The sequence below is a fragment of the Podarcis melisellensis genome (genome assembly GCF_964234715.1).
Source record: "Podarcis melisellensis genome assembly, chromosome: 17".
Taxonomy (NCBI): Eukaryota; Metazoa; Chordata; class Lepidosauria; order Squamata; family Lacertidae; genus Podarcis; species Podarcis melisellensis.
The window spans coordinates 5,666,579-5,792,005 of record NC_138534.1 but is presented as its reverse complement, the minus strand read 5'-3'; the positions used below and the strand labels follow the sequence as shown (position 1 = coordinate 5,792,005).

Genomic DNA, 125,427 nt, shown 5'->3' with positions numbered 1-125,427 from the left:
TCAAAAGGCCCCTTGAGTAGGTTAAGGGTAAAGGGACCCCTGACAGTTAAGTCCAGTCACGGACGACTCTGGGGTTGCGGCGCTCATCTCGCTTTACTAGCCGAGGGAGCCAGCGTTTGTCCACAGACAGTTTTTCTGGGTCATGTGGCCAGCATAACTAAGCTGCTTCTGGCGAAACCAGACCAGCGCACAGAAACGCTGTTTACCTTCCCGCTGGAGCGGTACCTATTTATCTACAGTGGTACCTGGGGTTACATACGCTTCAGGTTACAGACTCCGCTAACCCAGAAATAGTACCTCGGGTTAAGAACTTTGCTTCAGGATGAGAACAGAAATCGTGCTCCAGCGGCACGGCGGCAGCGGGAAGCCCCATTACCTAAAGTGGTGCTTTAGGTTAAGAACAGTTTCAGGTTAGGAACAGACCTCTGGAACAAATTCTTAACCTGAATTTGTACCACTGTACTTGCACTTTGACGGGCTTTTGAACTGCTAGGTTGGCAGGAGCAGGGACCAAGCAATGGAAGCTCACCCCGTCGCGGGGATTCGAACCACCGACCTTCTGATCGGCAAGTCCTAGGCTCTGTGGTTTAACCCACAGCGCCACCCGTTACAGGGCACCAAATCTTAAACATGGATTCCTTTGCTTCATCTTTATATTATCATCTCACAAAAGCCCTAGTACTATTTGGCAGGTTCCGTTCTACAACTTACAGCTGTTTAAGTGGTGTAGTTAATTACCACTGATGTAATCCCTGCTATTGCAGCAAAGGTTTGTGAGTTTGATACCTGTACCTGCAAAAGGAATGGGTGTTCAAAATTAAGAAGAGGCAGAAGCAGACGGTAGTCACCCTTGGAATAATCCTGCAGCTCAGAACATAACTGCAGTTGGAAGAAAAAGCTAAATATTGATGCACCCTAGAAGTTATTCCATGAGCAAAAAAGATGAGGCAAAGAGCCACAGTGACAGAATTGATTCTACTTTTTCGGATCACTAGGGTAGGTGTGGTTGAAGCTCCCCATGTTTTTTGGTTTTCAAAACTCCATACAAGTACAAAATACCACAGCATTGAGCCTGAGCCTTTTAAGTGGGGGGAGCAAATCAAAAATGCAGTCTGAAGTGGGGTGAAGCCTGGTCTACCACCTCAGCGTTCTGCTGCATCTGTGGAGGCAGACCCACAAAGCAGTATAGGGCAGCCAGTGGTCGAAAGGGTTCTCTTGTGCTTTACCTATTTCGGACTATTTGGGGCTATAGGCAGAGCACAGGAGCTGCAGGCTGAAAAAGGCCTAACTCCACTTGCCTGGGAGTAAACGCGACTGAATTCTTTGTTTCTTTTTGAGTTGAAATTGAACTTTATTGTACAATCAACATCAACCTACATGAGAATACATAATAATACAATATTTACAAACAAAATACACAACTTACACATATTTTACAGAAAAGAGAAGGAAAGGGGAAAAAAAGATGAAGTATATAAAATTAACTTCCGATTATTCTTATTTTGTTGTTTTACCCACAGTGCCTTCTTGTTATTTTTGTTTTCCTAGAACTTTTCATACTATTCTATTAGCCACTATGTTACAAGAATCATTCAAGGTCTGCCAGGAGAATTTTGATATTACAGTAATTTTTCGAATACTCTTTAAACAATATCCATTCTTTATTCACCTTCTGCGTCAAATATACTCGTAACTCCAACCCTGACAGGGAGAGTTAGAGTTAAAAGCCAGTGAATTCAGTTGGCATCACCTCTGAGTAGACAGGGTTAGAATTAATTGCACTGTAAGCAGCGAAACACTTTCTACATGAGGCCTTGCAGAGCACCCGCCAGCCAGTATGGACAGGACTGGGCGAGTTAGTTTTGATTCATTGGCCTGGCTTGCATGTAACATTAAGCCATTATTTGTTTAGCCAAAGTCTGGTTGAACACCTGAACCTACCCTCCTAAGTTATGACTTGTTTTCTGGTAACAAGACACCAAGTTGAAACCATGGTTTGATGTCTGTCCGTAAGATTCTTAACTCTGTCGTATCATAACTCATCATCATCATCGTAAACTTTATTGCACTAGCCAAAGACCATGGCATCATTCACAAAGGAAACAAAAAGAAAAAAACAATAACCATAAAAACCATAAATATATCAGGCACTGCAAATACAATAAACCACAGTCACATCTTCTATAAATTATTTGTTGCATATGATAGAATAGCAGGAAGTTCTCAGATAGAATGTGCCAGCTTAAATGTCCGGATCATCTTTGCAATTGACCACTATTTTATCTAGTTCTTTTTCCTGATCTTCTTAGCTGCCAGTGCATATAGTGCTACTTTATAAGTTATGAAGTCATCAGTATCATTCAGCAGCCATTTCACCCTTTCTGCCCTGTTCGAGTGAGTTCCATTCGTAAGCAGGGGTTTTATAAATCGGTCTCTTTGTTCTATATGTAGCGGGCATTGCAATAAATAGTGGTACAGGCCCTCTACGCAAGGTTGCCCACACAGACAAAGTCTTTCCTTGTGCTGTACTTTGCCATACCGACCATCCACCACCACCGAGAGCATCGATTGGAATTGTAATTCTGTAAAAGCGATTGTTAGTATGGCTAGTGGGAGCTTTGTCAGATAACTAGCTCGGATGTGCTCCATTTTGATAAGTGGGAACCATGGTGAACTTTTGGTAGAGGCAATTGTGGTTAAATCCCTTTCTGCATCGGACTTGAAGAGACAATCTCTTAAGTGCCTCTTCTCCATCTTCATGATCACCTGAAGATCTTGTAATTGATATTGGGTCAAAGGGCGTTGGCTGCCATCATTCCAACATTTGGTCTGTTATCGTTCTGTGTGGGACATTGCGGGGAATCTCTCCTCCGAGAAAGATTGAAGTCTTTTCACATAGTTTAGACACAGATAGTCAATTCTAGCCCGTATTGTTGTCACGTCCGCTTCCACGCGAGTAGAGCAGCTGGGGTCCTATTGGGGAGCAAGAGCACTTTCCTGAGGAATTTGTTCTGCACTATTTCTAAGGCTTTGTTAGCATTTGGATACATGCCCCATATCACTACTCTGTAGAGCATCTGGGAGACCACTTTACTGGCAAAGATTTTCAACACAGGTTCTAGTAACTGGCCACCCACCGTAAAATAGCTTGCTCCACAAGCTTTCTGCACTTTGAGTTTCATAACTGATTTGGCATTATGTCTGAAAACCCAACAGCCTTGCTTAACCATGGTTTGTTCAGGCAACCCATTTCAGTTGCTGAGGCATGAGGCTAGAGCAGCTGGAAAACAATCCAAATTTAGGAGAAACAAGGTGAGGTAGGTTTGTTCATCTGTGAGATGACACATGGTCTGTTGAGCAAACCACGGTTAAAACAAACAATGGCTTGGTGCTATGTGTGAATACAGCTATAATAAGGCAGTTTCTTAAATTAATATGCTCCCTGAGTACCAAAAATGATAAGCAGGTTAAGTGGGGGAGAATTCTGGAAATCTGGCTTCTGGTTCTGCTCTGCCTTAATGGAGGCAGCCCCCAAGACAGCAGAAGATCATTGGCGAAGAAAAAACAAGGATGTTTGAGGTCTAAACCACTGAGCCTCTCGGGCTTGCCAATCAGGAGGTTGGTGGTTCGAATCCCCACGACGGGGTGAGGTCCCGTCGCTCATTCCCAGCTCCTGCCAACCTAGCAGTTCAAAAGCACGTCAAAGTGCAAGTAGATAAATAGGTACCGCTCCAGCGGGAAGGTAAACAGTGTTTCCATGCACTGCTCTGGTTTCGGTGTTCCGTTGCGCCAGAAGCGGCTTAGTCATGCTAGCCACATGACCCAGAAAAACTGGCTCCCTCGGCCTGTAAAGCGAGATGAGCGCCGCAACCCCAGAGTCGTTTGTGACCAGACTTAACTGTCAAGGGTCCTTTACCTTTTTATTATTGGACTGTAATTTACCGGTAAAACTAATAAAAAATTAGGATAAAAAAGAGAATTTTGGAAATCTGACAACACACACATTACTTCTGTTTAGAATATTACAATAGTTTTCTCCCTCACTCTGTGTGATGTCTGGAACTGGTGGCAATGAGGAACAAAAGTGAAGCCACAGATATACTTCCCCTGCTGCCCCAAAACGCACCAGATGTGGAAGCGAAGGGAACCATTCAAAGGGGATTCTGGCTTAAGATGCTGGCTGCGAAGGCATCTGAAAACTTGCTGTGCTTCACTTTTCTATGCTGCTATTAAAGACAGAGGAGCTTTGTGCCATTTTGCATCTTGTCACCCCTCCGAGTCCTTTGAAACAGGGAGAACCAAGCACAATCCCTTACTTCTCAGTGGGCCAAAATGTGCTGGTGTTAAACTGGTGTTTCCTGCTGCTCCAATAAAACAATGAGGTTCAGAAAAGGATGAGAGGTAGGAATGATATTTTGCTTTTTTCAGTTGCATTTGATTTGCTACCTGTAAAATAAACATTAGGGGGGAAATACTACAGTGCCTTCCTCTGGCTTGACTGCTTACTGTTTAATACAATATCCACATTTAAAAGGGAAGAAGGTTTGTACACGTGTGGACTGTTAATAGAATGGTGATTGGAAGTCCAGTGAAATTGACTTCCATAGTTATAAACAGCATACAGTCATTGGGGCTCTATGTGTAGAGCGCACTGGGCAGCAAGGCAGCAGGATTTCAGAGAATAGGGCCCTCACTGAGTTCAGAGCAGCAATGGATAAGAGACAGTAAAATAACAGGAGTCTTGTGGCACATTAAAGACGTAACCAATTTATTATGGTGTTAAGGTTGCTGGGAAGGGATGCAGGTGGCACTGTGGGTTAAACCACAGAGCCTAGGACTTGCTGATCAGAAGGTCAGAGGTTCGAATCCCCACGATGGGCTGAGCTCCTGTTGCTCGGTCCCTGCTCCTGCCCACCTAGCAGTTTGAAAGCACGTCAAAGTGCAAGTAGATAAATAGGTACCACTCTGGCGGGAAGGTAAACAGCATTTCCGTGTGCTGCTCTGGTTCGCCAGAAGCGGCTTAGTCATGCTGGCCACGTGACCCGGAAGCTGTACGCCAGCTCCCTCGGCCAATAAAGTGAGATGAGCGCCACAACCACAGAGTCAGCCACGAATGGACTTAATGGTAACTTACCTTTACCTTTAAGGTTGCTGGAAACAAGCTCCATGAAGGGAAAATTACAGTTCCCGCGATTCTTTGGGAGAAGTCATGAGCTTTAAATGTGTGTTGAATGTGCTTTAAATATATAGTGTGGATCTGCCCTCGTGGCACAATATTGCCCTGGTTCAGGATTCCCTGGCAGGTGAGGAGAGGTGGACTTGGCCCTGTTGTCAAGACACCTGTGCCTGGCTTGTGTCAATGATTAATGTGGTGACTAATGATGGCAAAGGAAGCGATTATTGATGGGGGGTGGGGAGAACCTGGAGGCACCTGTCCAGGAGAGAAGAAAATGGCGCGCGCCTCAAATTGTTCTCTCTCTGGGGGTCAGTTCCCTTTGTCATCGGAGATCTTTCAAGGTGAGGTTGGGGAAGCTGTTGTGGGGTGGATATAATCATGACCAGGATGTGGCTCTGGTTGGAAGCAAGGAGGGCTGGCCAGAGGGTACAGAAAGGCAGAGGAAAGGGCTTCAGAACTTACTCTGTTTTTGACTCAGCCATGGGACATGGTGCAGTAAGAACAGAGTGCCTTTGACCATGTGCAGAGTGCCTTCTCCTCACACACGAAAAAGCTCAGCTAGCCCTTGTATATATGGGATCAGAAACAAAAGGCTTCCGGGTCAGATAAGGTGCTCTGTAGTATTCCTGCCTCACGGATCTCTGCTCTTTTATTCCCTGACTCGCCACTGTCCCTTTTGCACAGTCATCAAGGCTCAGATCTGGATCTTCTTAGTCCCCGTTTTCCTGGGCCTTGTGCAGGTCGGCCTCTTCCTGGAGCAGATGGGCTTCTTCCTGCGCCATGGCAACAGCTCCCGCCGAACCAGCCTCTCGCTCTGGATCCTGGGGGTCTATCCGGTAAGAATGGGCAAAGGAAGCAGGCAGCCTTCTCTTGCGTCTCAGCCTCTTAAGACTGCAACCCTGTGTTCACTTCCTAGGAAATCCAGCTGAGAAACCACAGTGAAGCTGATTTAGGATCCTGGCTAACTTAGGTCCATTCCTTTCAACAGGTTTACCCTGAGTAAAAGTTAGCTGCCTGCAACCCATTGTTCCCATGCTTGCAGCTCTTCCTACATACTAGTCACACATAACTGCGTCACACAAATGTGTAATTAGCTGGCTTGGTCTGCAGCCTCATGTTGGGGTAGCATCTAGTGGCTTAAACGGAAGGCTGCATACACACAACACTTAAGAGTATCTTCTGCCACCCGCCCCACAAAGAATTCTGAGCACAGTAGTTTGTGAAGGGCTACTGAGAACCGTAACTCAGTGAGGGATGAACTATAGTGCCCCAAAGTCTTTGTGGGGGGAATGTAGTCTGAATGTGCTTTGCATAAAATGGATTGTGTAAAGGTATGCGCTGCTTAGGGACAAATTGCAATCTAAACCAGCTGCAAATCTTTTAATATCTTATCCCATCTCCTTATCCAACAGGTGTTCAGTCTCACTTCCCTCATCGGTTTGTTCATCCCTCGCACTTCCTTTGTCTGTAACTTTGTGGCCTCCATGTGAGTTTCTTTTGATGGGAGTGGGAACAGGCGGTGGAAGGAGCAGGAACCTAGCAGTTCGAAAGCACATCAAAGTGCAAGTAGATAAATAGGTACCACTCCAGCGGGAAGCAAGGCTGGGGAACCTTTGGCACTGCAGATGTTGCTGAATCACAACTCCCATCATCCCTGGCCATTATCCATGTTTGCTGGGGCTTATGGGAGATGTAGTTTAGCAACTTTTAGAGGGCCCCAGGTTCCCCACAGCTGGTCTAAAGGATGCAACTAAAGTTGCCACTGTGTTCGCTTTTTTTGACAAACGACTCTATGGTGAATGAAGTTTGCCATCACGTTTGGGAAGGAGTCTGTGAACCTTTAATGACTGCATGGCAGTCTCCTTCATGAAGATGGTGGGCAAATTCAAGTTGCAACAGATTCTCCTCCAGAATCCCAATGCCACATTATGGAACGTTTACTGCAGGTACAGTTCTAGATTCCCTCAACGCACTTACTCCATTTACTGGCTGTATTTTTTGCTCTATAAGACTCACCTTTTCCCTCCTAAAAAGTAAGGGGAAATGTGTGTGTGTGTTATGGAGCGAATGCAGGCTGCGCAGCTATCCCAGAAGCCAGAACAGCAAGAGGGATTGCTGCTTTCACTGCGCAGTGATCCCTCTTGCTGTTCTGGCTTCTGGGATTCAGAATATTCTTTTTCTTGTTTTTCTCCTCCAAAAACTAGGTGCGTCTTGTGGTCTGGTGCGTCTTATAGAGCGAAAAATACGGTAGATCGTTTCCCCCCACCCCAAGTGTAGCTGCATTTGGACCCAGGTCTATTAAACTGATAACTACTAGAGCACAATGACCACTTCACTGGGACCATAGAATAGCATCATTCTGGCTGTTCATCCCACCTTCCATTTCCCCATCTCCACCTTCACAACAAATATTATGCAGAAACACCTTTCCTCCTTCAAAATGGATGTGGCCGTGTAGACTTGTGTCCTGAACATGTGCACCACATTTCAGCCTGAGAACCCAAGGAAGGATGTTGTGTATACCATACAAACAAAAGGTGACTTAAGCCTAAGGTCTGAACTTGCTCCACCAACTAGTCCTCTCCAGCTCCACAAAAGTGCCTGTTTGATCCAGCAGATGCATGGTCTGTATCTCTCCTGTTCCTGCAGCTACCACTCCATCACCCTCTGGAAATTCCTTGCATTGATCAGAGATTTCTTTGGCGGATCAGACCGAATGCTCCAGCAACTGGAGAGCCAGCGCGTTTCTCCAGACCCTTTCCCCTGTTGCTGCTGTTGCTGCCTTCCTGAAATTGCTGCCAACAGGTAAGAAGAGCCTGCCTTTGTGCCGTGTCAGGGTTAGTCCTGCACATTATAGCTTCCTTCTTGTACCCTATAAACTGCAACTGATCCAGAACATCTCAACTAAATGCATCCCGCCCCCTTCTTACATCAGGCTCTGCAAAGTTTCCTCATTCCCCACATCTCCTCATTCCTTTTCCCTTACATTTTTAGATCATGAAAAGTGCAGGCAAGGACTTGTGGTTTTGTTTTTATTTCTCAGTGGTGCCTAGCACCTAACAGATGGTGATAAGCCTTCTCCTTAAGGTCCTACACTGACACAAACACACACATTCATGTTGTACAACAACTTGAAGCTTCCAGTCCTTCACATTAGAGCTGTCCTCCTAATAAGCCTTTTACCATATTCTTCTCCTATCTCCATGGCTGCGCAAAACCTGTGCTTTTAAATACATATAAAATGTTGAGCCAGGCTGAATTATTTGACCTCTAAAAATTCTGCAAATCACATTTCCTTATTCTGGTTTTCCTGTTCAATGTCTCGTTTTCTTAGTTCTTGTTTTATGCTGCTTTTAGTTTTAGATTTTTAATGAATCTAATTTATGTGTAAGGGTGGCGCTGTGGTCTAAACCACAGAGCCTAGGGCTTGCTGATCAGAAGGTCAGCGGTTCGAATCCCCGTGATGGGGTGAGCTCCCATTGCTGCTCTGGTTTCGCCAGAAGCGGCTTAGTTATGCTGGCCACATGACCCAGAAAAACTGTCTGCGGACAAACGCCAGCTCCCTCGGCCAGTAAAGCAAGATGAGCGTCGCAACCCCAGAGTCGTCCGTGACTGGACTTAACGGCCAGGGGTCCCTTTACCTTTACCTTTAATTTATGTGTGGCCAGAACCAGAGGCACTATTCACCTGGGGAGCTTGCAGCCAGGGCTGCTGCAACAAACAGCCATGCAAGCCTTTGGGAGGCCGAGATGGGAGAGGGCATCAGAGGAGGGAGGGAAGGAAAGAGGGACAGAGGCCAGGGTTGCTCACAACACACCTGATCATCATTCAAGGCACCCCAGGGTGCCATGGCCCACTGGTTGTATATAGGAAGTGCAGTGTAAGCGATGGAAGCCAGTCAATGAAATTTTATTATTGAGATATTTGTAGAATAAATTTGGAAGAAATTCTTCCAACTTTTCTTCTTCTTCTCTTTATTTTTTCTTTTTCTTTCTTTTCTCTCTTTTGTTCTTTTTTATATATGTGTGCTTATCTGAAATATATATGTATGTATTTGCAATAGTTTGCTTATATTTTGCAATAATTATGTTAAATAAATTTTTAAAAAATTAAAAAAAGAAAAGAAAACCACTGGCTTCTTCTTATTCTTCTGCAGAACAAACTTGCGATGTATGACGCTGGCTGTGTATCAGCTCTCTGTCATCAGGACCATCCTCTTTTTCGTCACCCTTATCCTCTGGACGGATGAGAAATATGACTATGGTGATGTAAGTAATTCTGGCTGTGAAATTCATGGCTAACTGGCAGAGAGGAAGGGAATTAAGTCGCACCTTGGGCATGTCTATTAAGCACAGAATGATTACTTGGTATTCCCAGTGATGCTGCAGGTTGGATATTTTCCTGAGGAAAGTGACAGGTGCCCATTCTTCAGTCTGTTGATAGATGCTTCCATTGGACTGAGCTGACTTGACTCTGGGCATTGTTATACCTCACTGAGTAACAAAGCTGGTCTTAATTATAGCCAAAGCTTATCAAATTGATGTGGCAAGGCAGCTCAAATTCTGTATGCATAATGATAGGAAGCTTTGGCTGAACCTTAGCAGTAGTTTCTTTGGATGACGACCATAGAACAAGGTTGGTATCACTGCTGGATCTTACCATGAAAATGCTGCTACGTTCCTGAGCACCAGGCTGGGACCAACCAGGGCAAACGTGGCAATTAGGGAACGGGGCAACTGTGGATTGGTATCAATTAAAAGTTGCCCATCGGGATTTTAAAAGCACAGTAAAATTCCACAGCCCTAGGAATGAAAGCTTGCAAGCAGCCTCCAGTTCAAGTAAGTGCAGGACATAAATTGAAAGGTGGGAAGGAAATGAATGTGAGAAGCAAGTTCAGAGAATTGTGTTGCCTTGGTTAACAGGCAAAGAGGGAACAGAAAGGGCCACTCCTGGGTGATATAAGCAGAACCACCACCAGTTCTGGCCCCCAGACCACCTCTGGATTTCCATAGATGGAACTATATTAGGTTAGAGATGTATATGAAGTGGTCCTCTTCAGGTCTTCTGCTGGCGCCCACAAAATATTTATCTCAACACGCACACACCCCTCACCCCACCATTAAGCATGGAGGGTGGTTAACATTTTCTCCCTTGAAATGTCCATAGACCTGAAAGGGGAAGTTAGAAAAGCAATGTTCTTTCCCACTTCCTCTTTTAGCTCTATGGGCTTTTCAAGGCTCAGATTGTTTTGGATCCAGCTTTTACCCAGATCCCTTGGAAATTGTGTGAGCGCTCTCTCTCTCTCTCTCTCTCTCTCTCTCTCTCTCTCTCTCTCTCTCTCTCTCTCTCTCCCTGTGTGTGTGTGTGTGAGAGAGAGAGAGAGAGAGAGAGAGAGAGAGATACCTGCTCAGAAGGTGTGTGGTGCCCACAGCACTCATTCAAAAATTCACATCTGCCCATGTGCCTTAAAAACGTTGATGACCCCTGCTGACAAAGAGCGCAACAGCATTTCCCATCTTCTCTGTTAATTTAAAGCCAGATAAATTGAACCAGTGATTTCATGATTAGGCTATGGATCAGAATGGGATTAGCTACAGTAGAAATCTGAGCTTTTCTATAGTTATTGTATCCTGCTATTTATATGCAGTTTGGCAAGCTGTTCACATTTCTGATTATATCAAAGTACTAGTGCTGAAGCTTAGCCTTTTCCATGATTTATTTTCATACATTTCTATACCCCTGCTTAATACTTCAAAAAACCCTGTGGTATTAATTTGTAGGAAGAAACTAAGAAAGGTGTCCTAAAAACAACAGCAACCTAAATATACTCTTGAGAGCTAATGTTTCAGGACCTTGAGCTGTGTTTTTTGTTTTCTCAAATGTGCTGATCTTCACTGCACCATTCAGCAGTGGAGTTAGGGAATTTTAGATTCTGCACTTAACAGTCTCACTGCGTCCATGGGCAAGTGTCTGTACCTCTTTAGGAGCTAATGTGCATTACTCAAAATGGCATAAGCCATTTTGGGTGGGCCCACTTTCTCCTGCTGCTGAGTGGGGGGCCCTGGACTTCTACTCAAAAGTCTTGCTCTGAAAGTGCCATTCAAGTGACAGAGGATTTTGCCCAAATACGTGTTGCTGGGGAGAGTCAAAGCATCTGACATCTCATTTGCCCATCCCTCTCTCCCAGGTGAGCTACACCAAGCCCAACTCTTACATCTACGCCATCTCCACATTCCTTTTTTAATATATTTTAAATTTATTTTTAACATACTATTTCCAACAATCATTTAACATAATTTCGTATCTTATACAATTCTTTGACTTCCATCAATCACATCTGAAAAGTTTCCAACTTTTTTCACTTAGTTTACATTTCTTAATTTCACTATTACTTTTAATTTTCTTAACTAATAACTCTCTTCATAACCTTCCTTGCAATATTTCATATGTTCCTCCTTACAAAACTTCTTGCAATCCTACTAGCGTAATCTGTTGATTACAATTGCTCTTCAAATAGTTCACATATTTATTCCAGTCCTCTGAGAATCTCTGGTCCTGCAGGTTTCAAATCCTTCCTGTCATCTTATCTAATTCTGCATAGTCCATTAATTTCGTCTGCCATTCTTCTTTCGATGGTAATTCTTCTCGTTTCCATTTCTGGGCCCAAACACATGTTGCTGGGGGGAGTCCCAGAATCTGACATCTCACCTTTGCCCATCCCTCTCTCCCAGGTGGGCTACACCAACCCCAACTCTTACATCTACGCCATCATTGCCATCTCCACATTCCTGTCCTTCTATGGCTACTTGCTCTTCTACAAAGCCACCAAGCCAGCGCTCAACGGCTACAGCTTGCGCTCCAAATTCGTTTGCATCATCTTGGTTCTCGTCCTCTGTGGCCTGCAGAGTGGCATCCTGGAGACCATGGGGGCAGTGGGGGCCATCCCTTGCAGCCCGCCTCTCTCCCCGGTGACACGCTCCCAAGGTAAGCTGCTTCAGGGAGGCCAGGAGACTGCAGCAGGCGCCATTGAGGGTGGCTGGCTGATGGGCAGGCCACCTCACTCTCTGACTTGCCGTCTCGGGACAATTGCCTTCCTTGCTGTCTCGTGCCAGAGAGGTTCCCTGCCCCCTTGCGGGGTCTCTCAGGGGGCAGAGGAAGGGGGGAAAACTAGTTCCTTAGAAAAGCTGGCTCTTGGGCAAGGGACAGTGTGTCATCTGGGCTAGCCTCTTCACCAACCTACTGCACCCCGAGACTTGTATTCACAGTAGAGCTAAGGAGATTGTTCCATCAGCGTAAACATTTCTGCACGCTTGACAGTGCCCCTCTCCCTCCCATGCAGTTCCCGGGGTTCCCTCAACCCCCTGGAGCAGATTTGGGGAGGCTATGGAGGTGTGCAGGGGGAAGTTCAATTCAAAGTGTTGGTGCTGACCTTTAAAGCCCTAAACGACCTCGGTTCAGTATACCTGAAGGAGCGTCTCCACTCCCATCGTTCTGCCCAGACACTGAGGTCCAGCGCCAAGGGCCTTCTAGTGGTTCCCTCGCTGAGAGAAACCAAGTTACAGGGAACCAGGCAGAGGGCCTTCTTGGTAGTGGCACCCGCCCTGTGGAACACCCTCTCACCAGATGTCAAAGAGAAAAACAACTACAAGACTTTTAGAAGACATCTGAAGGCAGCTCTGTTTAGGGAAGCTTTTAATGTTTAATAGACTATTGTACAGTGATACCTCGGGTTATAGACGCTTCAGGTTACATACGCTTCAAGTTATAGACTCTGCTAACCCAGAAATAGTACCTCGGGTTAAGAACTTTGTTTCAGGATGAGAACAGAAATCATGCTCCGGTGGCATGGCAGCAGCAGGAGGCCGCATTAGCTAAAGTGGTGCTTCAGGTTAAGAACAGACCTCCGGAACGAATTAAGTACTTAACCCAAGGTACCACTGTATTTTAATATATTGTTGGAAGCCGCCCAGAGTGGCTGGGGAAACCCAGCCAGATGGGCAGGGTATAAATAATAAATTATTATCATTATTGTTATTATTATTGTTGTTATTATTATTATTATGCTACTCGGAATCATTGTGCCTGCTTCTGCTACTGCAACTACAGCGCCTGCCAAGCTAGCTGGGGCTGATGGAACTTGTAGTCCAAAACCTACGGAGTTCATCAGGTTGGCAAAGCATGCTTCCTCAAACTCGGCCCTCCAGATGTTTTGAGACTACAGTTCCCATCATCCCTGACCACTGGTCCTGCTAGCTAGGGATGATGGGAGTTGTAGGCCAAAAAACATATGGAGGGCTGAGTTTGAGGAAGCCCGGTGTAAGGAAACTGCTTTCCCTTGCCGATGCACAACTGGGAGAGCACTGGTAGTCAAGTCTCTTTCTACCCACCTGACACCTGAAATTGCATATGATGTTGGATGTGGGGAGAGTGGGCAAGATCTGGGGGAAAACAACCTCCTGGGCCAAACCTGAATCCCTAACAGGCCGTTCCCCACCTCTGCTGCAGAGCGTACCATATTCTTAATTCTCTCTCCACCCCTCCAGTGATCTACTACTATTCCCTGGCTGTCGAGATGTTCTTCATCGGCATATTTGCCCATTACTCTTTCCGAAGAGCCGAGCCGCAGCTGGACACTCAACAGGTCACCCGCCATCGAGCCTCCCAGACCGAGGGTCCCCAGTCTGGACGCTGCAGCCCGGGAGACGATGCATCCATGGAGGGAGCCAACCCAGGCTACCTGGGTGAGGAGTCTCTGTGTACCATAGAGCACACTCCGCTGGACCGGTTTGATTTCATTGTGGGGGGGCCTGTGGATGGCTGGGGGCCAGGCATCCTGAGGACAGGGCCTCCACGGGCTGAGGGCCTGAAAGCCAGCTCCTCGCGCCAAAGTACTGGCGCAGAATCACCGCCAGCTGGAATCCAAATCCATGCCCAGGTGGCGAAGCTGAATGGTGAAGGAGTCACTGTTGTGTAGCCCTCAATCTCCAGAGAATGGTCCTCCCTTTGTGGCAACACCTGGATTCTGAGGAAACAAGGACTGACCTGAGGAAAACAGGATGATGGAGGAGGATGACAGCAACAACCACGAACTCCATGCTTTGGCAAGGAGTGGAGCAGGGGGAGAAAGGATGAGTTTACCATGAGGAATAAATAGCATTGTGAGGGAATTTCAGTCCATCTATAGCAAGTCCCGACTGTCAGATTAAAGAAGATAAAGTAATAAGCAGTATGCCTAAGGCCAGAATAATCAAAAACCTGGAAGGGAAGGACATGCGGTACTGGGAAACAATATGCCTTTGTTAAATTATTATCAATAATTTCTGCAGCACTCATAACACAGTCTGACTCTGAGGGAAAGGAGGCCAAGAGGATCCTGTCTTTAGCCCACAGCTGCCCTGGATGGATGAACAGGAATTTGAACCTCTCTCTGTGTGTCTTCCCAATAAAACATGCCAGCTACTTATCACAGCAAAAGAAAAGCTCTGAGCAAGAGACAAAGCTTTATTAAAAACAACATGGTTTTGGTTGGTCAGGGAGAAAGGGACTTTGTATTGATAAAACAGGAAATTCTGTAAAATAGTGGTTCCCAATTGGTGGTCTGTGGACGTCAGCGGGTCTGTGTAACCCACCCAGGGGGGTCTGCATTTTTAATGTTTGAGGTTTTACTGTGTTTTTAATACCGTATTTTTCACCCTATAGGACACACTTTTTCCCCTCCAAAAACGAAGGGGAAATGTGTGTGCGTCCTATGGGGCGAATGCAGGCTTTTGCTGAAGGCTGGAGAGCGAGAGGCGTCGGTGTGGACCGATGCCTCTCGCTCTCCAGGCTCCAGGAAGCTATCCGCAAGCCTTGCAAGCCCGGCGAAAGTTCCCCCGGGGCGCGCAAGGCTTGCAGGTGGCAGCCTGCAGCGCGGAGCATGGGGCGCCCTCCGGAGGACGCCCCGTGCTTCGCGCAGGTGTCCGCAAGCCTTGCGCACCCGGGGGATCTCCCTCCGGGAGCGCAAGGCTTGCGGGCGGCAGCCTGCAGCGCAGAGCACGGGGCGCCCTCCGGAGGACGCCCCATGCTTCGCGCAGGTGTGGCAAGCCTTGTGCACCGGGGGGCATGTGGGACGCCCTGAAGCAGAGCGCCCCTCGCGCCAGGCAGACATCGGCCAGCCCCACAAGCTCGGGGGACAGCAGGGAGGCGCAGCACCGCCATCCCACTGTTCCCCGACCTGGTTTTGGGGGGGGGGAAATAAAGGGGAAATTTAAAAAGTAGGTGCGTCCTATGGGACGGATCATCCTATGGGACAAAAAATACGGTATTTTGTTGGCAGCCGCCCAGAGTGGCTGGGACAACCCGGTCAGATGGGCAGACTGTAAATATTATTGTCGTTCTTATTCACCTAACAAAAACTACCATAGAGATATCAAAATTTTCAAAAGTAAGGGGTCCATGGCCTGGCTTTTGAAAAACAGGGGGTTCTGCAGTACTTAGCTAATGGGGCACCACTGCTGTAAAAGGTAAACCAAGAGGGATGAAAAGTCTTTCGAACCAGCAGGGGGCAGTATGCATCTCTTGCCCCCCATTTCTCTGATAATGTCACGTTGACAGTTTTCCCAGGGCGTCTGTGACCTCGGCCTCTAGGGGAGAGTGTGCAGCCCCCTGCTCTTGCTGCTCCTGGAGTGCATTTTCCTGCTGAGGCTGGGACACTTTCGCCTTGCTCAGCAGATTGTGTTTCTTCAAGAAGCAGGCCTCTTCGTAGGGAGGGCAGATGGGAGGCTGAGTTGGGGGGACGTACGTGTATTTCTTCTCGGGATCCAGCTGATCAAATGGGAAAGAGAGCAAGAGAGCCTTAAGGCAGGTGGTCCAATTCCCTTTCTGGAGCCTAAGCACCATCAACCACCATTATCCCTTTTGTTCATCTCCATTGCTAATCAATGGGCACCTCCGTTCTCTATGTCTTTGGGTTGTAGCCAATGCTAGTTCTACTTAAGACTTGTAGTACAAAGGAAAGCAGAGCAGTATGCTCGGCACCGGCTTGGCTGCAGGAGTTGCTGGAAGGAGGCACACAAGGCGCCATCTAACCATCTTAGGGACTCCACTCTGGATTTGTGTAGCCTTTTCTTCTCCCGAAGATATCCCACAAGGCAGCAGAGGTTTTCCTTCACCTGGATCAGTGATGGCCAACTTGTCCCTCCAGCTGTTTTGGGACTACAAATCCCACCATCCCTAGCTAACAGAACCAGTGGTCAGGGATGATGGGAACTGAAGTCCCCAAACAGCTGGAGGGCCAAGTTTGGCCATCACTGACCTAGATGGACCCCCTTCCCTGGTAGGTGAGCCCCACCTGCCCCTCACTTCCTTCTACAGCACATGTAGAAACCACCTTCTTGGACCTGTTATTGGTCTCATCCAGAGTAGACCCACTGAAATTAATAGCTGGGACTGACTTAGGTCTTAATAATTTCATCGAGTCTGCTCCGAGTAGGACTAGCATTGGATACAATGCTGCCTGTTTCAGGTTCTCTGCTGACAACTGCAAGGCACCAGGGGCTTTGGACTGGAAATCCCTAATAGAGGGACCCATGTACTTTAATCTTTGCACTGAAGACAGTATGCCTCTGAATACCAGTTGGTGGAAATTGCAGATGGGGAGGGAGACTCCTATTGCCCTCAGGTCCTGCTGGTGGGCTTCCCATTGACATCTGGTAGGCCACTAAGGATGCTGGACTAGGACTGGGCCTTTGGTCTGATCCAGCAGGCCTCTTCTGTTCTTAGCACCACCATTGCCAACGACCAGAGGGTGGTTTTGCAGCTATGGATTCAGGAAGGACCAAGTGGCAGAAGAGAGCCCATAAGACTCCACCTGGTTCTAAAAAGCCTGCTTCCTCAATCGGAGCAAAGACAGATGGAGCCATGCTTGAATCGCCCATTCCCACTGGCTTCCAGACACACCGCCCAAGACCAGCCTTACCTGCAGAGGATACGTCCTGTCGGAATCATAAGCACTCAGGTCTCCACAAGCCAGGAAGGGGACAATCACCCGATTGGGGCCCTCCAGCTGGTTAAAATCCACATCTGTATTGGGAGAGGTTTGGTAAGTGCTGCTTGCAAAGAGGTGGACCCTTCAGGGTTGAACACAGCCTGCCCCGCCCCACTATTCACCTTTCTAATTCTTTACAATTCCTAAACCTATTCCCCTCATTTGCAAATATCCTTACAACTTTTTTAAAAAAATTCTCTTTGGCTAAGAAGCTTTCAGACTCCTCAGTCCTCCTGGGGAACATATTTTTAAAGGAAACCTGGCTTAGGGCAGAGGTGCCTTTTTCTCCTGCTAAAACGCTGCTACAGCAAAAAGGGCTTCCAATACTTGGGCTGATCACAATGATAATGATGGTAACAACAACAAGGGAGTCTTTATTAGGCGCTATAACTAGGCATCATGCAGAAGGTAATAGAATATAACACAACAGCTGCCCAGAAACTTAGAATCCAGTAAGATTTAAAAGCAGGGAGAGAAAAAAATACCAGAAATTGGACAAGGAGAAATACAGGGGAATCTTTTTGGTGCAGCAAACTGTATCTTCATCTTCCCATACCATACAGGGCTAACTTGTGACAGCCACCTGTCAATCATCTGATATCATGATGACAGGTAGCTTATCCCATCCCCTTCTTGAAGTTGCCCCTCCGGAGGGGGGGGGGAGATAACAAGCACTGGATTAAAACTGAGGTTTTCCCTAGGCAAATTCATTCTTTTCATATTCCGAACTTATGGAAGACTTTGATTTCTTCGCTTATATACTATGGGGCCTGCCTGGCTTCTCAAGACATTGACTCTATGGACAGGAAACATACGACAGCTTCAGCCTCCAGAGTCCCTGCTCAATACTGCCAAAAAACAGAAAGAGAAGCAATCCGACAATGGATCACTTCCTGGGACCAAAGACTCACAATCCCCCTGTAGGCAACTTGCACCTGCCCTCCTCCATCCACACTTTCTTGCCTTTGCCCTCAAACCTCCCACTTTCCCTTGAGTTTCCCTGCCCCGCGTCCCACAGGACAACAGGAACCCACAGAAACATCTCTACCCCCTTCAAGGTTCCTTACCATAACAGTGATCTAGCAAAGGATTGGACATGTTTGGCACGTAGCCTTCAGGGGGGCTGTAGTTTCGGCAAACAACAAAGGCTTCTGGAAGGATTAAAAGGCAGATAAAAGCTTGGGTGATCACTGCTCTGGCATTCCAATAAGATACGATAATCTTTATTGTCATTGTCCCATACAGAACAACGAAATTGGGGGAAAAAATTACATAAGACATTCAAAACCAACAAGCCTGCTATCCCAGCTATCCCAGCCTGGTTAGCCCCCTAAAAACTCTGATACCCCATTTTTAAAATACAATACACTCCCACAGAGACTCCTTACACTGCGTTTAAAACCAAAATCGCATTTGGATAGAAACTGTTTCTCAGTCCTAGTCTTTATAACCCTGTACCTTCTTCCAGAAGGCAGAAGCTGAAAGAGATCAGTTCTGGGGTGTGCACTAAATTATACACAAACACACACAACCCCCTGCTGTTCCCCCAATACAGTTGGTTATCAAGCCCTGTGAGGAGTATGCTGTGCCTAACCTGAACCTGCATTGGGAAAAGGCATGTTCTGCACTAAAACCATCAGACTGGAGGTGGGGGGAGACACACAGCAAAGAGGACAGAGCATCTGCTTTGTAAACAGAAGGTTCCAGGTTGGATCCCTGGGATCTCCTGGCAGGGCTAGGAGATAACTTTGCCTGCAACCCCTGAGGCCCACTGCCAGTCAGGGCTGACAACTCCAAGCTAGATGGATTCAGTAGCGTCACTGATGTAATCCAGCTTCCTATCTTCCTATAAACGGGGCATTTCCAAGCTTCCATCAAATACGAGCATGACCAAGAACCAGCATGGAGCTATTCAGACACAGTCTCTGTTCTAAATTGCTTCCACTGAGTTCTATGTGACAGAATAAAACAGTCTGACTCCTGGGATGCAGAAGATGAGGGACGTATGACTCATGCAATAGACAGGAGGCTCTTCAATGGCAAGAGCCCATTTGCCAGCGGTGCCCTTGAGAGAATGACCTGCAAAAATGAACGGCTGCCGCTCACATCTGTAGGAAGCGGGGAAACACAGCCTTTGGGGATTAGCTTTGCAGCAGCAGCAAACAACTGCCCACTACCTCTGACACTGTGTAGACTGAGCCTTCAACAACAGTACACAGAAGATGTGTTATACGCATGTCCTAATTTTGCAAATACATCGCAACCCACTGAATGTAATGTAATGGGATTCTTGTCCCTAGCCGAACTACGGGACTAAGGAAACGTGTTTGCATAAATTTAAAGAGTTAGCCTAAACTGCAAGTGTAGCTGCGGCAACACAAACATGACTTTTGTTTTTTAAAAATGGCACTGAAGCAGAAAAGACCTCCACCAAAGATATCAAAGCAAACTCAATCAAAAGAGAGCATTACGCCATGGCATGTGCAGATTCTGTTGTGCACTTCTCTGACTTGCGTTCATTTTTGTGTTTTTGGAGAACTGCTCATTTGCTTTCTTTTAATTGTAGGAGGTTGCTGCAAGGAGCAGGGTGGAGGCAGGAGGAAACAGTTGGCAAAGCAATGGGCAATAGGGCGATGAGAAAGACGCTGGAAGTCACGAGGGGACGTGCATATCACGCAAGGCGCAAAAGCATCATCTTTCTCCCTCTGCCTGCATACTTCCAGACATTCACCTGCAACAATGACTAGAAACATGGGACCAAATACAACTAAAGAGCTGCGCTAGCGGGAGCCAGAACAAGTCCCGCCAGCACAACATGGCTTCCCCTTGCCTCTCCTCCCCCTCCATGCCCCCCAGATAGGCCTACAGGAGGAGAGGAGCGGGGAGATCGTTTCACTGGGCAAGCAGAAATACTCGCACAGACAGAGCAATCTCCTTAGTGCCACTTAGAATTCCACTCATTATTATAATTTTTTTTAGATTCCAGTGATTCTGAACAAGCTGTCAGATCCTGTAACGCTTTGTATAGTTTCCCCCATGAGTAGCAAAGCTGCAAGTTAACCAGGCTTGCAAGAAGCTGTTTGGTCGCTCACCGATGCTGGAGTTGCGGCTACTTCGGGGTTTGGCGCACGTCACATCAGGAAAGAAAATTCGCAGCTGGGAATAGAGGAGGGTGATGTCCTTCCCTCGGAATATCTAAGGCAGGGAAGCAAAATGCCATCATCTCGCCTGGATAAACTACATTCTTACGCCACATTACCCAGGCTGTGGGTAGCGACACAGATGCAGAGGAATCCTCCGCCAATGAGAGATGGGGAAGGGGCGTAATTCAGATGTTCTGGGGACACTGAGCTCAATAGCATCAGGTGCCGTGAGAGAACAAGCCCAGGGTGCTCCCAAAACAGAATCAGCATGCAGCCAGCACCCAAGTGCAGTGATTCTGGTAACACTGGAAATGAACCCAAATTCCCTGCTCTGGGATCTCACAATGTCACAAGATCCTGCCTCAGCATGTCAGAAGACACATCAGGAGGATTCCCAATGCCACTGACGGCCACCTTTGCCTTAAGGCAGGCATGGCCAAACTTGGCCCTCCTGATGTTTTGGGACTACAACTCCCATCATCCCTAGCTAACAGGACCAGTGGAACAGGAATTGTAGTCAAAACATCTGGAGGGCCAAGTTTGGCCATGCCTGCCTTAAGGGTTCAAGTCAATCTCTCACGAATTTGGGTCCTTGCATTCACAATCCCTGGGAAGCATAACGGACTATTTTGCTTTGTTTGAAAGTATCAGGTTGTTATCCTCTGGGTCTTACAATATTCTTGTTTGAAGGTGAAGAGTTATTAAGAATTCCAAATAGCGGCTTATTTCACCAGAGGTGTTTAAACACCGTTGTTATCATTTTCATACATAATACATTTTTTGCCATGTGGTTGAAAAACACATCACCTTTGATCTGTCTTCTACTATACCTTACTTTTTGAGTTAATTTTCCAGCACTAGCTATGGGCCAGATTTGACTCTGCCATAAATCCTAATTTGTAGCCCTTTTGGGCAAATTTAATTTTAACTCCTACTCAGTTGTGTTTTTCTTTTTCTATTTTCTTATTCCCTACACATTACTGAATTATATTTTAAATTAAATAAATAAAAAGAAATAAAAGTTGAGCTTACAAATTTTCAGTATTCCTGCTCAAGTTACTTTGTTCCTGTCTTGAAAAACCTCCAGGCCCACTGCTGATGCTCAGTGGGCTGATGAACTGGACAGGCCCACTGAGTCCCCAGCCTATTTGCTGTGGTGCCTTAGGTGAGCTCAGGTGAACAGCAATAAGCAGGTGCTGAAACGCCACTGCAGGGTGATGACTTTGGTGCGGTGCCCACAGCAGCCCTGTTTTGCCTCACCTGTTTGGCCACACCTAAAGCAGAACTGCAGTGCCTATTAACTCTTCCCTGATCACCTGCGGGGCTCACCTTTGCTACAAATGTCCCTCCCTTCTTTAACACGTGCGTAGTGATGTTCAGAGCCTGGAAGAAACAGAAGGAAACAATCAGAACCAAAAGAGAAAAGCCTTTTTTGGCACAAAGATGCAGCAGGTGGGGAACACAGCCACCAGCATCCCATGACAGTTTGGGCCGGAAAAGAAACCTAGATAAAAGGTGAGAGGGTTTGCTATGGTCCTGCTCTTTTCCTCTCTGCTAGCAAAGGCCCAGTACTTGTAACAGGGGTGGGAAAGTGGACTGGATCCTGGGCTTTCCCACCCTCAGTGGCTCATGACACGTGAGCAGGGTGCACCTTGAAGTCAGCATTGATCAGCTGATGAGTGGGAACTGAACGTCTCCCCGGCCAATGCATCATCTGGAACAGTCTTTACAGCTCCCGACAGAACTGGCAGCCATGTCAACCCTTCCTTGGGTTTCTGAGAATTCACAAGAAGTTGTGACTGTTAATCTGTTTTTACAGCTGTAGCACACCTTTTTTTAAAAGCCAAGATTCAGAGCCAAATGCTAAATATTGTACTGAAAATCTACTTTTGCAATTACATATTGAGATTGTAAAAAGGTAAAGGGACCCCTGACCATTAGGTCCAGTCGTGGCCGACTCTGGGGTTGCGGTGCTCATCTTGTTTACTGGCCGAGGGAGCCGGTGTACAGCTTCTGGGTCATGTGGCCAGCATGACTAAGCCGCTTCTGGCGAACCAGAGCAGCGCAGAGAAATGCTGTTTACCTTCCCACCGGAGCGGTACCTATTTATCTACTTGCACTTTTGACGTGCTTTTGAACTGCTAGGTTGGCAGGAGCAGGGACCGAGCAACGGGAGCTCAGCCCGTGGTGGGGATTCAAACCGCCGACCTTCTGATGGGCAAGTCCTAGGCTCTGTGGTTTAACCCACAGCGCCACCCGTGTCCCATTGAGATTGTAGAGCTGCCCTAACTACAGAAGGCTCCACTTAGGAGCAATGTGTCTTCCAGGTCTGGGGAATATGATGATACCAGATAGGTCCTTAGGAGGGCATCCCATTAACCTGTCTGATATCAGGCCTTATGTCAGGACCCAGAATAGTGTGGCATTTTCTGGGGCCTGTGGATCCCAGGAAGACTCACAGGGGCTGACGCCATACCCATCACTTACTGGCACTCCTCCTATCAAGCTTCCTGATCTGCTGCACTCAGTCAGCCTGGGCAACTTTCTGCTGAAGGATGTCAACCGGCTCTTCCATCATTGCAAAGCCCCCACAGCACCCATTGTGGATGAGTTTGCTCACTACATATAGCGGCAAACACCAGGAGATACTCACAGCGAGCAACAGCTGGGCCTGAATGTACTCATCTATGTCATGGAGTCCGGTCACTGCAGAGTAAAGGAATTACATATCAGAGCTAATACAGACAGCTTTTCCATCTAAAGCCCAGCAGAGCTCTCTGATTCCCCTGACAAGGCTGGGAGCCTGGTTGCCACCTACCATCAGGGGCTCCATCGCACACCACCAGGTCAGCGGGCTGCCCTTCAAAATGGCAAATGATCTCCTGAGCTGTAGAGACCTGGAAACAGAGAGGTAGGTGGGTATGTGAGCAAAGAGACTGTTCTCTGGCCTCTTTTTCTTCTGCTGCTTAGATGGGGTAGAGGCCAAGCTCAAGGCTGACATCACCCCAAGATGCACTAGGTAGCACCTACCTTGGTAATGTCCCCCTGAATTTGGATGACACCTGGCAACGGAGCCATGGCTTGCAAATCTACAGCTACTATCTTGACATCGGAGTTTTTTGTGTCTTCTCCTCTGTGGGGTGGAATATAAGTAGATCCCATGAGAGTCTAGCCCATCTCTAAGGGGATGGGACCCACTAGATATATTTGAACTGAATTGTTTGCTTACTTGATCTTTCGGCTTAAAACTTGGCTCCAGCTCCCAGGAGCTGCGCAGAGGTCCACAGCCCTAGAGACACCTAGGAAGGACAAAAGAAGATCAGTTAGCACCTCTGCAAAGGGGCTGAAAAAAAGGATTAGGAAGAAGAACTCCTGAGATGATTCTCTGGAGGGATACATGACTGTTTAAAGTGGTAAGATGGCGCCTTTGTTGCAGTGTTATCTCCCCCAAAACAGGACTCTGGTCATCCAAAAAAAGCTATCTGCTAGAAGAAGGGGATACCAAAGGAAAAGTATTAATATTCCTTCACAGGTTCTGGGTCTGAGCCATGGCATTAAAAATAGGTTTGAGTGTTCAACACTTGTTAATGCCCTTCAGTGATGCAAGAAAAAGTGGTAATATAATGGGGGTGCATGTTTTTTGGCCCACCTTGAAACAAATGGTATTCCTCATCCAGTTGCAGAAGTTTGAACGCACTACGGGCTCGCCACCCCTCTTCTTTGGCCAGACGGTAGTAAATGTCACGCTTGTCTTTGGAGGAACGTCCCATCCTCACTTATCTGACAGGTACTAGAATGCGAGAGAAGAACTTGTCTGTTACCTGCTTTGCCACTGTGTGGGGAAGAACATCAACTGTGGGTCAAAGCAGTAGCACTGGCTTGCTTTAATGAATGAACTGGAGGCATAACAGCCCCGCCTTAGAGGAAATAGGTAGCTATTAGCTAATCCAGTATCAATATCAAAATGGCTGCCTGGTGAAATGCAACAGAGAACCTCAGAGAGTACATTTTAAAGCCCTGGAGAGTTGATACATCTGAAATGCCTTTTTCTGAAAAGTAAAAGAAACTCTTGGGAGGTTGTTCCAAAGCTGCAGCCCCACCACTGAAAGAGCCCTTGTAGATTTTACCTTATAAGTGGATGTTATTCAGGGAAGAGCTCAGTCAGGTAATATATATTCCCTGAGGTACCATATTTTTTGCTCTATAAGACTCACTTTTTCCCTCCTAAAAAGTAAGGGGAAATGTGTGTGCGTCTTATGGAGCGAATGCAGGCTGCGCAGCTATTCCAGAAGCCAGAACAGACTGCGTAGCAATCCCTCTTGCTGTTCTGGCTTCTGAGATTCAGAATATTTTTTTCTTGTTTTGATCCTTCAAAAACTAGGTGCGTCTTGTGGTCTGGTGTGTCTTATAGAGCGAAAAATACGGTATTATGAGTTCAGACCGTTTAGGGGTTTAGCAGAGAATAAGCATCCGCTTGAAATTCATCTCTCAAAACTGGATAGCTAAGTTGTTCCAAGTGCGGTGTAGATAACACCAAGGTTGCTGGTTTGATCCCCATACAAACAGCCGCTTAAATTCCTGCATCGGACTAGATGATCCTCAGGATCCCTTCCAACTCTACAATTCTATGAAAATGCATTCTGCACTTTTTTATTGCACTTGTGAAACCCTGGAGAGCTGCTGCCATTCAGAGTAGATGGTTCAAGGGTCTGACTCAATACATGGCAGCTTCCTAAGCCCGTTATTAGTTCCTAATTCTTCTTGTATCCCAGGACTGGGTGCTGGCACCGTGAGAGGGTTCCCAGGTGGAGACTTAACTTAACCTCAGCTTCTTGTTGCAAAGCGACCACAAACGGAAAATGAAGCTGTAAACCAGTTTTGAATCCGCAGCACTTCAGAATGAAGGCTTGTGAATGATTTGCTACTCTATACCAAAATAATTAAATCTTTCTAGGGGGGAAAAAAATTCCCTTGGGCAGAGAAACGTGGTGTGGTGTGTCAAGGTGTGTGTGTGGAAGACTCCATCCCAGTTTTCTCCTTGACATTCCACATTTCTGTGTGCAGGGTGAGCCCATCATGCGAGTCCGCACATGCAGCGTGGAAATGGTGCAAGCCAGAAACAAGTCCCCACTCCACCCTACCCAGCTTCCTATAAATCTTAGATCTGAGAGACGCTGTTGGTATGGAAAGGCAGACAGGCAGGATTCATACTAACGGAACCGCCCTGTGACCTAAATCTAATAAATAAACAAGCTCTCTACAGCTGCTTAGCGTCGTAACAGGGAGAAACCAACAGGTGAAGAAGGCTCTTCCCTCTACAGAAATGCAACCGATGGAACAGAGCTTCATCTGTTGAATGTCTGCCTGTCCCACCAACTTCAGAGAGCACGGAGTCCCAAAGGAGGCCTAGACTGGCTACCCCAAAACGCGCCGTCCTTTCCCCATGGAGATATAAATCCCATATATACCGGAAGCCAGTCGCCCGCTGAAAACGGCCCGCGGTGGTTGTTTTTCACATGCCGGAAATGGATGGCCAATGCAGGGATCTGTAACTATGCCCCGCACCACGCATGCGCAAAGAGTATTACAGTAAACGAGTTGCCGCTCGCTCGTCTGCGTCAGTATAGCGCATGCGCAGTTTGGATGCCTTGCGAGCCTCCCGGATGACTGCGCTTGCGCAGTGTCTTCTGGCTGTCGCAAGGAAACACGGGAGTTGTAGTGTTTTGCTTTATTCTTTCTCTGAATTGAGGGAGTAGAGAAGCCCTCTGCCGCGCTGCCCCATGGGAGTTATAGTTATTCCTCCCCCCGTCCCGCTTGCTCTCCCACGGAGACGGGAGGGGCCCAGAAACTCCGTCTCCCATGATGCCCAGCGGGCGACGCAAGTGACGCCAAAGGTACGCGAGGGAGGGAAGGAGCGACGAGGAAGCGAAGGGAAAATGGCGGACGGGGCCGAGAAGCCAGCGGGGGCGCAAGCTGCCCCGGTGTCGTTCGGCTTCACGCGGACAACCGGGCGGAGGCGGTTTCTTTTCGTGACGGGGCAGGATGGCGGCGGCGAAGCGAAGCAGGAGCCTGATTTCCTCTCCGCCATTGAGGGGCGCGAGTTGCAAAGGTAGTTGGAGGAGGCGGCGGCGGGGGTCGTCTGCGCGGCGCCTCAGTCGCTCGCTTGAGCGGCTGGTTTAGGCTGCGCCTTGCCAGGCCGCGCCTGTCCCTGGCGGGCTCGGTGGTGCCGCTTCTGGCGTGGCTGAGGAGAGAGAGAGACGGGGAGGGGGAGATATCCCCGCATGCAGAAAGCTAGCGTGCCAGGCTCTGCCTTCGCCTTCTCTCCGAGGTGGCAGAGGGGATGTCACAGGGCTTTGGATTGTTGTTTTTTAGAGTGTTGGTTCTCAGGTCGCCCCCCTCTGGGTTACACTTTAAGATGAAAAATTTGCTTGCAGCACACCGATTTTTTATTAATAATACACTGGGAAACAAAAAGCAACAACTCCCAGCCCTTGATCGGGGTGGGAATTCTGCCTGTCTCTTCCCTGTCCATACTCATGTTACTTAGCTATCCTTGATCCTTGGTCATGATGGCTGAGGCTGACAGGAAGCCCACAAACATCTGGAGAGCCACAGGTTGCCAATCTGTTGCAGATGCTGCACAAAACACTTGCATCCCAATGTGTGATCTGTACTTTCCACCACAATACAAATACAGAGATGGGTTCTCCTGTGAACTTAAATTCTTCACCTTGGCAGTGGAGAGAAGGGTGACATGGGATCGTGATGCAAGTGAAAGGTATACAGTATTTTTTGTAGTGTTAGTTGCTGGTCATATCAGCAACTGACAGTAGATGCATTTCTTACCCGTATTACTGTTTTTGTCAGTCATTTGCAGGGTCAGTAACCTTTATTCCACCACCCCCTTAAGTTCCTCTGCAGTGCATGTGAAGGGATTTGAAAAAGTTTGTGCCCTTCTGCAGTTGTTGTTGTGGTCAAAAATTGCTCTCTGTGTGTGTGTGTGTGTGTTTAACACAACAAATTACATGAATGTGTCGGTCAGTGGTGGGGGAACCTCTGGCTGGTGGGCCTTATTAAGCCCACCAGACCTCCCCGTTTGCCCTGAAAGGTTGTTTTGACCAAGCCATGCTCATCTGTCAGTCATCTGATTGCAACAGTGGCTCTACCTGTCCTATGCTAACAGTTTCAAAAGAAAGAATCAGGAGTGCACTCTAAATCATATAATGCCAGGTGATTGACAGGTGACCCCTGCTGACCTCTCAGAGTGTCCTTCAGTGGGTTGGCCCGTATCCTGCTCCCCACCCCAAGGGAAACTACAAATCAGTAGAACAAAAATATGTTTTGTTCAAAGCAGTTTTTGTTTCTCCCACCAAGTATGAGGGCACCAGATGAGTGATGGAATGAAGCTTGTTAGAATTTCACCCCCACTGTACTTTGCTATCTCTCTGTGAGTAGACAAGCCCTGTTGTGGTCTTACTTGGTGTATGCTCCTCTGCAGTGTTCGGCCAGCCCCACAACCGAAAGAGCTTGTCATTCCCCTGATCCAGAAGAACAAATGGAAGAAGCCAGAGGACCCTGCACCACCCCAGGAACAGGATGGGAACAGCTGCGTAGAGGCCCAAGCAGTCAGGGAGCTCATTGAAGGTGAGCACTCCGTACTCCACCTTCTTTAGAATTGCAGCCTTCTCCCATCCTTGAGAACGGGAGCAGAAAACATCAGGTTGGATTTTTTTACCCCATTGGTCATCACAGTAACCAGACAGGCTAGTCACCTCATTCTTAGGCTGTGGAGGCATAAGTGACTCTGAATTGGTAGGAAATGGTCCTTGTCAGTGGAGTTGACAAAAAGCATTTCTGGTCACCATTGCAACATCAAGGTTCAGAAGGCACTCCCAAGGCTGTGAAGCTGAGGTCAGGATTGTTGATCACCATCAGGCTTGCTTACTCCACCTTAGGTGACTGTTGACACTCCTTAAAAATGAAGATTGTAGTACAAATATCCAAATCTTTTGGTTTTTGCAAACAGCTGTACTATATGCTGGACCTTTGTCCTCTCCCACCCCACAGCCAGCCTAGGAAGGACTGCTTGATTCTGAGGTTTCTTGCCTTAGCTCTGCAGTATGTTGCTTATGCTTCAGCTAATTGTTTCGCCATACACAGTAAGGACATTAAATCACGAAATAGAACCTAATTGTTTTTATCATGGTTTGATGAATATCAGTTTGTGGTAACACAGACATTTTCCTTTTTTGTTGGAGGCCCCAGTGTTGTGGAATGCCCTCCCTGCTGAAATATGCAAGGCTGCTTGGTTTTGTCATTCTGCTAGCTCTTCAAGACACACCTGTTTAGACAATCATTCCCCTGAACATGAACCTGTTGATCTAACTGTTTTAATTGAGACTTTTAACTGCTCTAATTGTTAAGCTTTTAAACCAGCTTGTTGTATTTTATATTTTGATAGAATTGTTTTGTGGCACATTTTTATTACGTGTGGATATTTCATAATGGGCTTTCTACTTGTAAAATGTTTAGAAGCCATTTTGGTGTGTGAGCAGTATATAAATGAATAAATAATAACAACTTGATCTCTTTGCATTCAGAATCTAGGAAGTCGCAGGAGCAATGGGAGAGTGGCACCAAGATAGACCCTACACTTTCCATTCCCCTCCTCATGCAGAACCGTGTCCCTGATGGCTACGAAGATGGAGATAAAGTGGATGTCAGCCTCCGTCCAGAATCGGTAATAGTGGTGGTGGGTTTCTGTGGACAACCTTCTGAGCTCCTATTCAGGAGAGTTTAATACTTGTCCTCTTTTTCTTTTCCTCCCCTCACATTGTTAGTCAACTGAGGCAGATTATGAAGAGGTACCAGTAGAAGCCTATGGTCTTGCCATGCTGAAGGGCATGGGCTGGAAAGCAGGCGAGGGCATTGGGAACACCTTCAAGCAGTGAGTCCTTGCTGAGCTATTTGGGGAGTTCCCTCCCTCCCTTAAGTCCCCCCCCCCTTTTTCTTTTTTGTTTGTTACTGTGTTATGTACTTTCGTGTTTTTATATTGTAAACAGCCCTGTGATCCTTGGATGAAGGGTGGTATAGAAATTTAATTAATAATAATAAAACAGAAAAATCTCAAGGAGCTAATGGTCCAGATTATGGCAGTTCACAAATAACTGATGGGAAGGGAGAGGAAGGGGATTGGATGTGCTGAGGTTCAGATAATAATTTAATCTACTCTAGATTTGGACTCCATCCTATTTCTGCATGCTTGTGTGGGCTGCACTGCTGGGACAGTGATAACTGAACATGGTGGACTCCACAAGGACATAAAGCAGGGTGTTTGGAGTGGCCTGCTTTGCAACTGTGAAACTCTCTTCACTTTGCTGGAATGCGCCACAGCATTAATCCTTGCTGAAGCTACTTTTATAATGGCCACAATTAAGCAGGTGGGGAGTAATTTTTAACCCATTTCTAGTATTTTAATAAAAGTTCTGCTCACAGCTTGTATTGAACTAGGGGTTTAGTATCATCTTTAGCATTAAGCCTCTGGTGTGGGCCAGCAGCAGCTTGAACAAGGATGTAGCCGAAAGATTATAGCTGAAAATACAGATACATTAGGGCGCATGCCTTATCTCAATCCAAGGGCAGTTACTAATATATTCCAAGGCAGTTATGAGCTAAATAGTCCCAGTTCTGCACCAAAAAAAGTTCCTGGTAGTGGCCTGTCGCATGTCGCAGACATCATAAAGCACTTTTGTTTAGAAAAAAGCTTCTGCAGGTTAAAGTGACCCAGAGCTGAAGTGAATTTAGCTGCAATCCTAAGAAGGTTGTTGGAGAGAGGCATTCAGAAGGGAAGAAAAGGTGGAGCTGGAACAGTGTTGAGAGAGAGAGAGAGAGAGAGAGAGAGAGAGAGAGAGAGAGAGAGAGAGAGAACCCCAGGAATGGGGAACCTTTGGTCCTCCAGATGTTGTTGGACCTCAACTCCCATTTATCCTCGACCATTGGCCAAGGTGGTTGGGACTGATGGGAGTTGGGGGTCCCTAAAGACTGAGAAGGTCATGGGTTCTCCACCCCTCCTGTAGCCAATTGCTTGGTAGAATTGGCAGCGTTCTGAATTCAAAAGTAAATAATGGTTTTCCCAGCTTAGTGGGTGATGGGCTGTGGTAAACCCTTTGTAAATGCCTCTGGCTTGGCATGCCTAGCCCCACTTGTAGATGCAGCTCTGTAGCATTGCAACCTTTGTTCCCATGGATACTGAAATCTCTCCTTTGAGACACCCCAAATTTGCTTGGCGGAAACTTTCCCCCTTGAGTTGTGACTGTGCCACGATTCAAGTCCACTGCTTCCATGCCCACTTCTGTCCATTATGCAACAGTACAGGGTTGTCTTCTTGTGGGTAGAAATGCTGCCCCAAATTGGACAGAGTCAGTGATGTGTTTCTTTCTCATCCCATCCTGCTCCTCTTCTTGCTCACATTAAGAGACGTGAAGCCTCCGGAGCACCGTCTTCGACCCAAGGGTCTGGGCCTTGGAGCAGACCGCTCAGCAGCCCAGGATTTGCAATCTTCAGCACCCCGGCGACCCCCCAAACCTGGTGAGGAGCCTTCCAAGAGCAAGGATGAGCCATTGGGATTGGTTCCAGGAGGTGCAGTCTACATTGAGGCTGGACCTCACAAGGAGCTGTATGGGAAGGTGAGCTGTTTCTTTCTGCAAACTCCTGCTATTTGTCACTTTGTGCTCAAGTCTGTGTTGACCCGGGGTTTAGTATTCTGCAAGCAAGCAGGAGGGGCTCCTGAGAGAGGCATAAACATTCGCTAGGGAAGGCATATAGCCTCTACCCTGTCTCTCTCCACTCAACTTAATGCTTATACAGCTCAGGACCAGGATACTTGAAAGAGCATCTCTTTATATTCCCAGTCAATCTTACACACTCTCCACAATATAAGAATTGTGGCACCCATCCTTTGGAAAATTATCACCTGTTAAATATTAGCCAGACACCATCTGCATTTTTTTCCCAATTACTGAAGACATTTCTTTTCTAACAAAACCTTTAGGTAGAGATCTTTCCTAGTCTGCTTCTATATTGGAATTGTTTTTAAAACGTTGTAAATAGGGTTTTGTTCTTTGTTTTTTGCTTGTTGTATGCATCCCTGTGCTGCTTTGGGAGGAAGGGTGGAATATAAATAAATATAATAATCATAATTGAATCAGAAGGTGGAGAATGGACCCACCCATAGGGCACCTGTGACCTAAGACTGACTGGATCCTGCCACCTGATACAGCTGGTTTTCCAGGTTTTAACTGCTTCCTTTCTTGGTACCTATTTGCAGGTGGTTGTGGTGGGGACTTGTCAGCTGCCTCGAAGTCTTTGTACTAGTTTGGTGGGGTCAGCCTATTTTGGGTCTTTGAGTTGAGGTTTGCTTTGTAAGTGTTGCAGAAAGACCATACACAGTATAGGTTCTATTCTTTGTTCCTGCTCTACAGGCTACTCAGTGGAAAGAGATAGATTAGATAGATAGATAGATAGATAGCTGAGCTTGGTCTGATATATGAACAAGGACCATAACAAAACTATGCTCTGTTTTCCATATTTGCCTGTCTTTTTCCTACTTTGGGAAGAGAGTACTATTTGTGGGTTGAATCCAACTCCATCTGTTCATGAGCAGAAAGGACTTCCACTTGCACAACACAACTGCCCGTTTATTTCTCTCCACCCACCTCCACAGCCCTCTGTGTGCCCCCCAGATCTGTTCCAGATGATCTGCCAATCCTCCAGAGCAGATTTTGAGGGTCATGCAGGGGAGGGAGGAGCAGAAGGGGAAAACCTGTTATGTAAGTAGAAGTCAACTTTAGCACCCACCCTGTAAATTCTGCATTTTTGTTACACCCAAGGCATTCTGGACATTGTAGTTTTCTGAATGACGTTTTGCTTCCCTCTTGCTCTTCCATAGATTGAAGGCGTAGATGGAGATAATGCTCGTGTCATGGTGAAATTGGCCATTGGTGGGAAAACAGTAACTGTGAGCCAGCATGGAGTCCGACCTGTGACCCAGAAGGAATACGATAAACTAGCCAAAGACCTGAGTAAGTTTTGGCTCCCTTCCCTAATGAGATCACCTAATGTTGCCTTCAGTTCTTCCTTTGTGATCTATTCTGGGGTTTCCCATACAGATTTCTGACATTTGCCTGTGTCTTGCTTTGGGGGCTTGGGTTGCAAATGAGCAGGCAGCTTATGCAGCCTCCTCCTTTCAGTCTGAGCGTCCCCTCAAGTTTGCTGCTTTTGCCCCTCCCACTGCAGGCCGCCTCAGTAAGGCCCACAAAGAGAAGGAGGCAGAACAGAGGAATGGGACCAAGTCCGAATCAGATCACAGAACTTCAGAGGACAAAAAGGAGGAGAAGGAGAGGAAAAGGAAGCACCCACCTGGGGCCGAGAGGTAATGGCATCATTATAGGGTGGGGCATCTGTGCTGCCAGTTCTGGAGAAGCCACTGTACTAGCAGCCTCTTTGCTAGTGACTTAGTCAAGGCTAGATTATCCACAGAACGTCTTTAGGCATCAAGAGGAGCCTCTGCCGGAAGACTGTGCATCTTTTAACTTTGCTTCAAAGACTGCTCAGGTTAACTGACAGCCGTAGAAGCTGACAGTGGACTAGTTTGCAAGTCATGCTAAGTCACAGTAAGAATAAACGTTGGTTTAGCCGTGAACAAGCTGCATGCTGGCATTTGTGGAGAAACAAACTGCAAGTCTTGACTTAGTGTTACGTTTGAACCAGAGCGTGTGGTTTGCTTCTGTCCAACCCAGGAGCCAAGAACAAACCCTGAGAGAGTTCACCCAGCACCTGGTGAGCTTCTTTAGGTAGTGGAAATTATTCCGTTATTCCAACCCCCGGGCTGTGTTTTACTTGATAACAAAGCTTTTCATCTCAATATAATCTGGTACAGTTTAAACCATGGATCTGGAACCTGGGGCTCTCCAGATATTGTTGGACTCCAACACTCTTCTATGCCAGTCAGAGCGGTCAGAGGTGATTGGAGCTATCGTTCTAACAGCTTCTAGAACAGACATCCCCAGCTTGCAGCCCTCCCGATGTTTTGGCCTACAACTCCCATGATCCCTAGCTAACAGGACCAGTGGTTAGGGATGATGGGAATTGTAGTCCAAAACATCTGGAGGGCTGAAGGTTAGGGATGCCTTTTCTAAAATACAAGGAGAGCCCTGCAGGATTAGACTGGTGGCCCATCTAGTGCATCATTCTGTTCTCACAGTAGCCAGCCAGGTGTCTCAGAGGAAATGCGCAAGCAAAACCTAAGTACAGTGGTGCCCCGCAAGACGAATGCCTCGCAAGACGGAAAACCCACTAGACGAAAGGGTTTTCCGTTTTGGAGGTGCTTCGCAAAATGAATTTCCTATGGGCTTGCTTCGCAAGACAAGAATGTCTTGCGAGTTCCTGTGGGGTTCCCCCCCTTTTCCCCAAGCCGCTAAGCCGCTTAACAGCTGATCCGCTAAGCCGCTAAACAGCTGATCCGCTAAGCCGCTAAACAGCTGATCCGCTAAGCCGCTTATCAGCTGATCCGCTAAGCCGCCTAACAGCTGATCTGCTAAGCCGCTTATCAGCTGATCTGCTAAACCGCTTATCAGCTGATCCACTAAGCCCGCTAAGCCGCTAATAGCGCTAATCCGCTAAGCCGCTAATGGGCTTGCTTCCCAAGACAAAAAAACCGCAAGGCGAAGAGACTCGCGGAACGGATTCTTTTCGTCTTGCGAGGGACCACTGTACAAGAGCACTCTTCCCAGCTGCAGTTTTTGGTGACTGATCTTCAGAACATACTGAGCATGGAGGCAGAGCATAGCCATCATGGCTAGCAGCCACTGATCTGGAGGGCCATGGGTTACTTGCCCCTGGTTTTAGCAGCAATCCCTCATGAGTGGCACTAATACTTGACTGCTTCTGTACCTTTTGCTCATAGAGATGACCGTGCTGTGAAGCAGAATAAGGGTGGCGGTGGCAGTAGCAGCAGCAGCAGCAATAGCAATTCCTCTTCCAGATCTTCTCACTGGTTGCGGCGAGACTTGCGGGTCCGCTTTGTGGACAAGCTCTTCAAGGGAGGCAAATACTACAATACCAAGGTATTTCATGGAAGTTCCCTTTTTAACATGGGCCGGTTTTATAGGAGGCCTCACTCAGCCCCCCCCCCACTTGCTGCTGTCCCTTGAAACAGTTGCCAGCGCTGCAGCAGAGCATGTATGCCAAGTCTGCACCCATGCCATCTGTCATTTGGGCCATAGGATGGATTTCCAAAGTTAATTGTCTTGAGGGGGTGGGGGACTCTTCATCCAACGTTGGGCTGCAGCGGGGCTGGGTATTTTTGGAGAGTTGCTTATTTGAAAACAACAACTATATAAAAATGCAGCAATTGCATCAAAACCTTTCTGCACTCCCCCATTAAAAGCTGTGGTGATGCATTCCTGAGAGATGCCCGTGCCACTTCAGAATGTGAACGCTTTCTTCTGTATTGAGGTTAAACTCCCTTTTGATCAGAGTTCCCCACGCACCCAAGACCAAGCCTGTACCTGAGCTCTAATCTAAGAGGCGAAATGGCATGAAATCTTGTGCTGGCTTCTCCCCCCACCCTACCCCACTCCCCTCCAGATGGTAATCGAAGATGTCCTCAAGCCAGACTCATGTGTCTGCCGAACAGAAGAGGGTCGCGTTCTGGATGGTGAGTGTGTTCCTGACTCTTCCTGACTATCCCTGGCTTTCCCTTGGAACCTGAGGCTGTCTTTGTGTAGTTAAACTGCCCTCATATAGTTAAGGTAGAAGAACATTTTCCTATTCTTAAGCAGTAAATAGTAAGGACCAGAGTGCTTAAAAGGCTAGGTGCTTTACCCCACACCATTAGAACCCCAGTTTGTTTTTGGAGCCCCTCCCAAGCGGATCCAGTTTGTCATCTGCAACTTGGAGGGGGAAGGGTAGAAAATACAGGTGGACTCTGCTGCAAAGGGGTCTTCCTACAGGAAAGTGAGAGATCTCTCTCTATGGCAGCCAGAGCCCTAGCTTCAGCCAAGGGTAGCAGGAGGGTCTTAGAATGTGACTTGTAATTAGATGGAGAAACTGTGGGTGACCAGGCTAGTGGCCCACCAAATTGTTGCTACTTCATCTGACCTCTTCTGATGGCTGAAGGAGTAGCCTCTGGGTTAGCTCAGTTGGTAGAGTGTGAGACTCTTAATCTCAGGGTCACATGTTCCAGTCTCACGTTGGGCAAAAGGACTTCTGCATTGCAAGGGGTTGGACTAGATGGCCCTGTGGTCCCTTCCTTCCAACTCTCTGATTCCTCCTTCCACAGGAATTCACGAGTCCATGCTGGAGACAGTTATCCCTCGAAGTGATTCGGACTTGGTCATGGTGGTGCTAGGGGAACAGGCTGGCCGGGTGAGTCACAGATCACAATGGGTGGGGCCTGAGCCATTACCATGGGACAGGTTGGGCCTCTCGTGAAAAGAGCCTGGTATCGATGGCAGAGGAGCAGCAGCGGAGCACTTCTTCCAGGTGCAAGAGAATCCTGAGAGTTGCTGGGGAGGTCTCTGAGCTTCTCTTTATATTGGAATATGAGCTGCTCAATTCTACTCTAAAAAACACACACACATGCAAATTATGCACATGAAGTGAAAGAGATTCAAGGAAGCACTGGACAGAGAATGACACCGGTGGGAGTGGAGGGTGGGGATTATTTGTTGTCCTGGCTTCAGAAACATGTAGCCTACATTCCTGATTCAGCTTCCTGGGTGTAGCTTTTAAGCTAAGGCTTTGCTCAAATGGTCTTCGGTGTCAAGACTCGGCCCACAAATTCCTAACAATAATGTTCCAATGTTAGTCCTACTTGGAGTGGACTCACTGAAATTAATGGACAGCACTAACAGGTCCAGCCATTTCAGTGAATCTGCTCGATGGTTGAATACAACCCAGTGTCTCTGAGCATGTGTAGCGTGCTTTTTCCTCTCTTACCACAGCCACCTCTTGCATGTAAAAATGTCATTCCCCTCTCACTCTACATCCCATGCGTTCAAAGTGTCAAGCAATACTTTAAATTTATTTATTTAAAATGATGTGGGCTTATGTCTTACAGTTATTGCAATAAAGATGATGAAGAAGCTACATAAGTGGGTGCTAGATGTGATTGTTGGAAAGCAATAGCAGTATTTTGAATTTTATCTGCAGACATCTTGGAGAACAGTTGAATGGTTAGGGTTTGTTCATTTTTAATCTAGGGTGAGGAATAGGGGAGGGTGACTTTTCTTCTTTCCTTCCCCACACATTTTCCCGTAAGATAGCTGATATTGCAAAGAAATGAGACACTAAACTAACATTTGTGTCAGTATGCCTTTAAAATATTTATAAAGCTCTGATATTAAAAACAAAACATTCAGAGTGGTTCCAAACAAGAAAACCTAATCCACAATAAAACTAACACAGAAATTCATAACCTGGATTAAAAATGCAGTACACACAGCAGATGGTATGTGCCAGGCCAATATTACTGGGTAGGGAAGGTCTGGGTGATCAGAAGAGGTAATTTATAGTCAGCTTTTCATTAAAATCAATCCCAGAATGGGGTGCAATATACAAGTATATAATACATGATAAAATAAAACAGTATGAAAAACCAGACAGCAATGATAAACCAAATTGGCTTCTGAACACTGTAAGTGTGACAATATTTGTCAACTAACCAAATCCCTGTGTAAATAAAAATGTGCCTACAAAATGCCTAAAGCCCATCAGCAAGGGCAGGGGTGCCGCTATAGAAAATTCCTTCTCACACATCTCCACACCTTGCACAGTCAGCAGGTGTGGTCCTGGTAAGAGGGTGTCTGTAGACTCTCCAAAGACTGGCCTGGTGCATAGGGCTTTATGTCCACATAGGCACCTTGAATGTGGCTTGGTAGCTAATTGGCAGCCAGTGCAGCTCCTGTACACCTGGTGTTGCATGTTCACAGTTAACCACTGTTCTCTCCAACCTTGCTGCCGTGTTGCTGCTTCTGAACCAAGTCTAAAAGCAGCCCTGCACTGCAGCAATCCAGTTGTGAAGTTACAAATGCATGCACTGCTGTGGCTAAGCTGTCCCTGTCCAAGTGACTCCCATAACCAGAGCTGCAAACAGCAGGCAGTGTTCGCTGATAAAGCTCATGCCAATGTTGAAGTCTTAACTTGAAAAGTCAAGGGCAGAAGGGAAAGTGGAGCTAAGCACACATATGCGCATGGTGTGTGATGATATGCAGTGTGCATGGAGAGAGCAGTGCATGCTTGCATCTGTTAGGTAACGGTAAAGGGACCCCTGACCATTAGGTCCAGTCGTAACTGACTCTGGGGTTGCAGCGCTCATCTCGCTTTATTGGTCGAGGGAGCTGGCATACAGCTTCCGGGTCATGTGGCCAGCATGACTAAGCCACTTCTGGCGAACCAGAGCAGCACACGGAAACACCGTTTACCTTCTCGCTGGAGCGGTACCTATTTATCTACTTGCACTTGGCATGCTTTCTAACTGCTAGGTGGGCAGGAGCAGGGACCGAGCAATGGGAGCTCACCCCGTCGCGGGGATTCGAACCGCCGACCTTCTGATCGGCAAGTCCTAGGCTCTGTGGTTTAACCCACAGTGCCACCCACGTCCTGTGCTTGCATCTGTTAAAAAACACCAAAACCCTCTGCAGTCTCAGGCAATGGATTACTCTCTGCTCTCTCTCCACCTAGGTGGGCCGCATTCTTCGTCGAGACAAGGCGCAGAGCCGCGCACTGGTGCAGCTGCAGCAGGAAGATGAGAAGGTCTTGACGCTAGAGTATGATGCTGTCTGTCACTATGTTGGTGGATCAGAGGACGACTGAGCTCCCTCCAGAATACATAACATCTGCAGGACAGAGGAACTCCTAGACTGAAGGGGCAGCCTTGTTTCTTCAGGGCGGGGAGTGGAACGCTGAGCACATTAGAGGACAATGAACAAGACTGCCTCCATGTTTGAGGCAGGTGCTCAAATCACCCCCACAATTTTCTAGAGTGTTTTTTTAAATATATATATATGTGAGCTCTAGGTGTGAGGCTGCTTGCAATGTGCACAGACTTGTTTCAAAACCAATGACAGCACTCTAGAACCTGAGTGTCAAAGATTGCCAAAGGCAAGAACATCCACAGAGAATGAAATCTAGAGCACAGCCAAATAAGTTGCGGGTCAACTCTTGTTCTAGAGCAACAAGCAATTAGGCTGGCCTCAGATCAAAGCAGTCTAGATCTGTCTGATACAGATCCAGGATTCTCGGGGGCTCCTTAAATCAGTAGTACCTTTCGGTATCTCTTTTTGAACTCTAGGCTGTGCTCTAGAGATGGACTACTGCAATTTGTATGATCTACATAGGAGGGAGAGTGGTATTGTGTGTGTCTGTAGGTGAGACAGCTTGCTCTTAAATCTAAAAATGCTTTTGAGCATTCAGGGATGGAATCTAAAATTATGTCTGACTATCCTGGGTTTTCCAGAATGGTGCCTATTGTTGCTGATAGACCTATGCTTACAGTGTCTGTGGGAAAATATCTTCAAGCAATTCATGGGCAGAAGAGAATACACATTGTCTTGTACTAAACTGATGGTCTTTCATGAGGACAAGAGATGAGGCATTTACCCAAAAGAAGGAAGTACACTTATCTTAAAGTCATTCTATAGCAATAGCTTCAGAATGCTGACCTGCACAAACTTGGTCATCTTAACTGGGTGTCTGTGCACTCTCAAGAGTTGTGTAAGTGGTTACCTAAAAGCGGCATGTGGAAAATACATGTCTTCCTAACTTGCTTTCATCTGCTGTGGAAATGAACATGGGAGGACCCAGCTTTCAAATAAACCAACTTCCATGAATTGAGTTACTTTCTTTTTAGTTAAATTGTGCTGTAAGCTGTAAATAAACCTCATATTTTTCCTTCTCTTTGTGTGGTTGGTAGTATGATTCTGAGGACGGGTGCAACTGTCTCTCTGCCATTGTGACCCTTGGTTCCTTGGGCAGATTGCTTTGATGTTGTTGTTGTTGTTTAGTCCGACTCTTCGTGACCCCATGGACCAGAGCACGCCAGGCACTCCTGTCTTCCACTGCCTCCCGCAGTTTAGTCAAACTCATGCTGGTATCTTCGAGAACACTGTCCAACCGTCTCGTCCTCTGTCATCCCCTTCTCCTTGTGCCCTCCATCTTTCCCAACATCAGGGTCTTTTCCAGGGAGTCTTCTCTTCTCATGAGGTGGCCAACGTATTGGAGCCTCAAGCTTCACAATCTGTCCTTCCAGTGAGCCCCCAGGGCTGATTTCCTTCAGAATGGATAGGTTTGATCTTCTTGCAGTCCATGGGACTCTCAAGAGTCTCCTCCAGCACCATAATTCACAAGCATCAATTCTTCGGCAATCAGCCTTCTTTATGGTCCAGCTCTCACTTCCATGCATCACTACTGGGAAAACCATAGCTTTAACTAAACGGACCTTTAGCACCCTGTAATTTGACAGTGGGTTTTAGCCCTCTTTGGCTTTTCCAGAAAATATTTTAATCCGTGGTATCGCTTTACTAGATAATCAGTGTGGTGCTGAGAGAGAACGGGGCCACCACAATGCCCTTAAAGCCTTCATCAGTGCTACGCCATGTGTGTGTGGGAAAAATATCTCGCCTGCAGGCACAATTCCTCCCCACCCCTTCCTCTGCCAGGTTTAATTCTACATGAAGCTAGCTGGGATCATATCCACTCCATTCCACAGTGCAATGGGGCTTTCTCATTACATTGTCCTGGGATAGCCCAAGTACAGCATGAGAAGCTTAATCTCAGGGTCGTGGGTTCGAGCCCCACGTTGGGCATTGCAGGGGGTTGGACTAGATGACCCTAGTGGGTCCTTCCAACCCTATGATTCTAAAATACTGTGTCTACTTTTGGAATCATCCAGCCACTAGCAGACTACGTACTCGCTGCCAGAGCAGCAGTGCTGAAAGGGAGGTTATGCATCTCCTCTTCTGCATCTTAAGCTTCAACTCGAAGCCAAAACCGGCCGGCAACGCCGAAAAGCTCGGAGTTGCCAGTTTTAAAAATGGCCGCTCCGAAGTCTCCCCTATTCCGCTCGCCTTCCTTCCCGTTTCAAAAATGGCCGCCCTATGGCGATACGGCTCCGAAGGTTCCCTCCCTCTTCCCGCGGCCTTTCTTGCAGTTTCCAATATGACTGCTGAGGCTTCAGAGTCCCTTCTGTGTCACGTGATACGGAGCCGCTCTGCGCCTCCTCTCGGTGGCCTGGGCAAAGCTAGCCTGGACGGGCGGCTGGTGTTGACGGCGCGGGGAGCGCGACGTCCATGTAAACAAGGCAGGGGAAGAAGGGGCGCCTCAGGTGAGGAAGGAGGGCAGGGCACGCCGGGCACCTTGGGGGGCAGGAAGAGGTCGAAGGGACGTGCCTGGATCCGAAGTGAGACCCCAGGGGTTTGCGTAATAGGATTTGGGGAGGCAGGAAAAGAGGTTGGGGGGCCCGGCTGTGCCCCGTAAGGTCGGGGCGGGGGGCGGGAAGAGAAGGCACTTTATTATTACCAATTTTATACACACACACACACACACAACTGTGTGTGTATGTGTACGCACACACACACCCCTATGTATTTTTATATATGCGCACCCCACCTTCTTCCCTGACAGGGACTCAAAGTGGTTTACAGATAAAATAAGAACAGCTAAAAACATGGGGAGGGCGACATCATTAAAGACAATTAAATATATAATTGTCTAGATATTCCATTTTCAATGTATATTCATTTATTTATTTAGAGCATTTGTACCTTGGCTCATCAGCCAAAACAGCTCCCAGAGCAGCTTACATGAAATCAAAGCAAGACTACCCACAGGCTTACATTCTAATTAAGAAATAAAAATGCCACACACAGGGAAAAAGGGACAAGGAGGGAAGAGGAAAATAGAAAACTCAAAACTCAGGACCCAATTTCTAGCTTGTCCTTCCCCTATTGAGCAGCTGACATAGTTCAGAGGCACCTGACGGAGCCGGGCTCCAGCAAAGCTCATGCAATGAACCCTGATTCCTATATCTCTTCCTCTCCCTCTGAGGCAGCTTGACGAAATGGCTGCCCCCAGATGACAGTTGAGAGGAGATGAGCCCTGAAGAAGCTGGCCTCTTGCATCAGAGCTAATGGGAAAACTTAGAGATAATTACAATAAAAACTGAATGGCACCAGCCCTGGTGTTCCAAAGTTGGAGGGTATTCCAAATTCTGGGAGCAGCCACCATCGCGAAGGCCCTCTCCTGGGCCTCAGTTGCAGGGGCATTTACAGAGAATTACCTCCCAAGTGGGAAAACGGATCGGAGGAAGCCACAGGTGCAGGTTATGGTACAATAAGACTTGGGGAAAGTGGAAGAATCCGGTAAGGATCCCATTTCAGAGCTGGTTAGCTGGAGGCAGTGAGAGGCAGTACTGGGGATCTGGGGCCACGGGAGGGTGTCATGGAGGTTTTTATGGGCGGTAGAGAGAATCTGAAAAGAAAAACATCTTGTATAAGGAGGGACAAGACTGGCAGTAACCAGCGTCAGAGATTGGGATGTCCCAGGACAATAATAATAATAATACTGTAATAATAATAATAATAATAATAATAATAATAATAATAATAATAATAATATATTTACTGTATATCCCACCCATCTGGCTGGGTTTCTTCAGCCACTCCAGGTGGCTTCCAACAAAAGATTAAAAACACATTAAAACATAAGTCATTAAAAACTTCCCTAAACAGGGCTGCCTTCAGATGTCTTCTAAACATCAGGTAGTTGTTTATTTCTTTGACATCTTGATGACAAGATTTGTAAGCTGGAGGAGCAGGAAACAACGAGAATAACAAATGTAACAGGAAAGTATTGGAGCTGCTTTACATCTCCTTGGCATCGCTCCTCTGTGTTGATTTCTGTTTCTGACTTTCTCCTCTCCCTGTCATGGCAACCGTCATGTTGGGAAACAGTGTGTGGGAGCAGTACCCCCTGTGTTCCTGACCCCACTGAGGGGTGTGCCCACAGGCTCATCATGGCACAGCAACGTGGGGTCAACAGCCTCCGCTTCAACCAAGATCAGAGTAAGTGATCTCCTCCTACTGGATCTCCAGCTTGGGTCCTCCACTGCACTTTTACTAGGAGTCATGAGCTCCCCCAAAACTCAGCCTTTCTTTTTGGAGAACTGAAGGATCTTGGGCCCTGAGGAGACACTGTCAGCCTAACATCTGAGGGCAGAGTGTGCCTCTGACTAAAGCTTTCCATTGTGGTTAACTTCCAAATTGTGAGGTGCTGGGACTCAGGCCTACCTCAAAGCTCTTCTCACAATCCCAAGTGATTGGAAAGTATGCAGTGGTTACCTATGGGTGAAAGAAAAGTCCTTTGTTGCTGCTTGGAGGCTTATAGCTTCATTTGTTTTAGGGCCGGGCCCTAGCATTGACTGCAGGGCTTCATCCTGACTCAGACTAAACTTTCAAATGCTACATTTTCAGTGTGTGTTTATTTCCTTTTGTTTATTTTATATGCTGCTGCTCCCTCCAGCCCCTGCAAAATCAAAATTTAAAAACTCTAAAAGTGGTTTGTGACAATAAAAATATACATACAAAATAGCCAGGCATGTTCAATCCGCTCCTTCTTCCACTGTAGGCTGCTTCTGCTGTGCTATGGAGACGGGGGTTCGGATCTATAATGTGGAGCCTCTCATGGAGAAAGGCCACCTTGGTAAGAAATGGAGGGGCCTGAAAATAGAATTGTGGGGCACCTGTTTCTTCTACACACAGGTGTGTGCCCTAAAAGTACCCCTCTTTTCCCTTCTGCCAGATCATGAACAGGTGGGCAGTGTGGGATTGGTTGAAATGTTACACCGTTCCAATCTCCTTGCTATTGTCGGTGGAGGTGGCAACCCCAAATTCTCTGAGATCTCAGGTATGTATTAAGGGAAAGAAGGGAGGGAGGCTGTCAGAACATAGCGTATTTTTCGCTCTGTAAGACGCATTTCCCCCCTCCTAAAAGTAAGGGGAAATGTGTGTGCGTCTTATGGAGTGAATGCAGGCTGCACAGCTATCGCAGAAGCCAGAACAGTGAGAGGGAGATCTGCACAGCACTCTTTCTCACTGTTCTAGCTTCTGGCTTAGCCGCACGCAGCCTCTTCAGGGGAGTGGGGAGCCTTAATCCCGCTGCCCTGAAGAGGCTGCGCAGCTATCCCAGAAGCCAGCTATCCCTGCGCACTGATCCCTCTTGCTCTTCTGGCTTCGAGGATAGCCACGCAAAGCCTCTTGAGCGCAGCGGGAGCGCTCCTGCCTCTTTGCTCAAGAGGCTTTGCGTTGCTTTCTTGTTTTCCTCCTCTAAAAACTAGGTGCGTCTTATGGTCAGGTGCGTCTTATAGAGCGAAAAATACATTAGCGATCTGGCATAGTTGTGATTTCTGGAGATATATAATTGCTTCACTTCCATCACCTAATACTTATAACCTCCAAAGAGGGGGGAAGTTATCTCCTTGTTGGTTTTCTATGATTTTCTTCTCTCACACCCCCAATGTTTCCTTTGTAGTCTTGATCTGGGATGATGCCCGTGAAGGGAAGGAGGGCAAAGAGAAGCTGGTGCTAGAATTCACCTTCACCAAGCCAGCCCTGGCTGTTCGCATGAGGCATGACAAGTATGTTGAAGAATCATCCTGTTTCACCAGGTTCTGGAGCTGATTTGGGATGGGGTATATGGAGTCATGTTCACAGCAGAGGAAAAATTAGGATATAAATGAAGGCACACTATCTTCATTTCTAGTACTCTTGTGTATGGCGTTTCCAAATCCAGATTTTGCACCCAGGAATGTGTTTAAAACCGAGCTGTCCATATCAACACAGCACAACTAATTGTGTACCGATTGACTGTTGTTTGAAGTGAGTGGACATAACAATTTAACAGCCTTGATGACGATGACAATAAAACAAAAGCATCAGCAAAAAAACAGAAGGATCCAACATAAATCTTGCAATAAAAAAAACAGGACTACAGTAAAATGAACACATGAATGTGTACAGGTTTTTTAAATGCTGTAAATGTGGCAATGAGAGGATGATGTCTGTATAGCCATGCACTATCTGTGCCTCATATTTTCACCACCATCAGGTCTTGGCAACTTTATATGTTTGTGTATTTTTTCCCAAGGGACCTTTTTCTGCCTGTGTTAGGAACAGAAGCATATTTTATTCTGCATGTGCCAATTTTGAGAAAGGGAGAGAGGCATTTAGATTTTTTTGAACGTATATCTGCCGGAATGTAAGCTTGGATCATGGGTTCTCATCTGAGTCCTCCGTGGTAATAAAGAACTGAAGTTTTCCTTTTTTAAAAAATGTGCTCTATAGCCAAAGGAGCAGCTCTGCCATTAATGCAAAGTCAGCTACATCCTTTGCAGAACATTTCTCAGCTATACATGCATGTATAGATGCACATGTGCGGGGAGAGAGTTTAAATTACAATCCATTTAGTTCTGTGCTTTTATTTTGCTCTTCCCACTTCCAGGATCATCATTGTGTTGCGGAATCGAATCTACGTCTACTCCTTCCCAGATAACCCCACCAAGCTCTTTGAGTTTGACACTCGGGAAAACCCCAAAGGTATGAGCCCCATACAGTCTCTCTCCCTCCTGCTATCTTCACCTGAACAGCCCCTTCTTATGTCAGCAGACCCCATCACAGTCCTATTCATGTATGAGAATCGAGCCCAGCTCTGATTGTTGTCTGCTTTTCCCTTGTACCTCAGGACTCTGTGATCTCTGCCCCAGCTTGGAGAAGCAGCTCCTGGTTTTCCCTGGGCATAAATGTGGCAGTTTGCAGCTAGTGGTAAGTGGAGAGGGCAGGAAAGGCAGGCATAGGATAACCATCAACAAACCCATCCTTAGTCAGTGCTAGCTTATTATCACTGTCATTTAACAATTTGGAACTGCCTCTGTTGAGCAGTACCAAGGATCTTTCTAATCACTAAAATAAAACCAACCTGGCTCATCCAGAATCAAAGGCAGTTTATCCCATTCCCATGTAGTACAGGAAAGGTCAAGGGCATTATCATTACTCATCAAGGATTGTATCCAAAGCTGCCAGTGTAATTTTTCTGGTGCAGTACCCTGTATGTACCCCAAAATCTACCCAGGGGACCCGCCAACCCTCTGGCGCTGGTTTTGAGGGCTTTCAGAGGGTTGGAGAGAGTAGGAGAGGAAGAGCACATGGAAGTCCCTTGCCGTTGCAGAAACATGTTGTAGGATGTAAGCTGGCAGGTGGAACTGCAGTTTCCTGGCTCAGTTATTGTATGTTTTTGCTCATTTGCAGATTCTAGTTTTTTATTGATGGATTGTTTATTTTGCTTGGTTAAGCAACCATGTTCACAGATGGATTGTCAAGCAGTCACAGGCAGGGTGTGAACACATCCCTAGTATTGAAACAATTCAGAATTCTGTGTCCTGCATCATAAAAAGCTGTCTGTGTGTGGGTCAAGGTAAACAGTTTGCATATGTATTATATGGGATGAATTGAACAGCTTCCACACATGCCACAGAACGTCTACTGCACTTTTTTAAAAAAGGTAAAGGACCCCTGGATGGTTAAGTCCAGTCAAAGGCAACTATGTGGTGTAGTGCTCATCTTGCTTTCAGGCTGAGGGAGCTGGCTTTTGTTCGTAGTCAGCTTTCCGGGTCATGCAGGCAGCATGACTAAACCACTTCTGGCACAACGGAATACCGTGACAGAAGCCAGAGCGCATGGAAAAGTCGTTCACCTTCCCACTGCAGCAGTACCTATTTGTCTACTTGTGCTGGTGTGCTTTCAAACTGCTAAGTTGGTAGAAGCTGGGACAGAGCAATGGGAGCTCACTCCATCAATGGGATTCGAACCACTGACCTTCTGATCAGCATGCCCAAGAGGCTCAGCGGTTTAGACCACGATGCCACCCACTCCCCTACTGCTCCTCTCTACCTTACTGCACTAGCAGAAGTTGCACAGTGGCTTCCATTGTATTCAGCTTTATTTTACAGGGATGAGTAAAGATCTATGCAGGGCACTGATTGCCTCACTCCCTGGTCAAGGGGGGAAAGGGAGAATGCAAGCATGATGTGGCACATGATCAGTCCTTACAAGCCATAGGGTTGGGGCGGGGGGTGTTCTGTCTGGACCAGCCTCCCATGTCTGTGGCTGTGCTGAAACTTGATATTCCCAGTCAAGTGCTAGTATGTGAATCACTAGTTCATTTAGAATCCCACCTTCCGGCTGCTCAGTCACGTGACTTGGAGCAAGCAAGGCTGCATATTGGATCATGCTGCTGCTTCCTTTGACCAAAAACTATTTTGTCCCCAACTTAGGATCTTTCCAGCACCAAGCCTGGAACCTCCTCTGCCCCCTTCACGATCAACGCCCACCAGAGCGAGATTGCCTGCATCTCTCTCAACCAGCAGGGAACTGTGGTGGCCTCTGCCTCTAAGAAAGGAACCCTCATCCGCCTCTTTGACACCCAGACCAAGGAGAAGCTGGTGGAGCTCAGGAGGGGAACAGATCCAGCTACCTTGTACTGGTGAGAAACGACACACTCCCAGCCATGCATGTTAGGAATACATTCTTCACAAAATAGGTTAATAGTTCCTCGAAATTTTAAAAAAGCGTTCCAGAAGTTTCTTCAGTGTGTGGGAGTGGCACTCCAAGCTTAATTGATGTCAGCTGGAGATGCAATTAAAAGGAGGAAGTTGAGTTCGCAATGTGAGGCACGAGGAAAGCACACATACGCTGTTAGTACGCTTGCTTACAGCTATCTGAAGAAGTGTGCATGCACACGAAAGCTCATACCAGTAACAAACTTAGTTGGTCTCTAAGGTGCTACTGTAAGGAGTTATTTTATTTTGTTTTGACTACGGCAGACCGACACGGCTACCTACCTGCTTACAGCTAGTTTGGATATATGGTGTACTGCTGATACTGTAAGTTTGTGGTATCAGGACTGTTTATTACCAGACTGAAAGTATACCGTGCCGAAGAAAGGAAGAAGGACTGTAAATAGTTTGTAGATGGTAGTAACTAAAAATGCTTGTATAACCAAATAATAATAATAATAATAAGTTATTATTTATACCCCGCCCATCTGGCTGAGTTTCCCCAGCCACTCTGGGCGGCTCCCAATCAAGTGTTAAAAACAATACAGCATTAAATATTAAAAACTTCCCTAAACAGGGCTGCCTTCAGATGTCTTTTAAAGATAGGATAGCTTCTTATTTCCTTCAGATTTGAAGGGAGGGCGTTCCACAGGGCGGGTGCCACTACCGAGAAGGCGCTCTGTCTGGTTCCCTGTAATCTCACTTCTTGTAATGAGGGAACTGTCAGAAGGCCCTCGGCGCTGGATCTCAGTGTCTGGGCTGAACGATGGGGGTGGAGACGCTCCTTCAGGTATACAGGACCGAGGCCGTTCAGGGCTTTAAAGCTCAGCACCAACACTTTGAATTGTGCTCGGAAACGTACTGGGAGCCAATGCAGATCTCTCAGAACCGGTGTTATGTGGTCCCAGTGGCCACTCCCAGTCACCAGTCTAGCTGTCACATTCTGGATTAATTGCAGTTTCCAAGTCACCTTCAAAGGTAGCCCCAAGTAGAGCACATTGCAGTAGTCCAAGCGGGAGACTATGCTTGCATAAAGTAATTCTTGATTGTGCATTTGAGTGTGGCAGAACTGCATGTTGCTGTTGGTCCTCCAATTACAGTTTGCAGATCATTGTCCCAGGTGGTTCACGATCAAAGATGAGCAGAAGGCTTTTTTGGAAGCAAAACAGCTACAGTTATTTTCAGGGATAGGGCCCTGCCAGGTGTTGTTGGAAGCCCCTCAGCCCCCGCCAGCATGGCCCTCGTATTTACGGGACCACCTCTCCTGGTCTGCCCCGCAGAGGACCTTAAGGTCCATGAATAACCATAGTTTAGAGGTCCCGGGCCCTAAGGAAGTCAGACAACCCTCCACCAGGGCCAGGGCCTTCTCAGTGGTGGCTCCGACCTGGTGGAATGCACTTTCCCATGAGACTAGGGCCCTTCAGGATTTAACCTCCTTCCGTCGGGCCTGTAAGGCAGAGCTATTCCGCCTGGCCTTTAATTTGAATTTAGCCTGATCTTTTATTTCCCTTCTCTTCCCTCCCCCTCCCCTTTTATGAAGATAACCCGCTCTGAGACCCCACATCTAATTCTCCCCTGGCCTCCTCGCTGGCCCAAGTAGGACTGATTTAGCCAGCTAGGCCTTGGGATTATCTAATGCTTATTTCCCCTAAATTGATTTCTGAATTTTGAATTTGAATTTTATTGTTATTCATGTTTTTGTGCTGTATTTTATGCTTCTTTTACAATTAAATTGTAAATTTGTAAAATTTACAATTTAAATTTGTTGTTAGCTGCCCCGAGCCCGGTTTTTGAACCGGGAAGGGCGGGGTATAAATAAAAAATAATAAAAATTATTATTATTAGTGGCCAGGTGGGCATGGCAGTCCAGCGACATCGAGGATCATTGGGCAGATAGTTTTGTGGGGCTTTGGGGAGACGCTTTGCAGTGGCGACTCTACTTTTACCTCTCCTGCTCTTTTCGCAGAGAATTCGTCATTGTGCGGATGCAGTGGTGGGGAAGAGATGTTTTATCAGGCGTCCTCACCGATCACCTTAACCTTCTCTTCTCTCCACAGCATTAACTTCAGCCACGACTCTTCATTTCTCTGTGCCTCCAGTGACAAAGGGACCGTCCACATCTTTGCCCTGAAGGATACCCGCCTAAATCGGCGCTCAGCGTACGTAGTTGGTTGACGCGCTCAAGGGGAAAGCGTTGCCGCCTGTACTGTTTTGACCCTCTTCCTTCCCCCCTCTTGCAGGCTGGCCCGTGTGGGGAAGGTCGGGCCCATGATAGGCCAATACGTGGATTCTCAGTGGAGTCTGGCCAGCTTCACGGTGCCAGCGGAGTCTGCCTGCATCTGTGCCTTTGGCAGGAACACCTCCAAGAACGTCAACTCGGTCATTGGTGAGTGGCACTGATGGGTGGCTGTGGGTGACTCTGTTGTATCGGCAGCTTGACAGCTGGCTGCAGAACAGCTGCAGCTGTGCCCCATGGCCGGCCCTAACGTTAGGCATGAGAACACAGCCTGCCTCGGGTGGTGGTTTGGCTGCCACTGAACAGCAACAAATTGCCCGTTGTGGAGTTTATTGTTATAATCTCTTCCCACACTCCCACAGCTTGGCCACAGACATAGGTAAGGTAAAGGTAAAGGGATCCCTGACCATTAGGTCCAGTCACGGACCACTCTGGGGTTGCGGCACTCATCTCGCTTTATTGGCTGAGGGAGCCGGCGTGTGTCCGCAGACAGCTTCCGGGTCATGTGGCCAGCTTCTGGTGAAACAGCACAGCACATAGAAACGCCGTTTACCTTCCTGCCGGAGTGGTACCTATTTATCTACTTGCGCTTTCGAACTGCTAGGTTGGCAGGAGCAGGGACCGAGCAACGGGAGCTCACCCTGTCACGGGGATTCGAACCGCCAACCTTCTGATTGGCAAGTCCTAGGCTCTGTGGTTTAACCCACAGCGCCACCCGCGTCCCACGGACAAGGAGGGAGGCCCAATTTTGAACTTCCTTCCTCGTAAGCTCTCTTTGGATTAATCGTTCCTGCTGTGCCCAGAGTGTCTCAGTTCTGTTTCTCCTCTTGCAGCTATCTGCGTCGATGGAACTTTCCACAAATACGTCTTTACCCCGGACGGCAATTGCAACCGCGAGGCCTTTGACGTCTACCTGGATATATGTGACGATGATGACTTTTGAGCCCAGCTGAGCCCCTGCTATGGGCAGGCAGAAGAAGCTTGCTGGGGAACTGGGGGAGCCTTTGCTTTGGGGCATGTTAAGGACCCAGGCTGGGAAAGTTCTGGTGGGAATCCCACTGGACTTTTATGACGGGGTGGGATAGATCCTCAGAGAACTCTCCTCTCGATGCTGTCACCTCGGGTATCCTGTTCCTGTGCTCCCTTTGCCTGGCTACCCATCCCATGTGGGACCAGTGAGAAGGCTCAGTGGGGTGGAGTGTTTGGGAAGAGAACTTTTCAGAGTCTGCTCAGCCTGGATTTTGGAAGCTGGGGAGGCAGGTTCCCAGCTCTTGTCAGACATTTGGAGGGGACGGGGTGGAGAAGGGGTAGAACTATCATTAAAGTTCAAGTGCAAATGCTTCTCGTTTGCTTTATTGTCATTCTGTAAGGGGTGGAAGACAGAGGCTGAAGAATCCAGACCTAGCCTAGGACTAATAGTCCTCTTGGGGGTCATTCATTTGCATCAGTCAGGAGGGAATGAATAATCACTTTGTGTGGAGGAATGGCAGGGATGAGGGATGTTTGAAAAAATGGTAGGCCACACATAATGAGCCAATGCTATTAGGTGCACCTCCCTGCCCCCTGAACACCCTTTTTCTTCACATGGCTTTCTGTTTTGTGCATTTTGGCTCCAGTAAGTGCAATTTAGCAAGCTCCCACAATGCATCTGATGCAACAGTGTAAGTTCAGAGGAACTTGCTTTATATTCTCTTTCATTCATAGGCAGAAGGCTGGTTAGATCCCTTATCAACAAACTACTACCACATGGGCAGGGAGTTCTTGCTTAAATGTTTGCATCAATTATCTCCTCTTGTACTTCTGAAGTGGTACAATCCAGACAAAGATCCATTCATTATGTTGCTCTTCACACTCTCTACTGGTTATTTTTGGTGCAGTTTTGCATCCAGCTGTTCAAATCCACACAACGGGGTGAGCTCCCGTTGCTCTGTCCTAGTTCCTGCCAACCTAGCAGTTCGAAAGTATACCAGTGCAAGTAGATAAATAGGTACCACTGTGGCGGGAAAGTAAATGGCATTTCCATGTGCTCCGGCTTCTGTCATGGTGTTTGTGCACCAGAAACGATTTAGTCATGCTGGCCACATGACCTGGAAAGCTATCTGCGGACAAATGCCGGCTCCCTCGACCTGAAAGCAGAGATGAGTGCCACACCCCTTAGTTGCCTTTGACTGGACTCAACCATCCAGGGGTCCTTTACCTTTACCTATCATACAGATAATTTGCCATGGCTACAAGTGATCTTGCAAAGCAGTTTTAAAAACTCCAAAACAAATACCTGATTTGGGGGAAATGTAAATATTTTCTGCTGCTCATTTTCAGTGGACTTCCTTTGGTTTTTTGGAAGTAAGTCCTATTGCTTTCAGAGGAACCTGTTTCTTAGGAAGTGTGCAGGCCTGATCCTATGCATGCATACTCCAAAGTACGTCACACTGTGTTCAATGGGGCTTACTCTAAATTAAGAATGCACAGAACCGCAGGTTCCACAAACCTATTGTCTTGCATCTGGTTGGACTGCAACTCCCATCACCCCTGACCACTGGGTCTGGTAGTTAGGGATGATGGGAGGAGTTGTCCAATAACAAGTGTGAGAATAGCTGATAGGCTGTTGAGGAGAATGGGAAATAGAGGGCCTGGGGAAGTCCTGCATCCACAGAAGGGCATCACCCAGTTTGGCAGTCTCTTTGAAATATTTTAATAAATGAAAGAAGATAATTGATATTCACCCAACAACAATTATATATTACACACCCAGACTGAGGTGGAGCCACTTGGGAAAACATGGGAGGGAAAGGGAATAAAATGAATGTTGCAACCTGTAAACATCAACAATGTAGAAAAATAAAAGGAAATTTCCACATATGGATCGCAACATTACAGAACAGGAATCTTGTATTTTGAGAAAGAACCCAAAATATAAAAATTCCTAGAAGGCAATAAAAGAGTGGCAGTAGAGCTGGATGTCGAGTTTGATTGACGTTTGCTGGAATCCCATTATATGCATGGCAAAGCTGGAGTCTATGCACTTCATCAGAGGAAGCTGGGCTGACCTCAGCGGCACATGCTGTGCAAAGCGCCCTGATCACAGTGGGCTGCTTCTTATTCCCCCCACCAACCCAAAACTACAGGCACTTTTATGCTTCTCTTAAAATAAAGCTTTAAAATAGTAATCAAGAATCTAAACTTGTGAGTGTTTTAAAATATGGTTGGGTTTTTCTTGATGTTATTTTAGGGTTGCTATAGTTCATAGCTTTGTTGAGCATTTTTTTTTAAATCCAATTTTAAAGGTTTTTAATTTTTTTAGGAAAATCTCCCCAAAAGCCACTGCTGACCTGGGTTGCCGTAGGTCCGGACTGTCACGGACACATAAGCGTTTGGCGTTGTTTTCGACTACCATATTCCGGCTATGTCCGGACGTATGGCAACCCTATTTATTGTTTTATCTTTTTGTAAACCAGCTTTGATGATGGTTTTTTGTTTTTGGTGTTTTCCTTTTTAAAACCAAGCTGTGTATTACAAATCTTACGAAACTAACAAACTGCCGAGAAGCCAAGTGATGTGAGCAGGGCTTGATTTAGGTTTGATGAGGCCCTAAGCTACTGAAGGTAATGGGACCCTTTATATGTCCAGCTGTCCTTTGTCAACAAGAAATTGTGGCTGGTTTTTGTACTGAATGTATGCTATATGGTAATTTATGGACCTAATAGGTATCTAGACAGACATGGGTGGCACTGTGGGTTAAACCACTGAGCCTAGGGCTTGCCGATCAGAAGGTCGGCGGTTCGAATCCCCACGATGGGTGAGCTCCCGTTGCTCGGTCCCTGCTCCTGCCAACCTAGCAGTTCAAAAGCACGTCAAAGTGCAAGTAGATAAATAGGTACCACTCCGGCGGGAAGGTAAACGGCGTTTCCGTGCGCTGCTCTGGTTTGCCAGAAGTGGCTTAGTCATGCTGGCCACATGACCTGGAAGCTGTACGCCGGCTCCCTCAGCCAATAAAGTGAGATGAGCGCTGCAACCCCAGAGTCGGCCACGGCTGGACCTAATGGTCAAGGGTCCCTTTACCTTTAATAGGTATCTAAAGCCATTTGCCACTGTTGCTGTATGTAGCTTTTATTTTATTTGTCTTTTATCTTATATTTTGGAAATGTACATCCAGGTGTGTTTTTCCCCTTTATTTCTTTTTTTGGGGGGGGGGCCAAGAGAGTGGGGCCCTAAGCTATAGCTTGATCACCTCATACGTAAACATGTCACTGGATACCTGCCCCGTTCCCACCGCCGGGACTACAATTCCCATCTCTCCCCGCGGCGAGGCCTGTGCTCGCCGCGGTGCATCCTGGGGCTGGTAGTCCCGTCCCGCCGCCCGCCAGCGAAGATGTCCGAGGTGCGGCTGCCGCCGGTGCGGGCGCTGGAGGATTTCTTGCTGGGCTCCAGCCGGCTGTCTCCGCCGGACGTGCGAGACCTGCAGCGCTGGCACAACCGCGTCGTCAACAACCTGCTCTACTACCAGAGCAACTACCTGCTGGTGCTGGGCGCGGGGCTGCTGCTCGGAGGGTCAGTCCGGGGCCGCGCAAGCTGCGCTCTCTCGGGGGCGCACGCCCGAAGGATGCGCGCAGCATCCTCGGGGGCCAGACGGGTGGGGGGGGTCAAAGGAGGAGCGGGGTGGAAGCGGGTTAAATCCGGGGTGAAGCCCCAAATGCCTTGAGTTGGGGGCCGGATTGAGGTTGGATGAGGCCCTCAGCTACTGAAGGCAATGGGGCCCTTGATGTCCCCAGCTGTCCTTTGTCAGCAACAAATTGTGGCTGCTTTTTGTGTTGATTTATATGGTAATTTTAAAGCGAGATGAGCGCCGCAAACCCAGAGTCGGTCATGACTGGACCTAATGGTCCCCTTTACCCTTTATATGGTAATTTATGGACCTAATAGGTATCTAAAGCCGTTTGCACATAACAAAATATGTATTTTATGAGGGCCGGATTGAGGTTGGATGAGGCCCTAAGCTACTGAAGGTAATGGGGTCCTTTGTATGTCCAGCTGTCCTTTGTCAACAACAAATTGTGGCTGTTTTTTTGTGTTAAATGCATGCTATATGGTAATTTATGGACATAACAAAATATGTAATTGTTGAGCTGAAATGCAATTAAGAAGAAGTATATTAATACTAAAATACAATTAAGAAGAAGTATATTTTGGGGGGGGCAAGAGAGTGGGGCCCTAAACTATAGCTTGTTTAGCTTATACGTAAGTCGGGCACTGGATTTAATGCATGTTCTGGCTTTGTCCATGGGCGTAGCTGGGATTTTTGTTGGGGGGGGGGGAGCAGGCCTTTTGTTGGGGCAGAACCTCAGTTTGCTATGCATTTTTATTTATTTAGGGGGGCAGCTGCCCCTCCCTGCCCCCCCCATACTCCCATGGGTTTGGCTCTCCTTTGTGTATCCACGCCCCGGTGGCTTACACGGGTTGCAGATGCTGTAAATTGGTGATGGAGGAGTCCCCGCGGCTGGATGCTGTTGGACTCCAACTCACATCAGGCTTGGCCAACATGGCCAGAGGGAAGGGATGAAGGGAGGGCAGGGCTGCAGGCTGCTTCTCCATTAAAGAAATCCCTATGGGTAGAAGGGTGAAAGAGATGTGCACGGTGGAATCGCCTCTTTCCTAACCTCCCCTCCTCACTTCCTTTCATTTTATTGCTCTTGCGGTGCCTGTAGCGGTAAGGTGACAGATTGCAAGCTGAAGCTTTTGGCCACCACTCCTCTCCAACCTGGGGAAAGGGTTGCGCGTATGGGGGACTGTGGTTAAATGCATAGGGGCGGCCAAAAAGGCCCAGTAAAAAAGGGAGGCAACCCTAGTACAAGCAGTAGGGCTTCTCTTAAACTGAGCCCAGAGCTCGATCATAGAATTGTAGAATTGGGAGGGTCACATTTAGTCCAACCCCAGGAAGCTGTTGTCTGTGCAAGAGCCTAAGATCCTGTGTTTCTTAGCAGTCAAATTGTTGGGGGGGGGGCTGTTCAGGATTCCAAACATGCTCCCCCACACCCAATCCTTTATTCCCTCTCCTATACACAGTTACATGAGAGTAGGTCTCGTGGAATTTACTGGAACTTTCTTCCCAGTAGGGATGCGGGTGGCGCTTTGGGTTAAACCACAGAGCCTAGGACTTGCTGATCAGGAGGTCAGCGGTTCGAATCCCCGCGATGGGGTGAGCTCCCGTTGCTCGGTCCCTGCTCCTGCCAACCTAGCAGTTCGAAAAGCACGTCAAAGTGCAAGTAGATAAATAGGTACCGCTCCGGCGGGAAGGTAAACGGCGTTTCCGTGCGCTGCTCTGGTTCGTCAGAAGCGGCTTAGTCATGCTGGCCACATGACCCGGAAGCTGTACACTGGCTCCCTCAGCCAATAAAGCGAGATGAGTGCTGCAACCCCAGAGTTGTCCTTGACTGGACCTAATGGTCAGGGGTCCGTCCCTTTACCTTTACCTTTTTACTTCCCAGTAGACATATATAGTGTTTTACGAAAAACTGCACCCTTTCCCTTATGGGGTACTCCAGAGCCCATACTGAATCTGTAAGTGGGTTCCCTATCGGTAGGAGAAAATAACAGAGGCCATCCAGAGTATATTGAGAAGCAAAGTGGCCTGATCTTTATTCAAGGAACTGTTTCAACAGGGTCCCCACTCACCATACGCAGGTGGGAGGAGAACCCGGAACAATGGTGCGCAAGCCCTTATATAGACTTTTGAAATTGCCCACCCTGTAGCCCAAGACACCACCACCCCAAAAAACCCCCACCGTACATACATCACAGAAGGAGGCAGTCTCCAGCAGAAATTCTGCTTGCCAGGATACCTGATGATGGTCACTGATTGTATTACCTGGGTAGTCTGGCCATTTTTTTCTGATGGTTAAGACTTTAGTTCCTGGATCCAGGTCACAGGCTCACCCTGTTCACAAACAAATACGCCCTTAAGACAGGAATTGTAAGCAAAAAGACAATAGGAAGGCTTTCCCCATTCGTCTCCCTTACTGCAGAGGAATATCTGAGGTCATTGGGAGAGTCAAAATGGCTTCAGGATTGCTCTCCCATACTCTTTCAGACACATGGTTCATATATTTAGAAATGTGTGCATTTATGATTATTTATTCTATATTTGAGATCTTAAAATTCTTATAACAATGGTATTGGGCTGGAAACATGGCTTCTGAGAACAGGAGAATTTTCTTCCAGGGTTGAGGTTCATCTAGCTCAGCATTTTTCCTTCCAAGTAAATGTAAAAGTTGTGGGCGATACCAAATGGTTCAGGATGGTGAAATGCAGAATGGATTATTACAAGGACTGAAAGGATGTCCTTACAGGAGAGGTGAATGGCAGGCACTCCAACAGAACAGAGATTAGATTAGGGTTGCCATATTTCAAAAAGTGAAAATCCGAACACAAACGTTGTTGAGCTTTCCCCCCTTTTTTCTTTTTAGCCAAAGTTGTTGGAACTATTTTTAAATGAAATTTGCTAAAATCTACACTACCGACATGGACTGCCATTCAGCTGGATTTTCCCAGACCTTTCAGCGATTTCCACCCGAAAATCTGTTTTCGAGGACTGAACTATGTCCAGGAAATTCTGGACATATGGCAACCCTAGATTAGATGCGACTGTAAAGCTGCATATACCAGCAATGAAACTGCAATGTTCCATTTAGCCCTGAGAGGGGCAAGCAAGAAATAGCAGAATCAGTGTTGCAATATCATTTCTGCCAAGGTTCTCTGATATCTGCATTATTTTTAGCAGGACTCGTGGTGATCTCTTGTAAACAAAGCTTATTGATCTGTCTTCTGTGCATTTGTTCATCATCCTGTGCCAAAAGGGTTTTAAGGCAAATTAAAAAATATAGCGTACATAACAAAATACAAAATCCCATAAAAATAAGCAGCAATAAACAATCATTATAAGTGATCATACACTAAATCCCAGCAATTAAAACTCTCCAACCACCCAGTTATATCAGCACAATCACCATAAAATGACAAACCAACAGTCAGTGATCAGGAAAGAGTCTGGGAGAAAAGAAAAATATTGACATGGTGCCGGAAAGATGTTAAAGTCAGTGGCAGACAAGCTTCTTTATGGGGAATATTCCACAGGGTGATAGGGGGTGGGGACGAGAGCAAGAAAGGCCCTTACTCATTTCACCACCCTTCAGAGTCCCGCTCCATGACCAGTTCTCTGGCCAAATAGTAAAGGCCGCTACTTAAAATGGGTCTTAAAAGTAAGAACAAAAAAAATTCCTTCCAGTAGCACCTTAAAGACCAACTAAGTTAGTTCTTGGTATGAGCTTTCGTGTGCATGCACACTTCTTCAGATACTTCTTCAGATTCTCCTTATCTGAAGAAGTGTGCATGCACACGAAAGCTCATACCAAGAACTAACTTAGTTGGTCTTTAAGGTGCTACTGGAAGGAATTTTTTTTTTTTTGACTATGGCAGACCAACACGGCTACCTATCTGTAACTTAAAAGTAAGGACCAGCCCACAAGACCACTCATGCTAACAGGATATACAGTCATACCTCGGGTTACAGTGTTATTTTGGGTTACGGACCACCGAAACCCAGAAGTACCAGAACGGGTTACTTCTGGGTTTTGGCGGTCGCACATGCACAGAAGCGTCAAATCACGCTTTGAGCATGTGCAGAAGCGCCAAATCGCAACCTGTGCGTGCGCAGAAGCACCACTGTGGGCTGCGGACGCTACAGGTTGCGAACTTGCATCCTGCACGGATCACATTCGCAACCTGAGCATCCACTGTATTGTCTTTAAATGGAATACGGTAATAGGAGCCAACTCCTAGAAGCCCGTGGGAGTTTCAGCCCCCACAATAAAATATTTGAGGAGGCTGCCCTGCCCCAAGTTGATGGGCATCACCATTCAAATGGAGTTTGTGCACTGTGTCATGTGATTGGTGGTGCGGGGTGGGGCTGACCTGGCCCCCCACAATATTTTATTCAAGTGGGCACCCCTGAATGGAATTGACATTGCATTCCTAGTTCCCACCCTGCCCATTTCCTTGCAGGTACTTTCGCCCCTTGTTGACTCTGCTGAGCGCTGCTCTGGTGACGCTGATCTTTGTGGGCTTCATCTGGGCGGCTGAAAACAAGGCTCCCGTGCGACGCTTCCGACGGAATTACCCCGGCACCTGCCTCCTTACCATCCTCGGCTCGGCGTACTTTCTGGTGTCTCTTCTTGATGGCTCCGCCACCTTCTTGTTTTTCATCGCTCTGCCCATAACGTGTAAGTCCCGAAAGGGAAGTGGGGTAGACGTGCCATGGAAGCATTCAGGTTAATGTGATTGTTGCGTCTCGTTGCTGAGATCTTGCAAATCGAGTGCTCTGTTAATGTTTGCATGGAACTTTAGCTTCAGTATAGAATAATTCAGTAGTGCAATAAGCAGAACAGTTTGCATTCTCCGACCATTCCTGAGTAGAATCTATGCTGACATGGAAACCACAGTATTTATTTTTTTTAATAATTTATTATTGTTAAAATAATTCAACATTAATATATACATGTTACGAATATACAAACATACATTTCATACAATCCTTAAAAGTATTCATACATACCCACACATACCTCAATCTGTGGGACTGAATGTGGATATGTAGGAAACCACAGTATCTTAGCTTTCTCTTAAAATAAAAAAAACTCTAGTTCTCATAGAGGTTCAGATGAATCTGAAAACACACAGCCTCTGCAAAAAGCCCCGGTGCTCAGGGGTCTACCTCCTAAATGTGCTGGACCCCACATTCTGCACAAACCTCTATGTAGTTAGGTAAATTGAAGACAAACCTTCCTGGCTAAGTTGTCTGTTCCTTTGAACATCAAAACAAATTGCATCGCTGCATGGCTATTAAATTTGTTCATTGAACAGCTGTCATGGTTGATTGAAGGTTGGTGTTAATCTGTATTCCAGTTTGACTTTTGTTAGTTCTACAAAGACCAAGGCTAGGTTGATGCTCAGACGCTTCTTTCTGTAATATGTAAGTAAGACAAAATGTCCTATATTTACACACCGATCAGTTCTCCCCAGTGGTGTTTCTATGATATAGTTAGGGCTCAGTGCATGTTGCAGTGTTGCTGGAGCCCAGAAAAACTACATCATGTGGTATTAAGTCCAGAGTCTCTCAGCTTTCACTTTTTAAAAAAGTAAGGTTGTAGTGCTGGTAGTTGAGAAGTTAAGCTCGAAAGTGTTTGGCTGAAATCTTTTGATGAGTAGGAGCCAGTCGTGGGGCTTCTGTGATCTTCATGGCTCCTTCCTTTATGCAGAATAAAGTATGCACAATAATTTAAAATGCAGAAAGAGCCATCCAATTTAAGAGAAATCATGCAAATTTGCTCTTTTCACCTAGTTTATTTTGCTTTCAGCATTTTATTTTACAGTATTTTTTATTAGGCAAGGGTACCGACAGCCCAGGCTGTGTTTGCCTGTCTTTCTCCTTCTCACACTCATTGATTTGAATGATGGAAAATCTCCCTACAGCTCCTAGGAAAGCTTGTGGTAGAGAGGAAAGGGCTACTCTAGCCTTGCACTTTTTGCCCTGGATGAATGAACTTTCTTTCTACTTTGGCGATCCCTCGTAGCCAAGTAAGAATGTCTTCCATAAACACGGTTTTAACAATGAGTCCGTAAGTGACTGTGGAGGCCAATTCTGGATCCACATGTCCTTCCACAGTGGGGACATTGGCTTCCGGGCAGGAGTTGATCACGGTGTGGATTTGCCAAGCATGCCTTCCTCTTAGCACATTTCTCCCTTGCGTCCTGAGTTTGAGTGTCTTCAAAGCCCATGACACCTTTGGTAAAGGCTGTTCCCTAACTGGAGCGCTCGCAGGCAAATGTTTCCAAATTGTTGGTGGGACGCGGGTGGCGCTGTGGGTTAAACCACAGAGCCTAGGACTTGCTGATCAGAAGGTCGCCGGTTCGAATGGGGTGAGCTCCCTTTGCTCAGTCCCTGCTCCTGCCAACCTAGCAGTTTGAAAGCAAGAAGTGCAAGTAGATGAATAGGTACTGCTCCAGCGGGAAGGTAAATGGCGTTTCTGTGTGCTGCTCTGGTTCGTCAGAAGCGGCTTAGTCATGCTGGCCACATGACCCGTAAGCTGTACGCCGGCTCCCTTGGCTAATAAAGCGAGATGAGCGCCACAACCCCAGAGTCAGCCACGACTGGACCTAATGGTCAGGGGTCCCTTTACCTTTACCTTTATGCTACATTTTTTAAAGATTTGCCTTGAGACAGTCTTTAAACCTCTTTTGTTGACCACCAGCATTACAGGCCCATCCATGAGAATTTCTTAACGTCACTGCCCTGCAGACCCCATCCTATGTCTCGGAAGCTCAGGTCAAAGCACTGGGGGCACATCCCAGAGGCGTAGTGGGGCTGTGGCTCTAGTAGCACAAGTTTGAGGGGGTGCAGCTAAGCGCCCCCACGACAGGCTCCCGCATTGAGGTTGGAGCCACAGGGGAGGCAAGCCGCACCGGAGCTGGCCTTCAGGGCTGTGGTGACAGCGATGCCTCCTTCATCTCATGGCCAGGGAAGGGACACCCGTCTGTGCCCCACCCCTGGGCCATTCAAGGGGGAGGGCGCTGCTGCCACCGCCCACCAAAAAGGGAGGGAGCAGTGGCACTTGTGGTAGTGCTGTTCCACTCCTCTGCTGGTCTCTGAAGTGTACCAGGGAGCTGCAGAGGCCCCTTGCTCAGCATTGGCCCAATGCCACCAGGCCACAGTGGGTGCAGTGGAGAGGAAGAGCAGAGTGGCAGCAACCCCACGCTTCTCCTCCACTGGGCTCCGGCACATAAGGTGGCCTTGGAGGTGATGGCCCAGTGCTCCCGGGCTCCCGAGGCCAGCAGGGGCTGTATAACCCTTGCCCCTTCCCCGGTGCTGGCAACTTGTCCCTGGCACATTCTATTTTATTCTTGCTGCAAGTGACCTTGGACTCGGCTATACAGCTGCAAACAAAACGTTTAAAGTGTGTTGTAAAGCACAATATACAAATGTGACACCAGGTGGTGATGGTGAGCTATGGCAAATTCAATATATTTTTCAAATTATTTTTTTTTTAAAAAAAACATTTTTCACAGCTTTTTTTATATGTGCGTAGATTCCACTTTTATCAGTAGGCCAGTAGTGATTTGGTCAACCTAAGCAGGGATTTGAATCTCCTGCTCCCAATTCAAGTTGAATTCCCTATTCACTGTATCACTAAGCAGATGACCGACTCTCTTGGGAGTCTTGTCTGCAGGAAGATTTCTTTTAATAGGTTGTTTTTGGCATGGTTGCTTTGCGGCTGCTCCAGCAAAGCTGGATAGACAGTCGAGATGATGACCTGGGGGAATTGACCTGATTCCTCCTGTGGAACTGCCTGCAACTCCCTTGGCTCTCATGGTACTAGTCTCCCCTGCTTCCCTTCTTGAAGGAAGAGATCTGTAGCAGGAGAACTTAAGTTATTTCTTTTTCCATGCTTTGCCTCTAACACTTCAATTCCCTTGTAATAAACGAAAATCTGCCCTTATTCCCTTATGGGGGACACAAGAGCCCTTATAGAGTCCTTTGTAGGTTCTCCATCGGTCAGAGGAAAAAAACAGAGGCCAACCAGAGAATATTGAGAAGCAAAGAAGCTAGTAAGCCTGATCTTTACTGATCTGTTGCAACAGGGTTCCCCCTTCACACACAGGAGAAGGAGGAGGACCCAGAACCAAGGTGTGCCCACCCTTATATAAACATTTTAAATTGCCCACCTTGGAGTCAAAGACCACCACCCCAGATACATCATACCTACATCACAGAAAGGGCAGGCTAAAGCAGAAATCTGAGTGGGTTGTTTACCTTCTGTCTGGCAAGTTACCTGTTAATGCTTACTGGATTGATACCCTGGGGAGCCTGGCCAGTCTTTTGTAATAATAAGTACTTAGTTCCTGAGCCAAGTCACAGGCTCACCCTATTCATACGCAGACATACCCCTAAGGCAGCATTTGTGAAAGAAAAGACAACAGAGAGGCTCTTCCATTTGACCTTGCAGAAAAAACACCTGGTCAGCCTGGGAGTCAAAATGGCTCCATGGCTGCTCTCCTGTGGAGCTTCAGACCTGTGGCCTATATATCTATGTACATGTTTGCCTGGTACATTTATGAACCTTTATTATATACGTAAGACCTTAATTTATTTCACCCTTCTACCTCCCCCAACCCTTTCTCCACTGCAGTGACCCTCATCCATGCCTCCCTGCGTCTCCGGAACCTCAAAAACAAGATTGAGAACAAGATAGAGAGCATCGGACTCAAGCGCACTCCCATGGGTCTGCTCCTGGAAGCCCTAGGACAGGAACAGGAAGCCGGATCCTAGACGATTCTCTTTTAATTCTCCCTTTTCCCTTTGGAAATATGCTACCTTCCTTCCATTGACTGTTCACTTTCCCCCTCTCTGATCCCTAGCCTGTGTGCTATCTGTTCACTTAACCCAACCTAGTGGCCCAGCTATGAGCTCATGCAAAAGGCGGCCTGTGTCCTGTGGACCAGAGCAGATGGTCATTGGGACTCCCTGTCCCCAATGAATGAGGCTTGATAGGAGAGTAGAAGGGGAACTGCAAATAGAGTGGAAACCAAGGTAGTATTTCTTACTGGCCGTTAAGTATTAAGTACTGGGACTCTTTACCTGTTTAAGTTTAAAAGGGTTCCAGAAAGGGAGAAGAAGCTGAAAATAAGATTTATGAAAGACAAGACTGTATTATCTTTTTTATAAAAAAAACCAACTGGTGTAAAATGTTAGAGTGTAGTATGCCTAGACACATTTAAAAAAACAAACGACCCAAGGATCAGGACTTGATCCTAGAGCAAAGAACAGTAGCCAGCCAACCAATTAAAAGGGAGCCTCGTTCTAATTATTCCATGCGCGGGCAAACTTTAGTATTTACTAGTATAGCATTACTTAGCATTTATATAGCAGCTCCAAACACTCCCAAGTGCTCCACTTGCAGCATGTACTCCTTTCAACAGCCATGTTGTGCAACTCAGTACGCATTTGATCCCCACATTGCAGCTAGAGGGAGGTGGGGCCTGCAGAAAGCTGCTCTTCTGTAGAACACCTGGCCTCTTGTTTTCAGAAAAGGGAGATTAGGCAAGAGTTCGGATTGGATGGAGGAAAGGGGAAAAGTAATTTTGAAGAAGCTCTAGCTAAGTCAGAAATGGGGAGCCTTTTCTTGAACTACAGCTCACATGTCTCTGGCCATTGGGCTACTAATTCATTAACCCTGTGGGCTTCCCTTATCTTATGCATTGTGTGGAAAGGACACTCCAAAGTTCAGAAGCAACCTATACATTCCGGCTCTGCAGAGGGAACCCCCAGGCAAAGGGCGAGAGGTTTTTAAGAGGAGCAGAAGAGGCTTGTCTAGCCGTTTCCAGAGGCCAATCAGGCAGAGTTTGACTCCTTGTCTTTTGCGGAGTCCTTATAGTATTCAAAACTTCAGAGAATGGACCAAACCCTGGTATAGTGTGTCTTTAAGAGATGTAGCTGAAGGGTAGGATGTTTTAATAAAATGAAGGAGCTTGGAGATTCTACAAGCATTGCCAAAATTAATAACTGTCCAAGGGGTTCAAATATTGTATCTCTCCATTTCTTCTATATGCAGTTTGCATTTATTGGGTAATGGGAGGAAATCAGTTTCAAAACCCTCTGTATGGCACTTTTTTTGTTAAAAAAAATGTTATTGATTGACAAAATGACTTAATCACTAAGTTTCTCTCTGTGTGTGTGTGTGTGTGTGTGTGTGTGTGTGTGTGTGAAGGGGAGGTGGCCGCCTCTGTACCCCTCAATTTTGTGTGTATGAGGAAGGAAAAAACAAGCACAACCATTGCAACCTCCATGAATCGTGCCTCCTTTTACTCTCGCTTGCCTTTCAGGAGCCCCATGCCCAGCAGTGGATTCCTTCAATCTCTCTCGCCCGATTCATGACCCTTCTGCCAATGTGCCCCTCGATTAAACTGTGTGCTAATTTGATCGTTCTGTGACAGCAAACATTCCTGCTTCCTGGACGGGACAATCTTCCCTCTCCTCCCCCTGCCCGTTCTCCTAGGGGTTCTCTAACTGTCCCCTGAACCAATTTGGGAGGACAAAGCCTGTTATGCTAGCAGAACTCTTTGTTCTGGTTCCTGACAGTGTATCTGTTTCGCTGAATCCAGCCCTGTATGTATAAGACCAGGAATCCATAGCTGAAGGAGTCCTTTCTTGGCTCTCTCCATAGGTTGTGCTTTGGTTTCAGCCATCTGTGTGCTCGGCAGCAGTGCCAACTTATTAATACAACTACCGTATTTTTCGCCCTATAGGATGCACCCGCCCATAGGACGCACCTAGTTTTTTTTTGGGGGGGGAATAAAGAGGGAAAAAATTATCCCCCCCCCCAGCTGCGGCTTCAGCGCGCCACGCGCTCCAGGCAGTAGGCTGCTATCCGCAGCCTAGGGAGTCCTGCGGGAACTCCCCCGGGCTCCCCAGGCTTGCTGATAGCTTCCTGAAGCCTGGAGAGCGAGAGGGGTCGGTGCGCACCGATCCCTCTCGCTCTCCACGCTTCAGCGAAAGCCTGTATTCACCCCATAAGACGCACACAGATTTCCCCTTCATATTTGGAGGGGGGGGAAATGCATCCTATAGGGCGAAAAATATGGTAAGTATTTCTACAACACTTGCCAGTGCTCAAAGGTCTTCTCTTACGTCACAGCTGAGGAACCTGTAGGATTCCAGAAGTTGGCCACTCTCAGGTCAGGATCAGCTCTTGGCCTGATCCCTCAGGGTTCTTCTTGTGTTCACAACTGGTCCATGATGTTTTGCTGCCCATGGCAGATCAGCAAATGCCTCCCCTCCCTGAGTCCAGCCGCATAGCTCCCAGTGCCAGCCAAGTTATTTTGGCACCCGGAGTCAGAAAATCCCACAAAATAATTCCATAACAAGTTGCTTTCACGACACCCAAAACCTGCTCACCTCACCCTGCCTAATGGTGAAGTCAGTCTTGTCCCCTCCTTCCTGGGAGTGTGGTTGGGTACCCACTCTTCTCTTCCTATTCCTTGGGGCCAGCTTGCTAAAGGGGAGGTCAGTTGGACTGAGTAGAATAATAATAATAATATTTATATGCTGCCCCAGCCACTTTGGGCAGCTTCCCACAAAATACTAAAAACCTCAGACATTAAAAACTTCTCTATATGGGGCTGACGTCAGATGTCTCAGGAAAGTCAGATAGTTGTTTATTTCCTTGACATCTAATGGAAGGGTATTGCATAGGGTGGGTGCCACTACCAAGAAGGCCCTGTGCCTGGTTCCCTGTGACTTCATTTCTCACAGTGAGGGAACCGCCAGAAGGCCCTTGGTGCTGAATCTCCCTTTCTTGGCTGAATGATGGAGGTGTATACAAGGTATACAGGGCCAAAGCTGTTTAGAGCTTTAAAAGTCATTTTGAACTTAACAGCAGAGGCTTTCTTCATTAACCCTTTTATCCCACAGTATTTTCAGGACCTGCTTTCCAACACTAAACCCCACCCCACTCCTCAAATTTGTTTTACAGAGGATTAAGAAAACACATGGCACTAACCAACAAGTTGTCACAGGTTGACTATGACAATGTGGGCTTAAAAACAAAAATAGACAAATCAGAAACTGCGTCCCATCTGATGAAATTCAGTCAGCAGCTCTCCCAGGTCTGAAGGGAGTTCGCGTCAACCCTGCAGTTTCAGCGGGTCGCGCCAATTATTTCATTAGGGACCTCCTATCCAAAGCATGCAGTCTCTCATTTGTGGCCATACATCCTTGACTTAATGGGATACAGCATGTGATAACCACAACTAAGAGCTATTTTCCTATATTATAATTGCAAACTTCCCCACAGTATTTTCTGAGGAACTGCCATTTGTGAAAACGTTAATTTTCCTCCAATTGGAGCACACTCCAGGAACACCGCAGTAGAAGTTGGGTCAGGATGCATCTCTCAGTTGTCTCAGCCTTGATGGCTAAATGCCTGTATGGGTGTGAACCCAATTTAACATCACGATGCTTGAGGAGATATGAAAGGTCTGTCACAGATGCCTTTAATGCAGGCCAACCATCAACTGAGGAAGCAAAATGAACTGTTCTAAACCTTAAGGTGGTTGCTACCTTAAGCATACTTATCAACATATCTGGGACTTCCAACAAAATACAGTGGTACCTCGAGTTACAAACACTTCGGGTTACAAACTCTGCTGACCTGGAAATAGTTGCTTCGGTTTGCGTGCCTCAGGTTAAAAATGGACCTCCGGAATGAATTAAGTTTGTAATCCGAGGTACCACTTTAGGGCTAGTTATGGGCATTGCAAAGGGCTCATAACTGCTGCTTTTAAACATCTACATGAAGCCGCTGGGAAAGATCATCAGGGGGCTTGGCCTGGGTGTCTATCAATATGCAGATGATACCCAGCTCTACCTCTCCTTTAAATCAGAACCAGTGAAGGTCCTGTGTGAGTGCCTGGAGGCAGTTGGAGCATGGATGGCAGCTAATGGATTGAGGTTGAATCCTGACAAGACAGAAGTACTGTTTTGGGGGGGGCGGGCAGGTGTGGAGGACTCTCCTGGTCCTGAATGAGGCAACTGTGCCCCTGAAGGACCAGGGGCGCAGCCTGGGAGTCATTTTAGACTCACAGCTGTCCATGGAGGCGCAGGTTACTGTATTTTTCGCACCATAGGACGCACTTTTTACCTCCTAAAAAGCAAGGGAAAATGTGTGTGCGTCCTATGGAGCGAATGCAGGGGGGGAGGCAGGCGGGAAAAGCCCCCAAGAGCCGCACACAAGCTCCGTGCGCTCTTGCAGGCTTTTCCACAGGAGGGAGAAGGGACTGACTGGCCGCATCAGTCCCTTCCCCCACCTCCCAGAAATGCCAGGAGAAGCCGCGCAGCCCCTTTAAAGAGCTCACGGCTTCTGCGGGCTTTTGCGAGAGGTGAGGGAATCCCCCCACCTGCCAGGAGAAGCCGTGCAGCCCTTTTAAAGTGCGCGCGGCTTCTGCGGGCTTTTGCGAGAGGTGAGGGAATCCCCCCACCTGCCAGGAGAAGCCGTGCAGCCCTTTTAAAGTGCGCGCGGCTTCTCCCGGTTTTGCGGGAGGTGGGGGAATTCCCCCACCTCCCAGAAAAGCCAGGAAAGCCCTGCGCAGCATCTCCCGGCAAGGAGAGGCTGCGCGGGGCTAAAGGGGAAGGCAAAACAGCGAGCGGGATCCATCCCGCTCGCTGCCTTGCCTTCTTCCATAGCTGCGCGCAACCCCTCCGCAAGGAGAGGCTGCGCGGGGCTAAAGGGGAAGGCAAAACAGCGAGCGGGATCCATCCCGCTCGCTGCCTTGCCTTCTTCCATAGCTGCGCGCAACCCCTCCGCAAGGAGAGGCTGCGCGGGGCTAAAGGGGAAGGCAAAACAGCGAGCGGGATCCATCCCGCTCGCTGCCTTGCCTTCTTCCATAGCTGCGCGCAACCCCTCCGCAAGGAGAGGCTGCACGGGGCTATGGCTTCTTTAGCCCTGCGCAGCGTCTCCTGGCAAGGAGAGGCTGCATGGGGCTAAAGGGGAAGCCAAAACTTGGCTTGCTCCATAGCTGCGCGCAACCCCTCCGGCAGGGAGAGGTTGTGCGCACCCTGTACGCTGCTTTTTGGGGCTGGGGGGGGGAAAATATTTTTTTATTGATTTCCCCCCCTAAAAACTGGGTGCGCCCTATGGTCCGGTGCACCCTATGGTGCGAAAAATACGGTAATTCTGTGTCCGGGCAGCTGTCTACCAGCTCCATCCGGTATGCAGGCTGAGACCCTACCTGCCCGCAGACAGCCTCACCAGAATGGTGCATGCTCTAGTTATCTCGCTTGGACTACTGCAATGCGCTCTACGTGGGGCTACCTTTGAAGGTGACCAGGAAACTACAACTAATCCAGAACGCGACAGCTAGACTGGTGACTGGGAGCGGCTGCCGAGATCATATAACACTGGTCCTGAAAGTCCTATATTGCCTCCCAGTACATTTCCGAGTGGGACACAGGTGGCGCTGTGGGTAAAAGCCTCAGCGTCTAGGACTTGCTGATCGAAAGGTCGGCGGTTCGAATCCCTGCGGCGGGGTGCGCTCCCGCTGCTCGGTCCCAGCGCCTGCCAACCTAGCAGTTCGAAAGCACCTCCAGGTGCAAGTAGATAAATAGGGACCGCTTACCAGCGGGAAGGTAAACGGCGTTTCCGTGTGCAGCTCTGGCTCGCCAGAGCAGCGATGTCACACTGGCCATGTGACCCGGAAGTGTCTCCGGACAGCGCTGGCCCCTGGCCTCTTAAGTGAGATGGGCGCACAACCCCAGAGTCTGTCAAGACTGGCCCGTACGGGCAGGGGTACCTTTACCTTTACCTTTACATTTCCAAGCACAGTTCAAAGTGTTGGTGCTGACCTTTAAAGCCCTGAAAGTCTTCGGCTCAGTATACCTGAAGGAGCATCTCCACCCCCATTGTTCTGCCTGGATGCTGAGGTCCAGCGCTGAGGGTCTTATGGCAGTTCCCTCAGTGTGAGAAGCAAAGCTACAGGGAATCAGGCAGAGGGCCTTCTCGGTAGTGGTGCCCGCCCTGTGGAACGCCCTCTCACCAGATGTCACAAGATAAACTACCACCTAACATTTAGAAGACATCTGAAGGCAGCCCTGTTTAGGGAAGTTTTTAATGTGTGACATTTTAATGTATTTTTAATCTTTGTGGAAAGCCACCCAGAGCAGCAGGGAAAACCCAGCCAGATGGGCGGGGTACAAATATTATTATTATTATTATTATTATTATTATTATTATTATTATTATTATTATTTTATGTTAAAACTAATCAAGTCAAGTTTAAATTGTTATTACTCTGGCTCTTCCTAGAATTCAGTATGGTATTTAAATGCAGATTTGCTATTGCAAATTGATGGCTTTGGAAACTGATCCACACATGGAACTTGATGCAAAAACAAGAATAAAAAGAAAGGTTTGTTTTGCTTCTACTGGAGGGAGTGGCAATTCCTCCTTATCACTGCAGCCTCCAAATAAGTTGCTTCAGAATGCTTGTGAGAAACAGCATGGGAGACAGTCCTGGTGGGGAGGAATCAGCTGAAATCCGTGTCCTGATCCCTTTTTCAAGCAAGGCGGCTCCATGGACCCCAGCCCCCTCCACAAACAAGGGAGTCCTTCTGTTGGCAGACAAGAAACTCTAGATCCAGCCCATTCACTCAATTTCACCCAGCACTTGGGTTTGCTAGAGTTCATCCAGTGCACATGTTCAGACAGGATGCAGCCATGAAAAAAGACCAAGGGAAGTGTGAGTTATATTTGCATTTTTTTAAAAAAGCAGCTATATACTGCAACCTATTATGTCTAGTTTTTTTTACATTTCTGCATCCCCTTGAAAATAAAGGACAGTGCTTACCACGACACTATTTTGGATATACACTTGAATTAGTGAGTTGCTTTACTTAAGACAGTTGTTTTTGCATCTTAATCAACAGCAGTTTGATCCAATAGCATGGGAGACAGTCCTGGTGGGGAGGAATCAGCTGAAATCCGTGTCCTGATCCCTTTTTCAAGCAAGGCGGCTTGGGTGGCGAGTTCTGCCAAAGATCGGACACAAAATGTGGGCCCAGGAGGGAGGAATCGGCAAACTCTGAGGTTTGCTGAAACTCAAAAAAAGAGAGGAAAACCTTGAGGAGGTAATCCCACAAAAAATAAAATAAAAATGCAATGAGCATGCTGAATGTTTAGTCAGCTGGAAAATAAATACAGAAAAACAGGCCAGGTGGATGAGAAAGCCCTAAGGAACATTGGGACCTGCGAGTCTTGGCTCATCTAGTCTCCCAGTGTCTACACTGACTGGTCACAGCTCTCTTGGATTTGCAGCCCTACCTGGAGACGCGGGGGATTGAATCATCAGCCTTCTGCATGCAAAACAGTTGTACAGTGGATGCTCGGGTTGCGAATGTGATCCATGCGGGATGCATGTTTGCAACCTGCAGCGTTTGCAACCCACAGCGGTGCTTCTGCACATGCACAAAGCATGATTTAGTGCTTCTGCGCATGCGCGACCGCCGAAACCTGGAAGTAACCTGTTCCGGTACTTCTGGGTTTCAGTGGTCCATAACCCGAAAAAACACAACCTGAAGTGTTTGTAACCCGAGGTATGACAATACCACTGAGCTATGGTCAGGACTGTAGCTAGGGGGTGGTGAGATGGGCCCCCAACAGGGCCGAGGCTGAGGAGGGGGAGCAAAATCGGCTTTAAAATATGTCCATAAATATGTCTACAAATAAAAATAGAAATTATTGCTTCTTAAGGTTTTGAATAAAGGGTGAATTGAATGGGTGGAGGGGGTGGGGTTTGGAGGAGAGGCGGTAAGAAGAGCTAATTTGTCCATGGCTAGGCGTCGCAATCTGGATGGTTCTGCCAGGGACGGAAGATCACCTAGCTATTGCCCTTCCACTAGTAGAATGGCCCGTTGCAGAAATGGGAGCACTCTTGCCAAGAAGTGAGAGCACGCTGCAACATTTTGTTGCAGGGGGCCCCTTGCAATGTGTTGAGGAAGGGCTGGAACTGTGTGCGGCAATTTTGATGCAGGTGCAGTTTTTCCTCTGCCCATTGAGTAATTACGGAGTTTTCACCAAGCGTAGCAATTACAAGCGAAGGATTTGCAGACCAGAGAATACTTTTGGTGTTGGTGCTGCAACCAACCTACTTTCGAAAACATCAAGAACAAGATACGTGTGTGTGGCAGGGAGGGTAAACTAATCACACAGCCCACTGGGTTTGTGTGTGGATACATTGTGGCATCTGAATATAGACTGCATTTTTAATCAAGACTTATATTGGCTTATATCTTGATCAGGTTCCTAAATTAAATGGGCTTAGATTTTCAAAGGTTTCATGCCAGGCAGAAAAAAAACCTTGGCAAGAGGTTTTCTCCTAAGACAAGAGGGCCCCATTGATGGGAAATTACATATGCTGCCCCAAGGCTGAAAAAACACTATTAAGAATGGGTAAATAGTAAAATAATACCAATGTGCCTCCCAGTAAAATGAGCCATATCTTCTTCCTAAGGTTGAAAGGCCAAGAGCAAATGGTTTTGAAAAACAACTGGCTGGAGAAGGGGGGGAGTGTAAACAGGGGAAGAGACTTTTTCTTCACTTTTTATTTTGAGGCTGTAAACTGTTCCTTCCTTTTACTTTGAGGAGATTTATCCTTCTAAAAAGCTATATATGATAATGTATGAAATATATTAGCTTAAATATATTGGCTTAAATGTAATTATGCAAAGGATTTAAGAAATGCTAGATTCATAGAGTCATATTGCAATAGGAGACCAGAGGGGCAAATGAGCCTAGCCCCCCCTTGCCAGACAGGAGACGCCATCGAACACTTCTGATATATAGTTGTCAGGCATTTGTTTAAAAGACCCTCAAATGAAGGAGATCTTTCAATGTTGATGTGAACTCAAGATCCTTGACATCTGTTGAACATAAAAATGTAAGATTAAACATTTGTTTTAGAAGGCAATAGGGCAAGAGGTGAGCTGGTAATTAAGATTCCATGTAAGATATATTATTACTTATATGTCAAATATATAGCTCTTTGTCTCCCTTATAAGGATAGGAGGATATGGGTGTATCTTTTTGTGATTAGTTATAGCAATCAGCCAATAGGAAATCCAACCAGGCTGATTGAACAGAGGCAGCCCCAGGAGGAGCAAAGGGGGCTGGATTAAGGGAATATAAGTGCTGGCCATAATGGCAGGAGGGAGGCCAGAGCTTGGTAACCATATACCACTGAGCCTCTCATTTATTTGTCTGACAAATAAATTATTATTTTAATTTCTCTGTTGCTGCGTTGAATATTTCATTCCAGCTAAGCGTTAACCACAAGCAGGGTGCTACATTTTATGGTGCCTGCGACTCGGATAAGTGGTCTGCTGGAACGCAGCCCCTTCGCCCTATTGGACAGGGTACAAGAGAGAGGATCTCTAAACTGCTTCCCAGCGCGCACTGGTAAATTTTTCCAGGGGGAACGCAGAAGTCTCGTCTGTCTGATACCCTGCCCACTGACGGCGACGGACCGGGGGGGACCAGAGAAATAAACAGGCAACCAGCTAAGGGTAAGTGCACTAAGGGGTTTTGGCCCTCCAATTAATTGGGAGGAAGAGAAGTCCTGATCAAACTTCTGCGTCTCAGTAAAGGGGAACTGAGTACGCTAGGTGGCTGGGTACATCAGATGGTGATCTGGTGTAGGGCAAAGGGAAGATTGGGAGGTAGAGTGTGGTTGAAGTATCTAGTGCATTGCATGTGTGAGAAAGTACAATGTGTAGCTGACCTAAGTGTGGAGTGAGTACTACTTCGTTTCCCAGTAAGGCGTGTGTGTGAGTGACTGAGTGGATACTTCACAGGGCCATACAATGGGAGTTGGGGGTTCAAAGGGGGAAATACACCTCTTGAATGTATGTTAAATAATTTTAAGAAAGCCTTCTCAGGGGCATATGGAGTCAAAATGACGCCAGAGCGCTTGAGAACGTTATGTGAATTAGGGTAGCCAAAACAAAGTACTGGATGGCCATCCCAGGGAACCTTTGATATAAATTTAGTAAGCAAACTTTGGTCTAACATCACCAAAGAAACTGGAGGGTGCCCAGAACAATTTTCATATATAGATTCCTGGCTGAGCACATTAAAAAAAAAAAAAAATCCTCCATGGATAAGGGAATGCAAAGTCCAACGATGCAAATTATTGGCTGTAAAAGCCGAAGCTAGGAAAGGAATCTTGCCAAATAAACTTAAACCCATTTTTGAGGGACCAGAGGAAGAGGTGCTTCCACCTCCACCCTATGCTCCACAACGAAGGGAGTCTAATCCAAACACTCCACCAGTTGTAACCCCAAGGCAAGAAACTGGAATGAATAATGGGAGTGGAGTCACAGAGCTTGATTCCTTGATAGATTATGATAAATATCTTCAGGAGGCATTGGAGTCCTATAATGAAGCCCAAGCAGAAGTGGTTATTCCACCTGTGAGTCCCAGTAGAACTCCATCTACAGTCTCTTTTAGTGGAACAACTGATTGCCTACCCCAAACCCCTGTACATCCAAGTCCTAGAGAATTATTACAGAAGTTACAGGGAGACCTTAATCGGTCAGCAAGCAATACAGCCAGGCGTATAAAGCTGCTAAAAGAACGCCTTGGGACAAATACCATCCCCTATGATTTGAGGCCCCTAGAGCAAAGTGAAGAAAAAGGTCACGTAGTAGCCCCTCTTAGAAGAGTATTTGATGCACTTGAGGAGCCTGTGCTGGTTAATGGGCAACCTGGACCACGGCCACCTCGAACTTCGACCCTGCAATGTATTCCATTCACAACTACAGATCTGATGAATTGGAAAACACCCCATCTTTCGCAGAAAAACCTCAGGCTATGATGGACTTGGTGACCTCAATAGTAATAGTCCTATTTGGACAGATTGTCGCCAGCTCCTGAATACTCTTTTCACCACTGAGGAAAGGAGAGACATAATTGAAAAGGCACAGATATATTTGCGTGAGCAGGCCAGAGTGGGAAATATTTATAATATTGACCATCATCTCCAGGACAACTTTCCCTTGGAAGATCCTAATTGGGATCCAAACAATGCAATTCACCTGGCCAGGCTTACTACCTACCGCCAGACACTTGTGCAAGGCATCTGCAGGGCATGCCAGAAGCCCACTAATATGTCTAAAGCAGGGGTGTCAAACTCAAATTCATCGGGGGGCCGCATCAACAGTTTGGTCACCCTCAAAGGGTCGGTTGTATCTGTAGGACTATGTGTCCACTCTTTATTTGTATGGTGCATGTATGGGGACATATTTATACTACTGCTGGCATTATATCACTCCGTTTCTCCTCTCTTCTACAATGGGAATAACCATGGCCTACCTCCTAGGATTGTTGTGAGATCACATTAAGTGTGTGCAGTCGGGTACTGCTGCTGCAAGGCTGAAAACAAGAAACCAGCTCCCTAAAATACAAGCTGGCAATAGCCCATTATGTGGGTCAGAGGCGGCTCTGGTGCAAGTTCAGCTTTTCTGCGGAGCTCAGAGAGGCATTTGCCACCCTAACCCACCACGCTCCGTTGGCCCCAGTGTCTGTTGCGTGTGCCCCCGGGGGGGGGGGGATGATTGCCACGAGGCTTCCGGCAGGTGCTTCACCCAGGAGGGAGAGGGCCCAGCCTGCCTCCATCTCTTACGGCCCTGCACCCCAGGGACCAGGCCGGGCTGTGCCAAGCCTGCAAAGGAAAAGCACAGGCTGCTTTAATATCCCCATGTGCTTGCTGACCCATAACACTGTTTCGTGTTCGGTGCGCACCCACAAAAAGACTTAAGTTGTCACCTTTTGAGCTCCTGTATGGGAGGCCGCCCTCCTTTGTTCAGGATATTCCAACTGACCTCAAACAAATAGGAGACCATGTGACACAGGGACAAGTGCAATCTCTCCCGTGTTTTTGTCTCTCTCCCGTGTTTGTTTGTTTTTTTTCTTAACAGGTGGGCCCTCAAGCACACGCCGTGCAGCATTGCCAAGCCGATTCATCAGCTCCAGACTGGCATAGCATATGGGTAAAAGAGTGGAAACGTGATCCACTTGCACCTAAGTGGCGTGGACCTTACACCGTCCTGCTCTCTATTCTAACAGCGGTGAAGGTAGCTGAGGTGACCCCCTGGATTCATCACTCTCGTTTAAAGAAGTCTGAAGGCAGTTGGACATGCAAAGGTGACCCCTCTAATCCTTTAAAACTGACTCTCTCCAAAAACCCCTGTATCTAGCCCTACCGGGAGCGGGTTAGGTCACGGGCAACATTTGACGACCGGCCTGCTGCAGCCACAACCTGGAAGCTGGCTGACCTGCGCACGCCTGAAGCTTGAGGAGCGTCTAAACCAGCAATTGTGAACGGGAAGATTCTCTTATACAATTGATTGACTGCCCCCTTGTGGAACAATTATAAGTGATATTACACATTGGGGATCCTTGGGATATATGTTTTGGTCTTGGTGGTTCCCCATTTCTGTCACTGGGGGAATTATATTGGGACTAATAATTATTTGCTATCACAATAAGGTAATCTTTTGTGGAAGGAATGCATATGCTAGACATCAACATGATTTTATTATTAATCCTGATCCCTTGGGAAGGGGAAGGGTCCATGAATCTGACCAAATTTGCTAAATATGGATTCCGCCATGACCACAATATGTGGGTAGGCTTAGCTGAGATGATAGCCAATGTTGCAAATAGGACTAATTGCCTTGTTTGCTCTCTTGGGCCAGATGATTCAGAGGGAGGTATGCCCTTATTACCAATACCATTAAGTGCCATTGGTATGGTAAGCGAAATGCCACACCAAACAGAAGTACAGAATTTCCCCGGTTGGAACTCAACTAAACCAATACGAGTTATACCTGTGCAAGGGGAAATCTGTGTGCATAAATCATCAGATGCAGCTGACCCTACCATGATAGGCTCTTCTCATTGCCACTATACTTGGGATTATATTAAGAATAGTCAAACCTGGGCAAACGGTACTACGTATCGAACTCGGAATACCTTGCCCTGTGCACCTCCTTTTATTTATGCATGGAAAGTGGTGTGGAACATAACTGTGACAGAAAAAGGCAATCTAACATACTGCACTGTGAACTCTCTACCTCTTTTGATATTTTCGCCTTCTGTACTCCAAGTACCAAAAACCTCAGACCCGATGGTTGTGGTGGATATGTGGAGAATGGGCATACAAGAAACTCCCTTCCAAATGGAGTGGGACTTGTTTCCTGGGATGGGTATTACCACCAATGTGGATTATGCCCACTAGTTCAGCTAAGCGAACACGAAGGAATGCTGATATTTCTCGTATAGCAGGAGGAAGTACCCAAAGTTGGAGCGGTACTGATGATTGGCCGCCAGAGCGCATTATAGCCTATTATGATCCTGCCTCCTGGAATCCTGGTGAGCTCATACAAGGGGCACGGGATCCTATTTATAAACTAAACAGAATAATTCGATTGCAAGCAGTAGTGGAACTTGTAACCAATGCAACGGCCCAGAGTTTGAGACTTATTGCACAACAGTTGGATGAAAGTAGAGCCGCCATTATGCAGCTGAAAATGGGAATGGATTATGTACTTGCCAGGCAGGGAGGCCTATGTGGAGTCTTGAACTTGACAGGGAATGCCTGTTGCTTTAACATTTCTGATAATGGTGAGGCAATCCGTGTGTTGGCTACAAAGATGGAGAATATAGCACATGTCCAAGTATAAACATGGGAAGGATGGGATATGGGATGGCTCACCAATTGGTTACCTAATGTTGCGGGACTCAAAGGGATATTATTGTCTTGCTTGTTTTTCTTGACAGTAGTAATAATGGTTTTATGTATGGTGCCATGTATCATCTCATGTTTTAGAAGTACAATTAGCAAGATGATTTCGAATGAAACTCTACCTCATATCATGGCCCTATACAGAGCTTTACCTCAGGAATATGATGATCAAGCTATCAAGGACGCTTGGTAAGCAAGGTCCTTGAGCTTGAAAGGGGGGAATGTGGCATCTGAATATAGACTGCATTTTTAATCAAGACTTATATTGGCTTATATCTTGATCAGGTTCCTAAATTAAATGGGCTTAGATTTTCAAAGGTTTCATGCCAGGCAGAAAAAAAACCTTGGCAAGAGGTTTTCTCCTAAGACAAGAGGGCCCCATTGATGGGAAATTACATATGCTGCCCCAAGGCTGAAAAAACACTATTAAGAATGGGTAAATAGTAAAATAATACCAATGTGCCTCCCAGTAAAATGAGCCATATCTTCTTCCTAAGGTTGAAAGGCCAAGAGCAAATGGTTTTGAAAAACAACTGGCTGGAGAAGGGGGGGAGTGTAAACAGGGGAAGAGACTTTTTCTTCACTTTTTATTTTGAGGCTGTAAACTGTTCCTTCCTTTTACTTTGAGGAGATTTATCCTTCTAAAAAGCTATATATGATAATGTATGAAATATATTAGCTTAAATATATTGGCTTAAATGTAATTATGCAAAGGATTTAAGAAATGCTAGATTCATAGAGTCATATTGCAATAGGAGACCAGAGGGGCAAATGAGCCTAGCCCCCCCTTGCCAGACAGGAGACGCCATCGAACACTTCTGATATATAGTTGTCAGGCATTTGTTTAAAAGACCCTCAAATGAAGGAGATCTTTCAATGTTGATGTGAACTCAAGATCCTTGACATCTGTTGAACATAAAAATGTAAGATTAAACATTTGTTTTAGAAGGCAATAGGGCAAGAGGTGAGCTGGTAATTAAGATTCCATGTAAGATATATTATTACTTATATGTCAAATATATAGCTCTTTGTCTCCCTTATAAGGATAGGAGGATATGGGTGTATCTTTTTGTGATTAGTTATAGCAATCAGCCAATAGGAAATCCAACCAGGCTGATTGAACAGAGGCAGCCCCAGGAGGAGCAAAGGGGGCTGGATTAAGGGAATATAAGTGCTGGCCATAATGGCAGGAGGGAGGCCAGAGCTTGGTAACCATATACCACTGAGCCTCTCATTTATTTGTCTGACAAATAAATTATTATTTTAATTTCTCTGTTGCTGCGTTGAATATTTCATTCCAGCTAAGCGTTAACCACAAGCAGGGTGCTACAACATCTCATACCCCCCAACATGTCCCAGAGGAAACTACAATCTCACACGAGAGCATGGCTCAAAGAAAATGGGATATTGAGGGGATTTGCTGAAAAAATGATTGAATTAGAATACAAAGAAGGGAGGTGTGAGGAAGTCAGGGAAATAAGCAAATGAAAAATGGGATATGGAATGACTGATTTGTTTTAAGCATTTTTCTTCGTATTTTTTATCTTTTTGTCTATTTTCTCTCTTTCCCCCCCCTTTTTTTACATTTTTGTATCTTCCTTGAAATTTTAATAATTATTATTTAAAAAAAGAAAAAGAAATTCTGATTGCTCTCTTAGTGACTCTATGTATAGAACCAGGGAAGAGTAGCCGTTCCCGATTAATGCAGAGCAAAACAGAATCCAGGGGGCCAGGAGTGGATTCCCCTCTCTGCTCTCTCCTCCCGCGGCATGCTGTTTGCACCAAGAACACACGACACTTCGACTCGGTACCTGAAGCCACCACACAACACAGCCTCACTCGCCTTTACAATCTTTATTATAGAAACCCTTTCTCATTTCATATGCACAGTGCTCAATTTTACATTCAGGCCCCCAATATACAATCTGTACAGCAGTGAATATTAAAAAGACACGCAAGACAGTGACTCTGCTGCTGTGAACCTTGGTCCGTCACAGAGGGAAGTGGTGAGAGGGGTGGGGGGTGGGGAGAAGAGCCCTCCTTTATCCCTCCTTCACCCCACCCCTGCCCTCAAATATGATCTGGATTCAATGGGCAAAAACTGAGATTATTAAACGACGTGACCACTTGTTGTGCAGCTGTGAAGAGGAAAAACCATCACATTTTTTAAAAAAGCTTTTAAATGAAAGCAAGGGGTTTTGTTTTCTTCATAACATTGCGGGGGGGGGGGGGCGGTGGCATGGTTGAATGGGGTTCACGAAGGGGTCTCTCTGCCTGTGCTTTTTAGACATGAGACAGGTAGTGCTGCACACTGGGGCTGCTGTGTGGCAAACACCCATGTTTACAGAGATCTTCCCACATGTGAAAAGTCTGCCTGCCTGTTTTCCCGTGGGAGCCACACTCGCCCACGGACCGAGTCAAATTTCGCACTCGCAGCTGTAACAGAAACCCCCGCGGTTCCCACAGCCACCATAACGGGGGGCCGTTTCAGCCGGTAGCTTCTGACACCACCCCCCTTTCTACGTAATATTTTTAATAGATGGGGCACTAAGCCTGTAGCCCTCAAAGGTCTTGTTGGGTTCCCAACTCCCTTAAGTCCCAGGCAGCAAAGCCATGGGTCACTGTTATGCAACAACCTCTGGGCAACGACCGGGGGTGGGGGGTGGGGCAGAGAGAGACATGTTCCTCACCTTCGATTTGAGATGAACTGAAAGCAAGAACTCTCATCTTATAGCACCCATCCTAGTTTCACCTGCCAGGAAGCAGCTGGAGTTTTTTGTTTTTTTTTAAGGAGCTTACATTTCCCTTACCTGGAGTCCCTTTTCTGCAAAAGTGTCCCCCATAACACCCCTTGTCAGAAGTGGGCAGGGGGATTGCTCAAGGGGTGTGTGTGAGGTGGGTGTAGATTATTTCCCCCTTTTCCGGACATTTTTAAAGAGAACTGAAATTCCACAGTCTGCGCTATGCAGCCTTTGGCCGTCAAGAAACATCTGCACACCCCTCCACGATACATTCCAGGGTCTCGGGTTGAAAACGCCACACCCTGACCCACAGCACCAGGGCAGAAATGTTGCACCACGCCTTGGGAACACAAGAGGGTGCAACCTGCAGCAGTTAAACCCTTTGCGGGGGAGTGAGTGGCAGTGGGGTACAGTAAATACATATCCCCCCTAAAAAAAATCTCAAATGGGAAAAGTTTAACAATGTGTAGGAAGAACTGGAGAGGCATCCTTGACCTCCCCAAAGTTGTGTGTCCAGTGTGACATGCAACAACCCCCCTTCACACTCTCAATTTCTCTCTCACACACATACACACACACACACACACAGAGATATATAGATATAGTATATAAACCCTGCCAGCAGGGAATTCCCGCCCCCCCAACATGGTGTAACACACGCACACACGAGGCACCAGCGAAGAAAAGAAAAAGAGACCAAACTCCATTTCCCCTTGGGGGAAAAAAGCAGAGCGGGGGGGTCAGACCAATGTCCCCGGGGGTGGCTGCTCTGTGGAGTCCAAACTGTAGAGGCCAGCAGAGTCATCTATGTAAAGCAGTTCCCCAAAGGGTCTTGAGAGGGCATAGCAGGGCATCAAAAGGCGGAAGGGAGGGAGAGAGAAAAAGAAGAAGAAGAAGAAGACGAGAATTAGGCAAGGAGGAACACAGCAAGAAGTATCTTCCTTTCATCCCATGACAGTCCACCCCAAACTCCAGCCCCTTGGCCGCTCAATTGACCCCCTGCAAATCCTTCGGAAATGAACCAAGAGGTAGCAACGAAAGGGTGCTCCTCCACCCCCCAAAAACCCCCCAATAATGCACTTTTAGTGGGTGGGGAGAAACAACAACAGAAAACAAAGCACAAGAATTCCCAAGCAGCTGGGGAAAAGTGCAGCATGGTGGAAGTGCCCGAAGAAAAAAAAGAGAGAGCAGAAAGACAGACAGACGGACAGACTCTGCGGAAGCGGTGCTAGGGGGTCGGGCATTAGGCAAGCAGGATGAACGGGGCGGATGCAGTTACCGGGGCAAATAGTGCAGTCGTGCCCCATACCTGCCATATAGCGGCTGCCCGGCGTAGCTCACTGAGTGGGGCAGCCCCCCTGGCGCCCCATAGTAGCCCGTCTCGGGGTTAGCGGCAGCTGGCTCGTAGTAGCCGCGGAGCGGCTGGTGGCTGGGGTGCGAGGGTCCCCGTCTCTCCAGCGCCCCCCGCTGGCTGACTCCGGCGTTGCGCAGGTACCAGTCCCGGAGTCCCTCCAGGGCCAGGGCTTTGTGGAAGTTGCGCTGAGGGGGCAGCGGGGGCCCGTAACCGACCTCCCGGGACTGGGGGGGCAACAGCGGGCCACAGGATTTGGTGCGGGCAGCAGGGCGGGCTCGGCGCTGCAGCGGGCTCTCGGGAAAGGCCCCCCACTCCAGCTGGGGGGGCCCGTCCCGGCGCGAAAGGTGGTCTCCGCCGCCCCAGCACCTGCGTTCCAGGTAGTAGTCCAGAAGGAGGTCGTTGTAAGGGGGCCGAGGGTTGCGGCCAGAGATGGAAGGGGTCAGGGCCTCCGCACTTTTAAAAGGGGGCGCAGCGGGGAACAGGGGGTCATCTGAAGGGGCCCGCTCAATCAGGGCTTCTGAGCTGTTGCTGCGACGGGTCCGAGCGGCGAAGAGGGAGGCCCGGTCAGCGCTGGTGTCGCGGCTCGGGGGTCCGAGCTGGGAGTCGTGGCTGCCTGACCATTGGCGGGGGTGTAGAGCTGGAGCTTCAGACCTGAGACAGAGAAAGAGAGAGAGGTGTCAAGAGATGCCATTCCAGATGTTTGTGGAACCTGTTGAAGATGTGAGGAGAAAGTCACGGGTTTGGCAGTCATGCAAGAATTATTTGGGGGGGGGAACAGGTGTATCGCATACTCTCTGATAATTCTTCTAGGGTATCTTAAAGGAAGATGTGAGATCAGAACATTCTAATTTAGATGGGGCTTTGTTAACAGCTGCCAAAATATTGAAATGGCATACTCCCAATAGTTCCAACACAACAAGAATGGCTTGATAAAATTTGTTGCCACTATGACTCAATTAACAGAACAGTCTGTTTCTCTACATACAGGTAGAGAAGGATCCCCCTTTATTAAATATATGAAGCAAGAACATCAACTAGAATTATTTAAAGCCTTTTCAGTGCTGCAGTTATCATAATTTATGATACAGAAACTTAAAACAATATTTAATATAACATTTTAGAATGCATTTATAGCTGTATCACATGAGGCTAAAGTTTATTTTAACGTAGAATGATTTAGATGTCAATTTGGTGACTGTTGGAATGTAGTAGGTCTATAATTATAAAAACATGTATCAAAATGTGACTTTCTTATCTTGAAATAATAATTATGATCAGTGCTTTTTTCTTTCTTAAAAAATGTTTAGGCGTACTCTCATTTTCCTACTCATATTGAAATACTGCCCCTCAATGAGGCCAAACTTAGATTCACAAAATGTTTAGGGGTATGTGTACCCTTGCGCCCCCCTCCGAAAAAAGCACTGATTATGTTCAGCTAAACTCACAAATTCCACATACACCCCCACCCCACTCTGCCTCCAGCCCAACCTCACATCCAGCCCCTGTGGGTGGAAACCCAGCATTTTGCCTACCTGAACTGGTGGCCGCCTGTGCAAGTGCTTCTTGCCAACACTGGGGTTGCAGGTACACTCCGGCCCTCGAAGCTGGAAGCACTCCTGGGGAGCGTGCGGCTTGGGCTGAAAACAAGCGAAGACAAAATAATTTCTAAAAGAGCCAGTCCTGTGTGTATGTGTGTGTACAGTCATACCTCATGTTACGGACGCTTCAGGTTACGTCTTTTCAGGTTGCGTCCCGCGCAGTGGCGTAGCATGGGGGGTGCAGGGGGGGCCGGCCGCACCCGGCGCAACATCTGGGGGTTAGGGTTAGGGGGCGCAAATCCATGGGTTAGGGGGCACAAATCCACGGGTTAGGGGGCACAAATTACTTGCCTTGCCCCGGGTGCTGACAACCCACGCTACACCACTGGTCCCGCAGCTACCCGGAAGTACCAGAAAGGGTTACTTTCGGGTTTTGCACTTTCCACATGTGCACAAGAGCCAAATCACACTTTGCGCATGCACACAAGAGCCAAATCACACTTCGTGCATGCGCACAAGAGCCAAACCACACCATGCACCGGCGCTTCAGGTTGCGCTCTTTTCAGGTTGCAAACGGGCCCCAGAATGGATCCCATTTGCAACCAGAGGTACAACTGTACACATACATAAGCTGTAATCCCATGAACACTGAAGCTGAGTTATAAGTAGTTCAGTTCTGCTTGCAGAAAACACCAGAGTGCCCCCCAAATGTTCTTGGACTACAACCTCCGTAATCCCAGGTCATTTGACATGCTGACCAGGGTTCACGGGAGTGCCAGGACCATCTGCAGGGCTACTCCTGCTCCAAAAGCTGACCCTAGAGCCAAGGTGTCAAGAGAGGCTGGAAGTGCTGATCTCTATCACCCTTATGAATCTGGGAAGGGCACCATCTCTGATCTGCCCTCATTGTTAAGACAAAAGGCAGTGTCAGTTGGCTGGGGTTCTTATTCCACTGTTATATGTAGCAGCTAATTTTCCCTTCTTAAAAATATATATATTTTTTAATTATATGGTGCCCATCTGACTGGATTGCAGCAGCCACTCTGGGCAGCTTCCAAGCAAAACATAAAAACAGAATGAAACATCAACCTTGAAAGAGCTCCCTATACAGGGCTGCCTTTAGATGTCTTCTAAAGGTTGTATAGTTACAGCCTTGACATCAGCTGGGAGGGCATTCCACAGGGCAGGCGCCACTACCGAGAAGGCCCTCTGACGGGTTCCCTGTAACCTCACTTCTCGCAGTGAGGGAACCGCCAGAAAGCCCTCAGTGTCTGGGCCGAACGATGGTGGTGGAGACGCTCCTTCAGGTATACAGGACTGAGGCCATTTAGGGCTTCAAAGGTCAGCACCAACACCTTGAATTGTGCCTGGAAACATACTGGGAGCCAATGCTTTTAGGAAGAGTTATCTGGTCTCCCCATTTCCAACCTTTAAGGAAAATCAGCTGCTACACATGTGGCCAGGTTTACATGTGCAACTGAATGAGGGAGCAAACTCCTGAGGAGGCAGAGCAGAAGAAGCCGTTTAAGGTTGCTAGGCTGACATCAATATATTTTTTTAAGTTTCTCTCTGTTGAAGAAACAAACCCAAACACCCTGCCATAGAAGGCCAGCTCTTGGGTTACAGTCTAGCTCATTCCCTTTCTCTGTCATGGGCCGGCTTTCTATTGGCGGGGAGCTGTGTGTTTTGTATTTTTAGCATCATCATCATCATCATCATCATCCTCATCATCATCATACCTTTATTGGCATCACTTAAAAACATTCAGAATAAATAGGCCAATGCGATCTCATCGCCATTTCAACAGTACAGTCATTTGCCAAAGGGAAGAAGAGGCGAGCAATCTATTTCACCTCTGTGGGCATTTTTATGTGGGGCAGCATTCAAAAATGGCACCCTGCCTCTTCAGCCTGAAGTACTACAGTCCCACCTCCTTTTGCTGCTTGTGTCCTTGCGATGGGCCCTTAAGGGGGCTCCCTGGGTGTCAATCAGCTCAGCAGCAAACTCCCTCCTCCCCTGGTTCACTTTGCTACTGGAGAGACACGCGCAAAAGGCCAAAGGCATATCCTAGTCACCTGGCAGGGCTGGCAACAGAGTTCCTGCGGTCCTTGCCCTCGTTGTACAGGTCCGGCTGCAAAAGCCGCCATCCTGGTCGGCGGTCGGGGCTGCTGGAGATGGCACGCAGGTGATCTCGGGCCTTAGGCGGCGAAGGACGGTCAAAAAAAGTCCCCTGGTGGTTGGAGACTTTGGAGGGGTGGAAGCTGTGGGGGTCGTCTGAGGACAGAGCACAGGGCACAGAGTAGAAGCATCCACACACCCCTACCTCGGCAAAAACAACAACAATAAAAAAATATGGTAGTCCAACAGTTTATGCTTTCTGAACATAAATGTGATCATTCTCAGCCTGGATATTTCAGATGCTGATAACGGCACGGTTGCAGGTTTGATCCCCGTAAGGGACAGCTGCATATTCCAGCATTGCAGGCAGTTGGACACAATGCAAGGGAGAAAGTTAGAAGTCCTAGCAGAAAGGGGCAGAAAGCATGGCATTATGCAACTGCTGCCTGCAGTCTGGAATGGTATAGCCCAGGAGCAGTTTTACCATAGGATGAGGGTCCTTCAGAGGAGGACCAGGGAGTTCCTAGAGGAGGTACCAGCTCATCCGACTCAGTTACCCCCGGCATGCTGCATCAACCGGGTTCTATGCTCTCATCCGGCTGGATGAATCAACAGCACTGCTCAATGCTGGGGCCACACCTGCTCCTCTGTTCTCCTGGTGCCCCAACACTGTGGGGACAGTAAACGATGCTACAGGACAGTGAGTCACCCTCCTTAGATGTTCCCATTTTGAGGGCAGAAAGTAAGTAACACCAACAAAGGTGTTTTGGCCACGTTACATTTGAGGGTTTCTTCGTCACCTTTGATTTGGTCTGGCAAATGTGCTATGAGAAGGTTCTCTTCCCCCACCCTGACCCCTTCCACATTAGAACATGCTTCTTCCAAAAAGCTGACTCCAAAGTAGGGTTTATTTTCAATCCACGTGCGGATCCCATTGATGACACTACGCACTCAGATCAGGCATTCATTAAGACGGCACCCACAAACACACCCCTTAATACTAGAGTCCCTTTGCTTCATCATCTCCGGGCCAAAGATGAGGGACCAAGGTAGCCTGAGCCTTCAGCACCTCACATTTAATAATAATAATAATAATAATAATAATAATAATAATAATAATGATAAAATTTTATTTATATCCCGCCCTCCCCAGCCAAAGCCGGGCTCAGAGCGGCTAACAACAGTAAAAATAGCACAATTTACATAAAATCAGTCAATTGATTGAAATACATTCTAAAATCAGTTCAGAATCAAATTAATGGCAACCACGGGGCTAGAGTTCTGTGAGGATTGCCAAAGAAGCGGGGTCAGACTGTGCCTTGGCCAAAGGCCTGGTGGAACATCTCTGTCTTGCAGGCCCTGCGGAAAGATGTCAAGTCCCGCAGGGCCCTAGTCTCTTGTTGCAGAGCGTTCCACCAGATTGGGGCCACAGCCAAAAAAGCCCTGGCTCTGGTTGAGGCCAGCCTAACCTCCCTGTGTTTTTATTTGAAGACCGTAAGGTCCTCCACGGGACAAACCAGGAGAGGCGGTCCTAGGCCGTATAGGGCTTTAAAGGTTAAAACCAGCACCTTAAACCTGACAAAGGCACCCCTTTAGCCTCTTGTCATTTACCCAGAACCACCAACCGCTCCCTCCTTAATCTAGGAAAGAAACTCAGGAGGCTGCAGACCACACTTACCATTTTCATGGCTGGCCGATTCGGAGAGGGAGCTGCTCTCTGAATGAAAAACCTCTTCTTTTTTGTTTTGTTTTGATGAAAGAGAGATAAATCAGGGATCAATCAGAAAACAGGGTGTGATGACTAACATACCAGAAGGATAGGGTGGGTACCGAGCCGCTTGGGTAGGAGAACTGCTACCTTCACACAAGTTCACTTCCAACACAAGAGGAGGAATCATAGTAGGAAACCCTCACATTGCCAGAAAATGCACTCACTCTATCGAGCTACCAGGGGAAGGGACACTTTTTGGACCAAGAGTCCTTATCCCAGTGGAAAGCTGTCAAGGGCTGCATTCCAGTAGTGGTTAGGGCCACCCACAAAATATGCCCTGGAGGGTCTCCCTGCTCCCGTGAAGCAGATTTTGAAGGTGTGTATAAGATTTTGAGGGCTGTGGTGGAATGGAGAGGAAGGGGAAGATGTTCCATGGCACAAACCGGAGGGTGGGAACATGTGGCCCTCCCAGCATTGCTGGACTCCAACTCCCTTCGCCTCCAGGCTGCATGGTCAATGTTGGGATCTGGAGTCTGGCAACACATGAAGGACCTCTCTGGCTCCCCCACCCCGGGCACAAGCAGAAATCTTCTGCACAAGTGGTACAGCAGGGTGGACTGCACCCACAGATGGCAGGGGGACAGGGTTTAAAGGGTGGGCGAGCAACGCACCATGGCTGCCCCTCTGGGGAGGCCCTTTGCCTAGTCGCACCCGGAACTCTGCCACCTGAGCCTCCAGCTCCCGGAGGCGCTGGGCGGCGTCTGCCTGGACCTGCCTCCGGCGGCGGCGCTGCTCAGCCGTCAGATCTGGAGCCACGGTGAGGCGCCGGGCGGCCTCCGCCACTTGCTGTTGCAGAGCCAGCTCCTGAGTCAGCTCCTCCAGGGAAGGCGCTTCCTGCAAGGCAACGGGAGGATTGTCAGAGCCGCCCCTGAAACCTCCCTCTCTCCCCACCACTTGCTCTCCCCCACCCCCCCTGCTCACCTCATTCTTGAGGGCAGTGGGAATTCGGTAGGCAACTGCCGTCCTCCGGCGCACAGGCTGGGGTCTTTCCCCTGGTTCCAGGGGGTATTCGGGAGGCAACTGTCCGGTCAGTTCCTGGCAATGGGAAGGGATGCAAGCGGCGTTTGTCAATACTTCCCAGGTGAGGCATCCTGGGCCAGGCTGAGACACCTGTGCATCTTCTGTGCTCAAGATTAAAATTCTGCACCAAGACCAGCTGGATTTTGGTAGCTCACACAAAACCAGCCAGATCTGCATGCATTTACTTGTTCTGCAGTGCACTTCCAAAACAGATCTGTCATGGTTCACAACCTCTAAAAGCTTTACTTCAATAATTTCTATTTGATTTCACAAGTGTAAAGTTATAACAAAACCAAATACATTTTCATATTTTATAGATTTCTCCGAAACTCTAGACTTCCCACCATCCCCTCCCTGGGTCCTATATTGTCAACGTTTTCAACTGCGTAATATTTCACCGTATTTTGCATCTCTCCATATCGCCCACGGTATTTGTTACGTTTCGAGTGTTATTAGGATCCTGCTAGCGTCTTCATTCTCTTACAGTGGTTCTCCTAAATAAACCTTCCCTGTTCTTTCTTGAAAAAAAAAATAAAAGCTTTACTTCAGGGATGATAATCTATGTCCCACCCAGAGGCTGCTGGACTCCATCTCCCATCGTCCTTGAACACTGGGCATGCTGATGAGAGTGGCTGAAGGGAGCTGGACTCCCAACAGCAACTGGAGGGCCACAGGCTCCCCATCCCCGTCCTAGATGATATGAATCCAACTTATCTAGAATAATGAAAGGTTGGATGGAATCTTGATGGTCAACTAGCCTTCTCCCCCTTGCTCAACGCAGGACCTGCAGTGCAGCATTGTTAAGAGTTGTTTGACAGTGGAACAGGCTGCCTTCAGAGGTGGTGGCGAGCCGCCCTTTGCTGGAGGGATTTAAACAGAGGCTGGTTGGCCACCTGTCCGGAATGCTGCACTGTGGGATGTGGGATGCAACCCAAGGAAAGTGCAGGGAACCAGAGTTTGGCGATATGTTTGGCAGGACATCCTGCCAGGCCAAACTCTGAATCCCTGAACTTGCGTTGCATCCCACATTAGTCATACTCCAGAGTAGACCCACTGAAATTGGTGGATGTGGCTAACTTGGGTCCATTCATTCCGCTGGGCCTGCTCTGAATATAACCTGCTTGAATACTGCTTGGTTCTACTAGTCTTTCCCTCTGGAGTAACAGAGAACAAGTCTACTCCATCTTCTGTGTGACAGCTCTCCAGATGCTTAATGACAGCTGTTGAGTCTTGCCTTCATCTCCTCTTCTCCCGGCTAAAAGCGCCCAGCTGTTTTTCAACTGTTCCTCAAATCACTTGAGTTTCTACACCCCTTGACCCACCTGTCTGCCCTGCTCGAGTTGCACTCCTGTTTGTCAATGCCGTTCTGAAAATGTGGCACCCAGTGGCCTGACCAGCACAGGCTGGAAGTATTATTTCTCAAAGAGGCCTTCCCCCTGTGTGCTCCTCTTCATGCTTCCAGGCCCAGGGATGGAACTCTGACCTATCTATGTCTACCAAAGCACAGAGCAGGGCCTACTTGGGGGTGGCCTCTGCTGGCATTTTCTTACACGTGAAGGAAGACAGCCAGCCCATTACCCAAACTCTTTCCAATGTCAGCTTTTAACTGAAATCTTAAGGAGACATTTTTTCCAGAAAAAATCAAGGTTTTTCTCTTTTTTTCTTAGAAAAAGGAGTCCGCTTGGCAGAATTTTTTTCATGATTGAGAATCGCATAGCCAGGGACGGAGAAATTTAAAGCGTTAAGACCAGAAGGCGGAAAATATGAAAACAATGAGAAGAGGCAGGACTGAAGATTTGGAGATATGCTTCAGAGGTCCAGACTATGGGGAGCCCGGAAAAATTAATAATTACAATTTGGTCTTTTTTAAATTTTAGTTTCTTGTTTTTAATTGGATTATGATGTGGATATGTTGATTGGCTGTTTTTATTGGAAAATCAATAAAAATGTTTTTTAAAAAGAAAAAGGAGTCCGCTTGGCAGAATTTTTTTCAAACACCCTTCACTTTATTTGGGTGTGTGTGTGTGTCTGTTGGCCACACAACCCCCTTTTTTTTTAAGAGAAAAAAGAAAGAAACTCTGCTCCTGCCACTGCTAAGGGTGACCTCCTTCCCCAAGACACCACTGGATCGCTGTTCATCTCCTGGGTTCCTCTGCCCCAATTTCTCTACCCACAAATAGGGAGGAGAATTTCAAGAGGTCTCTACTGTTTACTTCTCCTCGGATTTCACCCTCTGCTCCCCAGCAGACACAGACCAGGAATTTGCCCTCTTGAAACTGAGATTCTCGAGAATCTGCCGTCTGACGGGACACAGGCTGCTTTCTACATCCAGGGACAATTTCCACTTTCCACGCCACCGGAACTGTCTTGGCTAGTCCTAGAGGCAGCGCCAGCCCCTCGCCCGCCCACATCAAGCCGTGCTCCGGCCAACGGGTACTCACAGCCTCCTGAAGGCAAATGCGGCGCAGCTCCTTAAGGCGCAGGCTGAGAACTTGCTGGAGGGACCGCTGCTTCTCCAGCAGCTCTTGCACCCGCTCCAGCCGGATCCGCGGACAGAGGTCCCGCTGCAAAGCCTCTGCGGAGGAAAGAGCGGAGCAGATGATTAAAGTGGGGGGGGGGCTTTTACCAGCCTGAGGGCTGCAGTCCTTTGTGGGCAATGTTCTGAGGGCCACATGCCAGGGGTGTGTGGGGCCAGAGCCAAAAGCTAGCAGAGCAATAAACTCAAATTTCACCCTCTTCTTTTTTGAAGATAATCTTTATTGATTTTATAACTACATACTATGCATATAGGGACACGGGTGTTGCTGTGGGTTAAACCACAGAGCCTAGGACTTGCCGATCAGAAGGTCGGTGGTTCGAATCCCTGTGACGGGGTGAGCTCCCGTTGTTTGGTCCCAGCTCCTGCCAACCTAGCAGTTCGAAAGCACGTCAAAGGCCAAGTAGATAAATAGGTACCACTCCGGCGGGAAGGTAAACGGTGTTTCCGTGCGCTGCTCTGGTTCACCAGAAGCAGCTTAGTCATGCTGGCCACATGACCCAGAAGCTGTACGCCGGCTCCCTCGGCCAATAAAGCGAGATGAGCGTCGCAACCCCAGAGTCGGCCACAACTGGACTTAATTGGTCAGGGGTCCCTTTACCTTTTTACTATTCATATACACATTAATTTACATTTACTCCTAAGAGCTGACTTCCCTCCTTCCTTTGTCTGGCTTTTTAATGTCGTCTCTACGTTTTTCACATTGTCTTTATCAATTTTGTATATTGTTGTTCTTCTTTCAACTTTATCCATACAGTGTCTATATACAAATAAATCTTTCTGTATGTACACGTCTTGTTGTTCGTCCATATTCATTTACAGATACAATTAGTTACCTTGACTGTATTTTATGTTTTAATTCATATTGTCATTAACATCCAATAAAGTTTCTTTTAATTTCCCATTATGAGGTTTATTTCCATTCTACTGATTTCACTATTTCACCTTATCCTATATATAACATAAATTTTCCCCATTCTTTTTGAAATGTTCCATCGCCCTGTTGTTGAATTTCCCCTGTTAATTTGGCTATTTCCGCATATTCCATGACCTTGTACTGCCACTCTTCTGGAATATGCGGAAATAGCCAAATTAATGGGGGAAATTTGACAACAGGGTGATGGAACATTTCAAATTTCATATTTGTATGGTAGGCGAGTTTCTACACCCACACACATACACAAAACACACCCTCCCTGTTTGTCAAGAGGCAGGATCAGAGTTCAAGGGCACACACTTGGGGTGCAAAGCAGCGTGAGGGGTGAGGCCTGGGGAGAGGGGATGTGGCTGAGAGAGTTTCAAGGGTCCCATAAAGGGGTCTGGAAGGCAACATTGAGCCCCCAGTCTGTGTTTCCCCACACCTGAATAAAAGGGTCAGTGAAGGTTTGAAATCCATGGCATGTCCCAGATTTAACTCTCACAGAAACATACATTTCATACAATGTTTGTATATTCGTAATTATGTATTAATGTTGAATTATTTTAATAATAAAATATTTAAATAAAAATAATTTTTTAAAAAATTAACTCTCACAGGGTGCAGAAATGGGAGGACGAGGTGATCAGCCAGGCAGGAAGGAAAAAAAATTGGTGTGTGTGTGTTTTTTTTTGGGGGGGGGTGTCATCAGATGTATCAGTAGGAAGGTACCTGAAGAGCTGTAGCTGGATGAGTTGATGAGTTGCCCCTTCACCTCCATGTCTGGAAGATTGGTTTGTCTCCTGCTTCCGAGGGAGGGGAATCACTTTGATCCAAGACCCATCTGGAACTCCCGGATGGGGGGCCTCAGCTGGTTACTGCCATAGGGAGACAAGGAGAGAGTAAGAAGCGGGTGTGATTCTGCAGATGTAAGTAGCTGAGTCATCTGTGGAGGGCATGAGGCTACAGAAGAAGGATGAAAAGAAAGAGAGATAGGATCTGCTTGAAGTCAGTGGAGGGCAGGCAATATCACAAGGAAAAGGAAAGAGGGTAGAGAAGCATCTCAGACTATGGAGAGCTGAGGAGCATGGGCAGAGTGCACATCTATTCAGGGTTAGGAAAGCTGGGCACAGAGGAGGTTCAGGAGAGCTACTCTCCCCCCAAGAGAGGGTTTTGTCTCCACAGGAATGATTTGCTTCCCTCAGCTGCCACTCCACAGGTAGCCCTTGAATGGGGCTGGCATTTCCAGGTTCTTCCATGGCACACAGCCAATGGTCAGAGCAGGGCTGGGTAAGTTCTTGTGGACCCCCATCTCCACCATGGGGCACAGCAGGGCTTATATGGTATTGGAAAGGGAGGCAGAGCAATGTAGGCTGAAGCGTCCCAAGGATGGCATTTTACCCAAGCATCGCTAGCCCCACAAGTGTGCTGGAATCAAGGCTGCACTAAAGGAGGAAAGAGGAAATGTTTCCTTATTATCTGAAGGAGCGTCTCCATCCCCATCGTTCTGCCCGGACACTGAGGTCCGATGCCAAGCGCCTTCTGGCGGTTCCCTCGCTGCGAGAAGCCAAGCTACAGGGAACCAGGCAGAGGGCCTTCTCGGTGGTGGCGCCCACCCTGTGGAACGCCCTCCCACCAGATGTCAAAGAGAAGAACAACTACCAGACTTTTAGACGACATCTGGAAGGCAGCCCTGTTAGGGAAGCTTTTAATGTTTGGTGTATTATGGTATTTTAATATTTTGTTGGAAGCTGCCCAGAGTGGCTGGGGAAGCCCAGCCAGATGGACGGCGATATAAATAAATTATTATTATTATTAATCTCCCCAGGTCTTTCTTCAGGAACTCTTCCATGTACCTGAAGTGCAAGCTATGACAGCCATCACAGATCCACCCGATGGGCAGGTCCCAGAAGGAGACCACGATTGGCTGTGGGATCCCAGCCTTTCTCTTCCATCAGGGCTGTGTTTACCTGTGGAGCTCCAGATGTTTTTGGACTACAACTCCCATCATCCCTGACTACTGGTCATGCTGGCGTTCTCACCATGAGTGGGAGGGCTTCTTGCAGAAGAGACTCCTGTCTCAGAGGATGCTCAGCTTCAACAGGTCACTCAACCTACTTCATGGTGACTAGGGGCTCCAGCGAGTACAGACAAAACCACCTCAAGATGGCCGTTCCTGGACCACATTCTGGGGCTTGTTGGAACCATAACCCAGCAGCCAGGGATGATGGGAGTTGTAGTACAACAGCATCCGATGACCAAAGGCTCCCCTCCAATCCCTGTTCAGGGGCAGTATTTTGGCCAGTTTTGAGTTGCTGAGGTTAAGTCAGTAATTGTGGGGGTATCATGGATTAGGAACAAACATTAGGCTCTGCCAGGGTCAGACCACCTAGTCTAGCAGTCTGCGGCCAGATAAATAGTCCAGGAAACCATGTGAAGATAAACACCAACACCGCCATCTTGCTTGCCCCACGGCATGAAATAATCACAGGCATATTGCCTCTTGAATATGGACACTGCATTTAGCAATTACATTTCCCTGCTGTAGCTTCACTCTAATTGGCTAGACAAGCTTTTAAAAGCTATGGTTTGCCTGTCTCATGCCCCCGCAATAGTGCTCTCCACTGAAAGAAGCGTTTTAGATGTATTACGTTGATTGGTATAATTCAGGGTTTCCTTGACAGAGAACGAGACCCAGTTATTAGAGAGGGAGAGAAATCCGAACCTCTCCCTCGTACCTGAGGCTGGCTCAAAGCCAGCGCTCCGGATGGGGGTAGAAACTGAAGTGCCCCCACCCCCAGCTCCCCTCCCCTTCGCCCGGCTCGCCAGTCAACTCATATGTCCACAGACATCCACGGTGGGAAGTCTGGGGGCAGCGAGACAGCTGGCCAGCTCTCCACATTTCTGGGCCCGGGCCAAAGCCCACAGCTGCTTCCCTGCGAGACCAGATCAAGGCCGAGCCCAGCTGGGAGTCCAGAGAACAGCCAGGAAGCCTCCCCGAGTTACGTAACTAATCCCAGTCGCAGCAGAGACCAGAACTGCTCTGGGCATGAATCACACCGAGAACAACATTCACATCAGGTACAAGGGCCGCAGAAAGCGTTCCCCACATGCCCTGTGGAGCGTAGACGCACCTTGCGCCAAAGATTCTTCTTCCTTGTGCCACAACATTTAATGCATTCATCACTCCTCTCCCCCCCTCAGTTCTCTTTCTGGTACACACACAGCATTGCCAAATGTGAACCCACGGAGCCGAAATTCACACGCATGTCTACGCCTCAATGAGAAGATCTGTGGTGCTGCACGCCAGCGTGACAAACGTGGGAAAGGGAAGGGTATGGGGTGGCACAGATCGGAGGCTCTGCCAGCCTCTCCTCTCTCCCCCTTCCCTGCCCCAGGCTCTACCGCAGTCAATTCCTTTGCTATGACTGTTTAGTGTCAACACCTTTCTCCCGACCCCTCCCAGCCACTGCTGGCGGCTCCCTGTTCCCAGGGAGTGGATGAGGGAGGGATCTGCTGTGAGACAGGGCGGAAGAAGGCAGAGCTGTTGCATGTACCCTCTGGTAAAAACAACAGCAACAAGCAAACCTGAGCCAAGGAAACCCAAATTGAGTGCTGACAGCACATCAGCTCCCCACATATTCTATTGCTTTGCAGAACTTTTTCTCCTGAAATAAAATGTCCGGGGGGGGGGGTGTTGCTGAGGGTTCAAAGTGACAGCCTGGTGTAGATCCAGATCAGGGGTCAGCAACCTATTTCAGCCATAGGCCGGTCCACTGTCCCTCAGACCATGTGGTGGGCCGGACTATATTTGGGGGGGGGATGAACGAATTCCTATGCCCCACAAATAACTCAGAGATGCATTCTAAATAAAAGCACACATTCTACTCATGTAAAAACACCAGGCAGGCCCCACAAATAACCCAGAGATGCATTTTAAATAAAAGGACACATTCTACTCATGTAAAAACACGCTGATTCCCGGACTGTAAATAGGCCAGATTTAGAAGGTGATTGGGCTGGACCCGGGCCTTAGTTTGCCTACCCATGGACTAGATCAGGGGTCAGCAAACTTTTTCAGCAGGGGGGCGGTCCACTGTCCCTAAGATCTTGTAGGCGGCCAGACTATATGGGGGGGGGGGACGAACGAATTGCTATGCCCCACAAAAAATCCAGAGATGCATTTTAAATAAAAGGACACATTCTACTCATGTAAAAACAGGCTGATTCCCGGACCATCTGTGGGCCAGATTGAGAAGGCGATTGGGCCGCATCCGGCCCACGGGCCTTAGGTTGCCTAAACCTGATCCAGAGCTTTGTGGTGCTTTGAGAAAGAGCACATTAGTGGACCCCTCCCCTCTGCTTACCTGAGAGTCCCTCCACCCGCCAAGTCATCTATCCTGCAGCAGAGGGCGCAATAGCTCAGGGGCAGAGCAGGCACACTTGGTGTGCAAATGGTCCTGGTTCAAACCCTGACATCTCTGGGTAGGGCTGGGAAAGATTCAAATCGCTAGAGAGTTGCTACCCATCAGTATCAAGAATACTGAGTCACATGGACCGATCAATGTGACTCAGATATGAGGCAGCTTCCAATGACCCTATGAAAACACGCTTTTTCACTCTGCTCAAGACTCTGACTTTCTAATGTGCGGCTGGAATGGGGGCATTTGGGGCTTGCCGATCTGAAGGTCGGCGGTTTGAATCCCCGCGACGGGGTGAGCTCCCGTTGCTCGGTCCCTGCTCCTGCCAACCTAGCAGTTCAAAAGCATGCCAAAAAGTGCAAGTAGATAAATAGGTACCACTCCAACGGGAAGGTAAACAGCGTTTCCATGCGCTGCTCTGGTTTGCCAGAAGCAGCTTAGTCATGCTGGCCACATGACCTGGAAGCTGTACGTCGGCTCCCTCGGCCAGTAAAGCAAGATGAGCGCCACAACCCCAGAGTCGTCCGCGACTGGACCTAATGGTCAGGTGTCCCTTTACCTTTACCAGCCTGTGGTTGAAGCACCAGGCCCTCTGCACACATGATGCAGGGGCATAGAATATAATCAGCCTTAAACTATGCTGTGCTAAAGGGGGCAGAGTAGTAGTAGTAGTAATAATAATAATAATAATAATAATAATAATAATAATAATAATTTATACCCTGGTTTCCCCAGCCACTCTGGGTGGCTTCCAACAAAATATAAAAACATTAAACATTGTCTATTTAATGTCTATTAAAGATTAGAAGCTTCCCTAAATAGGGCTTCCTTCAGATGTCTTCTAAAAGTCTGGTAGTTGTTTTTCTCTTTGACATCTGGTTGGAGGACATTCCACAGGGCGGGTGCCACTACCGAGAAGGCCCTCTGCCTGGTTCCCTGTAACCTCACTTCTCAAAGCAAGGGAACCGCCAGAAGCCCCTCGGCACTGGACCTCAGTGTCCAGGCAGAATGATGGGGGTGGAGATGCTTCCATAGGGTTGGAATTTACTGGTATTTTCTCACTTGGGTGACTGTATGGCTTTCCCCCATCCAATTCATCCTTGTTTACGGTCCCGTAAAAGCTGCTATCATTTCTGTTTTACATATGGCAGAAACTGAGAAAGCCAAAGGGAGGGGGCTGAACCCAGGCCTGCAGGGTTCTGAAACTCTTGGCTTATTCTCCAAACAAAAGAGCAAATCAAGGTTAAGACCAGGAGAACAGTAGCTGGAGGGTAAATTCAGGTAGGTTTGAGGAGGAGGGCAGGAAAAATAAAGAGAAAGAGGGGGAGGGGAGGGAGGGAGAGAACCCAGCATTTTATGAGCTGGGATTGTGATGCAGGGGCAGAGTTCAGCAGGTGGAGCCCTTCCCCGGAAACCCTTGCAACACCTGGTCACGTCATCTTGGCTGGCTGCCTGAGGCAAAGGTTCACCTAATCCCCAGACAAGAGTCAAAATGGGCAGGCCAAAACCTATCTTCCAGAGTCAGCAAGGTAGCAATTTCCTGCAACCCCTCCTCTCTAGATCCTGCCTCCAAAAGCATTAATTTCCACCATGGAATCATCTCCGAGAGCAAAATATACCATCCAGGAATCCTGGCTTCCAGTCACAGCTGTTTTTTGAGCCAGGACTCAGCCCCAGGACTCTTTTTCAATACCTGGGCTCGCCCCTGAACACACAGAGCAGACAGAGCGCCTCTGAGCATGGGTGCCACAATCAGGCTCCACCACACATTACAGAGAAAGAGGATTTCAAGCTAAAGAAGGAGATTTCTAAGCAGTCTTAGATCCCAGTAATGCCAGAAATCAATAACTATTTCACATTTTTCCTCTATATTCCACAGCCCTCCTTACTTTAGCCAGTTCAATTGTTCGCTCAAGGATTCATGGCTGAGGGAGAACTTGAACCTGGGTCTCCCCAATCTTAGCCTGACACTCTAACCACCTACACCACAGTGTTTCTCATGTGGCAAGAAGACCAAATCATGCAAGACATCAGGTACAGTCCTTTGTCTCTCTGCATTGGGTCATATTGGGTTGGCAATGAACCTGGGGTTCAAGTCCCTGTTTAAGCTAATAACTCATTCAGTGGGTCTGGAACAAACCGGGATCTCTCTTACCCTCAGTTTTCCTCACCTGTGCAATGGGGTGGCTAGTGTCTGACCTCAGAATTGTACAGAAGCACAGTAGTTATCCTGGGCATTTATGTAGCGTTTTTGCATGCTGAAAAACCCTTGTGATATTTACAGCGACTTTGTAAAGCAGGTGAGCGTCGTTTTTTATTACTCACAGATAGCTCAGTTGGTAGAGTATGAGACTTAATCTCAGGGTCGTTTTGCGTTGGGCGAACTAAATGATCTTCGTGGTCGCTTCCAACTCTACAGTTCTATGATTCTAGCTCTATACTGCAAAAGTGGGGGCTGGAGCTGGGAGAGAGCTGCTTGCCACCTGGTGAGTTGATGGCAAAGGCATGCATGATTCAAACCCAGGACTTTTGATTCATAGTTAGTCTCTTACAGCCACAAAGCTGTGCCAAGTCTACACATAAAATTAATGTACAACAAAGTAATTAGTGTTTGGAAGAGAAGCAGTGCCATCATTTCAAATGCCTCGGTGATCAGGCATCGGGGATATTTCCAGCCTTGTTTTAAATAATAATCCCATCTGCCTGGGTTTCTCTCCCACACCCATTCTGAGAAACCCTGCTGAAAAAGACACGCGTCTACTCGGAACTCTATCCACTGCTGTAAAAGACACGCGTCTACTCGGAGCTCTGATCCACTGCTGTAAAAGACACGCGTCTACTCGGAACTCTGATCCACTGCTGTAAAAGACACGCGTCTAATCGGAGCTCTGATCCACTGCTGTAAAAGACACGCGTCTACTCGGAGCTCTGATCCACTGCTGTAAAAGACACGCGTCTACTCGGAACTCTGATCCACGGAGTTCAGTGGGACTTCACTGGGGGAATAATGCGCACAGGACTCAAGCATCCCCTTCCCCCAAGTCTTCCTGCTGCGTTTTCTAAGGCCAGAAAGGTGCGGCCAATTCCTTCCAAAGCCAAATACTTTTAAGGTTCAAGGAAGGACCCTCGTCCCGTGCTCAGCCGGAGCAAATCCCAGCGCGCTCTTTCTCCTCCGGCGCCGACCCCTCTCTCTCCGCTCTCCCACCTGGAAGCGACACCTTCGTGGGAAAAACCCGCAACTTCTCCAAAGTTTCCAAGGCGCGCCCCCCACACCCCGTGCCCCTTCGCTTGGGGGGGGGTCAGCTTAGATCAGGCTCCGGGGGCCAGCCTCGTGAGAGACCCCCCCCCCAACTCCGGCTCCCCCTGCGCCGCCACCCCCGCCCGGCAGCTTAGAGATCAGGAAACAAAGCAGAAAAAGGAAACGTGGGGCTTTAACCAGGAGCTTCCATCCCGAGAGATGTCTTGGGGGGTTTAGGATCCCTGCCCCCCCCGGAAGCGGCTGGGATCGCCCTCCTGCCCCGTCGTTTCCCACCCCCACCCCCCCAAAAAAACTTTTGCAAACTTGCCCGAACTTTGGGCGCCTCCCCCGCGACGCGCGCCCCCGCCTTGCCGAAGCGCGCCCTCACCTCGCTCCTTCCTTGGCTGGTCGGGGGCGAGTTGGGGAGGAGACCCCGAACGGGCCAACGGCGGCAGCGCTGGCCGAACCCGAACTGCCTGCGGAGCAGAAGAAGGCGCCGCCAAAGGCAGCCGGGGAGGGGGAGGGGCCACACCTGTTAACCCTCGCTTGGCCGCGGGCTGGCCAAGCGCAGAGGCTGGCAGGCGAGTGGGGGAGGGGATTGGGGAAAGGGGGGGTAGGCAGATCCTTTGGGAGGGGGAGCCCTTCTTCTTTCACCCCAGATGGGCATGGGTGCGCAGGTGGCCGGCGATCACCTAATGGGCAGAAAGGACACTCTTCACGTGCTCAGAAGCACCCTTGAAGGACAACTGTTGTTGTTTAGTCAGTCGTGTCTGACTCTTCGTGACCCCATGGACCAGAGCCCGCCAGGCACTCCTGTCTTCTGATGGCTATGAGGGCCACTCCATTTCTTTTACGGGATTCTTGCCCACAGCAGTAGATATGATGGTCATCCAAACTGAATTCGCCCATTCCCGTCCATTTTAGTTCCCTGATGCCCAGGATGTCAATATTTATTCTTGCCTTCTCATTTTTGACCACCTCCAACTTACCCAGGTTCATGGTTCTTACATTCCAGGTTCCTATGCAATATTTTTCTTTACAGCTTTGGACTTTCCTTTCGCTTCCAGGAATATCCGCAACTGAGCGTCCTTTCGGCTTTGGCCCAGCCGCTTCATCAGCTCTGGATCTACTTGTACTTGTCCTTCGCTCTTCCTCAGTAGCATGTTGGACGCCTTCTGACCTGAGGGGCTCATCTTCCAGTGTCATAACTTTTATATGCCTGTTGTCTTTGTCCATGGAGTTTTCTTGGCAGGGATACTGGAGTGGCTTGCCGGTTCCTGCTCCAGGTGGATCACGTTTGGTCAAAACTCTCCACTATGACCTGTCCATCTTGGGTGGCCCTGCATGGCATAGCTCATAGCTTCTCTGAGTTATTCAAGCCCCTTCGCCACAGCAAGGCAGTGATCCATGAAGGGGTGAAGGACAACTAGCCAACCACAACTAAGGCACCTCTCCCCCGCCAGGAAGGGGCAGCAGAGGGGCCATCACCTCCACAGGGAGGACGGGACACACATTCCATGCTCAATAATCTGGTTGGAGGGGGTGGTAGTGGACATGGTGTCCGCCAGATGTTGATGGACTACAATTCCCATCCTCCCTGACCACTGCCCATACTGGCAGCAGTTGAGGAGAGTTGTAGTCCAACAGCTGAAAGGAACTAGTTGCCACCTCTGCATAGTAAACAACAACCCAAGGCAGTTCATCCCTTCCAACAGGATGGAAGCACAAAACACAGATGGGCAAACAGGCAGCGGATATACAGTGAAGTAACACACAGTGTTATAACACACACATTTGTCTTTCTCTTTACTGCCCGGTGGGGCAGATTTATTTAAGCCTGGTGTAGAGGATGGTGGACACGGGTGGCACTGTGGGTTAAACCACAGAGCCTAGGACTTGCTGATCAGAAGGTCGATGGTTCGAATCCCCACGACGGGGTGAGCTCCAGTTGCTTGGTCCCTGCTCCTGCCAACCTAGCAGTTCAAAAGCACGCCAGTGCAAGTAGATAAATAGGTACCACTCCAGCGGGAAGGTAAACGTCGTTTCCGTGCGCTGCTCTGGTTCACCAGAAGCAGCTTAGTCATGCTGGCCACATGACCTGGAAGCTGTATGCCGGCTCCCTTGGCCAATAAAGCGAGATGAGCGCCGCAACCCCAGAGTCATCAGCGACTGGACCTAATGCCTAATGGTCAGGGGTCCCTTTACCTTTTAGAGGATGGTGGAAGTACCTAGGTTGTAAAGTTTCTGCCATTGTTTTTTGTGAGCTTGATGGGTTATCTTCGATTTCCTTGATATTTTTGCTTTTCTTTTTCTTTGCTTCTGGTTTAGTAATGAATGTAAAAGCCAAGTAAAAACACTCTTCCCCAAACCCTTAAATACACACACACACACAGCACCCCCACTGCCCAACCCTAGCCATTGTTTAGCTCACACTGTGCAAAATCCGAGTTCACAGATCAATTCTGAGGACTGATTCAATGTCTGCATTCAGAGATGCTCCTGCAACAATTGCACTGAGGAATAATTCCTGGAGGGGGAAAAGTTCCTGATTTCATCAGCTTAAACCTCCAAATGAGGTTGTTGTAGCTTTGCCTGGTTTGTAGCTTCCTGCATGCTGTTGTGCTAACCATTTGGATTCAAGGAGGAAACTTGGGAGGTGAGAGCCCTTTAACATATTTTGCAGAATGAACCAACAGGTAGAATTCTGGACTGGACCATTTCAGACCAGAGGTGGGTGGGATGCATTGTTCACTGTTCTCCCAGGCGAACAAGAAGCTTTAAAGCTGCCAACAAAACAAGGAATTGCTGAGGTTTGCTGTGTGTTTGGAGTTGTGTCTTGCTGTTTTTAACACGGGAAAGCGCTGAAAAACAGGGGGGCACCCTCACACCCCGCACTGCAGTCTGAAGAACTCCAGTCCAGAATTCTACCACTTGGTTCTGGACATTGCAGTCCTGGTCTACTCGTGGGCAAGAACGGAGGTGGCAATGGAATGGGCTGCACCATTCCTGGAGGCCAGAAGGTTCTGTTTGAATGCTGCCGTTGCATTTCCTTAAAATCCTGCAGAAATAATGGCATCAAATAAGGGTAGAGGTCACAGCCTAGCTTTCTCCCTGTTGTGCTAATGCTTTCAGGGTAGATTCATTTGTATACCCAGAGAATTATGTTTAAAATGCCGCCCTCATGGTGATGCAATCCATTATATCTATTGATCAACTTCGCATCCTTCCAAGCAGTTCATAAATCCTGCCCTCCCCTCCCCCCTCCGGCTTCCTTTTTATCCTCACAACACCCCTGTAAGGTAGGTTCGCCTGCTTGGGACTCTACCACTTCGTTCTGCTGCATGTAGGGACCTGGCCATGTACAGAGATTTTAAAATGATACCATACACGTGGCGTCAACGTATAGCAAAGGAATGTGGGAATCTAAAAGGTAAAGGGGACCCCTAACCATTAGGTCCAGTTGTGGCCGACTCTGGGGTCGCTCATCTCGCTTTATTGGCTGAGGGAGCCTCTGGGTCATGTGGCCAGCATGACTAAGCCGCTTCTGGCAAACCAGAGCAGCGCATGGAAACGCTGTTTACCTTCCCGCCGGAGTGGTACCTATTTATCTACTTGCACTTTGACATGCTTTCGAACTGCTAGGTTGGCAGGAGCAGGGAGTGAGCAACGGGAGCTCACCCCGTCGCGGGGATTCGAACTGCTGACCTTCTGATTGGCAAGCCCTAGGCTCTGTGGTTTAACCCACAGTGCCACCTGCATCAGACCATTGGCAACAGCGCCCCTGCCTGCGATTTCTGAGACAGGGGTCTTTCCAAGCCCTTTATGGCAATGGTGGGATTTGAACTCGGTGCCTTGAGATAAAAGCCCTCCCTTCACCTTAGGCCAAGCACCAATGGACCATAAATCAGTGGGTAACGTAACAATAATTAATAATTTTATTATTTATACCCCGCCCATCTGGCTGGGTTTCCCCAGCTACTCTGGGCGGCTTCCAGCACCTGTAAAAACATAATAAAACGTCAAGCGTGTGAACAGGATTGTGAGATATGCGCATAATCTGCACCACCTGGAACATTCTCCTGTGAATCCAGACACCTTTTCATTCCGCAAACTCCTGAGCACCCCTCCTCTAGCTCAGTCCCGGCTCCCTGCCCCCTCCCACCCCTCTGTCCCAGGGGGTGGTACAGCCCAGCTCTCTGTACTGCTGCCCTGTGTTTGTCTTAGCCTGGGATGAGATCAGATTCCGCACATTCCTGGCTCCCTGCCCTGCAGGTAGAAGCAGAGAGCGTGAGCCAAAGGGCCCCAAAGCATCCCCAGAGTGACCGCCCTGAGCCTCTCGCTCCATCTAGTGGTTGTCTGACCCCTTTCACAAAGACCTGCCATTTATTTCAAAAGAACTGGTATAACAAGGGCCATATGGTTGCTGTTCCTACCACATTCTTACAACAGCAGATTGTTGCACAGTAAAGTGTGTTGCCGAGAGAGGGAGGGAGGGAGAGAGTTTCGGCTATCACTACTTCTCGGTCTAACCAAAACCACAGAGCTGCCGAGAAAAAAGAACCATTTCTCTGCCCATTTCAATCTTGCCACCTTCCTGGGAGAAAAGCAAGCTTTCAAGCTGGCTCAAATTAAGAACACCATGGGCATACAGTTGTTTTTTTAATTAAAAAAATATTATCGCTAACCATTTATATAACGCAGCTCAAGGATTTCAAAGAACTTCTTGCGCTCGGTAATTCTTACTAGGGCTGCGATGCAATTTTAAGAAGACGTATTGATCGGTTAATCAGATAAATTTCAGGGCAAGCCTATCCTTTGGCTCAGCTACCAGATATGGCTGTGAATGCATTAAGCATGTTATGAATGGTGCTGTTTTTAGCTCGGAAGCAACAGCTTGGAGGAAAGCTGCATCTCGGAGGCAAAACATCTGCCTTGCATGCAGAAATTCCCAAACTCAGGTGCCAGGTAGGGCTGCATACACCTGTAAGACAGAAAACATGCCACACTTTTTAAGGCAGTTACCCCGCAGGAGGGAGTTCAATCTATCATTTAATTTCAGTTCAGCATCATGATTCTTTTCTCAGTTCTGATCCATTAGCAGCCTGAGCCTGCGCCCCCCCCCAAAAAAAATGGTCCGCAGGATGCCCTGCCAAACTCCCTGCAATATTTTGCAACACGCTGCTGCTACTGAGCTATCCTACCTTGCAATGTCAACTGAAATGTAGTCCACAGACCCTTAATTACCTGCCAGCTTCAGTCTGTTGCTCTTGGTTCCAAAAATACATTGTCTCCAGTTACTACCTTGATCTCTCCAGGACCTGCAACAAAACCCCTACTCTCCATGGCTGAAGCTCCTGGGATGAGGAGGAGAGAAGAACTGGGGAAATGAAAACCTTTGTGTGTGGCTGAGTAACATGCTCAGAGGAAAAAATGGGGCTGGCTGGTCTGAAAAGCTAACAGAATTGAGCAGAAAGTAAGTCGGGAAATTATTTGGGGGTTTTATGAAATCCATTTCTTGGAACGTGCATGGATATATAGCTTTTAAGGTAAAGGGATCACTGACCATTAGGTCCAGTCGTGGCCGACTCTGGGGTTGCGGCGCTCATCTCGCTTTACTGGCCGAGGGAGCTGGTGTACAGCTTCCGGGTCATGTGGCCAGCAGGACTAATCCACTTCTGGCGAACCAGAGCAGCGCACGGAAACACCGTTTGCCTTCCTGGCGGAGCGGTACCTATTTATCTACTTGCACTTTGATGTGCTTTCAAACTACTAGGTTGGCAGGAGGTGGGACTGAGCAATGGGAGCTCACCCCGTCGCGGGGATTTGAACCGCTGACCTTCTGATCAGCAAGTCCTAGGCTCTGTGGTTTAACCCACAGCGCCACCCATGTCCCTATATAGCTTTTATTTCCTTTCAAAATAATGATTCTTTCGGAGTTGTAAAAATCTAACAGCTTTCTGAAGTATTGAATATTATAAAGTACAGGCTAGGATCTTAAGCAACTTCAACTTGACAAGCAAGCTTGTATAATGATTTTGACTTTTAAAAAGTGTAATAATAGAATATTAATTTTTTTTTTTTTAAAAAGCATCCTTAGGCTCTTCTGGATATGGAACACCAGGGAGAAGTTAGATAGAAAACCTCTGTGGTTCCTGCTGCACTGTACATTTCACATGCATTGCTATTGTGAAAGAATGCAGGGAAACAGAGAATCAGAAACCATGTACTCCCACAGGTCACTCCCCAATCCCAAAGAACAGAACATTGCTTCCAGTCTGATGCCAATATTTTTATAGCCAAGAACAGCACAGGACAGGCAGGTCTGCTAATACAGTATCTGATTCTGGAACTCAGATCTTTGATATCCTCTTCTTTAGCGCGGGCTGCAAATAATGCCTTTCTTAGGAACAACCAAAGTTTTTGATAGAGCAAGCAAGCTTTTGACTTACACTGAACACTTCTTCAGGCTGGATGCTAAACAGAACATTTGTGTCAGGGGTGAGAGAGAGATATGCCACTGCTTTGCTCTGAAGACACGCGCTCTGGAGCAGAGAGGAAAGTGCGCACAACATGGGAAATCCCAAGACAGAGTAAAAATCACAGTCTCCCCAGAATCACCGCTGTACCACACTACAGTGGTACCTTGGTTCTCAAACTTAATCCATTCCGGAAGACCGTTCCAAAACCAAAGTATTCCAAAACCAAGGCGCGCTTTCCCATAGAAAGTAATGCAAAATGGATTAATCCGTTCCAGACTTTCAAAAACAGCCCCTAAAGTAGCTATTTAACATGAATTTTACTATCTAATGAGACCATTGATCCATAAATTGAAAGCAGTAAATAATGTACAGTGGAACCGACGTTACGGCAGGGATCTGCCGCAACCAGAAAACGACGCAACTCAAAGTGTCGCATCTGTGCATGTGCACGGTGTGATTTAGCGCTTCTGCACGTGCGCAAATGGTGCGAACCCAGAAATAAATCCGTTCCAGTACTTCCGGGTTAGCACCAGTTGCAAGCCAAGGGTGACGTAAGCCGGAGGCAACGTAACCTGAGGCTCCACTGTACTGCAGTCACACAATCAATCAATCAGCAGCTGAACTTGGTTACACACAGTCACAAAAAGAAGGAAAAAGAGCCGCAAAAACAAAAACGCAAAATAAATAGCAAAAACAGACAGACCTCAGCATAACACTCAAAATGGAAGCCTGGCACTCAAAACGGAAGTGTGGTACTCAAAATGGAGCACGTTCAGCTTCCGAAAAAAGTTCTCAAATTGGAACACTTACTTCCTGGTTTGCAGTGTTTGGGTTCCAAGTTGTTTGAGTACCAAGACGTTTGAGAACCAAGGTACCACTGTAGTGAGGGGTGGTGCTGAAGCTCATTTGCCACTTGCACGTGGAAAGACAGAGCAACTGAATTCACAAAGGGGACATGGCCTTAACACACACACTGTTCCCAAAACATCGCCCGCAGCCAGCAAAGAACCCACTACTCAAAGTTCTGCAGGCAAGGGTTCGAATCCTGCTCTGCTCCTGACAGTCACCACTCTGGAGCCCAGCACACGTATGGGAAACAAACAGAAACCCACGCACCACCCTGCCCACATAGCTCCCTGGCCAGGAGGGTTCAAGACCCACTAAGGAAGAAAAAGACTCTGTTGACAAGCAGACAGGACATAAAACAAGGACAGACCCACCCCAACAGCTGCCTCCTACTGTGCCTTGTTTATACATAGAGCACCGAGTTGAAGAACAGGAGATAAATAAATAAATAAATTTTTATTTATATCCTGCCCTCCGCAGCCAAAACCAGGCTCAGGGCGATTAACACCGAATATAAATACAATAAAAATATTAAAAACAAAACAAAAAACCAAACAAACAGTTGTTTAAAATATAAGTTTGAATACAGTTTAAAATGCAGCTTAAAATGCAGCCTCGTTTTAGTGGTAGCCCATAGATCAAAGCCATAAGGGGGGAAAACGTCAAATATTCACCAGGGCCAACTATCCATGCTGGTCCTACATGGGCAACCAAAAGAGCTGAGGGAAATTTATATACAAAAGCCCATATAAGGGGTTCCATTTTTTAAAAAAACGAGAAGGGGGTGTTAGACTGAGTCCAGCCCAAAGGCCAGTGGAACAGGTCCGAATTGCAGGCCCTGTGGAAAGAGGTCAAATTCCACACGGCCCTTATCTCCTGTGGTAGGGCGTTCCACCAGTCTGGGGCCAGAGCTGAAAAGGCCCTGGCCCTGGTTGAGGCCAATCTAACCTCCTGGGAGTCTGACGGGAGTCTGAGCCCCATAGGGGAAAGGGAGGAAGCAGACCCACTCGCCGTGGGTGGGTCAATTGTTATAGGGACATAGGAAATGGGTTTCTACTGAGGCTATGTGCACATTCGAGGCAGAAGGGGCATTTTCCTCCTCCCTCCCACATTTAAAGTAGCTTTTTTACGCGGCTGTTCACATCAAAGAGGCGGTGGAGAGCCCTTCGCCCAATGCCCATTGCCCGATGCGTTTCCCTGCACCAAACTCACTGAAGCTGCCCTCTACGCATGGGCAGTGGCTGCTTGAAATGTACACCCTCACGGCTAACACCATGCGCGTTTGGCTTCAAACACCAGCGGCGAGAGCGTGTGCTGTGCCCAGCCTGAGTCAGGCTGTTGGGTCCATCTAGCTCAGAATTGTCCACACTGACTGCCAGCAGCAATCCAAGATTTCAGGCACAGGTTTGGATTTAAGAAGTTCTTGCTGATCGCTTGCGTCGGTGCTGCGCCTTGCGCTAACCCAGATCCATACAGTGGTACCTCGGGTTAAGTACTTAATTCGTTCCGGACGTCCGTTCTTAACCTGAAACTGTTCTTAACCTGAAGCACCACTTTAGCTAATGGGGCCTTCTGCTGCTGCTGCGCCGCCGGAGCATGATTTCTGTTCTCATCCTGAAGCAAAGTTCTTAACCCGAGGTACTATTTCCGGGTTAGCGGAGTCTGTAACCTGAAGCATATGTAACCTGAAGCGTATGTAACCCGAGGTACCACTGTAACTGGGTGAAGCAGAGATATTTTGAGGTAGAGAACCAAGCGAAGAATCTTGTTTGGAAATACAAAACCAGCAATTATTCAGCGGAAGCCTGGGCTGTTTTCCTCCATACCTGCAGTGCTTTCTCTCACCACCAAAAACAGACCCTCTGCAAATAAGTGTTGGTTTTTTTTGGGGGGGGGGGCAGATGTTGAAAGAGGAAACGGTCCTTATGACACAGCAATGCCCCCTAGTGATTGTCTTATTTCTTGCAGCCGAAAAGTGCCTATTGATGTGGTCTTTTGGGCCTTGATCTATAACGTGGCCTGCCCTGCTAAACTCTTCCTTGTACTCATCTCCAGCCTATCAGAAATATTCCCAGCAGAAGACAGAACAGCAAGTCCAGCACCTATTTAGCTTTCCCACACAGACAAGTCTCTACCGATAACAGAAATAGCCAAGCCTCAATATGCAGTATATAATGGTCATTTTGTCGTATTTGTGGCTTGTTATTGTTGACTCTCCTCCCCCACTTTCTCCCCGTTCATTTCTTTCTTTCTTTCTTTCTTTCTTTCTTTCTTTCTTTCTTTCTTTCTTTCTTTCTTTCTTTCTTTCTTTCTTTCTTTCTTTCTTTCCCTTATGTCCTGGTTTTCAGGTGTAAAAATGGCTACAAAACCTCAAAATCACTATTTTGGGGGGTGGTCTCCCCCCAAAGGCTCAATAATTTTGGTGGCTTCCTAAAAAAAAAAAAAGAATTTTACTTTTTGAAATATGCCAACCCTGCCCTGATCGCCTCTTCCGCCATCAAACTAAGGTTTCTGGAACCAGACTTTTTTGTGTACATGGAAACTCTGTGAATCACTTTGTACACTGATGGGTCTATATTAAAAGGCGAATCTTAATATTTATAATATACAGCTGCCCACCCTCTCTGCTTCCGACATAACGCTAATTCCTTTATCCAGAGATAAATAATAAAACAAGGCCACCTTGCCTGTTTTGTATTTTCCTTTTAGCATGGAATCACTATGGCTTGGGTCACTCCCACCCTTCTGTTTCTTACTTTGCGTGACGGGTGGAAAAAAAACAAATGAAATCAGTTCAGCTCTGGGGTTATTTAGGTTCTTTTCTTTCTTTCTTTCCCCAAGCCGGAAAAGGAATCATGTGAAATAAACCTTTCCTGGCTAATTCTCTTCCCAGTGCACTTGCAGTGCTTGGGGTTTCCTGCCACAGGAAACTTGCTTTGCTGGCTGCAGGCAAGTGAACAAAGCTCTCCCGGATCCTCCCACGCCGCCCCCCCTCCTTTGGTCAATAACGGGAATCAACAGCATCTGCAACCCTTCCCTAACTCTCCAACTCGAGAGGCACCACAGCAGCCGGTGAGGGATCGCCGTCATAAATCGCCAGCTCCTACCCTCAGAGGAGGCTGAATCAAGGATAAGCAGCTTCCAGAACCCACCATCTCTCTCCAGCTTCTCTGGAAAACACAGTCTTCTATGTCTGCCGGTGCCACCGTGAATACAGCCCCCCCCCCAGCTGTAGCTGGACCCCAACCCCCACCAGCACGATCAGGGGTGATGACAGCCGGAGTCCAGCAGCAAGGGGAGGGCCTTCTGGCGGTTCCCTCCCTGTGAGAAGCGAAGTTACAGGGAACCAGGCAGAGGGCCTTCTTGGTAGTGGCACCCAGCCTGTGGAACACCCTCCCACCAGATGTCAAAAAGATAAACAACTACCTGACGTTTAGAAGACATCTGAAGGCAGCCCTGCCTAGGGAAGCTTTTAATGACTGATGCTTTAATGTACAATCATACCTCGGGTTACAGATGCTTCAGGTTGTGGACCGCCGAAACCCAGAAGTACCGGAATGGGTTACTTCCGGGTTTTGGCGGTCGCGCATGCACAGATGCGCTAAATAGTGCATGTGCAGACGCGCCGAATCACAACCCAAGTGTCCACTGTATTTTTAATCTTTTGCCGCCCAGAGTGGCTGGGTCAGCCAGATGGGCGGGGTATAAATATATTATTATTATTATTGATCATTGCTGGGCTAGAGTGTTGGGGCTCCTGAGAAGGCCCAGGTTAAAGATTCAAATCAATTCTTGATCTGGGAATCCTTCCAGGCTGGTGCTGATTCCATTCCATATTGTTTGTGCTGTGTTTGCAGCACCCAAGCGACCTCTCGAGGGTGCAAGCCTGGGCAGTGTGTTCGGAGGTCCTGGAATGCCCAGACAAGACCCTCCTCTTGGCCTCTCTGATGTGGTCCAAAGGAAAGCAGAGCAAGACGTTTGGCACCAGCTTGATTGCCGAAAGGAGGCGCACAAGGCATCCAACCATCCAACCGCCTTAGGGACTCCACTCCAGATTTGTGTAGACTTTACTCCTTAGCCTTTTGTTCTCCCGAAGATGTCACACAAAGCAGTAGGTACTGAGTGTCCCTCAGAGTTTACTCCCAAAGTGTGCTGGGCCCAGGGGTAACCCATGAAACACGGTCCAGATCCAGTCCAGATTCTGAAGGTTCTGCTAGGAGTCAGTCTGACAGGGCCAAGGCAGGAAACCAGGCAAGGACAGGTCAGGATCTAGCATACAGCAATGTTGCTCCTGCAACCTGGGGAGGGTCTGACAGCCTTTTATCTTTGTCGGGGTAACGGCCGGTCCTGATCCCCCGGCAACTCACCTCCCTGTCTCGCCCGAAGGTGAGCACTCCTCCTGCAAGTACTCAGGTCTCTCCTTCTTTCAGACCTGAGTCTCTGCAGCTTGGGAGACGTCAGTGGGTTACTAGACCCAGAGGCCGCCTCAGCCTCTCCTGACCCAACTGGTAGTGGAGCAGCTGTAAGTGATGGCCCAGCTGAAGGCAATGAGGTAATCCCTACATCTGGAGCCAGGGCAGGCTCAGGCCCCTGACTCGGCCCAGCTGGTGCTTGTTGCAGGGGAACCTGTGCAGACTGGGGCTCTTCAGGATCAGGCCCCAGATCCTTGGTTCAGATGATGCCTGAGGTAAAGGATCCGGTGCAGACTGAGACTCCTCTGGTTCCGAGTCGGAGCCTGAGTCCCAGGCCATCACACAATAATTTTCTCACAAATGAGAACAGCACAATGAAGGCAATGAAGGCTTTCCTTCTCCTAGATAGGCTACCTTCCCAGGTTGATGAGCCCCATCTGCCCCTCATTTCCCTACAGCACATTCAGTAGCTGCCTTCTTGACTGTTGGACCCGCTATCGGTCTTGTCCACTCAATCTGCCGCAGCCCGGCCTCCATCACATGCTAGCAAATTCAGGCTCGGCCATTCTCTCCGACTGGAAAGTCTTTCACAATGAACCATCCCCCAAATATCCGGCTTTTCGCAATAAGGAAAGTAACTGGGGAAAGGCACCGAAAAGTGTGCGGCAATACATGCTTTGATGCAGCAGCGTCTAACCTCCCTGCAAACGAATCAGGATGAACGCTCAATAAACAGGCCGCCCAGAAGCGGGCCAGGTAACATCAGAATAGTTACCGTCTCTCAGCCTGACTCACCTAACAAGGATGTTGTGAAAATAAAATGGAGAGGTGGGTAGTGAGTTCATGGGGGGGGGGAGATACAAATCAATATACTTCATCTGTAAGCAGCTGCCTCATTAGACGAGGAATTACTGTACAGTGGTACCTCACAATTTTTTGAGTTGCTTCACAAGACGAATTTCCCTATGGGTTTGCTTCACAAGACGAAAACGCCTTGCAAGTTTGTTTCCTTTTTCTTTTTCAATGCATTCCTATGGGAATTCGGTCTTGTCTGCAGTGATTGGCCCTGGAGAGCCATTGCCAATCACTGCAGACAAGACCGAGTGACGTGGACCAAAGGTGTGACTTGATATGAGGTACCCTCCTATGTAGGGACACGGGTGGCACTGTGGGTTAAACCACAGAGCCTAGGACTTGCCGATCAGAAGGTCGGTGGTTCAAATCCCCATGACGGGGTGAGCTCCCGTTGTTTGGTCCCAGCTCCTGCCAACCTAGCAGTTCCAAAGCACGTCAAAGTGCAAGTAGATAAATAGGCACCGCTCCGGCGGGAAGGTAAACGGCGTTTCCATGCGCTGCTCTGGTTCGCCAGAAGTGGCTTAGTCATGCTGGCCACATGACCCGGAAGCTGTACACCGTCTCCCTTAAGCCAATAAAGCGAGATGAGTGCCGCAACCCCAGAGTCGGCCACGACTGGACCCTAATGGTCAGTGGTCCCTAAGGGTGGGATGGCTAACCTGTGGTTAACATCTGGAGGTCCACAGTTAACCACCCCTTGTTCCTCAGTGTGGAAAATCTAAGGAAACATGAAACTACAATCGCGTAGCTTGCAACCTGCTCTCCGGTCTGCCTTGGCCTCAAACAGTGACAACCAGATTACTACCTGCCTGACTCAAATGTGGTTGTGCCTCTGGACTGCCAGGAATCACATCCATCTCTACACATGGTACCACTCAGAGGATTTTTCTCCTGGGAGAAATTCTTTCCAATGGCTGATGGCAAGGATGAAATCTGCTCCCCATTCTGAGCTAATCCCAATAGCAACCGACCACTGGAAGCTTGGATCCTTCATACATCCCTCTTGCTATTCTAGCCCATGTCAACAAATGTAATCAGGAGGTCTTTTGTCTAAATGCAAATGGACTCTGGGAAAGTGTGTGGATAATTAATTAGAAGGTCTGCAAGGTTATACCTCCTTGCAAGCGGGGAATGTAGGTAATTAAGACTTTGTGTGTCATCCATGGCTAAAGACATGTGTCCACAACAAAACAGGAATTAGCTCCACCGACTATGTGCTATGGATGTAGTTAACCCCTCTGAACCAATTGTTGTGTCATTATACTTCATTTATACGCTTTAAATAAAGTGCTCTGACCATCAGACATTCTGGTCTGCCACCAGTAACATTTGCATTCTACGCGCCCACTTATCATTGTAAGTATTGCTGTTATTATTAATCACCATGATAAGCTGATTTAAAATGCCACCACATTATAATTAAGGTGACTTTTCCACGCACACAAAATGCCCAGTGTGGGCATACATTGCTAAATATATGGTCATCTCCCAGTTAACCAATGTTCAAAATGTTCAATTACACTAGTATTATCCGGCCTTGTATTTATGGGCCAAAGAGAAGCAAACTGTTCACTTGCAATATTTTAAAACAACTAGCTGTTCGAAAGGTATTGCTATTCTGAAAGAACAGTAAAAACTGACTTGCCACTTTCCCCAGTATTCTGATCCCAACAACAACCAGCCCAACACAACTGGATGCTTCTTGCAAGAACATCTTCGTTCTTTGGCTCCAGAATCTGGTACTTTGAACATGAAGACACGTTCTGCTGAAACAAACATTATATTTTGCTGCCTATGTTTTGGACAATTATGCCTGTTCGTTAATAAGAGAAGCCTGGTCTGAGCAACTGTATTTGTAGTGGAATGCAACAGCCATTAGTGCAGGCCCCCAGTGCTTTAAAAATAATGTTTAGGGGTATTCTCATTTTGAGGGACGCGGGTGGCGCTGTGGGTTAAACCACAGAGCCTAGGATTTGCCGATTAGAAGGTTGGTGGCTTGAATCCCTGCGACGGGGTGAGCTCCCGTTGCTCGGTCCCTGCTCCTGCCAACCTAGCAGTTCGAAAGCACGTCAAGCTGCAAGTAGATAAATAGGTATCGCTCCAGCGGGAAGGTAAATGGTGTTTCCATGCGCTGCTCTGGTTCGCCAGAAGCGGCTTAGTCATCCTGGCCACATGACCTGGAAGCTGTACACCGGCTCCCTTGGCCAATAAAGCGGGATGAGCGCTGCAACCCCAGAGTCGGCCACGACTAGACCTAATGGTCAGGGTCCCTTTACCTTTACCTTTACTCTCATTTTGACTCAAGTAAATCACCATTTTATAGTTCAAGTAGGGAAAAAATAAATACTGTAAATGGACAAAACTACAAAGATTCACAAAATGTTTAGGGATATGCATACCCCTGCATCCCCCCAGAAAAAATAATACTGGGTGCCTCAGCTAAGCTGAGCTGGGTAATGACAGGGCAGAGGGCCTTCTCAGAAATGACGCCCCATTTCTATAATTCCCTCCCCAACCAGGATGCCAACCTTCCTATATTTTCAGTGCCAAGCAAATATATTTTTGTTCTCCGAGGCCTTTAAGGTGTGTGTTTCAAACTGTTTCGATCAGCTGCTTTTAATTTCTGGGTCTTGGTTGTGATTATTTGTGTTCAGCTTGGTATCGATTTTATTGCTATTTTGTTTTGCTAGAAACCACCCTGGGAACACTTTGCTGAAGGGCAATAAACGTACAAAACAAAGAAACCATAAAGAAAATAACGTCATGGTTATTGGATCCAACCTCCGTCCCACAGAGGGCATATCAGGGAACACTGCAAATAATACTTGCAGTTTAGTTTTACTAAAATAAAACATACCTGCACATGGATATTGATCCAATAATTGCACTTTAATTGATGACGAAGCGTTTTTGGGTGCCAGCACAAGGTTCACTGGCTCTCACATTCAGCCAGGAGCAGGCAAAATAACTTCCGAAAGAGTCTAGAGGTCAAGGCTTCATGACAAGAAATGTGTTTTGGGGCAGGAGGTTGGGGGGAAGACTGTGGAAATGAAACGAGGTTGCCTAGGGTTGCCAGCAGATCTCTTGAGGCTTAGATCGGCTGCATATATACTTCTCCCCTCAAATAATTCTGAGAACTGTAGTTTATGCCTTGCAGTGCTGCAATGCTCAGCACCCATAACAAACTACAGTTCCCGGTATTCTTTGGGGAGAAAAATCTGTTTTAAATGCATGGTGTGTACACAGCCCCTGAGACTCAGTTGTGGCAGCTAACGAGGGTAGGTTCATTTTTATTTTTTGAAAAATACCACCAGCCTCTCCTTTCTAACTGATCTCCCCTTCGAGAATACATTTTATTATGCCTGTATTGGTATTTGCCTGTTAGGAACGCCCTCCCACGGAAAGAGAATTGCTGAGCCAGAATGAAGGTGGGAGAGAGAGGGTTTCGCTCTAACTTCAGACTTGACGGAAAAGGCTGGCTATGTGGGCCTGGTGGAAAATTAGGCCCCCATCACACCAGACCCTCCGAGTGTCCCTGTTCTCCAGGGAATGTTCCAGATTTACAGAAGCCATCCAGGTTTCTGATTTGATTCCGGAATGTCCCACTTTTCCTTAGGACGTCCCTATTTTCATCGGAGAAATGTTGGAGGGTATGACGTTATCCAACCCCCGAGCCAAGGAGCTAAGTAACTATACAACTTTTAGAAGACATCTGAAGGAAGTTTTTTTAATGTTTAATGTTTTGCCATATTTTTATATATGCTGGAAGCTGCCCAGAGTGGCTGGGAAAGCCCAGGGGTATGTATGTATGTATGTATGTATGATGTATGTATGTATAAATAAATAAATAAATAAATTTATTTATACCCCGCCCTCTCCGGCCAGGGCGGCTAACACCAAATATGAATTACAATAAAATGTAATAGAACAACAACAACAACAACAACCAGTTAATTAAAATACAGCTTAAAACACAGCCTCATTTTAGTAGTAGCCCATAAATCAAGACCATAAAGGGAGGACCAGCTATCCATGCTGGTCCTACATGTGCCAGCAAAAAAGCCAAGGGAAAATTTATATACCAAATCCCATATAAGGGGTCAGAGTGAGTCTAAGTGATAAAATTATTATCAGTGGGATTTTTTCCTGGGATTTCGCATGGGTACACAGCGCTGGCACCTTTTTTTTCTAGAAGCAAAGCACTGTTGATGGACCTATTTTCATTGGAGAAATGTTGGAGGCCACCCTCCTATCATAAAGATGAGGCCCCAGGGAGTTACCTGTCCTTCCTACCCTGTGAACTGATTTCATCATTTTCCCATTAAGCAACCGGAGAGGGAGGAGACCCAGGAGAAGAAAGAATCTGGGCCTCTTTATAAAGACCTAAGCTGAGAACATCTGGTCCCACATTCTGCTCTCAAAAGTGCCCAGCAAGATGCCCACAGGCTTTGTCCCTCCTTTAGTGAGTCTAGGTGATTTTGGCCAAGAGGGTGGAAGCCAGGATTTGGGGTCTGTTGGGGCGTGGGGATTAGACCACTAAGTACTTTCTCTGGTTCCCACTTATCCGTCTGCCTCCCACTCCAAACTCTTCCATTGAAGTTGGGATTAGAAAGTTTGCAGGGGAAGAAGCTGTCACCTGACTTTAAATCGGCTTAGAAAGGGGAAAAAAGGGGGAGACCAGGGAGGGACTCCGGATGAATAATTCTCCCTGCTCCTTCCCACTAATGCCCCTTCCCATCAGGAGACAAGGGGCCCCCTCAAAGCTCCCAGCCATGCATTTGGAGGGCTTAGCTCTCTAAATCCTTTCACCCACCGTCCGCACACAACACAGCAGAAGTCTAGGACGCTCTCTTCTTCCTGTTCTAATCCTCTACAACAGGTCTCCTTTCCCTTCCCAGGGCCCAGATTCCTTTCTCCTGGACCCGCCCTGAGGAGGGGAATGAAGGAATGTGGATCGTGAACATAAAAAGTCCAGCTTAAAAGGAAAGCACTCAGGGCGTGGAATGCACCACACACAGCGGAGACCTGGATTGCACCTTGCATCAGGGCTTGTGAAAACTATTAGCCTCTGAGCTTCAAAGACACACAGACACACACACACACACACACACACACACACGGTTTTTACCCCACACTCCAGCCAAAAAGGCTCCCACGGGTGTGTGTATACAGTCAACTAAAACAAAACCATTGTTTCCTTCTCAGTCTTGGCTGCATGCACACCACACATTAAAGACACATAACTTCTCCCCAACAATACTGTGAACTGTAGTTTGGAAATTGTAGCTGGGGGTGGGGGATAAACTCCTCTGAAATATGTTCTCCTCTCTTCTCTCATTACCCCCGCCAAAGCTTTCTTCACTGTATAATCAGTTTTTCCTGTTCCTGCACTTCCTGTTCCAGTAGGTTTTAGATGCTGCAGGCCAGTCTCTCTACAATTTCCACCAAGTGGACCCCGCTCACAAACTTGCAGTCCTTCCCTCCCAATGGTAACAACATCAGATAAAGGTAAAGGTACCCCTGACTGTTAGGTCCCGGCTCATCTCGCTCTATAGGCCGAGGGAGCCAGCATTTGTCCTCAGACAGCTTCTGGGTCCTGTGGCCAGCATGACTAAGCCGCTTCTGACGAAACCAGAGCAGTGCATGGAAACGCCGTTTACCTTCCCACTGGAGCAGTACCCATTTATCTACTTGCACTGGTGTGCTTTCAAACTGCTAGGCAGTGACGTAGCGTGGGGGGTGCAGGGGGGGTCGGCTGCACCGGGCGCAACATCTGGGGGTTAGGGGCGCAAATCCACGGGTTAGGGGGCGCAAATCCATGGGTTAGGGGGCACAAATTACTTGCCTTGCCCCGGGTGCTGACAACCCACAGTACGCCACTGCTGCTAGGTTGGCAGGAGCTGGGACCGAGCAATGGGAACTCACCCCGTCGCAGATATTCAAACCGCCGACCTTCTGATCGGCAAGCCCTAGGTTCAGTGGTTTAGACCACAGCGCCACCCATATCCCTGCAGCCCTTCCCTCCCAATGGTAACAACATCAGATAGTTGCTAGGCAATTCACCAAGTGCTTCCTTCCTCCCTGGCTTGCCTGGAGGAATGGAACAGCCCAGGAAGCGACACAGAAGCAGCTGATCTGCCTTGGACCAAATCTGTGTTCTCCTCGCCCCACGCTGGCACATGCTGAAGTCCTTACTAATAACACTTGGAGGTGGAAATGTTGAACTGGCTTGTGGGTCCTGATCCAAATTTGATCCAGGGTGCACACCTGGCGCACACATTCAAATCCAGGAATTCTAGCTTGCTTCTCCTTTGATCCAGCCCTCTCTCAGTTTCCAGGCCTGGCCCCCAGCCGCTGGTTAAGTTATTAGATGATGTCTGCACCTGACAAAAATGGGCTCAAGTGATGCCACAATAAATTTGTACCAATTTGAGCTTCATGCGTCCTTGTTATCTTTGATGGAGTTGATTAGCACGTCTACCCCTCTGGTGTCTGCTTTCTAGTTACAGAAAAATCCCATTGATTCTTCCACCGGTTTTAGTGGGGGTGGGGGAGAGGAGTGGATGGGATTCACCACCAGCCCGGTAAATTAAACTAGGTCAGCCTGCCGCAGAGCTGCTCCCAGTCTCCCTGCACTAGGCCAGCAATTGCTTTGCAGTTGGGAACAGGAACCAGAAGTTCCAGCTTCCACCATGCACAGCCTTGGTCTCCCTAGACTTCATTTACTCCTTCTGTTTGGGTCGCTTCCAAACACAGGGGTCCCAATTCTCAGGCACCCCTCCACACACTGCTGAGCTGTTGACCCGCTGTCTCCCGCAGGCTTTGGCCCTGGTCAGGCTGGGTCTCCTTTCATTCCGCTTTCTGCCCTGTTTCACTCATTCAATATTTAACCGGTCCCTGTGGCTAATTCGCAGCGTGATATGAGATGGGTGGGTGTGTTCCTGCCGCGATCGGTGTCAGCCCTGGTTACTACAGAGGGTGGTTTTGGTCTCGGCGTCAGGTTAATTCACAAGGGGATTGTATCTTCCCAAAAAGCACCAAAGACCCAAACAAATGGGAAGTGCAAGTTTGTCTTGCTAGAGTGATGCAGCCGCCTCTCTGGCTAAGGCTGAGCAACTGTGTATTCAAGAGGTTTATTTCTCCAAGACGGAAAGGCTTCTATTTCTGGGGTGGCTGCGGAGAGGAGCTGTTTATGCAGCGATCCTTCACCCAAACACTCAAGGTTCAGACACTTCTCCTGCACAGGGAGGGGTTATTATGCCAGGAATGCACTAACCCACACCAAATCACAGCCGTTTCCTGACTAGAAGAGGGGAAAAGGTCACAGTGTCCACATCCAGGTATCACTCATATGTCATTTGTCCATCTAATGAGGTTTCTGCCCTCTGTTGACTCTCCAGAGGTGGGGAGAAAGGCTCGCTTCCGCTGCATGCCCCCTACCAACATTACCATATATAGCAGCTGATACTTAATCATGCCCACCAACTCACACAGATTCTCCTGCAGAGGAGTGGGAAGTGGTCTAGACAGGCCTGCCAGGGTGTCCTATAATGAGAGATTGGGGGTTTTGCTCTGCCACAACTCTGGGGGACTTGCTTAAAGGCAAAGTGATGTGCTCTACCAGATCTTCTGTCTGCTGCCCTTACAGATTCCCCACAGTTCCTAAACCCGGGGCTGCATTAGAGCCATTGAACAGAGCCGTGGCCACTGATCCCAGCCCTGCCACAGATCTTGGTACTGGTGCTGGGCAAGCCCCTGTCTCTCCTTGCTAATTTACGATCTGTAAAATGGGAGCAGTGCTGACAATTACGCCGCCTTGCAGGATAGCCGAGAGAAACATGCATGCCGTTATCTGCCTTGAAACATAGGAAAGGGGCGGACTTTAAATCTAAATAAAGATGTGATTTCCGATCCCTTGTCCCCCGACGCCCCTACAGAACATGCACAACACACAAAACCCTTGGATCAGAGCTAAGGAATGCCCATGGAGCACAAAGTCTTCCCGTCCCAATTCTGCCCCTTTGTGTTGTTTTCATCTCCTCTTCCCAGCCCCAAGACACTGGTGGAGGGTTGGCCCACCGCCAAGGCTGTTTCCCCCTCCCCACAATATTCCACCTGGTACCCTAAAATAGATGGGTGAGCGGTTTGGCCCCTGTAAACTTTTAAGGTGGGTGGATAGGGAACTACAATAGAGACTCCAGATATATATATATTCACATACACACACACACACATATACATATGAGAGGCCCCCTCCTCAATTGCCCATCTCCCTCCATGCTTCCCATTTCCTACCCGACAATGTGGATTCCCTCTTGATCCGGGTTGGGCTTTTCCTTTTAGCCGTGTAAACAAGCCAGGTGTGTGTATGTGTGGCCGGGGTCTTCACTCCCCGCGCCGACCCCATCTCCAGCCGGCCAAGCCAGCTTTCTTCCGCCCCATTGGCAAGGGGGTCTCGGGGAATCTCCGTCCGGGGGGGGGGGCGATTCACCCTTCCTGGGGTTCCGAGCAGGAGGGCGAAATGGGGCGGGGGAGGGGGGGGAGGTGGTCTTATTGTTTGTTTACCTCCTCGCGTCCGGCCCCTGGCGGGTCATCCTTCTTTCCCGGTGGCGCGTGCGCGCGTCTCCCACTTTCACACAAACACAGACACGCAGAGGCCGGCTGTCGTGCAGGATGGCTGTTGGCTGCACACCCCGACGGACGGGGTGTGTGTGTGTGTTGCGTGTGCGTGTGTGTGTGTGCATGTGCGCGCGTGTGCGCGCCTTATTCTCCTGCTGTCTGCTTTAACCCTTCGGGCGCTGGAGACACAGATCTGAGCATCCCTGCTGCGTGGATGTGTGTGGGAGGGGGCGGGGGTCCTCCTTCTCGGAAGCCCCTCCACGCCCTTTTAATCCTGGAAGACCCTGCCGTTTACAATCTCAGGTGTGTATTGGGGTGCTGAGAGAGAGAAGACGTAGGTTGCGATTACCAGGTGAGGAGGGAAAATAAAGGGGTCTCTGCATACGCATATGTTTTGACTTCTCTTGGCCACTGGCATTTAAAACAAAGGACAGGATCCAGCCGATACCAAGTACTCCTTCATCCCGATCCTACACAATTTTTTTTACCTGCAAGTAAATCGTTGATTTACTGATTGTTCCTTAGATGTGGGAGACCACCCGCTTTCCAAACCTCTCTCAGTGGATTGATGTCACTCAATCTCGCCTGTGTCCATCCGAAAAATGGAATAAGAAGCTATACTAAACAGTGTGCTTCAACTTGAGCCCCAGAAGCTGTTATGAATACTGGACGGGGGAGAGAAGAGGTTAACATGACAATAGTGCATCTGAACACGTGCAGAATGCTTAGGGATCCGCTGATAAATCGGGGCTTCTGAATCAAAGTTGTTTGCTTGCAGGCAGGCTTGAAGAAGCTCCTCTTTTTAAAAGAAATGAAATGAAATCACCACTGTTTGTTGTGAGAATGAAAGTGACTTTGCACTTTCAATGTGATAATGAGGAACAGTCAGGCAAGGTTGAATGACAAAGACACATTTGCACACAACACAAAGATTAAGTCAAATATATAGCCGCACGACTGAGAACTGCTGGCTTATTGGTACAATTATGCACACACACTATGGAAATGAATTTTGGCCTGGTTCACACACATGCAGGCTCATCACTCGATGTACAAAATCCATAGACTAGCCGCATGTGTGAATGGTCCGTCACAAACATAACACCGGAGACAGTTTCATGTTATCTCACTACACATGCAATAGTGTTAGTTACGTTATGTCAGTTCATGCACTCAGTTGCCAGTCACCAAAGTCTGATTCCCACATGTGTGTGCACATCATTAAAGGTAAAGGTAAAGGGACCCCTGACCATTAGGTCCAATCGTGACCGACTCTGGGGTTGCGCACTCATCTCGCTTTATTGGCCGAGGGAGCCGGTGTACAGCTTCCGGGTCATGTGGCCAGCAGGACTAAGCTGCTTCTGGCGAACCAGAGCAGCACACGGAAATGCCGTTTACCTTCCCGCCGGAGCAGTACCTATTTATCTACTTGCACTTTGATGTGCTTTCGAACTGCTAGGTTGGCAGGAGCAGGGAGCGAGCAACGGGAGCTCATCCCGTTGCGGGGATTCGAACCGCCAACCTTCTGATCGGCAAGTCCTAGGCTCTGTGGTTTAACCCACAGTGCCACCTGTGTCCTGTGCACATCATTAGATCTACTTTAATGCTGTAGAAACCAGGCCTGTCCTGACTCCACAGAACTGTATGTGAAGCGCTTGAAACACACAGTATGCCTAGGCATACTGCTCAGAAGTAAGTGTTATTTAGTTTGGTGAAATTAGTTTGGGTATGGGACTGCAGCTAAAGTAGTAGAATGACAGGTACTATAGGTTCAAATGAGAAAGATGCAGGTGTGCCTTCTACCTGACCCACCAAACACTCACTCTGCACCATAATAAAGGCAGAATTGAGCTCAGTGTGGGAAGAATAAGGCAGGGAAGGGTGCAAGGGCATGACTGACAGCTGGAACATGATGCGCAGCGGGCATGGCAGACTGGAAGAGGTGTGGCAGGCCCTCTAGAAAGCCCTGGGAGGCAAGATTAGGCCCGGGCACCAGATGTTCCACCCTGCTACTACAGAAACCGAGAAGAATGGGTAGAGATAATAGGAAGACAGAAGGATAACTGACAGGTGGAATCCATAGTTGCAAAACAAAAGTAGAGAAGAGAGTAATGAAGAGATAGTGAGTATATACATATACTATATGTATATCCTTAAGTGGATATGATCTCATTTTATTTTCACAGCAGCCTTGTAAGGTAGACTTGGGCTGCATTACACTATACCATGCGTAGGCAAACTAAGGCCCAGGGTCTGGATCTGGCCCAATCGCCTTTTAAATCCAGCCCGTGGATTGTCCAGGAATCAGTGTGTTTTTACATGAGTAGTGTTAAGTTGTGGGTGAACATATCAGACGACACAGCGATTCCTCAGACAGCTCTTGTTTATTCACAGGCCAGGACAGAACTGAACTGAAGGGTTCAGTCAGCCTGCTTATATAGAGCTCCAGTACAATGTAACTGTAACAATTTTCTAAAACTATCCAACCACTGAACGTCACTTTCGATCCCTTATTTGCAATAACTATCAGTATCCCCCTGCTGGCCCAGGGTGAGAACTTCAGTACATAACAAGTAGAATGTGTGCTTTTATTTAAAATGCATCTCTGGGTTATATGCTTCTAACACCTGCTTTAAAGTGACAGTGTGTTCAGATCCTTGCCTAGCCCAAGATTAATTTTACATCGGGGATTTGAAGCCAGGTCTGTTCTTTGCCCCACCCTGCATGCAGAAACGTAGGCATGCAGGACTCCAGAACAGTGCAGGCAGCGAGAGAGAGGAGGGAAGCACCGAGAAAGAGTGTTAATCCCTGCAAAACCTGGCATTGAGCAGCCAGCAGTTCGCACAGCTTTGTATACCAGACATATGCGCGCCCCAAACAGACACAGTCTGTTCCTCGCCATCTCCGTCAGTTCCCGGGAAGACACCGCTCCTCTGCTGGAGGGAGGAAAGAGAGCTTTGCAGACCCAGCCCAGGAGTCCTGGAATGAATGACACCGGCGGCTGCTGGGGATGGCGGTGTTAGCAATGCAGGAAAGGGTACCATTTGCCCATCCGCCAGCGCTGCCAAGGGGCCCCCGCGCGGTGCTGCTCGCTCCATCAGCTGAGCTGCAACAGAGGCCCGGGCAGCTGCAAATCGCCCCATCATTTCCTCGCCTGCATCTTAGGTGGGCTGGAGAGAGCAGGAATCCGGCAGCTTGGAAACCGCAGGTCGTGGCGACAGCGCCCCCTTCTGACTTTGCCTGCAGCCGCAGGCGCGTTCCCTGCGCCCACTTTCAGCGGGGGGGGGGGGAAGCTTTTGATGAAATTTGACTGATGAAATTTAGAGGCAACCAGCCACAGAGCTTGCCTTGGGGACGGCGGTCATTGGGAGGGTGGGAAAATATTTTGCATTTTTTTCATTGGGCCGCCTTTACTTTTAAAAAGTTATATTTCTCCCCCCAATGTTGGCAGCCTTGAGCAGCTATAGAGAAAAGATGGGGATGGTGGCACATGAAGGGTTAAATAAATCAAATAAACAAACAAACAAACAAACTAGAAAGAGGCTGGATGTGAACCTCAGTGGTCTTCAGTTTGATGTTCACCCCATATATGCCTGTGGCATTTATTCAAATAGCACTTTTTAAATATTAAAAGTGATCCGTTTGTATTCATCTAGCAAAAGGCCGCTAGTCCTATGAGTCTGTCACATTAAAGGAAATGAGAGTGGAAAGAAGTGAAGGGGGATCCTGTGGCACGACAAAGACCCACAAATTTGTTATGGCCTAAATCAGGGGTCTGCAACCCGTGGCTCCGGAGCCGCATGTGGCTCTTTTACACCTTTGCCACGGCTCCGGGGCGGATACTAGCGAGGGGAGGAGGCGCATTGTGCGCCCCAGCACTCCCCACTGTGGTGGGCGCTGTACTGGCTGTGACGTCGTTAGTCACGCACCGTCCCGACATCACCTTCCCGCCCGCCCGCTACATTGTAAGGGGCATGTATGCTGGTCATTGCATTGAAAGGGGGCATGTACGCTGGTCACTGTTTTGAAGGGGAGTGAAGAACACACAGACACACACACACACAAAGGTAACTTGTTAATTTAACGTTTATTTCTATGAGGAGGAGTAATTCTGAGGGGTCAAACAAAGTAATAATAAAAAAGTGACAAAAAAATTATTTTTATAATGACGAGTTTTGCGGCTCCCAGTTTTTTTTCCTTCGGAAACGGGTCCAAGTGGCTCTTTTTGTCTTAAAAGGTTGCAGACCCCTGGCCTAAATGTTTTTGAACCATTGTGTGCCTTTTCAGCTGTAAGACTTCAGCATTAACCTTAATGCAATGTTAGATAAAGGTAAAGGGACCCCTGACCATTAGGTCCAGTCGTGACCAACTGTGGGGTTGCGGCGCTCATCTCACGTTACTGGCCAAGGGAGCCGGTGTTGTCCGCAGACAGCTTCCGGGTCATGTGGTCAACATGACTATGCCGCTTTTGGCGAACCAGAGCAGTGCACGGAAACGCCATTTACCTTCCCGCCGGAGCGGTACCTATTTATCTACTTGCACTTTGACATGCTTTCGAACTGCTAGGTTGGCAGAAGCAGGGAGCGAGCAACAGGAGCTCACCCCATTGCGGGGATTCGAACCGCCGACCTTCTGATTGGCAAGTCCTAGGCTCTGTGGTTTAACCCACAGCGCTACCTGCGTCCCTTTAGATAGTTAGATAGTTCAGTGCTATTATCATACCCATACTGCAGATGAGGGAGACTGAGGTTGAAGGAGTTTGTAGATTAATTTTAGACTCTGGGCAATAGTCATATGGAAATCCTCTCTTTGGATAGTAATGTGCATTTGCTTCAACATATGGCAAGCCATTTGGGAGCCTTCCTGCTCATGGGGTTGTGTTTTGTTTTTTACCAGCTGCGCAAATTCGCCACCAGATACCCCACACTAAAAGAAAAAGCCTAATAAACACAAAGCATGCTTTGTTCCTTGCCTGCACCGTGTGACAATTCATTTGTGCATCTGCCTCAGCTCATTAACAGGCACAAAGAGAGGGAACTTTTCTTAAAGCTCAGATTAATGATTTTGTGGGAATCACAAAATTGTATCACAGAATTGTAACTTTTGCCCAACATGGGGCTCAAACCCACAACCCTTAGATTAAGAGCCCCATGCTCTCCCATCTGAGCTACCCAGGAGTGTCACATAGCTGCGACATCCTAGCGCTTTCATTATATTTATGCAAGGAAGCATTACCTGCCTTGAGATGAAGGTGCAGAAGAGGAGGTTCCAGCCCAAAAGAAGGTGTTTTAAATTGCTTTGGGCGGTTTCAGTTTTCAGCACATTCTATTCTTTTGTAATTTGTGTACATGCTGTTCCTGACATGCTGCTTAATAAAGACATATGCCTAACGTGTCTCATTGCCGTTCCGTTTTTGAAAAACGCTGCATTATCAGCTTTCCACCAACACTACTTCCTGCCTCCACTTTGCGTCTTCCCTAAAGCCATCATGAGTTCGTGGTAGAGAGAGATGAGATCTGAATCAGGGATTCTCTGCTTCACAGCTCATACAGTGGTACCTAGGGTTAAGAACTTAATTCATTCTGGAGGTCCGTTCTTAACCTGAAACTGTTCTTAACCTGAGGTACCACTTTAGCTAATGGGGCCTCTCGCTGCCGCCGCGTGATTTCTGTTCTCATCCTGAAGCAAAGTTATTAACCCGAGGTACTATCTCTGGGTTAGTGTCTGTAACCCAAGGTACCACTGTACAGTGCTATCTCGGGATGCGAATGGGATCCGTTCCGGAGCCCCGTTCGCATCCTGAACAGAACGTAAGACGCAATAGTGCGTCTGCGCGTGTCGTGTTTCACCGCTTCCGTGCATGCGTGTGACGTCATTTTGAACATCTGTGCATGCACGAGCAGCGAAACCCGGAAGCAA

The 125,427-nt window shown here is 47.8% G+C and overlaps 6 protein-coding genes and 1 long non-coding RNA gene across 16 annotated transcripts; 5 read left to right on the top strand and 2 right to left on the bottom strand.

The window, feature by feature from the left end:
* Positions 1 to 5,185: 5,185 nt before the first annotated feature.
* On the top strand, positions 5,186 to 14,753 carry LOC309360002 (organic solute transporter subunit alpha-like). 2 transcript variants are annotated; one of them, XM_081894494.1, is made up of 7 exons: positions 5,186 to 5,517; positions 5,917 to 6,012; positions 6,589 to 6,662; positions 7,826 to 7,981; positions 9,333 to 9,444; positions 11,908 to 12,160; positions 13,720 to 14,753. In XM_081894494.1, exons 1-7 carry the CDS (start codon positions 5,404 to 5,406, stop codon positions 14,148 to 14,150), a joined length of 1,236 nt encoding a protein of 411 aa, XP_081750620.1. In that variant the 5' UTR covers positions 5,186 to 5,403; the 3' UTR covers positions 14,151 to 14,753. The 2 variants fall into 2 exon arrangements, with proteins under 2 accessions (XP_081750620.1, XP_081750619.1); XM_081894493.1 differs by having other exon boundaries at positions 5,861 to 6,012.
* A 730-nt stretch (positions 14,754 to 15,483) lies between these two features.
* Positions 15,484 to 24,133, bottom strand: FTSJ1 (FtsJ RNA 2'-O-methyltransferase 1). The gene is made up of 10 exons (XM_081894669.1): positions 23,994 to 24,133; positions 23,574 to 23,643; positions 23,375 to 23,477; positions 23,163 to 23,241; positions 22,998 to 23,050; positions 21,674 to 21,727; positions 20,294 to 20,396; positions 18,269 to 18,352; positions 17,133 to 17,236; positions 15,484 to 15,979 (listed from the first exon to the last, which is right to left on the bottom strand). The coding sequence occupies exons 1-10, from the start codon at positions 24,112 to 24,114 to the stop codon at positions 15,758 to 15,760; spliced, it is 993 nt and encodes a 330-aa protein (XP_081750795.1). The 5' UTR covers positions 24,115 to 24,133; the 3' UTR covers positions 15,484 to 15,757.
* A 1,976-nt stretch (positions 24,134 to 26,109) lies between these two features.
* Positions 26,110 to 39,299, top strand: GPKOW (G-patch domain and KOW motifs). Its single transcript, XM_081895099.1, has 11 exons — positions 26,110 to 26,453; positions 27,843 to 27,988; positions 28,945 to 29,084; positions 29,185 to 29,291; positions 30,819 to 31,029; positions 32,292 to 32,424; positions 32,639 to 32,774; positions 34,308 to 34,467; positions 34,991 to 35,060; positions 35,685 to 35,770; positions 38,087 to 39,299. Exons 1-11 carry the CDS (start codon positions 26,125 to 26,127, stop codon positions 38,216 to 38,218), a joined length of 1,650 nt encoding a protein of 549 aa, XP_081751225.1. The 5' UTR covers positions 26,110 to 26,124; the 3' UTR covers positions 38,219 to 39,299.
* Positions 39,300 to 42,312: 3,013 nt separating this feature from the next.
* On the top strand, positions 42,313 to 50,587 carry WDR45 (WD repeat domain 45). Its single transcript, XM_081894629.1, has 10 exons — positions 42,313 to 42,465; positions 43,028 to 43,102; positions 43,202 to 43,306; positions 43,931 to 44,036; positions 44,900 to 44,994; positions 45,140 to 45,219; positions 46,728 to 46,936; positions 49,067 to 49,168; positions 49,250 to 49,395; positions 50,079 to 50,587. The coding sequence occupies exons 1-10, from the start codon at positions 42,417 to 42,419 to the stop codon at positions 50,186 to 50,188; spliced, it is 1,077 nt and encodes a 358-aa protein (XP_081750755.1). The 5' UTR covers positions 42,313 to 42,416; the 3' UTR covers positions 50,189 to 50,587.
* Positions 50,588 to 53,580: 2,993 nt separating this feature from the next.
* On the top strand, positions 53,581 to 63,996 carry PRAF2 (PRA1 domain family member 2). Its single transcript, XM_081894899.1, has 3 exons — positions 53,581 to 53,793; positions 58,300 to 58,517; positions 62,481 to 63,996. The coding sequence occupies exons 1-3, from the start codon at positions 53,615 to 53,617 to the stop codon at positions 62,618 to 62,620; spliced, it is 537 nt and encodes a 178-aa protein (XP_081751025.1). The 5' UTR covers positions 53,581 to 53,614; the 3' UTR covers positions 62,621 to 63,996.
* Positions 63,997 to 69,096: 5,100 nt separating this feature from the next.
* Positions 69,097 to 70,591, top strand: LOC309359700. Its single transcript, XR_014163909.1, has 2 exons — positions 69,097 to 69,802; positions 69,870 to 70,591. It is a non-coding gene; the product is annotated as an uncharacterized lncRNA (long non-coding RNA).
* Positions 70,592 to 78,483: 7,892 nt separating this feature from the next.
* On the bottom strand, positions 78,484 to 119,602 carry CCDC120 (coiled-coil domain containing 120). Of its 9 annotated transcripts, XM_081894351.1 has the most exons (10): positions 98,686 to 98,813; positions 91,371 to 91,516; positions 89,628 to 89,761; positions 87,088 to 87,201; positions 86,778 to 87,000; positions 86,074 to 86,130; positions 84,353 to 84,551; positions 82,272 to 82,376; positions 80,695 to 81,390; positions 78,484 to 80,216 (listed from the first exon to the last, which is right to left on the bottom strand). In XM_081894351.1, the coding sequence occupies exons 2-10, from the start codon at positions 91,417 to 91,419 to the stop codon at positions 80,126 to 80,128; spliced, it is 1,668 nt and encodes a 555-aa protein (XP_081750477.1). In that variant the 5' UTR covers positions 91,420 to 91,516; positions 98,686 to 98,813; the 3' UTR covers positions 78,484 to 80,125. The 9 variants fall into 9 exon arrangements, with proteins under 9 accessions (XP_081750477.1, XP_081750470.1, XP_081750469.1 ...); XM_081894344.1 differs by lacking the exons at positions 78,484 to 80,216; positions 98,686 to 98,813 and adding an exon at positions 119,455 to 119,602 and having other exon boundaries at positions 80,238 to 81,390; positions 84,353 to 84,596; XM_081894343.1 differs by lacking the exon at positions 78,484 to 80,216 and having other exon boundaries at positions 80,238 to 81,390; positions 84,353 to 84,596.
* Between the last annotated feature and the right edge of the window lie 5,825 nt (positions 119,603 to 125,427).

Excerpts from the sequence above, each read along its gene's own strand:
- LOC309360002 (XM_081894493.1), top strand. The coding sequence starts at position 5,379 with ATGATGGCAAAGGAAGCGATTATTGATGGGGGGTGGGGAGAACCTGGA. Across the intron at positions 9,445-11,907 it reads AGAAATATGACTATGGTGAT|GTGGGCTACACCAACCCCAA; the intron begins GTAAGTAATTCT and ends CCTCTCTCCCAG. Across the intron at positions 12,161-13,719 it reads CCCGGTGACACGCTCCCAAG|TGATCTACTACTATTCCCTG; the intron begins GTAAGCTGCTTC and ends CCACCCCTCCAG.
- FTSJ1 (XM_081894669.1), bottom strand. The coding sequence starts at position 24,114 with ATGGGACGTTCCTCCAAAGACAAGCGTGACATTTACTACCGTCTGGCC. Across the intron at positions 23,051-23,162 it reads GTGCGATGGAGCCCCTGATG|TGACCGGACTCCATGACATA; the intron begins GTAGGTGGCAAC and ends TTTACTCTGCAG. Across the intron at positions 20,397-21,673 it reads GAGGGACATTTGTAGCAAAG|ATATTCCGAGGGAAGGACAT; the intron begins GTGAGCCCCGCA and ends TCCCTGCCTTAG.
- GPKOW (XM_081895099.1), top strand. The coding sequence starts at position 26,125 with ATGGGAGTTATAGTTATTCCTCCCCCCGTCCCGCTTGCTCTCCCACGG. Across the intron at positions 27,989-28,944 it reads AGTCAGGGAGCTCATTGAAG|AATCTAGGAAGTCGCAGGAG; the intron begins GTGAGCACTCCG and ends CTTTGCATTCAG. Across the intron at positions 32,425-32,638 it reads TAAACTAGCCAAAGACCTGA|GCCGCCTCAGTAAGGCCCAC; the intron begins GTAAGTTTTGGC and ends CTCCCACTGCAG.
- WDR45 (XM_081894629.1), top strand. The coding sequence starts at position 42,417 with ATGGCACAGCAACGTGGGGTCAACAGCCTCCGCTTCAACCAAGATCAG. Across the intron at positions 43,103-43,201 it reads CATGGAGAAAGGCCACCTTG|ATCATGAACAGGTGGGCAGT; the intron begins GTAAGAAATGGA and ends CCCTTCTGCCAG. Across the intron at positions 49,169-49,249 it reads CGCCTAAATCGGCGCTCAGC|GCTGGCCCGTGTGGGGAAGG; the intron begins GTACGTAGTTGG and ends CCCCTCTTGCAG.
- PRAF2 (XM_081894899.1), top strand. The coding sequence starts at position 53,615 with ATGTCCGAGGTGCGGCTGCCGCCGGTGCGGGCGCTGGAGGATTTCTTG. Across the intron at positions 53,794-58,299 it reads GCGGGGCTGCTGCTCGGAGG|GTACTTTCGCCCCTTGTTGA; the intron begins GTCAGTCCGGGG and ends ATTTCCTTGCAG. Across the intron at positions 58,518-62,480 it reads CATCGCTCTGCCCATAACGT|TGACCCTCATCCATGCCTCC; the intron begins GTAAGTCCCGAA and ends TCTCCACTGCAG.
- CCDC120 (XM_081894351.1), bottom strand. The coding sequence starts at position 91,419 with ATGGAGGTGAAGGGGCAACTCATCAACTCATCCAGCTACAGCTCTTCA. Across the intron at positions 87,001-87,087 it reads CCACTGCCCTCAAGAATGAG|GAAGCGCCTTCCCTGGAGGA; the intron begins GTGAGCAGGGGG and ends GTTGCCTTGCAG. Across the intron at positions 80,217-80,694 it reads GGGCAGCCGCTATATGGCAG|ACCCTTTGGGGAACTGCTTT; the intron begins GTATGGGGCACG and ends TGCCCTCTCAAG.